The 144,179-nt window shown below is 37.3% G+C and overlaps 7 protein-coding genes and 1 long non-coding RNA gene across 10 annotated transcripts in view; 1 reads left to right on the top strand and 7 right to left on the bottom strand.

The window, feature by feature from the left end:
- The window catches only part of LOC307170002 (uncharacterized protein), a 12,541-nt gene extending 4,287 nt beyond the window's left edge, over window positions 1–8,254 (bottom strand). Inside the window, exons 1-3 of the mRNA XM_079890932.1 lie at window positions 7,899–8,254; window positions 2,662–2,985; window positions 1,029–1,307 (exon numbers count right to left, since the gene is read on the bottom strand). Of these exons, the coding sequence (XP_079747058.1) occupies window positions 1,029–1,307; window positions 2,662–2,985; window positions 7,899–8,007 (712 nt within the window). The 5' untranslated portion in view covers window positions 8,008–8,254. The remainder of the gene's footprint in view (window positions 1–1,028; window positions 1,308–2,661; window positions 2,986–7,898) is intronic.
- A 718-nt stretch (window positions 8,255–8,972) lies between these two features.
- LOC307169995 (uncharacterized protein) lies at window positions 8,973–21,698 on the bottom strand. Its single transcript, XM_079890922.1, has 7 exons — window positions 21,370–21,698; window positions 17,563–17,898; window positions 17,123–17,413; window positions 16,927–17,049; window positions 16,778–16,819; window positions 10,148–10,497; window positions 8,973–9,692 (listed from the first exon to the last, which is right to left on the bottom strand). Exons 1-7 carry the CDS (start codon window positions 21,473–21,475, stop codon window positions 9,642–9,644), a joined length of 1,299 nt encoding a protein of 432 aa, XP_079747048.1. The 5' UTR covers window positions 21,476–21,698; the 3' UTR covers window positions 8,973–9,641.
- Window positions 21,699–22,823: 1,125 nt separating this feature from the next.
- Window positions 22,824–30,003, bottom strand: LOC307169997 (uncharacterized protein). The gene is made up of 7 exons (XM_079890924.1): window positions 29,461–30,003; window positions 27,788–28,123; window positions 27,377–27,679; window positions 27,181–27,303; window positions 27,033–27,074; window positions 23,687–24,036; window positions 22,824–23,231 (listed from the first exon to the last, which is right to left on the bottom strand). Exons 1-7 carry the CDS (start codon window positions 29,549–29,551, stop codon window positions 23,181–23,183), a joined length of 1,296 nt encoding a protein of 431 aa, XP_079747050.1. The 5' UTR covers window positions 29,552–30,003; the 3' UTR covers window positions 22,824–23,180.
- Window positions 30,004–30,143: 140 nt separating this feature from the next.
- Window positions 30,144–37,409, bottom strand: LOC307169998 (uncharacterized protein). Of its 2 annotated transcripts, none has more exons than XM_079890925.1 (7): window positions 37,025–37,409; window positions 36,547–36,870; window positions 34,918–35,217; window positions 34,679–34,825; window positions 34,552–34,590; window positions 30,905–31,252; window positions 30,144–30,620 (listed from the first exon to the last, which is right to left on the bottom strand). In XM_079890925.1, the coding sequence occupies exons 1-7, from the start codon at window positions 37,062–37,064 to the stop codon at window positions 30,538–30,540; spliced, it is 1,281 nt and encodes a 426-aa protein (XP_079747051.1). In that variant the 5' UTR covers window positions 37,065–37,409; the 3' UTR covers window positions 30,144–30,537. The 2 variants fall into 2 exon arrangements, with proteins under 2 accessions (XP_079747051.1, XP_079747052.1); XM_079890926.1 differs by having other exon boundaries at window positions 30,144–30,587.
- Window positions 37,410–53,663: 16,254 nt separating this feature from the next.
- Window positions 53,664–103,592, bottom strand: LOC307169989 (uncharacterized protein). Its single transcript, XM_079890913.1, has 13 exons — window positions 103,253–103,592; window positions 102,151–102,311; window positions 101,973–102,027; window positions 100,946–101,248; window positions 86,145–86,204; window positions 78,421–78,756; window positions 76,502–76,561; window positions 68,812–69,147; window positions 66,893–66,952; window positions 59,203–59,538; window positions 57,284–57,343; window positions 55,501–55,824; window positions 53,664–55,305 (listed from the first exon to the last, which is right to left on the bottom strand). The coding sequence occupies exons 1-13, from the start codon at window positions 103,293–103,295 to the stop codon at window positions 55,154–55,156; spliced, it is 2,286 nt and encodes a 761-aa protein (XP_079747039.1). The 5' UTR covers window positions 103,296–103,592; the 3' UTR covers window positions 53,664–55,153.
- On the top strand, window positions 94,396–113,708 carry LOC307170014 (uncharacterized protein). Of its 2 annotated transcripts, none has more exons than XM_079890947.1 (4): window positions 94,396–94,506; window positions 109,322–109,642; window positions 109,721–110,023; window positions 110,117–113,708. In XM_079890947.1, the coding sequence occupies exons 1-4, from the start codon at window positions 94,458–94,460 to the stop codon at window positions 110,266–110,268; spliced, it is 825 nt and encodes a 274-aa protein (XP_079747073.1). In that variant the 5' UTR covers window positions 94,396–94,457; the 3' UTR covers window positions 110,269–113,708. The 2 variants fall into 2 exon arrangements, with proteins under 2 accessions (XP_079747073.1, XP_079747072.1); XM_079890946.1 differs by lacking the exon at window positions 94,396–94,506 and adding an exon at window positions 104,971–105,112 and having other exon boundaries at window positions 110,117–111,413.
- On the bottom strand, window positions 111,885–130,119 carry LOC307169992 (uncharacterized protein). Its single transcript, XM_079890918.1, has 11 exons — window positions 129,738–130,119; window positions 127,312–127,596; window positions 126,229–126,513; window positions 125,938–126,051; window positions 125,743–125,787; window positions 117,837–117,878; window positions 116,006–116,047; window positions 115,552–115,590; window positions 115,434–115,460; window positions 114,908–115,270; window positions 111,885–114,390 (listed from the first exon to the last, which is right to left on the bottom strand). Exons 1-11 carry the CDS (start codon window positions 129,823–129,825, stop codon window positions 114,242–114,244), a joined length of 1,479 nt encoding a protein of 492 aa, XP_079747044.1. The 5' UTR covers window positions 129,826–130,119; the 3' UTR covers window positions 111,885–114,241.
- A 3,188-nt stretch (window positions 130,120–133,307) lies between these two features.
- LOC307170026 lies at window positions 133,308–138,602 on the bottom strand. The gene is made up of 4 exons (XR_013823269.1): window positions 137,354–138,602; window positions 135,844–135,879; window positions 135,299–135,642; window positions 133,308–135,063 (listed from the first exon to the last, which is right to left on the bottom strand). It is a non-coding gene; the product is annotated as an uncharacterized lncRNA (long non-coding RNA).
- Between the last annotated feature and the right edge of the window lie 5,577 nt (window positions 138,603–144,179).

The raw sequence follows: 144,179 nt of genomic DNA, 5'->3' as shown, positions 1-144,179 counted from the left end.
CAAAGATTGTTCTTGCTCCGGCTTTAACTTCTGGATATTCGGCAGTGTTGCCACAACGGACCGAATGGCTTCGCTCACATCTTTCTCCGCTGCCATTACGGAACTACAACTCAAACTAATGCACGACATCAACGTCATCGTTCTCAGCCACTCCCTCTGTTCGCTGATTGGACCGCCAAAAAAATGAAAACCAAAGAATACACCACAATCCCAGACGTAGTACTGAAGGGAAATAAAATTGAGCGGAAGTACGCAGGAGTGCGGAGCCAGGCCAGGTGCTACCCCCTGGGGTACATGAATTGACCCAAAACAACTCTAAAAAATATTGGTATAACCCTTTGTTCTGGTCTGGGTATTTAAGAGGAAGTGGCAGAGCAGACTTTGGGAATCTGTAACCAGGAACATCCCCCATACAGTGTGTGTCAGTGTTTTCTCAAGTCTTACACTTGGATCACACTCACACACCACTGTGTGTCTCTGTCAGGAATGCATTGCTTACTCTTAGAGTCATCTTTGAGTACTCGATGTCATCATGTATTTATTATTTCTGAATTGGCTTTTAATCATTTACTTGTGTAATTGGCATGATGCAATTTTACCTGACAAATAAAATGTTATATTTGATTTATTCTGCATTATTCTGAAATCATTATTTTAGTAGATTAATGTGTAGTCTGGTGTTTCCTCAAATCTCTGTCCAGGATAGATCAAACCGAAGGCACTAATGAATGGAGCATGGGGCACATTATTAAGGAGACCTTCCGATTTCTGACTATCACTGACTTAGCACGGTGCATCTTGCGACTATTAAAAAAATGACACCTTTTGTCAGCAGTGAGCGGCCGCTTAGGGTAAAATAGTTCGCACTGTATCCTCTGACTATTTCAGAACTGGCTAACTTCAATGGAGCACTGAAAAGACACACACACATTACACCTTCGCCCACATCGTTGGATTCCTTCATTGGGCTAATGGGTGGGCTTTACAGTATCAATAATGCAGAGCAGAACAAATCATCGCTGCCGCACCTTCACATGTGTGACAGAGTGTGTTGATGTCCAGATGTGTGGTCTGGTTGCTGATGGGATTGTTCAGCACACAGCTGTAGGTGTTTTTATCCTGATATTCCACCTCCAGAGGTAGAGAGAGACTGATGCTGAGATCAGACGCACTGATGCTGGACAATACACTGATTCCTCTGTACCAGGAGAGAGTCACATGACTCACATTCAGCACTGATGAACACACCAATGAACATGATGATGATGAAGAACAGTCTCTGCTGATGACAGGAACAGGCAGACGAGCTGGAAAACATGAGAGAATAAACAAAGAATGATTACAATTACAGGTGAATCATCCTTTATATAAATATTTATATAAATAGAGCCACCTTGATGAAGTAGTTTGAAGAAGTTTAACATGCAATCTATAAAGGTGCAATTTCTACTACAAAAGAGGAAAATCTGGGTAAGTGTCAATGTGAAATTTTATATAATTGGCTCTTGATTGGTAGATTTTAATAACAAACTTCTTAAAGTCAATAAGCAAACACATTTTACTTCCATCATGTGGCATATTTCTGAGTGAGACAAAAAATATTCAATGAGAAGAATAATGTAGGAATTGAATGAGTTGTAAATAGTTGATGTTACATATCATCACAGTGAAACAATGAAGCCAGGGATATTGTCCAACAAAAAATTACAATAATTGTGCTTGCTAAATTGATTCCTAACCTGATTCCTACCTTTTGAAGTTCAGTACATTTAGTTAATTATGACTTTTTTTAATGGCATAATTATGATTTATCAAAACATTTTTTTTTTCTTATGTGGCAGAAATGGGCTTCCATAGTTTTAAGTAGAAAGAGTCAGGGAACAAATAGTTATCAAAAGAATTTTGATTTGCCAAAGCAATGCAATGATATAAATTCATTATGGGTCTGGTAATGCCCATTTACACAAATCGATCTATTTCTGCTGAACGCAATGTCCAAATTTAATGAAACTTGATGCACATAGTCAAATTCATAACAGGACATTGTGAGTAAACATGCAGAGTTTCATGAATTTATTATTATTATTTTTTTATATCCATATACATCACAAAATCTGTGTAAAATGGCTCAAAAGACTTACAGTTTCATACAGTTTAATGTCTAATTTAATTAAAGTCTAATCAGTTTGCAAAGAAATCTGTGATCTTCAAATTACTTTTATTTTTACATATTGTATTCATACTGTGTCAATTTGCTAGACATGACTGAATGCATTGCTGTCAATTAAAATGAAGAGACAATATTCTCTATTGTAATATAGTATATAGAATAATACTTCCATACTGAGAATCTCAAAGACTAATATTTGAAAAGAGACAAGGCCATTAAATAACTGTATTGTCAACACAAGCCATTTGTGCTTGGACCCCGACAATTGATGCGCGTGGCCTTTTAAAAACTTTTAGACTTTAATTTGTTATACCAATAATAAATCTTGTTGCACCTTAATTATGCTACATTTAATTTTGGAACTAAAGTTACATTTATTATATTATATACTGTATGTACTATAAAGTTAGTTAGATTTAACTTAATGTCACTTCTCCTATCGACTGCAAAGCAATGAAATCAAACCGAATGCATATATTTGAACTACTCACCAGAAACAATAATACTGAATTTTTTGATGACCTCCTTTTCGCCAGCGATCTGTAGCTCATAAAGTCCAGAGTGTTCAGTTTTGATGTTTCTGATTGTAAGATCTCCAGTCTGATCATCCAGATGCAGTCTGTCTCTGAATCTCCCATCAAGAGCATTACTGTATAATGAGACCATATTGATCATTTTGTTGATCTGAGCTATACGAGTGTTGTCAGGTCCAAACGCCCACAGTATCAGATCATCTTTCTGTATTTCAGTATTAGTGTTTAGAGTGACAGAATCTCCCTCCATCACCGACACTGCGTCTTCAGCACCAAACACACCTGAGGAACAAACAAACAGTTTCTCAAATGGAGATAATTTCTGTCAAAACATCTTCATGAAACTTCATAAAATTTAAAGGGTTGGCAAGTATCAACATTGATGTTCTGTCTAGTCGGACGGTAGCCTACATGAAATCTCTCTGAGTGAGTCCAACTGTATCCCACACTACTAAAAAATATACATCCCTTCTCATGAACATTAAAAACGAATCTCTTGTGGGGTTTTTTTGTTATATTTTTATTTTCGTTTTCATCACACTTTGTTCTAATTCATCAATGGATATAAAACCAAACTGGATAAACAGCAATCTCTACATGGGCAGGAATGAAACGCCCCTTTCTACCGATTCTAAACAAGTTTATTGCAACACCATTAAATCTCTTTCTCCTCAAACCAGACAAACCAATGGCTTGACCCAAACTGTACCGGGGCAGAACCTAGGCAGGACTCTCTTTTGTGTAGACATATTGCTATAATTACGTTTTAGGCAATAAACTGAGATTAATTTTAATTGGGTTAGGGTTAAGGTTAGGCCTTCAAATGTGCCCTTCGAAGGGTGCAGCCTCTGAATTAGGTAATTGTTTATGAATGGTTCATTGAATTACTTCACTTGACTGATTAGTTCAAAATGCTGTGATCTTTGTTTGGAACTATTTTAACTTCTAATATAGAGCAAAACAGACAATATTGTGTCTAATACAGCGGGGGAAATAAGTATTGAACACGTCACCATTTTTCTCAGTAAATATATTTCCAAAGGTGCTATTGACATGAAATTTTCACCAGATGTTGATAACAACCCAAGGAATCAGAATCAAAAAGGAATCAAAAAGGTCTCATTGCCAAGGTGTCACACAAGACACATCTCATGATGGGTAAAAGCAAAGAGCTGTCTCAAGACCTTCGCAACCTAATTGTTGCAACACATAATGATGGCATTGGTTATAGGCGTCATTCTAAGCTTCTGAATGGTCCAGTGAGCACTTTTGGGGCCATAATACGGAAGTGGAAAGACAATCATTTCACCATAAATATGCCTCGACCAGGTGCTCCTCGCAAGATTTCTGACAGAGGAGTGAAAAGAATAATCAGAAGAGTTGTCCAAGAGCCAACACCAAGGTGTATGGCGTTTTTAGGGTAATGTGCACTGCCATTTCTCCTCCAAATATGGTGTGTATTATGGCATCCAAACAGTTCAATTTTGCACTCATGTGACCACACTAAATTCTCTCAGTATTTCCCTGGCTTTTCCAAATGTTGTGCAGCAAACTTTAAACAAGCTTCAACATGCTTTTTTAGCGCAATTTTCCACCGGACAAATTGCGATTGTTAACTCTGTTCTGACTTAATGTAATTCACTCTGTAATTGTTAACTTCTGTTCTGTGCGTCTGTGCGCACCAATCTTGCACTTCTATCTACTCCTCAACCAGACCACCTAGAGACTTCGGGTTTTCGGCATTATGTTAAGGAAGGTCTAATCTCGGGAACGCACAAAAAACAATCCAGGAAAAGATTTACTATCTCTTAGTGTTGTGATCCCATGAGGTGAGAAAATTGCGCTAAAACACTCACCGAGTTTTTATTACTTGTTTTCAGTAATGGAGTCTTGCGTGGTGAGCGTGCATACAGGCCATGGCGGTGGAGTGCATTACTTACTGTTTTCTTTGAGAACACAGTACCTGCTATCTGCAGGTCTATTTGAAGCTCTCCACAAGTGGCCCTTGGCTCTTGGACAACTCTTCTGATTATTCTTTTCACTCCTCTGTCAGAAATCTTGCGAGGAGCACCTGGTCGAGGCAAATTTATGGTGAAATGATTGTCTTTCCACTTCCGTATTATGGCCCCAACATTGCTCACTGGACCATTCAGAAGCTTAGAATGGCGCCTATAACCAATGCCATCATTATGTGTTGCAACAATTAGGTTGCGAAGGTCTTGAGACAGCTCTTTGCTTTTACCCATCATGAGATGTGTCTTGTGTGACACCTTGGCAATAGGGTATATGTCGAACGTCGCATGACGAAACCGGAAACCTGGTCTCATCGCATCCGCTTGTCATAGAAAGTGTTAACAGCCGTATGAACTGATGCCGAGATCTATGGAATTTTAAGGTAATCAGCTAACCTATCTATCTCACTTTGTTATTGGCTTTTTATTCTATTTAAATATCTAAACGTTAGTGTGAAGATTTTTTTTTTTGTTTTTTTTTTTTACTTTTAAATATCGATCTTCACATGCGAGGGACATTGGTTATGATCATCTTTGCTCGCTCCTTTTAAGTTATCTTGAGTAAAACCGTAAAAAAATGCATGAAGCACATACAAAAGACCTGAACCGGAAGCGATGCGTTCTGTTTTCCGGTTTCGTAATGCGGCGTTCGACATATACCCTATTACTAATAGTTTTAAGCTGTTGTCTTGGCTTTCCATGCCTTTTCGCACCTCCCTTTCTTCATGTGTTCAATACTTTTTCCCTGTGTCATTTCACATTATTACACATAACTTAATTTCTGAGCTTATTTGTTTTGGTTTCTTTGTATGTACTGATTCCTTGGGTTGTTATCAACATCTGGTGAATATTTCATGTCAATAGCACATTTGGAAATATATTTACTGAGAAAAATGGTGACTTATTTCCCCCGCTGTATGTGTGAAATTAACATTAACTACTTGTTTATTGAACTGTTTTATAAAATCAGTGTCACATTTTTAATCGTGATGGTATTCACTCTTGGTAGTGTCATATGTTATAAACATAAAAACTACACATTTTGGATTTTTGCCGTAGTATGTTAACTGAGTTTGTTTGTGCTGCTCTCATTTGTTTCGATTCCTCCTCGGGAGACTGTGTGACCCAGGCAGCAAACTGACAGAATCAGTGTAGAAATTATGTTTCTCGTGGCAATGAAACAACGTTGATCTCCGATGCCGATGTTTGCTTACCTAACATTGAAACGATGTAGATTGCATTTGGGTGAAATGACGTTATTCAATAAACACATTTAGCCTCAACAGAAAACCTTGTTACCGTCAGTACATAGGCTAGTTTATGTACTAACACATATCAATTGCCACTTACACTAAATGTAATAAAATGAGAATTCTCTTGTTTTAGTGATTCCCTGGTTATTTTGTTGTTATTGAAGTTTTAATCTGGCTACTTGTCCAGGCAAGGTAAAAATGTTTTCACTTGCCCCTTTAAAAAATCCACTTGCCCCGGACAAGTGTTATGTCGAGCCCTGCGCTGTATTAGGAAAGCTGTGTTGTTGTAAAGTGCCCGATATGCAGAAAATGACAAATGATGTTTTATTAACAAAGTACGGGAGGAACAGCCTTCTACGTTTCTGTCTACGATACACTATCCTGGTTAAAACCAGACCATTTTCAGTAGTAACTGAGTTATGGTCAGTTAAAGCTTCATTAATAACTCATTTCCAAAGGGGCGTCACCAACGAATGTCGGTCAAATGCCTCTGGGCGCAATTGGATAGACCTAAAACCAATCAGAGCGATCGTCATTGTGTAAAGCCATGCTGCATCCCAATTCGTCTAAGTTACACTACGCCATAAAAGTATGTACTCTATTAAATCGAATTTAATTTCCTACCGTTTCGGAGAGAAATGTAGTCGCACGTTAATCTGCCAGTGGGTCTTTCATGGAAACTGTTCTCATGTGTTTGCAATTTGAATATAATAATGCATTTAAAAGTTGGTGCGCTTCACCAACAGACATCGCTCAAACGCCTCTGGGCGCAATTGGATAGGCTAGACCTAAAACCAATCAGAGCGATCGTCATCGTGTAAAGCCTGCCTCAACGTTTCTGATTGGTGCCGCGATTTGGACAGATTAGAAATCAGCTTGAATGAGCTCTTTGGCAGACTACTTGCAGAGCAAATCTAAATTTGCTGGAAGTTTGTCTGGGTTTTCCCAGGCTAGCGATACACAATTGTGAACAGTCATTAGATCAGATTCCAGACGGATACACACGGATACAAATCGGATTTGGACTGACAGTGTGAACATAGCTTTAGACATTTCTGTATCCCTTTTTATCTCTTTGAATTGACATCTATGGAGTTTGTTGCTAGGGTGCTCTAAATGGTTGCTAGGGCGTTGCTTGATAGCTTCACTGTCATCCAGATAGACTGTTTGGTTGCCTGAGTAAAATAAGCCCACCCTCATGTCTCTATGACATTGTGATCTAGTTAGCCTTAAAGTTTGTGCAATAAAAAATGAATATGCAAGTTACCATAGTAGAAAAAAAAAACACGTGGCGCACCTGTTTCATCGGCAGTCTCTTCACTGTAGTATGGGGCAATTCTAGGCAGCTCTTGCCTCCCAGGGGAATTTATGTTCTTACAGAGCTTTTCGGCCTCTTTAAATGTGGTAAACCACGTTTCTACAAAATTCGCGTTTGGAGCTGTCAAAATTCGTGGCAATGTTAAGTCTATGGGACTTTTTTATGAGCGATAAGCGAACATCGTACGCCCGATAGATTTAAAAAAAAGTCATAGCACACCTCTCCTCAAGCCGCTCGATTTGACACCTAGACACTATCTTGTCCAGAAGAAGATGAAGAAGAAGCATGCCAGAGAACAATGATTTGCTTAGCCGCACCACTAATTAAAGAGTGTTGCCAAACAATAGGCTATAGGCAAATGGATGCCAACATCAGCATTTTAATGAGACGTTGCATTTGGTAAACCACTTAGACATGTTTTATATTAAATACTGTAGTAACATTTTGTTATATATACAGCCTATATATGTATAATCAAAGCATTTAAAATTATTTCGTTTAATAGCAAATAGCCTACGCTTGAACCCTAGCAAAAAAACGATAGGCTTAGAGAATGAAAGCGAAAGAGGTTTCTAAAACCAATTCTCTGAGGTTTTTAAAATCTGTACTTACCTTTCAAGAGTAAAAAGTAGATCAATAAAAGCCAGATCATTACGCTGATGTAGATTAAAATGAAATCTGAAATTTTTAAATAGCCTAAAGTTGTAGTGTATTTGGTCATCGGAGGTGCGTTCTCTAGTTCATCTTTCAGGTAGCGCTGCGTTTCTTAAACGCGCTGACAGCGACGATTAACATAGGCTAATTTTATCTAATTAACAACGGAACTAATATTATTATATCTAACCGACTTAACAACAATAGAGAGACTATATTTTGAATTGTAATACTACTCCTAATGGTTGCTGGTAAACCAGTAAACCTGCGTCTCGAGGAAAAGTTGGTAAGTTGAATATCAGGAAGTTTCTGAGGGAGGATTTTGAGTAATCTCGTAAACCTGAATTACCTGTTTCATCGAAACTTTTTCACGTGACTGAGTAAAACACAAACTAATAAACACAATGCAGGATGTCCCTTTATGCACACCATAAATAGTTTTTAAAAAATGGCAGACTGCAGGAACATAACACCTCTTGCTTAACATTAAGTCAGTCATAGTCCAATATCACACTAATCACAATACAAACAAAATCCACCCGTTTTGGTTGAGCACTTGAAAATACAAAATTTTCCTGTCATCATCTAAATCTCTCGACTAGCTGAGCTGATTATTATTATTAGGCTACTTTATAAAATAATAAACAAAATAAGAAATATTAGCCTACTATTTTAATAACACTATTTCCACTATAAATCTAAGTATTTAATAACATAAATAGTAATTATTATTATTATCATCATTATATTTTACACAAAACTTTTGTTTAGTGGAAAAACTTATCTCAAGAGAGAAGTATTATTTTTCATATTTTTACCCGAATCGTCAAAGGACAATTCAATTTGATTTGCATTTCAACGCATTATCAAACTTCTGTGTGTGTGTTTTTGCGAGGGAGCACAATGTCGGGAGAACACAAAACATTTGCGAGAAAATGCAATGGTCAAATTTTTCCTTCCATCTAATATTTTTTCCATCACCATTTCCCTTTAGGGGCTCTTATCATACAAACAACCATCACATATTTATTTAGAAAATATATTTAATGAAAAAATTTAAAGAAAGAAAAAAGTTTAAAGTGTATATATATTACAAATATTGTTTTACAATTATACATGCTAAAAAGCATGAAAACATTTAACAACTGCAGTTGATTTGATTTGAATAAGTTGTCAACATCTGGTAATATATTTCTTCCCCCAGATTTACTTTTTCTTTGATGGAAAAACAATGATCATCAAGAGCATTTCATCAGAAAAAAAGTTACTAAAAACTAAACAGCCTAACTATTTCCTAATTATATAGTGAAAAACGCCAATACTTTTTTTGTATGTTGCCTTTCCAGGGCACCTTGAGTTTGCATTGAAAAAAAAAATGCATAAAATGTAAACAATAAAATTATTAATCATGGAGAATACCCCCCCCCCCTCCCCCTTTTTACACAGAGGCATTTCATCTTGCCTTTTCATACTATAGTGTGATAAGAGTTCAGCGGTTTATAATACTGTTGGTTATTATAGTACTGTAGAAACTGTCTCCTGACCATTAAGTGTGACAAAACATACACTCTCTTAAGTCGGCTTTTGTTGCATGCTCAACTTTACTGATTTTGTCACTTAGGATTTTAGATGGTTGTAAAAATAGAAATGTTTCTTGGAATTCAAATGTGGATATCCAGTGTTTATGGTCCTCCTGCATTGTTAAGGGCAGGTTAGTCTCCTCTGGGGTTTGCACTCTCTTATTATTGGAACCTGTTAGAAAACAAAGAAGCATTGAAGGTAAAAACAGGGAAAGTGTTTGAACTGATATTCCCATTAATCTAATCATCAATCATCATGTGTGTCTTGATTTCAAAAAGATGGTTTCTACAGAGGCTCTAAAAGGGACATGGTGGTGGACAACTCCTTGAGTTAAGCACTGACTGCATTTCTTTATATTTGAGTCCAAGTTCAAACACTATGAAACGCTCCATTGTTAACATATGGAGCTCTGAAACATTCCCAGCGGGACATTAAAGTCTCTGTCCGAGCTCACAACAGTTTTTGCGAGGGAAGATTTGAAAAATATCTCTTTCTCCCATCCCAAATTTTCCCACCACCACGTCCCTTTAGGGGTTCTTCTTCACATTCACTTGCCATATATAATAGTTGATCAGTTACAGACTTCAGTAAGACAGTTATGACTTTAAAAGACTCAACCAACTCACAAGAGCAACAACATTGAACGTCTTTGAGATCTTCTGTGTCTCGCTGGTGATGTGGAGTTTATAATGTCCACCGAGATTAGCTGCGATGTTAGTGATGGTGAGAGATCCAGTTTTGTGATCCAGTTTCAAACAGTCTTTGAATCTTTCTTCATTATATAAGTATTCCTCATCATTTGTTTTATCCCATTTAGCGATGACGATAAATTCAGCGCAACTGCATTCTTTGGAGTCAGCAAACTTCCAGCATATCCGCTGATTTTCCTGTATTTCAGTGATATCAGTGTGTAGCGTCACAGGTTGTCCTACCGTCACTAATAATGTATTGATTTCATCTGTCTCAACAAATTGACCTGGAGAACAAACAGAAAGAGTTTCTCAGACAGGGATCAAACTTGTGCAACACTGTGTGTAACAGATCTTGTCCAGCAAACCATGAGACTTCCTACCATGAGTCATTACAACTAAATGTACAGATATTAATGATGCTGAAGTTATAGATTTTAAAAACAAAGCATTTATTTAATCAAGCTCCTAAAACTGCTCATTTTGATATTGCGGGATCCGTGATGTAACACCAGCAAATACATTTGCATATGCCCGCCTCCAGAGCAGGACATCAACAAATAGTTATACATCATCACACCATAGGCCCCGCCCACTGGCATTCAGTCTCTTAAAGGGATAGTTCATCCAAAAATGAAGTTTACCCCATGATTTACTCACCCTCAAGCCATCCTAGATATTAAAAAATATCCTGACTCTTCCAAGCTTTATAATGGGAGTCAATGCTTATATTTTTTTGGAAGTCCATCAAAGCGTGATTAAAGATAAAAAGAAGCGATGTGTTCGTGTAAGAAAAATATCCATATATAAAACTTTGACTAAAATAACTAGCTTCCGGCAGACGGCCATACGCAAGTCGACTAACGCCAAAAGAGTAACTCTTGAACTTGATGCACAATGAAATGGTGCCCAGTTTTGTGAACATGTTTTTTGAACCACGAGAGACGTCTAAGCTTACGCTACTACAACATCCTACGTCATACATCAAGTGTTCTTTGGTGTAAGTCGACTTGCGTAAGTTATTTTAGTCGATAAAGTTTTAAATATGGATAATTTTCTTACACAAACACATGGCTTCACTTCAGAAGGCCTTTATTAACCCCTGGAGCCACGTGGAGCACTATTATGATGATATATGCACTTTTATGATGGACAGATGCACTATAGGCTAGTTGCACGTGGCCGCCATTTTGGATTTCAGATCAGCGAGTGTGTGCTTATACACTTCCGGTTTCGCATTACGCCCGGTGCAGGGAGCCGGAGAAAGACGAAATTGATCTTTTATAGTTGTTTATAGAATCAATTATCATTTAAAATACTACTAAGATCCATATTACTATCACACGAGCTAATGGCAATTAAATGCACGGATGCGTAGTCAGATTAATGAATGAAATACAACTGTTCACGAACAGAAGATTGTATTTGACTCATGCTGCATACACATACGCAATGACAATTATGCCTACTGTAAATATAGAGTTACAACTACGATTAGAGTTGTTTGCATAAAATGCACGTGAACATTCACATGTTTGCCCTGTGATAGGCTACAATTCTCTCCATGCACGGCGACCGTTGATGTTCGAACTTGAGTGTGTGGGCCAGTACCTCCAGTGAAAACTAACGTGATCTGACAGCGAGAGCGAGAGACAACAGCGACCGAGTTCCATTACCACAGAGATATTTTTTTTCACAATGAGTATTCAAGAGAGGTGACTTGCCTTTCAGACGGTGACAGCCTCAGCACTTCATCGCTGTGTGCCGTTTTGTACCATTTCGTCACGTTACAACAGAGAAGTCAGCTTTCATACATTCCCCGTTGACGCTGCGGTACGGGCTGAGTGGATGCAGAAGATCCCGAGGGATAACTTCAACCCGACCAAATTTTTAAATGCATATAATTTTCAGTGTATTTCACCTGTGCGTTTATATGCTTTCTATTAGCTACTGCATTTATTTTGTGCAAGTGACAAGATCTGTTTCATAAATAATAATAATAATCTGTCTGGTGTTTATAAGCAGCACATACAGTATTGTACTACGAGTAAAATATACACAAACTTACCTATATTAAATTGTTTGTGGTACCTACAGTAAAAATGTAAATGTAAAATACGTGATGATAATATTGATCGAGCAATTGATATAAGTAAGTAAAAATGCATGCAGAATTGAGAAAATAGTATTTATGGAGATAAATTGTAGCCTATCAAAGGGTAAACATGTGAATGTTCACGGTGCATTTTATGCAAATAAATTTAATCGTAGTTGTAGCTCTATATTTACAGTAGGCGGCATAACTGTCATTGCGTATGCAGCATGAGTCAAATACAATCTTCTGTTCGTGAACAGTTGTATTTCATTCATTAATCTGACTATGCATCCGTGCATTTAATTAGCTCGTGTGATAATATGGATCTTAGTAGTATTTTAAATGATAATTGATTCTATAAACAACTATAAAAGATAAATTTCGGCTTTCTCCGTCTCCCTACACAGGGCGTAATGCGAAACCGGAAGTGTCTAAGCACACCCTCGCTGATCCGAAATCCAAAATGGCGGCCACGTGCAACTAGCCTATTATTTACATTTACATTTAGTCATTTAGCAGACGCTTTTATCCAAAGCGACTTACAAATTAGGACTAAATTATTATTATTATTATTATTATTATTATGATAGATGCACTTTTATGATGGACAGATGCACTTTTATCATGGATAGATGCACTTTTATCATGGATAGATGCACTTTTATGATGGACAGATGCACTTTTATCATGGATAGATGCACTTTTATGATGGACAGATGCACCTTTATCATGGATAGATGCACTTTTATGATGGACAGATGCACTTTTATGATGGATAGATGCACTTTTATCATGGATAGATGCACTTTTATGATGGACAGATGCACTTTTATCATGGATAGATGCACTTTTATCATGGATAGATGCACTTTTATGATGTATATACAGTGCTATGCATAAGTTTAGACACCCATGCTAAAGTTGACAAAAAAGAGGAATAAAAAATCATCTTTTGGAAATTGAACTTAATGCCTTAATTAAAAAAAATTAGGAAAAATCCAACCTTTAAGGACACCAATTTTCTTTGTGAATGAATAATGTATCGTAAATAAATAAATGTTCTTCCTTAAAATACAGGGTGCATAAGTCTGGACACCCCTATGTTAAATTCCCATAGAGGAAGGCAGATTTTTATTTTTAAAGGCCAGTTACTTCATGGACCCGGGATACTATGCATCCTGATAAAGTTCCCTTGGCCTCTGGAATTAAAATAGCCCCACATCATCACATAGCCTTCACCATACCTAGAGATTGGCATGGGGTACTTTCCATAAGATCATCTCTCAATGCAAATCAAACCAGCTATTAGGCTAACTGAAATAAAACCATGCCAATCTCAACTCAGTAAACTCCTAATTACTACAAATTAATAGTTAGTATGGTAATTGTTAAGTTTAGGTATTGAGTAGGATTAAGGGATGTAGAATATGGTCATGCAGATAAAGGCATTAATATGTGCTTTAGAAGTACTAATAAAGAGCCAACATGCTAGTAATATGCATGCTAACTAGATGTACCGCATGGCGGTACAAAATATGACCGCCGCTCAGGCCTGCACTGGCTTTCCACAAAAATAAATGACGTGGAGCAATTTGGCTGTATTGCGTGTTTATGTATATAAGTTGTATATTTTAAAAGACTGTCTGGAGTATTCCTGTGGATCATAGATAATTTAGAGTTTTGTAATTATTTGCCATTACTATTTAAGTTTTATATCAAAAGTCATTAGTTTAGACACTTAACATCCATAATGTGAAAACGTCACATCCATAACAGTGGTTTTCCCTACATAATGTATTACAAAAATGAGTTTCAAAAACACACTTATTGTGTTCAAGCAAGTCTTTTTCATGCTACATCGGCAGTTTGTTTAATAATTCACAGAAGAGATTTATGTCATCAAATGATAACAATGGATAACAACCATGCAAAGTATCAACATGAGAAATACAAAGTCCTGCTATAAAAGAGCCTTTTATAGTGTTATGTTACACATAACACATAACCATAACGCAACCTTCTGAGTGAGTCCAATATGTGAGTGAGTTGACCTTTTAATGACTATAATTAACTGAAGTGTCTAAGAAAATGATCTTGTCAGGGTTTGAATTATGTAGGTTTTGGAGTATGTACAGTTATAACTGTGTGAATGTGTGTGTGCCTGCATATGTATATGTTCCAGTTTATAACTGTGTGAATGTTATAACATGTTGCAACATTACAAGAGGGGGTTGTGTGTCCATGAATGTGTGTGTTTATCTCAGCAGAAAAGACATTTCAACATCAACTCTCTCACCCAATCTTCACTCAACACCACCATATACAGGCCGATGGGTGCTCAATCATTAACCCTTTCACATGCACACCATGATAAAGTGATGAAAAAAAATATTTTTTTGTTTTATCTTGCTAGCACTTCAAATTTGTAACCAAAGGGTTGCCGGTTCGAACCCCGATCAGTAAAAAGCGACCGAAGTGCCCTTGAGCAAGGCACCTAACCCCTCACTGCTCCCCGAGCGCCGCTGTTGTTGCAGGCAGCTCACTGCGCCGAGATTAGTGTGTGCTTCACCTCACTGTGTGTTCACTGTGTGCTGAGTGTGTTTCACTAATTCACGGATTGGGATAAATGCAGAGACCAAATTTCCCTCACGGGATCAAAATAGTATATATACTTATACATACTAAGTATGAAAAATCTGTGATTTTTTTTTTCAAAGGACCCTCCCATTCAATTTCTACAAACCTCTACCAAACGGTTGAGGTGCCTGTTGATGGTAAAAGTCAGTTATCTGACTTTGGCATGGGTTTGTTGTGTTTTACTGAAATAAAAAACATTTTTTCCCCAAAAAAGTGGTTTTATCTTGTAGCCCTGGTCCCAGAGTTTTAAAAAAACAATGTTAACAAAATTAAACTCATTCCCTCTGTACCTAGTAGAACACTTAAGTAAATGTCTCATTTAAATTAATGGGATTTTATGGATTTAGGTGAAGAAAGTGTACACATAATACATTTTGGTCTGTACCATGAAGAGAAAACTGATTCAACTATATAAACTATATATTTTCTGAAAGCGTAGACTCTCAGGATGTGATCTAACATGGCATGAAACATGTCCCACCCACCTCATTAGTATACTGCCCAAGCATAACACATTGGGTATTGGTAAATCGGGTATATGGCTGATACCTAAAAAAAGTAGTAGTATGTGCATGTCTGTCTGTGTGTGTGTGTTTGTGTATGTGTGTGTCTGTGTGTGTGTGTGTGTGTGTGTGTGTGTGTCTGTGTGTGTGTGTGTCTGTGCGTGTATGTATGCGTGCGTACATGTGTGTGCGCGTGTGTGTTTGTGTGTGTGTGTCTGTGCATGTGGATTTGTATGTGTGTGTATGGGTGTGTCTGTGCGTGTGGATGTCAGTGTGTGTGCATGCTTGCGTTTGTTTGTATTCCTGCATGTGTGTGTGTGACAGTATCATCCTAAACAAGCAACCCTTCGCTCAACAGCACCATCTACAGGCCGATGAGTGTACAGTCACTAAATGTGCACATAAATGAATTTATTTTATACCCCCCCACGGATGAAATTCTACGAAACTTAGCATACCCCCAGAGGATGTCAAGTTAATCATACACATGAAATATGGTGCAGTTCTGAACATTTCAACTGAAGATAGGGGCGATTAAAGCAGAATAATATTGCATTTTCATTTTTTATGGGAAGGGCGCAAATCACAAATGAGTGATTATGGGCTAGGTTGATGTGGGCCCTTAAGACCAACATACCATAAAAATTTCTTCATCCTCGGTGCCACGGTTCAGGTAGTTATTTAGGAAAAACTGCATTTTTTGGGTTTCGGGGGGCCCAGCGCGGGGGGGGGGAGTGGCCCCCGGGGACCAAACGAAATTTTTCCGTAAAAGTCTAGTGGGGCTACATGCCCACCAAATTTCATGTTCCCCGGTGTTTCGGTGTCCCTGGTATCGTTGACCAAAAATTCAGGAAGTAGATGACGAAAAAAAAAAAAAAAAAAACTTTGACAATCCCTATATGACCGCTTCGCTAGCTATGCGGCGGTCATAACTAGCTATGCTAGCGGCGGTCATAACTAGCTATGCTAGCGGCGGTCATAACTAGCTATGCTAGCGGCGGTCATAATAAGCTACTAGCTAATAGTAAGAATTGGACCCTAAACTAAAGTATTACCGATCATTTCAGGCAGAGAATTATAATGAGGGTTGAAAATAATAATAAAAAAAACTCAAGGAATATATATTTATATATATATATATATATATATATATATATATATATATTAATTTAAAGGCCAGTCATGGCTCATCTGATGTCACTGTTTCTGTTTCAATCTTTTCTGCCCTCTTAAACCATTCTGGACGAAACCAAAAATTAGTTTTTTGTTGTTTAATCTAAAACTTTTTGGCTGGCAAAATTTCAGTGCATCACTATTTAAACTGTATCTTACCATTAGTTAGAATAGCAGTAAGTTCATCTCCATCTGCTTGGCCTGTATAAAAACAATGACTCAATTTAAAGAATGAAGTAGAAGTAAATTCAACCTTTTAATAAAACTCAAATGTTTATTTTATGAAATTAGCTGTTGGTAACACCTACCCTGTAGATCTGCTTGTTTAGATGTCTTGTGTTGATGGCAACGGTAAATACCACACAAAACTGCAGTCGCAACCGCAACCCCAGCCAGAACACAAACACACACCAGCGCTATTTCACCTGCTGCTATAATGGAAAAAGAGACAGAGTCAAACAGAATCTGAGAACATCTCTGTGAATAAATGGACCGTTGTCGTACCTGAACATGTGTGACAGAGTGTGTTGATGTCCAGATGTGTGGTCTGGTTGCTGATGGGATTGTTCAGCACACAGCTGTAGGTGTTTTTATCCTGATATTCCACCTCCAGAGGTAGAGAGAGACTGATGCTGAGATCAGACGCACTGATGCTGGACAATACACTGATTCCTTTGTACCAGGAGAGAGTCGCATGACTCACATTCAACACTGATGAACACACCAATGAACATGATGATGATGATGAAGAACAGTGTGAAGAGTTACTGATGATGACAGGAACAGGCAGACGAGCTGGAAAACATGAGAGAATATTATTAAAAAAAATGATTGTAAGTGTCAAACAACACTCTTAATGCACCAGTTTGATATGATCATAAATATAAATGTGGCAAATACAAAATAGTTCAATACTGCAATGCAATTAAACTAGAATGACTCACCAGAAACAATAATACTGAATTTCTTTGGTGGGACCTCTTTTCCACCAATGATCTGTAGCTGAAAAAGTCCAGAGTGATCAGTTGTGGTGTTTGTGATGGTCAGAGATCCAGTTTGATGATCCAGCTTCAGTCTGAATCTGAATCTCCCGCCAAGAACATCATCATATAATGAGACCTTATTGGCCAGTCTGTTGATCTGAACTATACGAGTGCTGTCAGGTCCAAATGTCCACAGTATCAGCTCAGCTTTCTGTATTTCAGTAACATCAGCTTGTAGAGTAACAGAATCTCCCTCCATCACGGATAATGTCTTCACTGTATCATCACCAAACACACCTGAAGAACAACCCAAGACACTTTCTTAAATGCAGATATAAACTGAATATTTTATCATTGACCTTGCTGTTTTCTATCCTATTCACTCTTTATTTATGGCATTTTGTGTCTAACATCCTCTTTTTGAGTTGGAGCGACATGAGCGTGGCCCAGATTAGATTGCGTTTGCCGGCCCAGATATGGCCCACATCTTCTTTGCCAGAACTGAACCAAAGTAGTGCCATAACTCCATCAAGAATGAGTCAAATAATACAATTTCATGTGGCCCACAAGTGAGCCTTGTATGCAATATTAGCATGGTTGAGCTCTGTTAAAATCTAACTACAACCCCAAATCAGAAAAAGTTGGGACACTGTACAAATTGTGAGTAAAAAAGGAATGGAATAATTTACAAATCTCATAAACTTATATTTTATTCACAATAGAATATAGATAACATATTAACATATCAAATGTTGAAAGTGAGACATTTTGAAATGTCATGCCAAATATTGGCTCATTTTGGATTTCATGAGAGCTACACATTCCAAAAAAGTTGGGACAAGTAGCAATAAGAGGCCGGAAAAGTTAAATGTACATATAAGGAACAGCTGGAGGACCAATTTGCAACTTATTAGGTCAATTGGCAACATGATTGGGTATAAGAGCCTCTCAGAGTGGCAGTGTCTCTCAGAAGTCAAGATGGGCAGAGGATCACCAATTCCCCCAATGCTGTGGCGAAAAATAGTGGAGCAATATCAGAAAGGAGTTTCTCAGAGAAAAATTGCAAAGAGTTTGAAGTTATCATCATCTACAGTGCATAATATCATCCAAAGATTCAGAGAATCTGGAACAATCTCTGTGCGTAAGGGTCAAGGCCGGAAAACCATACTGGATGCCCGTGATCTTCTGGCCCTTAGACGGCACTGCATCACATACAGGAATAATACTGTAATGGAAATCACAACGTGGGCTCAGGAATACTTCCAGAAAACATTGTCGGTGAACACAATCCACCGTGCCATTCGCCGTTGCCGGCTAAAACTCTATAGGTCAAAAAAGAAGCCATATCTAAACAGGATCCAGAAGCGCAGGCGTTTTCTCTGGGCCAAGGCTCATTTAAAATGGACTGTGGCAAAGAGGAAAACTGTTCTGTGGTCAGACGAATCAAAATTTGAATTTCTTTTTGGAAAACTGGGACGCCATGTCATCCGGACTAAAGAGGACAAGGGCAACCCAAGTTGTTATCAGCGCTCAGTTCAGAAGCCTGCATCTCTGATGGTATGGGGTTGCATGAGTGCGTGTGGCATGGGCAGCTTACACATCTGGAAAGGCACCATCAATGCTGAAAGGTATATCCAAGTTCTAGAACAACATATGCTCCCATCCAGACGTCGTCTCTTTCAGGGAAGACCTTGCATTTTCCAACATGACAATGCCAGACCACATACTGCATCATTAACAATATCATGGCTGCGTAGAAGAAGGATCCGGGTACTGAAATGGCCAGCCTGCAGTCCAGATCTTTCACCCATAGAAACATTTGGTGCATCATAATGAGGAAGATGCAACAAAGAAGACCTAAGACAGTTGAGCAACTAGAAGCCTGTATTAGACAAGAATGGGACAACATTCCTATTCCTAAACTTGAGCAACTTCTCCTCAGTCCCCAGACGTTTGCAGACTGTTATAAAAAGAAGAGGGGATGCCACACAGTGGTTAACATGGCCTTGTCCCAACTTTTTAGCGCAATTTTCCACCGGACAAATTGCGATTGTTAACTCATGATTTCTGTTCTGTGCGTCTGTGCGCACCAATCTTGCACTTCTATCTACTCCTCAACCAGACCACCTAGAGACTTCGGGTTTTCGGCATTATGTTAAGGAAGGTCTAATCTCGGGAACGCACAAAAAAAATCCAGGAAAAGATTTACTATCTCTTAGTGTTGTGATCCCATGAGGTGAGAAAATTGCGCTAAAACACTCACTGAGTTTTTATTACTTGTTTTTTGAGATGTGTTGATGCCATGAAATTTAAAATCAACTTATTTTCCCTTAAAATTATACATTTTCTCAGTTTAAACATTTGATATGACATCTATGTTGTATTCTGAATAAAATATTGAAATTTGAAACTTCTACATCATTGCATTCTGTTTTTATTCACAATTTGTACAGTGTCCCAACTTTTTCTGATTTGGGGTTGTAGTATTAATACATTTTTGAAAAGTACTAGTACTAGATTTTAACTCAAAGGTAAATAAAACACTCAACAACAAAAATGTAGTCAAATCTATTTACTTTTGACCAGTTTTTTAAATAATTACAGCTACTCGGTTGTACTCAATTACAGTAGTATTCACTGAAAACATTTAAGAATAAATATAATTAGCTACAACTACGTTTCAAATTCAGCAAGATATTTTACAAGAACAGGAACAACAAAATGGTGGATGCAGATATCCGGTAAGTTAAGTGAATTATGATGAGTAACGTAAATTACTTTTAATAGGCTACACTAAATCAGACTGAATCGTTCGAAACATGCCTGACAGTCCTACCGACTCGAAATAAACCAATGTTTCCATCCACACGTTTTTAGCTGAATTAGCCTAAGTGATATCGAATGAAAAATGCCTTATGGAAACAGTAAAATTTGACTGAATTTCATAAATATCGACTCAAATGAAATACGTTCGGTCTCATCGGATTTTATCTTGACCGATATACGGCTTATGCGATAAACGCTGATGGAAATATTATTTGTATAAATCCATTTTGTCTAGCAAAACTTTGTTCGCAAATGTTTGCTTGAATGTTGTGCGATTCAGTGCGAAAATGAATGGAAACACCTTAAAATGTCTCAAATCAATTCTATATACCAATTTGATCGCAAAACAGCATGTGACGTCATTACGCACAGGTTTTTATTCACTTTAAAGCCGTTGGATGGAAACACACTTTCACCAGCTTTATTCGCATGAGTTTTTTTTTTACCGAACTTCAGATAATTCGATTGACAAGTGGATGGAAACTTAGCTAGTATCCCGGAGTATATTTTATTCCAGTAACTCCAACATTTCACTGCAACTGAGACGTGTTGTGCTGAGAGAACTCATGAGCACGAGCAGCTGATACTGAGCATGCGCGAACTACCGAACGTACAGGTTCAGCGGTTGATCACCAGCACAGAACCGAGAACTGTTTCTTTCGGACACGTTTGACATGATGAGAACCAGATGAGCTGAGCATGCGTGCAATTTTAAGTGCAAAAGTATTTTGTTGGACATCAATAAGTAACCAAATAAAACATGTTGGAAACATGTTTATCACATAATTGCTGTATTTTCAATGTATTATTTTAAAGATTGGAAACACAATGAATGGATGGTAAAACTAAACATGTACGCTTGAACCCTACAACAACAACAACAACAAAAAACGAAATGAATGAAACGTATGAAAGCGAAAGGTTTTCAAAATCTGTACTTACCTTTCAAGAGTAAAAAGTAGGTCAATAAAAGCCAGATCATTACGCTGATGTAGATTAAAATGAAATCTGATTTAAAATAGCCTAAAGTTGAAGTGTATTTGGTCATCGGAGGTGCGTTCTCTAGCTCATCTTTCAGCACACAGTTTCTTAAACGCGCTGACAGCGACGATTAACATACCGGTAGGCTAATTTTATCTAATTAATAATGTAACTAATATTATTATATCTAACCGACTTAACAAAAATAGAGACTATATTTTGAATTATACTCCTAATGGTTGCTGGTAAACCAGTAAACGTCTCGAGGAAAAATTGGTAAGTTGAATATCAGGAAGTTTCTGTGGGAGGATTTTGAGTAATCTGGTAAACCTGAATAACCTGTATCATCGAAACTTTTTCACGTGACTGAGTAAAACATACAAACTAATAAACACAATGCAGAATGTCCCTTTATGCACACCATAATTTTTTTTTTTTTTTTTAAATGGCAGACTCTCTTGCTTAACATGAAGTCAGTTATGTTTACATAGTCCAATATCACTAATCACAATACAAACAAAATCCACCCGTTTTGGTTGAGCACTTGAAAATACAAAAATTTTCTGTCATCATCTAAATCTCTCGACTAGCTGAGCTGATTATTATTATTACTTTATAAAATAATAAACAAAATAAGAAATATTAGACTACTATTGTAGGCTAATAACACTATTTCCACAATAAATGTAAGTATTTAATAACATAAATAGTAATTATTATTATTCACAAATGTTTTGCATTCCCCTGAGAAACTTTGCGTTCACTCATTGAAAAATGAATAAATGAATTGTACACAGACTTATTTCTTCACACGACATTAATGTTTTTTTTTTCTTTTTACAATATTTTTTTTATTTCAATACGTGAAATGTAATTTTCAAAGGACAATTCAATTTGATTTGCATTTCAATGCATTATCAAACTTCTGTGTGTGTTTTTGCGAGGGAGCACAGTGTTTTTCGGGAGAACACAAAACATTTGCGAGAAAACACAATGGTAAATTTTTTCCTTCCATCTAATATTTTTACCATCACCATTTCCCTTTAGGGGCTCTTATCATACAAACAACCATCACATATTTATTTAGAAAATATATTTAATGAAAAATTTAAAGAAAGAAAAAAGTTTAAAGTTTAAAATGTATATATATTACAAATATTGTTTTACAATTATACATGCTAAAATGCATGAACACATTAAACAACTGCAGTTGATTTGATTTTCCGGAAAAAAAAAAAGTTTTCAACATGTGGTAATATATTTTCTTCCCCCAGATTTACTTTTTCTTTGATGGAAAAACAATGATCATCAAGAACATTTCATCAGAAAAAAGTTACTAAAAACTAAACAGCCTAGCTATTTCCTAATTATATAGTGAAAAACGCAAATACTTTTTTTGTATGTTTTTTCAATGCTTTTTCAATATTTTTAAATGCACCTTGAGTGAAAATGTAAACAATAAATTATTAATCATGGAGAATCCCCCCTCCATTTTTTTTACACACAGTAGAACAACAAATATGGCAGAGACTCAAAGAGGCATTTCATCTTGCCTTTTCATACTATAGTGTGGTAAGAGTTCAGCGGTTTATAATACTGTTGTGTGGTCTCCTGACCATTAAGTGTGAAAAACATACACTCTCTTAAGTCGGCTTTTGTTGCATGCTTAACTTTACTTATTTTGTCACTTAGGATTTTAGATGGTTGTAAAAATAGAAATGTTTCTTGGAATTCAAATGTGGATATCCAGTGTTTATGGTCCTCCTGCATTGTTAAGGGCAGGTTAGTCTCCTCTGGGGTTTGCGCTCTCTTTTTATTGGAACCTGTTAGAAAACAAAGAAGCATTGAAGGTAAAAACAGGGAAAGCGTTTGAACTGATATTCCCATTAATCTAATCATCAATCATCATGTGTCTCTTGATTTCAAAAAGATGGTTTCTACAGAGGCTCTAAAAGGGACATGGTGGTGGACAACTCCTTGAGTTAAGCACTGACTGCATTTCTTTATATTTGAGTCCAAGTTCAAACACTATGAAATGCTCCATTGTTAACATATGGAGCTCTGAAACATTCCCAGTGGGACATTAAAGTCTCTGTCCGAGCTCACAACAGTTTTTGCGAGGGAAGATTTGAAAAATATCTCTTTCTCCCATCCCAAATTTTCCCACCACCACGTCCCTTTAGGGGTTCTTCTTCACATTCACTTGCCATATATAATAGTTGATCAGTTACAGACTTCAGTAAGACAGTTATGACTTTAAAAGACTCAACCAACTCACAAGAGCAACAACATTGAACGTCTTTGAGATCTTCTGTGTCTCGCTGGTGATGTGGAGTTTATAATGTCCACCGAGATTAGCTGCGATGTTAGTGATGGTGAGAGATCCAGTTTTGTGATCCAGTTTCAAACAGTCTATGAATCTTTCTTCATTATATAAGTATTCCTCATCATGTGTTTTATCCCATTTAGCGATGACGGTAAATTCAGCGCAACTGCATTCTTTGGAGTCAGCAAACTTCCAGCATATCCGCTGATTATCCTGTATTTCAGTGATGTCAGTGTGTAGCGTCACAGGTTGTCCTACCGTCACTAATAATGACATGATTTCATCTTTCTCAACAAACTGACCTGGCGAACAAACAGAAAGAGTTTCTCAGACAGGGATCAAACTTGTGCAACACTGTGTGTAACTGAGATCTTGTCCAGCAAATCATGAGACTTCCTACCATGAGTCATTGCAACTAAATGTACAGATACTAATGATGCTGAAGTTATAGATTTTATAAACAAAGCATTTCTTTAATCAAGCTCCTAAAACTGCTAATTTTGATATTGCGGGATCCGTGATGTAACACCAGCAAATACATTTGCATATGCCCGCCTCCAGAGCAGGACATCAACAAATAGTTATACATTATCACATCATAGGCCCCGCCCACTGGCATTCAGTCTCTTAAAGGGATAGTTCATCCAAAAATGAAGTTTACCCCATGATTTACTCACCCCTAAAATCTATTCATGATGAAAGTGCTCCACGCATCTCCAGGGGTTAATAAAGGCCTTCTGAAGCGAAGCGATGTGTTCGTGTAAGAAAAATATCCATATTTAAAACTTTATTGACTAAAATAACTAGCTTCCGGCAGACGGCCATATGCAAGTCGACTAACGCCAAAAGAGTAACACTTGAACTTGATGCACAATGAAATGCTGCACCTGGTTACCCAGCCCTGTTTTTTGAACTGCGAGAGACGTCTAAGCTTATGCCACTACTACATCCTATGTCATACATCGTCAAGTGTTATTTGGTGTAAGTCGACTTGCGTACGTTATTTTATTCGATAAAGTTTTAAATATGGATAATTTTCTTACACGAACACATGGGGCCCTATTTTAACGATCCGAAATGCAAGTATAAAACGCGAAACGGAAGTAATTTTGTGGGCGGATCTTGCGCCCGACGCAAATCTAAAATGGGCTGGTCATACTCATAGGTGTGGTTTGGGCGTAACGTGAAATAAACCAATCAGAGCATCATCTCACATTCCCTTTAAAAGAAGGCACGCTTGTTCCATGGCGGATTGCTATTATAACGGCGGATTTGCCAGGAGCGGTTCACAGCCGAGGAGACCGACGTTCTCGTCAGGGCCGTAAAACACAGAGAAGTGACATTGTATGAGGATGGGAGAAACCCACCCAAATTAGCTTCGGTTAAACAGACATATAATCATTTTGGTAAATGTGTAAGCTAGACTCATGCCTATTTGTCCACATCTTCATGGACACCACAATGATTTCCCTCATGTGGTAATATTGTTCCTTGTAATTATGTATGGTTTGCAAAAATGAAAACTGCTGTGTCTGTGTAGATGAGAGAAGCAAAGTGTATGATCATTGTGCACACGCTACATTATGGCCAAGCATGCGCCCTTAAAATAGCATCTGAATAACGTGCCACTGACTTTAGACGAGGTTTTTCCTGGTCTGTGGCGGAATTGTTTTCTGAAACTGCAAAATAGCACCAGGGAACGTTTGCGCCGGAACACGCCTCCTCTTTCCGCTGAACCGCCCCCGGGAGCGCAAGTTCATTCCCTAATTTACCGGCATGCGTCTGTGGAGGGAAAAGTCCGCTGTGCGCGGGTGCAAAATAGGAATGATACATGCGTCGGTGTACAAAGTCAATTGCGCTGGGTGCAAGATAGGGCCCATGGCTTCACTTCCGAAGGCCTTTATTAACCCCTGGAGCCGTGAGGAGCACTTTTATGATGGATAGATGCACTTTTATGGACTTGGAAGACCCTAGACGAGCCAGGGCATTTTTTTATATAACTCTGATTGTATTCGTCTGAAAGAGGAATGTCATATACATCTAGGATGGCTTCAGGGTGAGTAAATCATGGGATAAATTAAATTTTTAGCAGCAGATATTTGCCTACACTGCATGCGAGCATCGTGAAAGCAAATAGAACCCATTATAACAACTGATGGTGTCTAGACTGATACAGTATACAGATGTGAGTTCAGTTTCTGACAAACTCCACATGCTTGAGTCTGTCGACAACAGGACAAATGTAAGAGTGAAAGAACGTTTGCTTTGACGAGTCCAGTTTAAACAGCTTGTTTGCGTCTCTATATAGACTTCAGAAGATCCCACCCAGACAGCAACATAGTGTCGGCCCAGATCCGGGCCACATCTGTGAATTCAACACGTACCAGAAGATGTGGGCCGGATCTGGGCCGACACTATGTTGCTGTCTGGGCTGCGTCTGAAACAATTGGATTGTTTATTTTAATGGTGCCTGGATCAAGTTGGAAGATTATATGTTTGTTCGGAGCATTTTGTTTTGCAAACAAGGCACAGTGTAATGGAGAGTTTACAAAAAAGTTTTTGTTGAAAGATGAAGCTCTGACTGTATTGGATCTGACAGCAGCTGCATCACAATCCACAAGTAAATGATTTCATAATCCTTTATATGTAAATTATGGTTTCATATGGATAATGTTTGTAAAATAATTACTCGTATACAACAGCGAGTGGGCATTGATACTATTTCTAATGCAATGACTTTAACCAATCATAAAGCTGAGTCCGTTTACTGGCAAGCTTTAGAGAAGCCGCGACTTAAAAACTGACTCACTTTAGTTTAGGGTCCAATTCTCTCTATTAACTAACTACGACTTTTGCCTCAGTGAACTCCTAATTACTACTAATTAATAGTTAGTATGGTAGTTGTTATGTTTAGGTATTGAGTAGGATTAAGGGATGTAGAATATGGGCATGCAGATTAAGGCATTAATATGTGTTTTAGAAGTACTAATAAGGAGCCAACATGCTAGTGAGAATTGGACCCTAAACTAAAGTCTTACCGATCATTTCAGGCAGAGAATTAGAATGAGGGTTAAAAATAATAATAAAAAAAACTTAAGGAATATATTTTACATTTTTTATTTTATTTTATTTTTTATTTAAAGGCCAGTCATGGCTCATTTGATGTCACTGTTTCTGTCAATCTTTTCGGCCCTTTACAACCATTCTGGACGAAACCAAAAATTAGTTTTTCGTTGTTTAATCTAAAACTTTTTGGCTGGAAAAATTTCGGTGCATCACTATTTAAACTGTATCTTACCTTTAGTTAGAATAGCAGTAAGTTCAGCTCCATCTGCTTGGCCTGTATAAAACAATGACTCAATTTAAAGAATGAAGTAGAAGTAAATTCAACCTTTTAATAAAACTCAAATGTTTATTTTATGAAATTAGCTGTTGGTAACACCTACCCTGTAGATCTGCTTGTTTAGATGTCTTGTGTTGATGGTAACGGTAAATACCACACAAAACTGCAGCCGCAGCCGCAACCCCAGCCAGAACACAAACACACACCAGCGCTATTTTACCTGCTGCTATAATGGAAAAAGAGACAGAGTCAGACAGAATCTGAGAACATCTCTGTGAATAAATGGACCTCTGCCATACCTGCACATGTGTGACAGAGTGTGTTGATGTCCAGATGTGTGGTCTGGTTGCTGATGGGATTGTTCAGCACACAGCTGTAGGTGTTTTTATCCTGATATTCCACCTCCAGAGGTAGAGAGAGACTGATGCTGAGATCAGACGCACTGATGCTGGACAATACACTGATTCCTTTGTACCAGGAGAGAGTCACATGACTCACATTCAACACTGATGAACACACCAATGAACATGATGATGATGAAGATGATGATGATGAAGAACAGTTTGAAGAGTTACTGATGATGACAGGAACAGGCAGACGAGCTGGAAAACATGAGAGAATATTATAAAAAATGAATGTAGGCAAATACAAAATAGTTCAATACTGCAATGCAATGAAATTAATTATTTCGCAACTATAGAATGACTCACCGGAAACGATAATACTGAATTTCTTTGGTGGGACCTCTTTTCCACCAATGATCTGTAGCTGAAAAAGTCCAGAGTGATCAGTTGTGGTGTTTGTGATGGTCAGAGATCGAGTCTGATGATCCAGCTTCAGTCTGCCTCTGAATCTCCCATCAAGAACATCATCATATATTGAGACCTTATTGACCAGTCTGTTGATCTGAACTATACGAGTGCTGTCAGGTCCAAATGTCCACAGTATCAGCTCAGCTTTCTGTATTTCAGTAACATCAGCTTGTAGAGTAACAGAATCTCCCTCCATCACGGATAATGTCTTCACTGTATCATCACCAAACACACCTGAAAAACAACCCAAGACATATAAACTGAATATTTTATCATTGACCTTGCTGTTTTCTATTCTATTCACTCTTCATTTATGGAAAAGCTTGGTGTGGATTGTGTGTCTAACATCCTCTTTTTGAGTTGGAGCGACATGAGAGTGAGTACCGGTAAATGATGATTACATTTTCATTTTTTGAGTGAACTATCCCTTTAAGTGCAATAATCTAATTCCCGTCTTTACAGGTCCAAGGCCACTCAGGCCTAGTCTGACTTCGTCAGACTTCTTACTTCCGCTCAATTTCATTTCGCTCCTGTAGTCAGTCTGAGATAGCGTAATAGCTTTCCGTTTTCCTCTGGCCTGAAAACAGCCGGGCCAATCAACGAACAGAGGGCGGGCTGAGAGCCGTGACGTAGACACTGATTGTACCGTGGATGCGTAGATTTACTTCACATAATCTGCAAAAGTCGCGCACAGCCATGTTCACTCCGGTATTTCGCTGGATGGTTTTGTTTTCGCATCATACATGTGTTTACAGTGGAAGTTAGATGCGGCGAGCATGCGCATAACACACGCCATAACCAAACGTCATGTGATTGGCTTACGGGTAACCAATGATTTTAAACTTCAGATAAGCGCCCCCCCGCGAGAGAGAAAACACTTCTCTATTATGCTATTCCAGACTCTGTCTACGAAGCAAAGCGAAGTAGCAGAGTTTGGTATTACCAGGCTAACTCAGGCCTAGTCAGCAAATTTCCTTTGGCACAGATTTGGCACAGATAAACAGCTGAGCTAACAGATTAGATTGCGTTTGCCAGAAAGATATGGTTCACATCTTCTTTGCCAGAACTAAACCAAAGCAGTGCCATAACTCCACCAAGCACGAGCCAAATTTCATGTGGCCCATGTGTGAGCCTTGTATGCAATATTTGCATAGTTGAGTTCTTTTAAAATCTAACTAGTACATTTTTTAGTAGTACTAGTACTAGTTAGATTTTAACTCAAATGTAAATAAAACACTCAACAAAAAAAATACACTTCAAACATAAAACATGCTTTGTTATTAGATAGGCTATACAATCTTTGCATTTTTGTTGGTTTCATACATTTTTGAATACTATAGCACCTGTAATAATAAAAACGTTAATCTGGGCGTTTTTCTTTCTCCAGACTATACCACCAAGACATTTTCTTTTACTTTAAGCTCCAAAAACAGATCTAAATGAACATTAATGCTGCAATTTAAAACATATTAATAATCATCATCGTTACCATAATCATTTCTTATAGTTTATATTTCATGAAAGTTAGCAAAGTGAAAGAACCTAAGTCTCGAAAACGTAAATCTACTCACCATCATCCACGAGTAACGGGACGAAAAATAAAACAAATATCTTCATATGTCTGTACATCTGAGCAAAATGTGGGTGAACAAAGTTGTCCATTATAGATATTAAACACCGTTCGACGTCCACCCGTTTCTAAATGACCTAATTCACATCCTGACAGCGAAGATTATTAACAGTTTCCTTTGATAATTAGTTTTATTGTATTAATAGCCACCTTAAGACGTTTATCCGAGTGAAAATCATTGGTGACTCTTCTGAATTTCAATGCTGGGTAAATCTATAAACGCAGTAAATCCGTATTTAAGGGGAAGTAAGTTCATTAGAATTTCCCATAGACAGTAAAAGAATTTCCCAATGAGAACTTGAATGAATAACTTTCCATACACTCATACCGGAAGAATCACTCCTTAAACTAATGTTTTGACATTCGATCTGCATTCAATACAGTGATGAATATGTGTTAGAAAGTGCTAGTGCCACCACCAACAGGTCAAAATTCAAGGTCAAACTTTTTGTTCATGACAAGTGTACCCGCACTTCCTGAAAAGAGAAGCCAAAACATTTCTATCGTCCCTGGTGTCTTAAACCCCACCCTCTCTCTATATGATCCATCAATTTTTTTTATTTTTTTTTAAGATTGTTTCTGTCGTTTTGAGTAGTTCTTATTTGACATAGATACAACACAATTAACTTCATGAGATTTTTTTTATTATTATTAAAAAGTAAAACAACAACAACAAAAAATTGTATTTCGTTGTGAGGCTAAAAATGAGTTATCAAACTGTCTGCAGTCTCTCATTCACATTACACAACTGTTTGAAATAGCACCACTTTTAACTTAGATTGCCCACTAGAGGGCAGAAAACGTTCAAACATACACAATGTCATTCATAAACACTGAAAAAAATTAAAACTGACTCTATAAAATGTAACAGACATGCAGTAAACACAACATTGACATCATAACACTTTGTCATGTTACTTTTCACAGGTAAACACCATTCATTTTAAACACTTTTCCAGTTGTAAAGGCTCATAACCGCAGAACATTTTTATTTTGAACAAGGATAATGTAAAAGTTGCTAAAAAGTGGTTTCAGAGACATCTCCATTCATTAGTGGTGATTTTGTTCCTTTTGATGCAGTCTCTCCATTTTCAGAGGAATCTGAAAGAAAACAAAGATTCTTATTTGAAACATTTAGCTCTCTTTTATTTTGCTCTCATTTCTTTTCTTGTAAACCAAATCTGACCTTTTCACATACCATGTGATACTGATATGATTAATGAAGTATAAACAACAAACACTGAACTGTCTACTACACTTGATTATTAAATAATATTTATTTTAATGCATTATAGGAAAATTCAGTCAAACAACCCAGTAAAACGTATAAATGGTTCATTTCAGAGCATCTAACTTGTTCACACTGACAGATTTGAGGTACTCACTTAGGACAATAAATGTTTTGGAGATCATATTTTGTCCAATTCCGAGAATTAGTTTATAAATACCAAAGTCTGTAGGTCTGATGTCATTGATTGTGAGATATCCAGTTTGTTGATCCAGCTGTATTCTGCCTTTGAACCTCTCATCATAATCATCACAACCGCTATTGTTCGGTTTATTTGCTCTGTTGATGACTAAAAAAGGATTTGTGAGATCTGTGCCTGATTCTCCAAACCTCCACTGTAACACATCGAAGCGTTGTATTTCAGTGAGGCCGGTGTTTAGAGTGACGGACTCTCCCAACATCACTGACACGGTCTTCATTACGTCTGTTTTATCCACAACTTCACCTGGACAACATACAGGAACACAGAGAGAGATTAAACACTCAGTATGAGCATGATATAACCAGTAGCTGGACACTTGACACACTTTTTATTTATATTTTTTTAGAAATCATCATAATTTCACAAGAACGGTGTTTTGAAATTGGACATTGTTTTAAGTACTTTAAATCCTTCACAGTTTTTTTTTGTGTTAGCAACTTCAAATTTGTAACACAACTTGATTAGACATATTGCTTTGATTTAATAGCAATGGAGTCCAAATTATTTTGTAAAAATATATTTTGTATAAAATAAAAGTTTAGTTCAGTATATTTGCTCTACGGTAAACATAAACTTTGTTTTTTATTCTTCCATTAATTGAATTTCTGTCAGGCCCATTATCGTCACAGATGAGTGGCAATTAGCATACAGTTTTTAGCATACAGGATTTGACGGTATGGTTCTGTTCTGGCCTAGCATGGATACGAGCAGGGAGAGCAGCGATAACCCCCTTAAGGTAAATAGAACAGAACCAACATAAATGTATTACAGATATCATTAATGTCAATATTTTAATGTACAAGATAATTTGAGAAATTATCTCAAATCAGAATGCGAAATCCTGACTGACGAGAGGTGGAGCTGGGGAGGGAGGAGGGTAATTCGCTCCTGAGAAACACGATACCTGCTGATAATACTGATAGAGCATATATATGAATACAGTGATAGGTATTCCTATTCTGCCGTGCAAAGGCAAAAGACCGTAACTTCGGTTTTGGTCGAAAACGAGTTATTTATATTTTTGGCACATTCAAGACCTCCTTTATCATGTGGATAAGTATCTTGAATCAATTCCGTTTTTTTTTTCGAGAAAATAATGATTTGTCTTAACAGTAACTTCCAAAAGCCCATGAGAAACCAAGGCAGAACACCGTAACATCAGTTACCGCTCTTTGGCTTTGTTTTGGAACGCTCAAATTACGAGTTACGGTGCTCTGCCTTTGTTTAGCCGCGCGTCAATATGAAGTTACTGTGCCGGTGTTCTATCACATAATGCTACCTACCAGATTGTACGGTTATCTGCCTTTGTTTTACTGTCCATTCAAATTAAAATTACGGTGTAGCCTGTGTACTTTGAACAGCTGCCATCAGTCCCTCTAACTTCTGATGTCCTCAGAGCTTTGTCCTGCGGTCAGAACATTTAGTATGGTCTGAACCCGCCGTCGACAAACGTTCGGTATCGATCGCGAAGGATTATGTAGAGTTGACAGAAAAACGTTACACATTTCCATATCAGATGAATACAACCAAGAATTAAAGCCCCGCCTCATTCAGTTCGGGTACTGGACCTGGTTGAAACACTCATGCATCTAGCTGGCAGAGTGCCAAAACTTCGCCGGCGCCTTCAGCCCCGCCCTAAACGCGATCGAGCCAACGCTGGACTAATATATCTATGGAGGTATTCTGTCATGTCAAATGTATTAATAATGCCATCAGAATGCAACCAAAGCACAGGATAGCAATAAGTAGATGGCTATAAATAATTGTAAATCATACAAAATAAATGCCATGATCACTAGATTTTATACAGGTGTTACTATAATGATTTTGTTAATGGTGATCAGCAACTAAATATTGATAATGTGGAAGTTACTGCCTTTTGCCTTGGCATGACTTCTCACTTTTTGCTGACAATACAAAGGCAGAGTACAGTAACTTTAAAATAGTGGTCAAAATGTATATTATGTATATAATTTCCATTACTAAAACATCTATTTGCCAGATTTCCAGTGTCCTACCTATAATTAATTTGACGGGACAACTAAAAATCTTTAAAGTCATTTTTCTCAGTTCCACACTCTAGCGACTTAAGGTCTTTTGCCTTTGTAGGGCAGAGTAGGTATATGTGAATCAGTTGAGAGTCAGCTGAGGCGAGTTTAACTGACGTAACTTGCCAGAACTGACGCTACGCTTGATTTCTTTCACTTCTGCAATAAGCTGCTGAGTGGCTTCTTTAAAGGGTAACTGAACCCTAAACCAACTTTTTTAGTTAATGATCTGTAAGAATGGGGCTTTATTAGTACTGTTCATTGATTCGAGTAACTTTTTGGACATTTGGGTATAAAGTGTTTTAATTCTACAATATATGGTGTAAAATTGTCTGAGTGCTGCCCTCTTCAGGTTGAACGGTGGCTACTGCAGTTGAATTTTCCTATTGGATGTTTGCGGTACTACGTGACGTAAGCAGGTTCCAGCTCACCACGCCCTTGGTACGAGCTAGCGTATATTTATCTGTATTTAGTACAGTGGTCAGGAGGGTACGTAGGTGTAGTGTTGCTGTTTGCAACAGCACTGCTGGACTGCATAGCTTTCCAACAGACTTGGAAATGAGGCGCCAGTGGTTGCATGCACTTGGCCTGGAAGACCGTGAGTGTGACACCTGCATTTTACGCGGGATTGCTTCTCCAACGCAATAGAGGTGGACATGGGCTTCTCCACACAGCTTGCGCTGAAAAGCGACGCAGTGCCAAACGCTGCTCCTCCTGCATGGACTCCACCACCGCAGTGGCGTCTTGATGTGAATGATCATATATATAATCATAATTTATGGTTAGGCTAAAGTTAATCCTCTGGGGTCGACAAACGCGTCGGCGCATTTTGCTGGATTTTTTCACATAGCGGCAAAATATGAATATGCCTACAGAGAGCGTGCGCTATTGACATCAACTCGATAAAACTCATCAGATGCATGTACTTTACGTCGTCTTGTGACCCTGAGGAAGTATTTATTTTCACTCAGACACTGGCCCCATTCTCCCTTGCACTGCTGCTTCACTAGCATCGTCGGATGCCGATTGCGATGCAGGAGTTAAGACCGCAGTTTGAGCCAGCGGCTCGAATTGATATGGCTCTGGCCCTGTGTCCACAGACAATTCACCCTCCTCCACTTCAGGTGAAGGTAGGGGAGAAAAGTCCTCGACTTCAAATGACAGCTCTGTTGCAAAGCTACTTGCGTCACTCCAGTCACTCTCCATTTTTAGAGAGTCTGACAGCAGGACTCTCAGGTGCAGGCCCTCCCGCTCACGGTTCGTCCCCTCTATCTCCGCTGGGGTCTGCCCACTTTTACACCATTTTTCAATATTGCCAGTGGGTGGAGTCAGGCTCTGACCAGGGGTTTAGTTACCCTTTAAAAAAATAGCATTCATGAAATTTAAGTTTAGCTCTGTGCTCAGAAAGGGATCAGTTAACAGGTTAATACTGATAACCAGAGCAGATCCTATGAGTTTAATGACATATTGGACATTAATATTAGAGAATCTTACCATTACTCAGCTCAGTGTATTCTTGATTTGGAGTCTGGGCTGTTTAAACACAAACCACAGACTTAAGTTTTTTTTTACACTTTTCCACAATGTAGATACTCTTGCTCTATCTGTGAGTAATACTTACCCACTTGATGTGTTTTTCTATATTTCCAGTAGATACTTAACATCCCAGCTACAGACAAGACTAGTAGAGTAACTACTATACCAACAAAGATCATCACCACGTGACTGAAGGGTAAGCTCTCGTTTGCATTGAAACTTGATGCATCCACTACGAAACAGTAGATCAGAGAGTTAACACATAATACCTTTGACCTGCAAGTAGAGAACAGAACACATCAGTTAACAATACTACTGCCGTACCTGCACATGTGTGACAGAGTGTGTTGATGTCCAGATGTGTGGTCTGGTTGCTGATGCGATTGTTCAGCACACAGCTGTAGGTGTTTTTATCCTGATATTCCACCTCCAGAGGTAGAGAGAGACTGATGCTGAGATCAGACGCACTGATGCTGGACAATACACTGATTCCTTTGTACCAGGAGAGAGTCACATGACTCACATTCACCACTGATGAACACACCAATGAACAATATGATGGTGATGATGATGATGAAGAACATTGTGAAGAGTTACTGATGATGACAGGAATGGGCAGTGGAGCTGGACAACATGAGAGAATAAACAGGCAAAAGATCAACCTCAATAAATGAAAAAATTATTGACACCTTGATGAAGTCAAAATAGACTTACATTGAAGGATCTATATATCATTAAAACTTGAAGTTGGACTGTTAAAGGCACACTATGGGGGGGGGGGGGGGGGCGGGGGGGGGTTGGCTGGAAAAACCAGCAATGCAAGTTTGAGAGGTGGCGCCCGACAAATCTTGCAAGAATCACGACTTGCTTTACGGCACAACGCCACATATCAACAACATATGAAGCAGCCTCTATGAAAGACACTATCACGCATTACAGACGTGAATCATGTCAGGGTCGACGAAGAAAATGCGGTCGGAAGAGTCAAGGAAAAGAAAAGGGTGTTCGAGGCGCACATACAATACAAACTGCCGACAGTTCAACAGGGCGTGCGCAGCTCTTAAAGGGGCCACACCTTATTTCCACTCATTACAGCTTCCATCTTAAGCCCCTTTCACACAGAGATTCCGGAAAATACACGGATAAAGTGACCCGGGTTCGTTTAATTCAGAGAGTGCGTTCACACTCAACCCGTAAAAATCCCATAAAGACACGTTTATGGTTTCTCTCTTGAGAAACCACACTTGTGCATTTTTTTCTCTGATTCGATCATAAACTTGCGTATTACGTACCGTTTCACTAGCTGACGATCGATCCCGGCTTCAGCGTCATCACTACGACACGGCATTATTACGGCTTCTGTTCACACAGCGCGCATTCTGGGACTGAAGAACACGGCAATGTTACTAGGTCCCCAACCTGGCATCAATGCCGGCATCAATCCCGGGTCGTGTTTGCGTTCACACAGAAAGAGCTCTGGCAAATTGCCGGGATCATCGCGCTGTGTGAAAGGGGCTCTACTGAACAGGTACAGGTATAGAGGGGGGAGGGGATCAGGCCATGAGTGCAGAGACTGCTCTGCGCGAGTGGTATTTACGACAGTAACATTAAATACATATACTCCACCGCGACTCTAGGGGTCGCTGTTTGACAAAAAATGGAAAAATGCTTAGTGTCCCTTTAAGCAAACATTCACAGTATGCTAACATTACACATATCCATCAATGTAATTATCTCAGTCACAAAAAGTAACACTAATATTGATAATAAGACCAAAATGCAATTGTAAAAAGTCCTAAACATCACCCATGTAAAATGGCAATGAAAACTCTCCACTTACACTGTCTCTTTGGGTCGCTCACCACAAATTATATACTTAGGTCTCAGGTTACTAGGACAATATTGTACGTTCAGTATGGTTCAGTGCTGCAATGCAACTACAAAACTACTCACCAGAAACGATAATACTGAATTTCTTTGGTGGGAACTCATTTTCACCAATGATCTGTAGCTGATAAAGTCCAGAGTGTTCAGTTGTGGTGTTTGTGATGGTCAGAGATCCAGTTTGATTGTCCAGCTTCAGTCTGTCTTTGAATCTCCCATCAAGAACATCATCATATAATGAGACCTTATTGACAGCGTTGATGATTTGAGCTATTCGAGTGCTGTCGGTTCCAAATGTCCACAGTATGCGTTCATATTTCTGTATATTAGTAAGATCAGTGTGTAGCGTGACATAATCTCCCTCCAACACTGACTTATCATCACCAAACACACCTGGAGAGCAAACATAACCAGTTTCTAAGATTTTCATTACGTTGAAAAAATCCAAATTAGGTACTGAGTAGGCTATCTTAACTTAATGATCGCGATTTCATTAGCCTAGTGACGTAGAGAAGTGAAAGTGAAAGACTCGAAACTAAAGACTTACCTTTCAGTATAAAGCATAAAAATAAACCAGCGATCTTCATTTTGTTGTTTATGTGAGTCAAACGCGATTTAATAAAGACTTCTTGCGTTCTTGAATTTGTTTACGGTTAGCCTAACGTTAGCCTCCAGCGCTCCGTTTAGCAACAGGTCTACGATCATCTGACTGCGACACAGTTTTCTTACTATTAATATTTTTATATCTAACCGACTGAACAACAATAAAGAGACTTTATAACTAAGTAAGAATCATTAGTGGATTATTCTTTGGGAATCATGTTGATGCCCTGAATCCAGTATTTCCGCCTTTCGAGTAAAGTAAGACATGTTAAATGATCGGAAGTTGAATTTCCTCAATCCCGTGGGATATCTTTCAGTCTCATCCACCTAATGGAAAACGTTTTGAAATGACGCACTGAGTTTCTATGGGTCTTAAACCATATATGTGGCTGCTTTAACTGTTCCAGTGTTATTAAGTGATTTTATCAGCATTATTTTTTAAAGTTATGATTTTTTTTCTTTTGCTATATTGATACTGAGTTATTTTTTTTACAACATAAGCAATACTTTGTATACAGTGTTGTTAGTGTACACTTTTGTTGTCGAATAAAAAAATATATATAAGTAATGTACCATGATAATAATAATATCAACATCAATAATAATAATAGCATGAATATTTAAATCTGGTGCATTTCATAGGTAGTTTAAGAATAAGTCCAAAAATATACTGTAAGGCAAAACCAATGTTTTTTTGATTAAAAAGCCTATTACAATTATGAAAATATGACAATATTTTTGGTAAGTTTATAATGTAATAACAGTTATTACTCCATGAGAAATGTATTACATTATGAGCTCAAGATTTTATTACATTTGAGAAAATTATTACAATATGAGCATTTTATTACAATAATAATACTTATTACATCATGTGTAGATTCTACATTATGTGCAGTTATTACATTATGAATTGCTACAATGTGCAAACCAACGAAACATAAAATAAGAAACTGTGTAACTGGCAAAGGAATATAAAATGGATGGAAATTAAATGAAATATTGATGAAAATGCTAGTTTTGTCCACCAGATGGACCCAACATACACAATACAGTCACTTTGGAGAAAAGCATCTAAAATTAATACATGTAAATCACTATTATAGATTAAAAATCACAATATGTATGACATCTGATGGATGTTTTTTTTTTTTATTCAATGCCACAAGATAACATAATCACATTATTTACATTAGCTGCCAGAAAGAGAGAGAAAAAAAATACATGTTGATGTGATTTTGCTGGACCATGTTGGACACGTGTGAGAGAGATACATTTACTAAAATTATACTATGTAAATATTGAAAAAATACGTCAAGCAGTCGTTATCCTTTTTTTTTTTTTTTTTTTTTTTTTGCTTTTAGACCAAACCTGTACTGCTGTGATTCATATTGAAGTTTGGTGGTTTGGTTAATGGCTTATAACTATTATAGTGAAATCATTATGGATAAAAAATAAATAAACTGCTTAATACTTTAAATGCGTTTTCATTCAACTGTCATTCAATGTGAATCTGAATTCATAGTTTATTCTTATTATGACTCCCCCTCAGTTATGATATAGGCATATTTATGATCATAGCTGTATATCAGTTCGGTAAGTAATATTCTGTTAAACTCTACAGTGATTTATTGGTGTGACAAATATTTTTACATTTGTATTTGTGGAGTTGCTGCATATACATTTATGAAAGGAAATTAAAATAGCAACATAACATACATCAAGAAAAAAATAAAACAATTAAATGGGATGCATTAAAGAATAAAATGAAATATTCAAAAATATTCACAGTTAGCCTCAGATGGAGAGAATAGGAAAGCAAAGCTTCATTTTACCATCACTAAACTATTAAACCACAAATATTTTTATCTTTTACGATTTAAAATACAATATATGCCACAATTTTTTTTATATTTCTTCTGTTTTCTTCATTTTACCTCTTGAAGCTCTGACATCATTGACCAGAAGAACAGCAGCGGCCGCAGAAGCCACGCCCATCAGCGCAGTGACGACCAATCGCAGCACAGCTTCAACTGAATCACAAAAGGGGGTGTGGACTTCTGGAGAAACAAATGAATATATTAATATATTCTATATATTAATATATAGAATATATACGCAGCGCCTGAAAATAGGCTACCCTATAGTCTACCGAGCTGGGGACTATTCTCAGGCGCTGCGTCATATCATTACGCTTGCTGGACTCATGGTACGGCAGCAAAGTTTCTTGATTATTACGCAGGAATGAGAGTATAGTTCCTAGCCATATCAGTCTAGAAAAATCGCAACTTTTCATTTTCCGTCGGTCTTAGTACACGATGTAACTACAGAAGAGTCAAGTTTTAAATAGGAAAAATATCGAATCTCTTTGGTCATTTTCTTGAGAGAGATGCTAATGGTCTTGTCCGATTCAATGATCTATGCTAAGCTATGCTAAAAGTGGTACCGCCAGACCCGGAGATCGGCTGAATGGATTCGAAAACGGTAAAACTCAACTGTTTAACTCTGGGGGAGTTGTAAAATGAGCCTATTTCCAAAAAGAAAGTGGAGTATCCCTTTAAGTTATGTCTTGATAAAATCCACACATTAGTGAATGAATGTGAATAATATCAGCAGTGCTGTCGTACCTGTACATGTGGGACAGTGGCAGAGTTGAGTTGAGTCTGGTTGTGAAGTAGGCTCTGTAATGATAAAGAAAGAAGTGAATGCATCAGTCTGATCTACAACAGAAGACAGAGATCAGGTCAGTAAATAAACACATATATCATCAGTGCTGCTGTACCTGCACATGTGTAACAGAGTGTGTTGATGTCCAGATGTGTGGTCTGGTTGCTGATGGGATTGTTCAGCACACAGCTGTAGGTGTTTTTATCCTGATATTCCACCTCCAGAGGTAGAGAGAGACTGATGCTGAGATCACACACACTGATGCTGGACAATACACTGATTCCTTTGTACCAGGAGAGAGTCACATGGCTCACATTCACCACTGATGAACACACCAATGAACATGAAGATGATGAAGATGAAGAACAGTCTCTGATGATGACAGGAACAGGCAGACGAGCTGGAAAACATGAGTTTCATACCAAATTTAAACCAGAACAGATTTCACACAGAAGGAAACTGCAGCCTTTAGCTTTAAAGCCCTTGACGTTACTGTGTACTTGAGTGTATGCACACTTTTGTTTATTCCCTGATTAGATATTTTATACATGTTTTATTTATAAATCTATTTAGTTTATTATTTTGGCCTTGGGGCGTCCTGAAGCCATTGCTCCTTAATTTAATTACTTTTTCCACCTTAAATAAATTATACTTTTTGTGGAACTTAGTATTGTGTCTTTGGTGATCTGTCGGCTGGGGTTTCACGTCAAGCTCGTCCTTATTGCACGGGTCGTAATAGCAGAGACACACATTACTGGATCAGACACCTCAGAGGCTCCTCATGCTCACATGCTTTGTTGTATTTAAACCAATTTGTTGTATTTAAACCATTTTTTCCATTGATGATATTTAAAAATGGGAGAAATTTTAATATAGAGCGATCAGTCACATGACACGAAGACTTGTCGTGCTGCACTATTCATCACTGGTACAGTCATGCTACACTATAGGGGATGAAAAAAGTTTGCTACTGGAAAAGCATCACTGTTTTGTTGTTTTTAAAAAGGCATTACGCGAACAGAAATGTTATTACTCTTAGTTAGTGTTACGACTGTTGCAAGTTGGTGAATAAGGACGCTACACATACAGTGGGTAAAGATCCGTGTATTTATATATTGCAGAACTCACATGCACCCGTAGCACAAAACTGCTGACTTCCTGTTACATGTTAACATACCCAAGTTTTCCACAAGGTGGAGCTGCTGCCTAAGCAGTACAACAGGATACCCTGTAACATCTCCCTTCCTGTAGTAAGATACCCAAACATTAAAGTCCAACTGAAATCAAAATTGACCCTATTTACTTTGTTAGCGCATATTACTAGTCTTGTGGTGAAAAATTCATCCGTGCAAGTTAATACACAGAAAAAAATTGTTTGCCGACGTAATCTTTAATCAAAGTCTGAAAAGTTACTTCCGGTCTGGAATGGCGTTCCTTCTCTGATGATGTAGGTTTGACGGCTTGGGTTGGGAAACACTGAACCACTCCCCTCAAACTGTTAGTCTGCTATGAGCAGAGATGGAGAGGAGGAGCGCTAGAGTAAAACCCTGCCCTCTGTTCAATATTCCCTTTCACTGGGAAATACGTCACAACACTGGAGAAAAGTCGTTTGCAACTTCTGGTTCACGCGGACTTTAAATGGCATTGCCCACAAACCTGAGCTTCATTAAACTCTACCAGTTAACTCTGCAAAGAACACCCCAACTTATTAACAGGCTATTACCATGAACAGAACAAAACCTAATTTACCTAACACAGCTGTTGGAACACAAACACCGATATGACAGCTATTAGCAGTGTTCTTGTTTTCCAGTGTTCACTTTCCTTGTTCAGTTTGCCCCACTTAGAGGTTCAATCTATCCCGAGGCTTAATTAGCCTGGGCCCCCCTAGACCTGGGGCCCGCCTGCTGCAGGCACACCACTTTTCTCCACCGGCCAGTCCTGTCCCCAGGGAGTGGTTTCATCCTGATGGGCTGGCCAATGTTCAGCTCAGGTAAATCTTTGGCTGATCTGTCATAGCTCAGTTTCGCCATCTGGCGTTTCACACACAGTTTGTCCGGTATCTCATTGATGACCCGGGGCACCAGGAGCTGGTCCGCCACAGGGAGGTGCGTCCTCAGTCTCCGCGACATCAGCCGCTGTGCAGGACTGCAGTGCAGTCCTTCGGTGGGTGTGTTTCTCCAATGGAGATTAGCTTTCCATGGGTCCTCGCCAGCAAACGCGGCTCTTCTGCACAAGTTTTTTACAATCTTTACTGCCGATTCTGCTTTGCCATTGGCTTTTGGGTGTCTTGGCGATGAGGTAACATGCTCAAAGGACCACTCTTTTGCAAATGTCCTGAAAGCTCCCTGCACATGCAAACTGACATCCACAGTCAGAAATGACCTGGTCTGGTATGCCATGGCGTGCAAATTGAGCCTTGCACCTCAGGACCGTAGTTTCAGCTGAGAGGTCAGGAAGCAGATCGACCTCCCAGAAGTCAGAGTAACGGTCCACTACGAGCAGGAAATACTTTCCTGCATGGTTGAACAGGTCCATGCTCACTATCTGCCAGGGACGTGTGGGTAGTGGGTGTGACATCATGGTCTCCTTCTGTTGTTCATGTGCGTACTCATTGCACACAGAGCATTGTTGCAGAAAGTATTTGATTTCCCCCTTGTGATGTCATGAGAGGCTGCACAGCTCTAAGCGGGACAGTTCAAGTAGTGCAAGGACACAAAGTTCAAATATAACCAAGGATTTTATTAAAGTTCTTGGGAATCAACAGAAACAGCGTTCCAAATTCAAAAGTGTAACTAAGGTTCAGGTTGATCTTCAACAGTCAAAACTTAAACGATGCCTCTTCTGATGGTGAATTCATAATCCCGATTCCCTTAGGTAAGTAAACAGTCTTTTCCAACCTTACTTCAATCAGTGCTGCAGCCCGTGGCCAATTCAGCAGTAAGTCCTTCAAATGTCTGGTAAGTATTTCCAACCTTCAGTATTCCTCGTGGGAACAATACTTGAGCGGTCTGGTCCTCCTCTGCAGAGACAACAACCTGAAGCTTGTCTCCCAAACCTCACACTGACATTAACTGTGTCTCTGATCCTTAAAAAGCCCTTCAGCTCATCCGACTCTGATCAGTCTCAGGTGTGCGGGAATGTGGTGTATTGAGGGGTGGAGTTCCCGATTCCACCAGCAGATGGAGCCATAGCTGTTTGTGGTTGCAGCCATCTCAGGGGAATGTAGCGCCCCTCCAGGACACAGCCTCTCGTGACATCACACCCTGCATGTTGGGCCAGAATAGAGTGTCACGAGCTTGCCTGTAGCAAGCCTCTCCCCCTATGTGGCTGTAGTGGATCCATCTCAGCATTTCCGGTCGCAAAGTTTTAGGAATGATAACACGCTGGCTTCTGAAGAGTACGCCGTCTTGCACACTGATTTCGTCTCTGATGGCCCCTCTTTGCAGTTTGGCCATCCTTCAAGCACGACAGTCTTGAGCATCTGAAGGCACTCATCCTTCTCTGTGTGTTGTCGGATTTGTGTGAGGCGTTGGCTGGTGATGTTCAGATAGTCTGTCTGCTGAATTGCTGCAGTGTCGTACTGTTCCTGCTGCAGGTTGCAGACCATTTCCCGCCTGAGCGTGTCACTGATGTACATTTCCGGGCCTGGCTTGTACACTACTTTGAGGCAGTAGTTCTGAAGCATAAGGAGTATGCTCTGGAGACGCTTTGGTGCACTGAGGAGGGGCTTAATGAAGATAGACACCAACGGGAGGTGATCTGTCTCTGCTGTAACATCACCTCTCCCATACAGGTAGTAGTGAAATCGCTGACAGGCAAACACAGTGCTCAGGCATTCTTTTTCTATTTGAGCATAATTTTGCTCTGTTTGGACAATGCAATGGATGCAAATGCAACTGGCTGTCCTTCCTGCAGCAAGCAGCAGCCCAGGCCTGTCTGGCTGGAGTCGCTCTGTATGGTGACCGGCCTGTTAATGTCATAATACCTCAAAACAGGTACAGCTGTAATCAGCGTCTTGATCTCCTTCATGGCCGTGTCGTGTTTTGGCAGCCAGTGCCACTGTACATCTTTATCCAACAGCCTCCTCAGTGGTTCACAGACCTCTGATAAGTGCGTCATGAACTTGGATAGGTAGTTCACAAACCCCACAAAACGCTGCACACCTTTAGTGTGGGCATGTCCAGAACTGCTCTGACCTTGTCAGGGTCAGCTTTGAGGCCCTCAGCCGAGAGGACGTGGCTGTGAAAGCGGACTTCCTTAACTCGAAATTGCAGCTTCTTCAGACTCAGCCTCAATTTTACTTCCCTGCATCTGTCCATCAGTGCGGTGAGGTTTGCATCATGGTCTCCAATGGCTTCCTCCTCTGTGTCGCCACAGCCCACAATTAAAATGTCGTTAGCTATAGGCTCAATTCCTTTTTGGAATTCCTGCGTGTGTTTTGGCCTCTTTTCATGCACACTTTAGCGAAGTGATTGGGGGTGCCGCACGAGCGGCATGTTTTCCCAAAAGCGGGGCACTGGTCCCGCCCATCTGTGTTGAGTTCCACAGTACCTGCACTCGCCTGTCCCTCTCATGCTCTCTGCAGGTTTGATGGTCTGCTCAAATGGCCTGCTGGTAGGCTGCCGTCGCTGTCCCTCTGCCACATTAAGGCTTTCCCCAGGCCTAGGGGTGTCCAGCGCCATAGTTTTCAACTTACTGTCCATAATCTCTGCAGCGCTGCAAATCTCAACCGCCATTGTGAGGTCTTTTTCTCTAAGCAGGCGGCGTCTCGTGCCCTCATCAGTTATTCCAAGAACAAGCCTGTCTCTTAATAAGCTGGTCTCTTAAGGTTCCATATTCACATGTTGCCGCTTTTTCTCTCAGTCTCGTAACAAATGCATCAATATTCTCACCCTCCTCTTGTCTAAGATTTCCAAAGACGTACCTCTCGAAGATGACATTTTTAGTGGGTGTAAAGTAGTCTTCAAGTGCTTCCAGTATGGCTTTTACATCTTTCTGCTGGTCTTGTGTGAGACCCAGGTTGTGCTTGTATAAGTGTCGGCACTCACTGCCCATTAGCCGTCTCAGTGTTTGCCGCTTGCACGTCCGCATCTTTCTCACATAGTCCGGTCACCAGCAAGTAATCGTCAAACTCTGCTCGAATCCCAATTGCTGCTCAGGTCACCAGACATCTTCATCGGCTCCGGTGGCGGAATGGACGACGCCATATTACAGTCACAATGTTATGGCTAAAGTTAACTGGTTTGCCGCTGAAGAATAACACATTTTAAGAATCTATTTCAGATATGCTTCCTTACATAACATCATGGTGAAGAATACTGATGTTAGCATTTGAGGTTAAGATCTCAGCAAAGTTGCAATTCCTGTTCTATCCTTATTGTCTTAAATGGCTCTTGAAGCCCCAGTTTCACTCTGATGGGATTAGCACACGAATGATTCACTGAGAATCTCACCTTTTGTTCTGCAAATGGCTTTCGGACCCAAATGGCTCTTGGAGCCTTATGCTGATTGAATTAGGATTGGCCAGATCCTCAGTCAAGGGTGTTACCTAAACCTGTTACATGCTTTGTTTGAATTTGTCTCCACCTTCAAAAGTCCCTCCTAAAATGCCTATAAGATACCATGTACAGTTCCCTAAGTTAGATTATGTTGGATTCCTGCAGCCACGTCAACGCGAAGTCCTCAATAAAGAATAACTTTGTTTGAACGTGATCCCCAACGTCTCCTGGTCTGCTTTGAAGAAAGAAAAACTTTACAACACCGCGAACTTAACTTTCCAGTAAATAAACAAAGCGATGGGCTACATAAGCTCACTTTTGGGTCCTAATCTATCTGACACCATGTTGCAAGTTGGTGAATAAGGACGCTACACATACAGTGGGTTAAGATCCGTGTATTTATATATTGCAGAACTCACATGCACCCGTAGCACAAAACTGCTGACTTCCTGTTACATGTTAACATACCCAAGTTTTCCACAAGGTGGAGCTGCTGCCTAAGCAGTACAACAGGATACCCTGTAACAACGACCCCTTGGCTCAAGGAGTAGCAACATGAATGGGGAGGCCAAACACGTAATCAAATTTGAAACAACAAATATTTAATCAAGAAAACAGACATAACTACATCAAACAAAAAGTAAAATATAAAGATACAAAAACCAACAACATCAAGCCTTGGACTGGAGAGGGTGAGAAAGCCAGCATGACAACCAAACAGCGAGAACCGCAGCAACCAAACCCCAAGCTTTTGACTCCCGAGGGTGAGAAAGCCAGCATCTTATAAGCAGCATGGTTAATCACTGTCAATTCTCCACACCAGTGTAGAAACATTTAACCTGAAGACACAAAAAGTGTTACCCAGAGACACCTGCTGCACAAAATATAGCCCCTTGAATCGGCACATTAGAAACTCCCTAAATTTGGATCACACTACAATTACATTACAATGCTTTTATTTGAAAATTGATTCACTTGTTTTTGTCCTTGACATTGACAGGCCAACATGAAATTTTACAAAAAAGATACACAGACCTATGTGTTATAATATGAATAGAGCTGGAAATCATGGAAATATAGAGAGATGCAAATGAAGCTGAACATCAACCTTATATTTCACATACACATAGTAATATATTAACATCTCACATACAGTAAGTTTTATTTTTAATTCTCATATGAGGAAGTTAAATTGTGAAAGTCCTTTCAACCCCGCACGATTCACAGAAACACACACTCACGCTATTCATGCCTCAAGACACAAAAACACATTAACCACAAACGTTCAGTGGTAAAACACATTCTCATGCACACACTCTCTATCCAACAGATGAAACTACATTCATATTCCATATCTGAAAATGAGGCATTCTGTAGTTTGAGCTGTAGAATACAATACTGTAAAAATACATTAAAAATGTCATGAAATTAAATGTGTACTGTCATTCTGCAGATTGTGTTGCTTAAAGTACCCCATTATGCTATTTTAAAGGTTCCTAATTTTGGTTTGGAGTCTCTGACATTTGCATGCATCCAATGTCAAAACCACTTTCTTTTTAATTTTCTCATAATATACATTGAACATCACCTCATTTCTCAAAGAGGCTGAAAGATCCTGAGCTTAACAAGGGGAATAGACACACGAGAACTGTCACTCAGTTTTTTGTTCTATTCAGACCAGACATTAATATTAACAAAATAAAGTAACGCAGTGGAATGGAAAAAAGTGATTGTCCGGTAGGCTACAGGATGAGAGCTTCTTAATTACGAATACGGTTATTTAATTTTTCTAAATATTATTTTATTTCAGTTAGTTTTTCAGTAAGTGTCGTTAGTTTCGTTTAGTTTTAGTTTTTCATTTTTGTTGAAATTTCTATTTTATTTCAGTTTACGAAAATGTTTTTTGACCAATAGTTTTAGTTTTTAGTCTTTAGTTTCATTTTTCGTTTACGAAAAAAACCTTGACTCCCATAGCCTGCAATGGAACTGTGTGTGTGTGTGTGTGTGTGTGTATGTGTGTGTGTGTGTGTGTGTGTGTGTGTATTTAAGTTCAGTAATTTCACTTAAATGGCAATGAAAACTACCTATTAATTGTCATTTAAGTGAAATTATTTAACTTAAATATACAAGCTTAATAAAAATGACCATTCTAGAAGAAATTTTCAGATGGCACTTAGAGGCTTTTGCATCTGAACTCACGGAGTTCAGTAAACAGTAAACGAAGACAGACTTCACTGCCAGTTCACTTCACTGTTCAAACACACACACACACACACAGTTCCATTGCAGGCTATGGGAGCCCCCTGTTCGAGATCGGTAGAGAGTTGCAGGTCCCCACTTGGCATGTTTTTTTAAAATAAAAAAATGCATTTTTAAAGTTATATTATGAAAAAAGACCTTAAAAGAAAATTTTGTATGTCATTTTTGTTTCTTCAAAATGACCAGAAACACTAGTCCCCTCTTGGCCAGTGTAGAGCAATAGTCCTCTGTTACTGTTAGTAATATAGACGTGTGTGTGTGTGTGTGTGTGTGTGTGTGTGTGTGTGTGTGTGTGTGTGTGTGTGTGTGTGTGTGTGTGTGTGTGTGTGTGTGTGTCTTACCCAAGACTACGAGACTGGTCATGGCAGACGCACCGTCCTCATCATTATCCAGATTCTCAACTGCACACTCGTAAACGCGCGTGTCTGCGCTAGTGACTCTCAAGAGCTGCAAGTTGGTTATTCCTCTCGGGATATCTTGTAATAGATTCGCCCTGCCTTTATATTTCGTCTGCACCTTAATTGAACCGAGACTGTTGTAAGTGATGATTTTGATCTGTGAAAAAAACAGTGCGAGCGCACAGCATGAACACACATGATATGAGCTCTAGTATCAGCGATGCTGGATGAAGCTGATGTGTGTTTCAGTACCGGTGGATCTCCCGGCACATCTGGAGCTGCTGACCATGTGATCTGGATGAACTGACCCACTGGCTGGGGTGTAAATCTGCAGGGTATCGTCACATCATCACCTCTGGCAATCTTATATAGTTTCTGTGGGATCGTCACAGTCATAGCCGAAGAAGCGACTTGCACTCCTGTGAAACACACACAATTTGATGAACTATAGTGAGTTTACATTTAAGACTGCAGAAACATCAGACTCACACACCTCTATATAAGACACACTATTACATATAACACACACACGTACACATTCACTCACTCACTTACTCACACACACAGTCACACAAACACACACACACTCTCTCTCACATACACACACACACACACACAAACACACACACACTCTCTCTCACACACACACACACACACACACACACACTTGTTTGTTTTTTTGTTTGTTTGTTTTTTTTGTTTTTACAAATAAATGCTGTTCTTTTGAACTTTCTATTCATCAAAGAATTCTGAAAAAATAAAATGCATGACAGTTTCAACAAAAATCTGAAGCAGCAAATCATAAATGTTTCTTGAGCATCAAATCATCACATTAGAGTGATTTCTGAAGGATCATGTGACACTGAAGACTGGAGTAATGATGCTGAAAATTCAGCTTTGATCACAGGAATAAATGGCACTTTACTATATTCACATATAGAACAGCTGTTTACATTAAAATAATATTTCACTGTTTTCACTGTATTTTTTATGCAGCTTTGATGAGCAGAAGAGACTCTTTCAGAAACATAAAAACATCTTACAGTTTTTCTCGATTGTTTACACACATTTTCTGGTACTTGAGACACAATGACCACAACATGTAACTCATTCACCAACCCCCTGAACCAGTTCTGCTGAACTACAAGCACAATTCCTGCTTTACACTCAAATTGCAGATCTAAAACACACTTTTTTCAAAACACTACACACAATTCTCTGCTTTTGGCACAATTTTCATGCAGAACATCTCTTGTTTTCACAAGGAACACACTGCCATTCAGATATGCACACTGACTCATCACATGGGCAAACACCCGTCACACAGTTTTACAATTAGCAATCAGAGCTTTAGCATGAAAGGGCAACAGGTCAGCTCTTCAATGGAGCAATGGATGCCAACATTGTATTTTATTTTTTTTATTACTGTAACTGTATACAGTAAATTATTCTGTTGTTTTGTATGTAGACCACTGTATGTACAACTTCGTGTTGGTTGGGATGTACACTGTGTACATTGTTTTTGTGGAAAAAATAAAATATATTTGTTACCGTGTATTTGTGTGTTCTGAGTATAAAAACAATATTCTCAAATATTTTACAACACACTTATGTATGTACTGTCTGTAGAAAGTGTAACACTGAACAAAAAAAGGCCTAAGTCATTATGATGAATGGAGAAGAAGTGTTTTCCATTCATCGTAGTGTTTTACATTGAGCACATCAGTGTTCACTGGTTCTTATAAATGTCTATTCATATGATGGTTTGTGTGTGTCATTTGAAAACAAAATACCATTTTGAGAAGAAATAACATTGTTTTGAATGTAAAGTTTCATTTTGCAGGAGAATTGAGGGGTTTTGCCCATTGTGTGTGTGTTTTTGGATTTGTGTGTAGAGTTCTGAGAATATGAGGCATGCTTTCAGAAAATGTGTGTAAACAATCGAGAAAAACTGTAATTGCTCCAAACCCTTTAACCGGTAACAGGCACCAACAGCCTGAGGCTAGACAAACATGTTTGTGAAGTTATGACGAAAATGTATGTAAATTAATTACATTTTTTACTGCTCAAATGTTGTTACTTCACATATCATGAGACTTAATGGAGTTCTCCTTTTCCGTCTTTAGTACATCGTTGTCATGTAAACGTACTCTCAGAATGCAAAAATAAAAAGCTTTTGCGTGGAGATGTTTCATATCTGCATCTGGACATTGCTTGCATGACATATTCACATATTCATATACAAATTATTCATGACACTACAGAAGTTAGAGGCTTTTCTCATGGTCAGTTTTCAATGTATTTGGATTAATATAATCAGGGTTCTTGCAGGTTTCAGTCAAATTTAAGATCTTTTTAATACATTTTAAGTCCATAAAGATTAAGAAATTTAAGACCTACATGACACATTGCCAAAAAAATATTCAAATCAAAGAATTAATTTTATTTCAATGAATTCAGTAATTGAAAAAGCATTAATTTAATTTACAGATAAAGCAATCACATTAGTAACAGTTTATCAGTCACAGTACATAAGTACATAAGTTAATAATCTTCATTTATTAATGATGCAACTGACCTTCATTAGAGCTCCACACAAATAACACACAACTGTTAAAACAACATAAACTTACCAAACAGACAGCAACAGCAAAAAGCAAATGTGTGAAACATTTTCTTCAATAGTTCAGTGTCTGATATAGTATCAGTCAAGTCTGAGAACTTGTGAGCGTCTGCAGTGAAGATGTGTAGAGAACAAGTGTGAACTATTTGCTAACTTCCTCCAGACTGAATTAGGCCACGCCCCCTTTCTCCAAACACACGCCCTCTCTCCAAACCCTGTCTCAAATGTTGTGTTGTGTATGTATGTGTATCATTTTATTTAATGCTCAATAACATAATAACAATGTCATGGAATTACATACAAATACATATACATATAATGAAACAAAGAAAAAAAAAAGATTAATGATAACATCAGATAATATGAAGGATTTTAGTAACACATTGTGCACAAAAAAAGGATCAGCGGATGATTCTCAACAATGTTGCGGTTCTTCTAGGAACTGGTTTACAACTCTTTGTGTTTTTTCTGGAGTCCTTATGGAGAAAATGAATGTGAAAAATTGCTCTGTCACTGTTTCCCTCTTTTCCCTCAATGAACGTTTGTGTGATATGACCATTCTTTACACTGTCTGTGTGCAAATAAACTGTTTAAATGCTATTAATGGTCATTATTTGAGCAAATTACCCTATCATTCCCCCAGAACACTTGTGATATACAGCATGTGTCGCATGGGATCATTCTGTGATACTTGTGAATCTTTTTTTTTTTTTTTTAAAAGCTTGATACTGATCACTATTCACTGCCAGCATGGACGAGTGCGAGCGGGACATTTTTTATTTATTTCTCTTTTGTGGTCCATAAGAAAGAAGTGCACACAGCATTAGAAGAACATCACATTTTCTATGTGTACAGCACTTTGGTCGGCCAGTGGCCGTTTTTAAATGTGCTTTATATAAATAAACTGATCTGAACTCTGTTCAGTAGATGCTATGCAGTTTCATCTTAAGATGCTTTATTGGTAAGACATTTTTAGATTTATAGTACAATTAAAACAGTGCAAAATTAAAAACCATAAAGACATAAAGAAAACTTTAACTGACAAAAATACAAAATAGACACCAGTAGAGAATAAAGTGGGGAAAAAATGAAGAAATTAATATTTTTGTACACATCGTAGGCCTACACCCTATTGAACATTTTCGAGTAATGAGCCATTGGAAATTGTTGGTAAGCATCAGTGATTTGCAAATCTGCACCAAAAAGATCTTTTTATGTGTATGTAATAATAAATGCCATTAAACAGATCCGATTCACTCATAACGGCTGTTTATCAAAATGCATAAATCGAGTGTATTATTGGATGGTGAAGTCAATCTTGGGAAGGCTAATTCCTGGTAATGAACACTAGATAGCGCTCTAGTGCAGTATAAGCTGTTTGGAACTCACTTTATGAATAATAGTGCAGCAGATTAGTAAAAAAAAATCGTTCACTTTGATATACAAGCATGACATTTGGCACAGATACTCTCTAAGGGCCACTATTTTGGAAAAAGGTATGTGCCACTCAAAAATACAGGATGGCGACCATTTTTCAAGATGGCTGCCATTCATCCTGTCCTATGTTCATTGCCACTGTTTCCAAAACAGTGATACAGAAAATATGCCACAAATACTCTGTTAAGGCCACTTTTTGGAAAAATTGGATGGCCAATAAAAATCAAGATGGAGACCTTTTCCAAGATGGCCGTCATGTCGGTAGTATGTACACTGATGCACACATGCATGTTAGCAAAAATACTCTAACGGCCACACTTTTAGAAAAATGCAATCGCAAAAATTCAAGATTCATTTTTCAAGGTGGCTGTTGCTTTAATAGTGTACTCTGTTGGGACTGAGTTAAAAGTAAGGATTGAAAAAAAATACATAAGTTCTATTTACATTTTGACCAGCTCAAAGGCCTTGTGGTTAGAGTGTCCAACCTGAGATTGAGAGGTTGTGCGCTGCCGAGTCATAATAAAGACTGTTAAAAATGGCAGCCAATGCCTCCCTGCTTGGCAGTCAGCAAGTGTTGTATTGGGGGCAACATATCCAGGAAGGTGTACATATACATCACGGTCCAGAATCAGGAAACCGGCTCTCGGCCCTAAAATCTAAAACATTTGCATCTTCCACGGCACTCTGATTTGCAGCCACACTTGGCTAGTTGTTCACAACTTATATGGTCTCTGCTTTCGGGCAAACATGTCAAGTCTAGCCTCATCTACACTAACAGCTGTGCTCGATCATACAGCAGGACCACAAACTTCTCAAGGATCTCCAGGTCACTATCAGTCAGAACAGGAGGATATTCACTTAGTTTGCTGAAGAGGAGAGAGGCCTCAGGGAAAATGTCCCAGGTTTGCCAGGCAGTCTTTTTGCCTTTGTTGCGAAAGGCTGATACAGTTTCACTTCCGCCTTTCAGACATTAGTTAAATGATCGGAAGTTGAATTTCCTCCCGTGGGATATACTGTACCAGCTTTCAGTCTCATCCACCTCATGGAAAACGTTTTGAAATGACGCATTGAGTTACTATGGGTCTTAAACCATATATGTGGCTGCTATAACTGTTCCAGTGTTATTTATTTAGGGATTTTATCAGCAATAATAATAATGATAATAATAATGATTGCATGAATATTTAAATCTGGTGCATTTTGTAGGTAATTTAAGAATAAGTCCAAAAATATACTGTAAGGGAAGACCAATGTTTTTATGATTAAAACGCCCCTTACAATTATGACAATATGACAATATTTTGGTAATCGTATAATGTAATACATTTCTCATAAAGCTAGTAATTATTACATTATGAGCTCAAGATTTTATTACATTTTGAGAAAATTATTACAATATGAGCATTTTATTACAATAATAATGTAATACTTATTACATTATGTGTAGATTCTACATTATGTGCAGTTATTACATTATGAATTGCTACAATGTGCAAACCAACAAAATGTAAAATAAGAAACTGTGTAACTGGCAAAGAAATATAAAATGGATGGAAATTAAATGAAATATTGATGAAAATTCTAGTTTTGTCCACCAGATGGACCCAACATACACAATACAGTCACTTTGGAGAAAAGCATCTAAAATGAATACATGTAAATCACTATTATAGATTAAAACTCACAATATGTATGATATCTGATGGATGTTTTTTTATTCAATGCCACAAGATAACATGATCACATTATTTACATTAACTGCCAGAAAGAGAGAGAAAAATACATAAAGCACATCAAATGCACACATTTCTGAATATGAATATGGATATGAATATCATTAATGTAGATTTCTAAATATTTCCAGGATAGTCTTATAGTAGACTAATAGACTTACAGTAGACAAATAAAACAGATTTAAAATAACTGGACAAATTCAGTGTTATCTGCTGTTATTGATCATCATTGACCAGAAGAACAGCGGCTGGTTATCGCTCTGTTACTGCATGTTGATGTGATTTTGCAGGACAATGTGGGACACGTGTGAGAGAGATACAGTTACTAATATTATACTATGTAAATAATGAAAAAATATGTCAAGTATTTTTTACAAATACGTTCTTCTTTTATTCTTTTTTTCTTTTTTTTCTTCTTTTCTTTTTGTTGCTTTTAGACCAAACCTGTACTGCTGTGATTCATACTGATGGTTGGTGGTTTGGTTAATGGCTTATAACTATTTTAGTGAAATCATTATGGAGAAAAAAAATAAAAAAAAAAAATAAACTGCTTAATGCTTTAAATGTGTTTTCATTCAACCGTCATTCAATCTGAATCTGAATTCATGGTTTATTCTTATTATGACTCCCCTTCAGTTAGAATATAAGCATATTTATGATCATAGCTCATAGCATATTAGCATATATCAGTTCGGTAGGTAATATTCAGTTAAACTCTATAGTGATTTATTGGTGTGACAAATATTTTTACATTTGTATTTTTGCTGCATACACATTTGTGACCCTGGATCACAAAACCAGTTATATATGTTGCACGGGTATATTTGTGGCAATAGCCAACAAAACATTGTATGGGTCAAAATTATCGATTTTTCTTTTATGCCAAAAATCATTAGGATATTAAGTAAAGATCATGTTCCATGAAGATATTTTGTAAATTTCCCACCTTAAATATATAAAACATTTATTTTTGTGAATGGATGCAGCACTATCGCCAATAGAAATGGACAACTTTAAAGGCGATTTTCTCAATGTTTCGATTTTTCTGTACCCTCAGATTCCAGATTTCCAAATAGTTTTATCTCGGCCTAATATTGTCCTATCCTAACAAACCATACATCAATGGAAAGATTATGTATTCAGCTTTCAGATGATGTATAAATCTCAATTTAAAAAAAATTGCACATAAGACTGGTTTTGTGGTCCAGGGTCACATTTATGAAAGGAAATTAAAATAGCAACATAACATACATTAAGAAAAAAATAAAACAATGTAATTAACAAAAATAATTGGGATGCATTAAAGAATAAAATGAAATATTCATGTATATTCACAGTTTTAGCCTCAGATGGAGAGAATAGGAAAGCAAAGCTTTGTTTTACCATCACTAAACAATTAGACCACACATATTTTCATCTTTACCATTAAAAATACAATATATGGCACAATTTTTTTTATATTTCTTCTGTTTTCTTCATTTTACCTCTTGAAGCTCTGACGTCATTGACCAGAAGAACAGCAGCGGCCGCAGAAGCCACGCCCATCAGCGCAGTGACGACCAATCGCAGCACAGCTTCAACTGAATCACAACAGGGGGCGTGGACGTCTGGAGTAATATGAAACAAATGATAAATTAAATTAGGATTTTCAACAAGTTTTAGTCTTTCATGAATTTAAAAATATCTAATTTTCTGCTCTACACAATAAATAAAAATGAAAAACAGTTTTAAAAACATGAGATGACAGAAGCTCATTCATCATGTCTGGCATTATGTGAATAATATCAGCAGCGCTGCCGTACCTGCACATGTGTGACAGAGTGTGTTGATGTCCAGATGTGTGGTCTGGTTGCTGATGGGATTGTTCAGCACACAGCTGTAGGTGTTTTTATCCTGATATTCCACCTCCAGAGGTAGAGAGAGACTGATGCTGAGATCAGACGCACTGATGCTGGACAATACACTGATTCCTGCGTACCAGGAGAGAGTCACATGACTCACATTCACCACTGATGAACACACCAATGAACATGATGATGATGAAGAACAGTGTGGAGAGTTACTGATGATGAAATGATGAGTTACTGATGATGAAATGAGAATGATGACAGGAACAGGCAGACGAGCTGGAAAACATGAGAGTTTCATGCCAAACTTAAACCAGAACAGATTTCACACAGAAGGTGGTGAGCAAGTTCTGCTAAAAAAGTTGGGGTTTTAGCGCATCCCACTGCCCAGTATAATTCTTGCGAATGTGCAATCCTAACAAAGAAAATAAACGAACTGCAAGCAAATGCGCACTGTTTACGGGAGTACAGAGATGCTTGTATGATTGCATTGACATAGACCTGGTTAAACAGGAAGGATTGTGACACCGAACTGTCTTTGGACGGGTTTGGGACACCTCTACGGCTGGACCGTGACCCTTCAGTCACAGGGAAGTCTCAAGGAGGAGGTGTCTGTTTGTACGTGAACAATCGATGGGCAAAGACAGTGATTGTACGTGAGGAAATGTTTACTGCTGATATAGAACTATTGACTGTATCTATCCGGCCTTTTTATTTGCCAAGAGTATTTCAGGAACTTTTTGTTTCAGTGGTATATATCCACCCGAAGTCCGATATTCAGAAGTCAACGGATATCATCAGTCAGGTATCAGTTGCGTTCACCGGATGCTCCCCATTTTATTATTGGGGATTTTATCAAATGTTCTTTGGAGGGAGTTTTAAATTTCCCGCAATATATCTTGACTGTCCTAAACGTCATCAAAAAACACTTGATTTATGTTATGGGTCAATACCGGACGCATATAGATCCTTTTCCAGACCCCCAATTGGTTGTGCAGACCATAATGCAGTCTCTTTGCAACCATGTTATAAACCAGTGTTGCAGAGAACAAGGCCAGTCATTAGGTCATTTCAAAGATGGACTGATGATAATATCTTACAGTTACAAGACTGTTTTGATCGCACCGAATGGGATATTTTTAAAACTTCTTGTGTAGACAATGATGACCTAGCGAATGTTGTGAGTTCTTATATTCACTTCTGTGAAGAGTCTGTGATACCTAGGAAAAATTTAAGGATCTACTATAATAATAAGCCTTGGGTGACAAAATCATTGAAACATGTTTTAAATGAGAAGAAACGGGTTGTTTACCAAGGAATTTGGAAAAGAGGCAGGTTAATAAGGAAGTAAAACGAGAAATTAGGAGGGCAAAAATGAAATATAAGGAATCAGTGGAGGAGAAGTTTATTAAGGGAAATATTCAGTCAGCATGGAAATAAATAAAAGTAATGGCTGGTGCAAAAAATAAAGAGTCAATTGGAATTTAACTGAGTCTAGGAAAGAAAAGGGAGACATAGCTAATGAATTTAATGATTTTTTTACAAGTTGACTTTAGTCTTTCATGAATTTAAAAATATCAAATGTTCTGCTTCACACAAGAAATAAAAATTAAAAACAGTTTTAAAAACATGAGATGACAGAAGCTCATTCATCATGTTTGGCATCTTAAGTTATAAGTCTTGATAAAATCAACATATTAGTGAATGAATGTGAATAATATCATCAGCGCTGTGGTACCTGCAGATGTGTGGCCGAGTTGAGTTGAGTCTGGTTGTGAAGTAGACTTATCGACCAATTCTGTAATGATAAAGAAAGAAGTGAATGCATCAGTCTGATCTACAACTGAAGACAGAGATCAGGTCAGTAAATACACACATATATCATCAGTGCTGGTGTACCTGCACATGTGTGACAATGAGGCTCCTCATGCTCACATGCTTCGTTGTATTTAAACCATTTTGCAGGCAAAAAATCTTTTTCCATTGATGATATTTAAAAATGGGAGAAATTTTAATATAGAGCGATCAGTCACATGACACGAAGACTATCGTGCTACACTATTCATCACTGGTACAGTCATCTTACACTATAGGGGATGAAAGAAGTTTGCTACTGGAAAAGCATCACTGTTTTGTTGTTGTTGTTGTTGTTTTTAAAAAGGCATTACATAGATTTTTTTTAAATACTTATAGTTAGAAAATCCATAAATTTGGATGACAGTACAATTACATTTACAATGCTTTAATGTGAAGCATTATTCACTTTTTTTTTCCTTGACATTGACAAATCAACAAGAAATGTTCTTTACAAAAAAAGATACATGGAACTATGTGTGATAATAAGAATAGAGCTGGAAATAACTTCTACTGAAACTTGCTTATCTGCAAGCTCACAGCATTAATATGCAAATCATGGAAATATATAGAGATGCATATGCAGCTGAACATCAATCTTTTATTTCACACACACATAGTAATATATTAACATCTCACATACAGTAAGTTTTATTTGTCAAACATTAGCATTCACTGATTCTGTACTTTTTCAAAGTAAAACTGTTTCAAGATGAAGTTAAATTGTGGAAGTCACTTCAACCCCACACGATTCACAGAAACACACACTCACGCTATTCATGACTCAACACATGCAAACACAAAAGCACATTAACCACAAACGTCCAGTGGTAAAACACATTCTCATGCACACACTCTCTCACCAACAGATGAAACTACATTCATATCTCCATATCTGAAAATGAGGCCTTCTGCAGTTTGAGCTCTAGAATACAATACTGTAAAAATACATTAAAAATATCATGTAATTAAATGTGCTGCCATTCTGCAGATTGTGTTGCTTAAAGTGCCCTATTATGCTATTTTAAAGGTTCATAATTTTGTTTTGGAGTCTCTGACTTAGATTTGCATGCATTCAATGTCAAAACCACTTTAATTTTCTCATAATATACATTGAACATCAGCTCATTTCTCAAAGAGGCTGAAAGATCCTGAGCTCAACAAGGGGAATAGACACACGAGAACAGCCACTGAGTCTCCAGTGAAGGCATTTGTCTTCAGCTGCTTTCTTAAAGTTGTGATGGTCTCACTCTCAGCAGATCGGGTGAAGATTGTCAACTAAACATTCCTTTCACATACATTTTGTTTTATCACACTGGGTGGATTGGGTTTAATTGTCACCCATATGTTATCCATATGTACACCGCACATGATATGATTACATGCACCCATATATTGCTGACTGTAATATCTAACCTGGGTTAAGTGCAGCGTGAAAAATACTAACGTGGAGGCAGTAGAGAACCAGTTTTTGTTGCAAAAACTTTTCCGTCTTTAGTACATCATTGTCATGTAAACGTACTCTCAGAATGCAAAAATAAAAAGCTTTTGCGTGGAGATGTTTCATATCTGCATCTGGACATTGCTTGCATGACATATTCACATATTCATATGACAGGGACAAATTATTCATGACACTACAGAAGTTAGAGGCTTTTCTCATGGTCGGTTTTCAATGTCTTTGGATTAATATAATATAATATAATATATTTTTAATAATAATAAATAAATGTACAGTATTAGGGATAATAATGACAAAAAATGCCTAATATATAACAGTGTGAGCTGTAATTCTCTACTCACCGTAGACGACAGTAACAGTGAATCTGTATGTGGTCTCTCTGCTGCTGCTGATGGTCACTTCATATTCTCCAGAGTCTGTGTTTCTGGTTTTCATGATGGTCAGAGATCCAGTCTGATGATCCAGCTTCAGTCTGCCTCTGAATCTCCCATCAAGATCATCAGATGTGGAGAACTTTTCTCTGTATTTATCGATTAAAGCTAATTGAGTCTTTTGATGTCCAAACCACCATGTTATCAGATCTTGTTTCTGTATTTCAGTAACACCAGATTCTAGAGTGACTGAATCTCCCTCCATCACTGAAACGATCTTCACTGCATCTGAATCAGCAAACACTCCTGAAGAACACACATAGGAACAGTTTATCAGGCGCACAAGTTAATAATCTTCATTTATTAATGATGCAACTGAAGTTCATTAGAGCTCCACACAAATAACACACAACTGTTAAAACAACATAAACTTACCAAACAGACAGCAACAGCAAAAAGCAAATGTGTGAAACATTTTCTTCAATAGTTCAGTGTCTGATATAGTATCAGTCAAGTCTGAGAACTTGTGAGCGTCTGCAGTGAAGATGTGTAGAGAACAAGTGTGAACTATTTGCTAACTTCCTCCAGACTGAATTAGGCCACGCCCCCTTTCTCCAAACACACGCCCTCTCTCCAAACCCTGTCTCAAATGTTGTGTTGTGTATGTATGTGTATCATTTTCTTTTTTTATGCTCAATAACATAAGACCATTGTCATGGAATTACATACAAATACATAATGAAACAAAGAAAAAAAATTAATGATAACATACATCAGATAATATGAAGGATTTTAGTAACACATTGTGCACAAAAAAAGGATCAGCGGATGATTCTCAACAATGTTGTGGTTCTTCTAGGAACTGGTTTACAACTCTTTGTGAATTTTCTTTATGGAGTTCATATGGAGGACATGAATGTGAAAAATTGCTCTGTCACTGTTTCACTCTTTTCCCTCAATGAACGTTTGTGTGATATGACCATTCTTTACACTGTCTGTGTGCAAATAAACTGTTTAAATGCTATAATGGTCATTATTTGAGCAAATTATACCCTATCATTCCCCCAGAACACTTGTGATATACAGCATGTGTCGCATGAGATCATCCTGTGATAACAAAAAGCTTGATACTGATCACTATTCACTGCCAGCATGGACGAGTGCGAGCGGGATATTTTTTTCAATAAAATCTCTCTTTTGTGGTCCATAAGAAAGAAGTGCACACAGCATTAGAAGAACACCAGGGTGAGTAATATATGACAACATTTTGACTTTAGGGTGATTCAGGGTGGTTGGACTTTTATTTCGGACAGAAGATGGCGCTCTATGCTGTGTGTGCACAATTTGTTTAAAGAAGAAAGATTTATTTAATTTTTTAATTTAGACCTGTCTGAGTGTATGCCTCTGTAGATCCTCTGCCCTGGGCATAAAGCCATGATGCCTATATATAATTCATAGATGTCAGTTTTCTATGTGTCCAGCACTTTGGTCCGTTTTTAAATGTGCTTTATATAAATAAACTGATCCGAACTGAAATCTATTCAGTAGATGCTATTCAGTTTCATCTTAATATGGTTTATTGGCAAGACATTTTTAGATTTATATTAGCAAAGCATTTGCAGCATTGCTGCGTACAAGTAAAACAGTGCAAAATTAAGAACCATAAAGACATAAAGAACTTTAACTGACAAAAATACAAAATAGACACCAGTAGAGAATAAAGTGGGGAAATTTAAGAAATTAATATTTTTGTACACATCGTAGGTCTACACCCTATTGAACATTTTCGAGTAATGAGCCATTGGAAATTGTTGGTAAGCATCAGTGATTTACAAATCTGAGCCAAAAATATATTTTTATGTGCGTGTAATAATAAACGCCATTAAACAGATCTGATTCACTCATAACGGCTGTTTATCGAAATGCATAAATCGAGTGTATTATTGGATGGTGAAGTCAATCTTGGGAAGGCTAATTCCTGGTAATGAACGCTAGATGGCGCTCTAGTGCAGTAAAAGCTGTTTGGAACTCACTTTATGAATAATAGTGCAGCAGATTAGTAAAAAACATCGTTCACTTTGGTATGCAAGCATGAAATTTGGCACAGACACTCTCTAAGGGCCACTATTTTGGAAAAAAGCGTTGGCCACTCAAAAATTCAGGATGGCCAAATAGTCATAATGTCTGCTTTGTCTGCCTCCTCTCCTTTGACCTGTCCGGCTTAGTTAAACTTGGCAGGGATATAAAATCCCCGCCGGCATAGCTCTCAGGTTCACTGGAGTACACAAGCCTCTCCACCACCACAAGGTGCAGTCCAGAGAGAGGAAGGGCCACTGTTAGAAAAAGGAAGTGGCCAGTAAAAATTCAGGATGGAAACCATTTTCCAAGATGGCCGTGATGTCGGTATGTACACTGATGCACACAGGCATGTTAGCAAAAATACTCTAACGGACACACTTTTAGAAACATGCAATCGCAGAAATTCAAGATTCATTTTTCAAGGTGGGTGTTGCTTTAATAGTGTACTCTGTTGGGACTGAGTTAAAAGTAAGGATTGGAAAAAAAAACATAAGTTCTATTCACATTTTGACCAGCTCAAAGGCCTTGTGGTTAGAGTGTCCAACCTGAGATTGAGAGGTTGTGCGCTGCCGAGTCATAATAAAGACTGTTAAAAATGGCAGCCAATGCCTCCCTGCTTGGCAGTCAGCAAGTGTTGTATTGGGGGCAACATATCCAGGAAGGTGTACATATACATCACGGTCCAGGATCAGGAAACCGGCTCTCGGCCCACCGCAAGGCTACTTACTTTTTTATTCACATTTGCATTTGCACAGTTCTGTGAAAGTGAAACCCAATCTAAAACATTTGCATCTTCCACGGCACTCTGATTTGCAGCCACACTTGGCTAGTTGTTCACAAGTTATATGGCGTCTGCTTTCGGGCAAACATGTCAAGTCTAGCCTCATCTACACTAACAGCTGTGCTCGATCATACAGCAGGACCACAAACTTCTCAAGGATCTCCAGGTCACTATCAGTCAGAACAGGAGGATATTCACTTAGTTTGCTGAAGAGGAGAGAGGCCTCAGGGAAAATGTCCCAGGTTTGCCAGGCAGTCTTTTTGCCTTTGTTGCGAAAGGCTGATACAGTTTCACTTCCGCCTTTTGAGACATTAGTTAAATGATCGGAAGTTGAATTTCCTCCCGTGGGATTTACCAGCTCTCAATCTCATCCACCTCATGGAAAACGTTTGACATGACGCATTGAGTTACTATGGGTCTTAAACCATAGATGTGCCTACTTTAACTGTTCCAGTGTTATTTATTTAGGGATTTTATAAGCATTATTTTTTAAGTTTTGGACTTTTTTTTAAAGATTTTTTTTCTTTTGCTATATTGAAACTGAGTTATTTTTTACAACATAAGCTATACTTTGTACAACTGTGTTGTTAGTGTACACTTTTTGTGTCGAATTAAAAAAATATATATGTAAGTATTGTACCATGATAATAATATCAACATCAATAATAATAATGATAATAATAATGATTGCATGAATATTTAAATCTGGTGCATTTCGTAGGTAGTTTAAGAATAAGTCCAAAAATACACTGTAAGGGAAGACCAATGTTTTTATGATTAAAACGCCCCTTACAATTATGACAATATGACAATATTTTGGTAATCGTATAATGTAATACATTTCTCATAAAGCTAGTAATTATTACATTATGAGCTCAAGATTTTATTACATTTTGAGAAAATTATTACAATATGAGCATTTTATTACAATAATAATGTAATACTTATTACATTATGTGTAGATTCTACATTATGTGCAGTTATTACATTATGAATTGCTACAATGTGCAAACCAACAAAATGTAAAATAAGAAACTGTGTAACTGGCAAAGAAATATAAAATGGATGGAAATTAAATGAAATATTGATGAAAATTCTAGTTTTGTCCACCAGATGGACCCAACATACACAATACAGTCACTTTGGAGAAAAGCATCTAAAATGAATACATGTAAATCACTATTATAGATTAAAACTCACAATATGTATGATATCTGATGGATGTTTTTTTATTCAATGCCACAAGATAACATGATCACATTATTTACATTAACTGCCAGAAAGAGAGAGAAAAATACATAAAGCACATCAAATGCACACATTTCTGAATATGAATATGGATATGAATATCATTAATGTAGATTTCTAAATATTTCCAGGATAGTCTTATAGTAGACTAATAGACTTACAGTAGACAAATAAAACAGATTTAAAATAACTGGACAAATTCAGTGTTATCTGCTGTTATTGATCATCATTGACCAGAAGAACAGCGGCTGGTTATCGCTCTGTTACTGCATGTTGATGTGATTTTGCAGGACAATGTGGGACACGTGTGAGAGAGATACAGTTACTAATATTATACTATGTAAATAATGAAAAAATATGTCAAGCAGTCGTTATCCTTTTTTTTTTTTTTTTGTTGCTTTTAGACCAAACCTGTACTGCTGTGATTCATACTGATGGTTGGTGGTTTGGTTAATGGCTTATAACTATTTTAGTGAAATCATTATGGAGAAAAAAAATAAAATAAAAAAATAAACTGCTTAATGCTTTAAATGTGTTTTCATTCAACCGTCATTCAATCTGAATCTGAATTCATGGTTTATTCTTATTATGACTCCCCTTCAGTTAGAATATAAGCATATTTATGATCATAGCTCATAGCATATTAGCATATATCAGTTCGGTAGGTAATATTCAGTTAAACTCTATAGTGATTTATTGGTGTGACAAATATTTTTACATTTGTATTTTTGCTGCATACACATTTGTGACCCTGGATCACAAAACCAGTTATATATGTTGCACGGGTATATTTGTGGCAATAGCCAACAAAACATTGTATGGGTCAAAATTATCGATTTTTCTTTTATGCCAAAAATCATTAGGATATTAAGTAAAGATCATGTTCCATGAAGATATTTTGTAAATTTCCCACCTTAAATATATAAAACATTTATTTTTGTGAATGGATGCAGCACTATCGCCAATAGAAATGGACAACTTTAAAGGCGATTTTCTCAATGTTTCGATTTTTCTGTACCCTCAGATTCCAGATTTCCAAATAGTTTTATCTCGGCCTAATATTGTCCTATCCTAACAAACCATACATCAATGGAAAGATTATGTATTCAGCTTTCAGATGATGTATAAATCTCAATTTAAAAAAAATTGCACATAAGACTGGTTTTGTGGTCCAGGGTCACATTTATGAAAGGAAATTAAAATAGCAACATAACATACATTAAGAAAAAAATAAAACAATGTAATTAACAAAAATAATTGGGATGCATTAAAGAATAAAATGAAATATTCATGTATATTCACAGTTTTAGCCTCAGATGGAGAGAATAGGAAAGCAAAGCTTTGTTTTACCATCACTAAACAATTAGACCACACATATTTTCATCTTTACCATTAAAAATACAATATATGGCACAATTTTTTTTATATTTCTTCTGTTTTCTTCATTTTACCTCTTGAAGCTCTGACGTCATTGACCAGAAGAACAGCAGCGGCCGCAGAAGCCACGCCCATCAGCGCAGTGACGACCAATCGCAGCACAGCTTCAACTGAATCACAACAGGGGGCGTGGACGTCTGGAGTAATATGAAACAAATGATAAATTAAATTAGGATTTTCAACAAGTTTTAGTCTTTCATGAATTTAAAAATATCTAATTTTCTGCTCTACACAATAAATAAAAATGAAAAACAGTTTTAAAAACATGAGATGACAGAAGCTCATTCATCATGTCTGGCATTATGTGAATAATATCAGCAGCGCTGCCGTACCTGCACATGTGTGACAGAGTGTGTTGATGTCCAGATGTGTGGTCTGGTTGCTGATGGGATTGTTCAGCACACAGCTGTAGGTGTTTTTATCCTGATATTCCACCTCCAGAGGTAGAGAGAGACTGATGCTGAGATCAGACGCACTGATGCTGGACAATACACTGATTCCTGCGTACCAGGAGAGAGTCACATGACTCACATTCACCACTGATGAACACACCAATGAACATGATGATGATGAAGAACAGTGTGGAGAGTTACTGATGATGAAATGATGAGTTACTGATGATGAAATGAGAATGATGACAGGAACAGGCAGACGAGCTGGAAAACATGAGAGTTTCATGCCAAACTTAAACCAGAACAGATTTCACACAGAAGGTGGTGAGCAAGTTCTGCTAAAAAAGTTGGGGTTTTAGCGCATCCCACTGCCCAGTATAATTCTTGCGAATGTGCAATCCTAACAAAGAAAATAAACGAACTGCAAGCAAATGCGCACTGTTTACGGGAGTACAGAGATGCTTGTATGATTGCATTGACATAGACCTGGTTAAACAGGAAGGATTGTGACACCGAACTGTCTTTGGACGGGTTTGGGACACCTCTACGGCTGGACCGTGACCCTTCAGTCACAGGGAAGTCTCAAGGAGGAGGTGTCTGTTTGTACGTGAACAATCGATGGGCAAAGACAGTGATTGTACGTGAGGAAATGTTTACTGCTGATATAGAACTATTGACTGTATCTATCCGGCCTTTTTATTTGCCAAGAGTATTTCAGGAACTTTTTGTTTCAGTGGTATATATCCACCCGAAGTCCGATATTCAGAAGTCAACGGATATCATCAGTCAGGTATCAGTTGCGTTCACCGGATGCTCCCCATTTTATTATTGGGGATTTTATCAAATGTTCTTTGGAGGGAGTTTTAAATTTCCCGCAATATATCTTGACTGTCCTAAACGTCATCAAAAAACACTTGATTTATGTTATGGGTCAATACCGGACGCATATAGATCCTTTTCCAGACCCCCAATTGGTTGTGCAGACCATAATGCAGTCTCTTTGCAACCATGTTATAAACCAGTGTTGCAGAGAACAAGGCCAGTCATTAGGTCATTTCAAAGATGGACTGATGATAATATCTTACAGTTACAAGACTGTTTTGATCGCACCGAATGGGATATTTTTAAAACTTCTTGTGTAGACAATGATGACCTAGCGAATGTTGTGAGTTCTTATATTCACTTCTGTGAAGAGTCTGTGATACCTAGGAAAAATTTAAGGATCTACTATAATAATAAGCCTTGGGTGACAAAATCATTGAAACATGTTTTAAATGAGAAGAAACGGGTTGTTTACCAAGGAATTTGGAAAAGAGGCAGGTTAATAAGGAAGTAAAACGAGAAATTAGGAGGGCAAAAATGAAATATAAGGAATCAGTGGAGGAGAAGTTTATTAAGGGAAATATTCAGTCAGCATGGAAATAAATAAAAGTAATGGCTGGTGCAAAAAATAAAGAGTCAATTGGAATTTAACTGAGTCTAGGAAAGAAAAGGGAGACATAGCTAATGAATTTAATGATTTTTTTACAAGTTGACTTTAGTCTTTCATGAATTTAAAAATATCAAATGTTCTGCTTCACACAAGAAATAAAAATTAAAAACAGTTTTAAAAACATGAGATGACAGAAGCTCATTCATCATGTTTGGCATCTTAAGTTATAAGTCTTGATAAAATCAACATATTAGTGAATGAATGTGAATAATATCATCAGCGCTGTGGTACCTGCAGATGTGTGGCCGAGTTGAGTTGAGTCTGGTTGTGAAGTAGACTTATCGACCAATTCTGTAATGATAAAGAAAGAAGTGAATGCATCAGTCTGATCTACAACTGAAGACAGAGATCAGGTCAGTAAATACACACATATATCATCAGTGCTGGTGTACCTGCACATGTGTGACAATGAGGCTCCTCATGCTCACATGCTTCGTTGTATTTAAACCATTTTGCAGGCAAAAAATCTTTTTCCATTGATGATATTTAAAAATGGGAGAAATTTTAATATAGAGCGATCAGTCACATGACACGAAGACTATCGTGCTACACTATTCATCACTGGTACAGTCATCTTACACTATAGGGGATGAAAGAAGTTTGCTACTGGAAAAGCATCACTGTTTTGTTGTTGTTGTTGTTGTTTTTAAAAAGGCATTACATAGATTTTTTTTAAATACTTATAGTTAGAAAATCCATAAATTTGGATGACAGTACAATTACATTTACAATGCTTTAATGTGAAGCATTATTCACTTTTTTTTTCCTTGACATTGACAAATCAACAAGAAATGTTCTTTACAAAAAAAGATACATGGAACTATGTGTGATAATAAGAATAGAGCTGGAAATAACTTCTACTGAAACTTGCTTATCTGCAAGCTCACAGCATTAATATGCAAATCATGGAAATATATAGAGATGCATATGCAGCTGAACATCAATCTTTTATTTCACACACACATAGTAATATATTAACATCTCACATACAGTAAGTTTTATTTGTCAAACATTAGCATTCACTGATTCTGTACTTTTTCAAAGTAAAACTGTTTCAAGATGAAGTTAAATTGTGGAAGTCACTTCAACCCCACACGATTCACAGAAACACACACTCACGCTATTCATGACTCAACACATGCAAACACAAAAGCACATTAACCACAAACGTCCAGTGGTAAAACACATTCTCATGCACACACTCTCTCACCAACAGATGAAACTACATTCATATCTCCATATCTGAAAATGAGGCCTTCTGCAGTTTGAGCTCTAGAATACAATACTGTAAAAATACATTAAAAATATCATGTAATTAAATGTGCTGCCATTCTGCAGATTGTGTTGCTTAAAGTGCCCTATTATGCTATTTTAAAGGTTCATAATTTTGTTTTGGAGTCTCTGACTTAGATTTGCATGCATTCAATGTCAAAACCACTTTAATTTTCTCATAATATACATTGAACATCAGCTCATTTCTCAAAGAGGCTGAAAGATCCTGAGCTCAACAAGGGGAATAGACACACGAGAACAGCCACTGAGTCTCCAGTGAAGGCATTTGTCTTCAGCTGCTTTCTTAAAGTTGTGATGGTCTCACTCTCAGCAGATCGGGTGAAGATTGTCAACTAAACATTCCTTTCACATACATTTTGTTTTATCACACTGGGTGGATTGGGTTTAATTGTCACCCATATGTTATCCATATGTACACCGCACATGATATGATTACATGCACCCATATATTGCTGACTGTAATATCTAACCTGGGTTAAGTGCAGCGTGAAAAATACTAACGTGGAGGCAGTAGAGAACCAGTTTTTGTTGCAAAAACTTTTCCGTCTTTAGTACATCATTGTCATGTAAACGTACTCTCAGAATGCAAAAATAAAAAGCTTTTGCGTGGAGATGTTTCATATCTGCATCTGGACATTGCTTGCATGACATATTCACATATTCATATGACAGGGACAAATTATTCATGACACTACAGAAGTTAGAGGCTTTTCTCATGGTCGGTTTTCAATGTCTTTGGATTAATATAATATAATATAATATATTTTTAATAATAATAAATAAATGTACAGTATTAGGGATAATAATGACAAAAAATGCCTAATATATAACAGTGTGAGCTGTAATTCTCTACTCACCGTAGACGACAGTAACAGTGAATCTGTATGTGGTCTCTCTGCTGCTGCTGATGGTCACTTCATATTCTCCAGAGTCTGTGTTTCTGGTTTTCATGATGGTCAGAGATCCAGTCTGATGATCCAGCTTCAGTCTGCCTCTGAATCTCCCATCAAGATCATCAGATGTGGAGAACTTTTCTCTGTATTTATCGATTAAAGCTAATTGAGTCTTTTGATGTCCAAACCACCATGTTATCAGATCTTGTTTCTGTATTTCAGTAACACCAGATTCTAGAGTGACTGAATCTCCCTCCATCACTGAAACGATCTTCACTGCATCTGAATCAGCAAACACTCCTGAAGAACACACATAGGAACAGTTTATCAGGCGCACAAGTTAATAATCTTCATTTATTAATGATGCAACTGAAGTTCATTAGAGCTCCACACAAATAACACACAACTGTTAAAACAACATAAACTTACCAAACAGACAGCAACAGCAAAAAGCAAATGTGTGAAACATTTTCTTCAATAGTTCAGTGTCTGATATAGTATCAGTCAAGTCTGAGAACTTGTGAGCGTCTGCAGTGAAGATGTGTAGAGAACAAGTGTGAACTATTTGCTAACTTCCTCCAGACTGAATTAGGCCACGCCCCCTTTCTCCAAACACACGCCCTCTCTCCAAACCCTGTCTCAAATGTTGTGTTGTGTATGTATGTGTATCATTTTCTTTTTTTATGCTCAATAACATAAGACCATTGTCATGGAATTACATACAAATACATAATGAAACAAAGAAAAAAAATTAATGATAACATACATCAGATAATATGAAGGATTTTAGTAACACATTGTGCACAAAAAAAGGATCAGCGGATGATTCTCAACAATGTTGTGGTTCTTCTAGGAACTGGTTTACAACTCTTTGTGAATTTTCTTTATGGAGTTCATATGGAGGACATGAATGTGAAAAATTGCTCTGTCACTGTTTCACTCTTTTCCCTCAATGAACGTTTGTGTGATATGACCATTCTTTACACTGTCTGTGTGCAAATAAACTGTTTAAATGCTATAATGGTCATTATTTGAGCAAATTATACCCTATCATTCCCCCAGAACACTTGTGATATACAGCATGTGTCGCATGAGATCATCCTGTGATAACAAAAAGCTTGATACTGATCACTATTCACTGCCAGCATGGACGAGTGCGAGCGGGATATTTTTTTCAATAAAATCTCTCTTTTGTGGTCCATAAGAAAGAAGTGCACACAGCATTAGAAGAACACCAGGGTGAGTAATATATGACAACATTTTGACTTTAGGGTGATTCAGGGTGGTTGGACTTTTATTTCGGACAGAAGATGGCGCTCTATGCTGTGTGTGCACAATTTGTTTAAAGAAGAAAGATTTATTTAATTTTTTAATTTAGACCTGTCTGAGTGTATGCCTCTGTAGATCCTCTGCCCTGGGCATAAAGCCATGATGCCTATATATAATTCATAGATGTCAGTTTTCTATGTGTCCAGCACTTTGGTCCGTTTTTAAATGTGCTTTATATAAATAAACTGATCCGAACTGAAATCTATTCAGTAGATGCTATTCAGTTTCATCTTAATATGGTTTATTGGCAAGACATTTTTAGATTTATATTAGCAAAGCATTTGCAGCATTGCTGCGTACAAGTAAAACAGTGCAAAATTAAGAACCATAAAGACATAAAGAACTTTAACTGACAAAAATACAAAATAGACACCAGTAGAGAATAAAGTGGGGAAATTTAAGAAATTAATATTTTTGTACACATCGTAGGTCTACACCCTATTGAACATTTTCGAGTAATGAGCCATTGGAAATTGTTGGTAAGCATCAGTGATTTACAAATCTGAGCCAAAAATATATTTTTATGTGCGTGTAATAATAAACGCCATTAAACAGATCTGATTCACTCATAACGGCTGTTTATCGAAATGCATAAATCGAGTGTATTATTGGATGGTGAAGTCAATCTTGGGAAGGCTAATTCCTGGTAATGAACGCTAGATGGCGCTCTAGTGCAGTAAAAGCTGTTTGGAACTCACTTTATGAATAATAGTGCAGCAGATTAGTAAAAAACATCGTTCACTTTGGTATGCAAGCATGAAATTTGGCACAGACACTCTCTAAGGGCCACTATTTTGGAAAAAAGCGTTGGCCACTCAAAAATTCAGGATGGCCAAATAGTCATAATGTCTGCTTTGTCTGCCTCCTCTCCTTTGACCTGTCCGGCTTAGTTAAACTTGGCAGGGATATAAAATCCCCGCCGGCATAGCTCTCAGGTTCACTGGAGTACACAAGCCTCTCCACCACCACAAGGTGCAGTCCAGAGAGAGGAAGGGCCACTGTTAGAAAAAGGAAGTGGCCAGTAAAAATTCAGGATGGAAACCATTTTCCAAGATGGCCGTGATGTCGGTATGTACACTGATGCACACAGGCATGTTAGCAAAAATACTCTAACGGACACACTTTTAGAAACATGCAATCGCAGAAATTCAAGATTCATTTTTCAAGGTGGGTGTTGCTTTAATAGTGTACTCTGTTGGGACTGAGTTAAAAGTAAGGATTGGAAAAAAAAACATAAGTTCTATTCACATTTTGACCAGCTCAAAGGCCTTGTGGTTAGAGTGTCCAACCTGAGATTGAGAGGTTGTGCGCTGCCGAGTCATAATAAAGACTGTTAAAAATGGCAGCCAATGCCTCCCTGCTTGGCAGTCAGCAAGTGTTGTATTGGGGGCAACATATCCAGGAAGGTGTACATATACATCACGGTCCAGGATCAGGAAACCGGCTCTCGGCCCACCGCAAGGCTACTTACTTTTTTATTCACATTTGCATTTGCACAGTTCTGTGAAAGTGAAACCCAATCTAAAACATTTGCATCTTCCACGGCACTCTGATTTGCAGCCACACTTGGCTAGTTGTTCACAAGTTATATGGCGTCTGCTTTCGGGCAAACATGTCAAGTCTAGCCTCATCTACACTAACAGCTGTGCTCGATCATACAGCAGGACCACAAACTTCTCAAGGATCTCCAGGTCACTATCAGTCAGAACAGGAGGATATTCACTTAGTTTGCTGAAGAGGAGAGAGGCCTCAGGGAAAATGTCCCAGGTTTGCCAGGCAGTCTTTTTGCCTTTGTTGCGAAAGGCTGATACAGTTTCACTTCCGCCTTTTGAGACATTAGTTAAATGATCGGAAGTTGAATTTCCTCCCGTGGGATTTACCAGCTCTCAATCTCATCCACCTCATGGAAAACGTTTGACATGACGCATTGAGTTACTATGGGTCTTAAACCATAGATGTGCCTACTTTAACTGTTCCAGTGTTATTTATTTAGGGATTTTATAAGCATTATTTTTTAAGTTTTGGACTTTTTTTTAAAGATTTTTTTTCTTTTGCTATATTGAAACTGAGTTATTTTTTACAACATAAGCTATACTTTGTACAACTGTGTTGTTAGTGTACACTTTTTGTGTCGAATTAAAAAAATATATATGTAAGTATTGTACCATGATAATAATATCAACATCAATAATAATAATGATAATAATAATGATTGCATGAATATTTAAATCTGGTGCATTTCGTAGGTAGTTTAAGAATAAGTCCAAAAATACACTGTAAGGGAAGACCAATGTTTTTATGATTAAAACGCCCCTTACAATTATGACAATATGACAATATTTTGGTAATCGTATAATGTAATACATTTCTCATAAAGCTAGTAATTATTACATTATGAGCTCAAGATTTTATTACATTTTGAGAAAATTATTACAATATGAGCATTTTATTACAATAATAATGTAATACTTATTACATTATGTGTAGATTCTACATTATGTGCAGTTATTACATTATGAATTGCTACAATGTGCAAACCAACAAAATGTAAAATAAGAAACTGTGTAACTGGCAAAGAAATATAAAATGGATGGAAATTAAATGAAATATTGATGAAAATTCTAGTTTTGTCCACCAGATGGACCCAACATACACAATACAGTCACTTTGGAGAAAAGCATCTAAAATGAATACATGTAAATCACTATTATAGATTAAAACTCACAATATGTATGATATCTGATGGATGTTTTTTTATTCAATGCCACAAGATAACATGATCACATTATTTACATTAACTGCCAGAAAGAGAGAGAAAAATACATAAAGCACATCAAATGCACACATTTCTGAATATGAATATGGATATGAATATCATTAATGTAGATTTCTAAATATTTCCAGGATAGTCTTATAGTAGACTAATAGACTTACAGTAGACAAATAAAACAGATTTAAAATAACTGGACAAATTCAGTGTTATCTGCTGTTATTGATCATCATTGACCAGAAGAACAGCGGCTGGTTATCGCTCTGTTACTGCATGTTGATGTGATTTTGCAGGACAATGTGGGACACGTGTGAGAGAGATACAGTTACTAATATTATACTATGTAAATAATGAAAAAATATGTCAAGCAGTCGTTATCCTTTTTTTTTTTTTTTTGTTGCTTTTAGACCAAACCTGTACTGCTGTGATTCATACTGATGGTTGGTGGTTTGGTTAATGGCTTATAACTATTTTAGTGAAATCATTATGGAGAAAAAAAATAAAATAAAAAAATAAACTGCTTAATGCTTTAAATGTGTTTTCATTCAACCGTCATTCAATCTGAATCTGAATTCATGGTTTATTCTTATTATGACTCCCCTTCAGTTAGAATATAAGCATATTTATGATCATAGCTCATAGCATATTAGCATATATCAGTTCGGTAGGTAATATTCAGTTAAACTCTATAGTGATTTATTGGTGTGACAAATATTTTTACATTTGTATTTTTGCTGCATACACATTTGTGACCCTGGATCACAAAACCAGTTATATATGTTGCACGGGTATATTTGTGGCAATAGCCAACAAAACATTGTATGGGTCAAAATTATCGATTTTTCTTTTATGCCAAAAATCATTAGGATATTAAGTAAAGATCATGTTCCATGAAGATATTTTGTAAATTTCCCACCTTAAATATATAAAACATTTATTTTTGTGAATGGATGCAGCACTATCGCCAATAGAAATGGACAACTTTAAAGGCGATTTTCTCAATGTTTCGATTTTTCTGTACCCTCAGATTCCAGATTTCCAAATAGTTTTATCTCGGCCTAATATTGTCCTATCCTAACAAACCATACATCAATGGAAAGATTATGTATTCAGCTTTCAGATGATGTATAAATCTCAATTTAAAAAAAATTGCACATAAGACTGGTTTTGTGGTCCAGGGTCACATTTATGAAAGGAAATTAAAATAGCAACATAACATACATTAAGAAAAAAATAAAACAATGTAATTAACAAAAATAATTGGGATGCATTAAAGAATAAAATGAAATATTCATGTATATTCACAGTTTTAGCCTCAGATGGAGAGAATAGGAAAGCAAAGCTTTGTTTTACCATCACTAAACAATTAGACCACACATATTTTCATCTTTACCATTAAAAATACAATATATGGCACAATTTTTTTTATATTTCTTCTGTTTTCTTCATTTTACCTCTTGAAGCTCTGACGTCATTGACCAGAAGAACAGCAGCGGCCGCAGAAGCCACGCCCATCAGCGCAGTGACGACCAATCGCAGCACAGCTTCAACTGAATCACAACAGGGGGCGTGGACGTCTGGAGTAATATGAAACAAATGATAAATTAAATTAGGATTTTCAACAAGTTTTAGTCTTTCATGAATTTAAAAATATCTAATTTTCTGCTCTACACAATAAATAAAAATGAAAAACAGTTTTAAAAACATGAGATGACAGAAGCTCATTCATCATGTCTGGCATTATGTGAATAATATCAGCAGCGCTGCCGTACCTGCACATGTGTGACAGAGTGTGTTGATGTCCAGATGTGTGGTCTGGTTGCTGATGGGATTGTTCAGCACACAGCTGTAGGTGTTTTTATCCTGATATTCCACCTCCAGAGGTAGAGAGAGACTGATGCTGAGATCAGACGCACTGATGCTGGACAATACACTGATTCCTGCGTACCAGGAGAGAGTCACATGACTCACATTCACCACTGATGAACACACCAATGAACATGATGATGATGAAGAACAGTGTGGAGAGTTACTGATGATGAAATGATGAGTTACTGATGATGAAATGAGAATGATGACAGGAACAGGCAGACGAGCTGGAAAACATGAGAGTTTCATGCCAAACTTAAACCAGAACAGATTTCACACAGAAGGTGGTGAGCAAGTTCTGCTAAAAAAGTTGGGGTTTTAGCGCATCCCACTGCCCAGTATAATTCTTGCGAATGTGCAATCCTAACAAAGAAAATAAACGAACTGCAAGCAAATGCGCACTGTTTACGGGAGTACAGAGATGCTTGTATGATTGCATTGACATAGACCTGGTTAAACAGGAAGGATTGTGACACCGAACTGTCTTTGGACGGGTTTGGGACACCTCTACGGCTGGACCGTGACCCTTCAGTCACAGGGAAGTCTCAAGGAGGAGGTGTCTGTTTGTACGTGAACAATCGATGGGCAAAGACAGTGATTGTACGTGAGGAAATGTTTACTGCTGATATAGAACTATTGACTGTATCTATCCGGCCTTTTTATTTGCCAAGAGTATTTCAGGAACTTTTTGTTTCAGTGGTATATATCCACCCGAAGTCCGATATTCAGAAGTCAACGGATATCATCAGTCAGGTATCAGTTGCGTTCACCGGATGCTCCCCATTTTATTATTGGGGATTTTATCAAATGTTCTTTGGAGGGAGTTTTAAATTTCCCGCAATATATCTTGACTGTCCTAAACGTCATCAAAAAACACTTGATTTATGTTATGGGTCAATACCGGACGCATATAGATCCTTTTCCAGACCCCCAATTGGTTGTGCAGACCATAATGCAGTCTCTTTGCAACCATGTTATAAACCAGTGTTGCAGAGAACAAGGCCAGTCATTAGGTCATTTCAAAGATGGACTGATGATAATATCTTACAGTTACAAGACTGTTTTGATCGCACCGAATGGGATATTTTTAAAACTTCTTGTGTAGACAATGATGACCTAGCGAATGTTGTGAGTTCTTATATTCACTTCTGTGAAGAGTCTGTGATACCTAGGAAAAATTTAAGGATCTACTATAATAATAAGCCTTGGGTGACAAAATCATTGAAACATGTTTTAAATGAGAAGAAACGGGTTGTTTACCAAGGAATTTGGAAAAGAGGCAGGTTAATAAGGAAGTAAAACGAGAAATTAGGAGGGCAAAAATGAAATATAAGGAATCAGTGGAGGAGAAGTTTATTAAGGGAAATATTCAGTCAGCATGGAAATAAATAAAAGTAATGGCTGGTGCAAAAAATAAAGAGTCAATTGGAATTTAACTGAGTCTAGGAAAGAAAAGGGAGACATAGCTAATGAATTTAATGATTTTTTTACAAGTTGACTTTAGTCTTTCATGAATTTAAAAATATCAAATGTTCTGCTTCACACAAGAAATAAAAATTAAAAACAGTTTTAAAAACATGAGATGACAGAAGCTCATTCATCATGTTTGGCATCTTAAGTTATAAGTCTTGATAAAATCAACATATTAGTGAATGAATGTGAATAATATCATCAGCGCTGTGGTACCTGCAGATGTGTGGCCGAGTTGAGTTGAGTCTGGTTGTGAAGTAGACTTATCGACCAATTCTGTAATGATAAAGAAAGAAGTGAATGCATCAGTCTGATCTACAACTGAAGACAGAGATCAGGTCAGTAAATACACACATATATCATCAGTGCTGGTGTACCTGCACATGTGTGACAATGAGGCTCCTCATGCTCACATGCTTCGTTGTATTTAAACCATTTTGCAGGCAAAAAATCTTTTTCCATTGATGATATTTAAAAATGGGAGAAATTTTAATATAGAGCGATCAGTCACATGACACGAAGACTATCGTGCTACACTATTCATCACTGGTACAGTCATCTTACACTATAGGGGATGAAAGAAGTTTGCTACTGGAAAAGCATCACTGTTTTGTTGTTGTTGTTGTTGTTTTTAAAAAGGCATTACATAGATTTTTTTTAAATACTTATAGTTAGAAAATCCATAAATTTGGATGACAGTACAATTACATTTACAATGCTTTAATGTGAAGCATTATTCACTTTTTTTTTCCTTGACATTGACAAATCAACAAGAAATGTTCTTTACAAAAAAAGATACATGGAACTATGTGTGATAATAAGAATAGAGCTGGAAATAACTTCTACTGAAACTTGCTTATCTGCAAGCTCACAGCATTAATATGCAAATCATGGAAATATATAGAGATGCATATGCAGCTGAACATCAATCTTTTATTTCACACACACATAGTAATATATTAACATCTCACATACAGTAAGTTTTATTTGTCAAACATTAGCATTCACTGATTCTGTACTTTTTCAAAGTAAAACTGTTTCAAGATGAAGTTAAATTGTGGAAGTCACTTCAACCCCACACGATTCACAGAAACACACACTCACGCTATTCATGACTCAACACATGCAAACACAAAAGCACATTAACCACAAACGTCCAGTGGTAAAACACATTCTCATGCACACACTCTCTCACCAACAGATGAAACTACATTCATATCTCCATATCTGAAAATGAGGCCTTCTGCAGTTTGAGCTCTAGAATACAATACTGTAAAAATACATTAAAAATATCATGTAATTAAATGTGCTGCCATTCTGCAGATTGTGTTGCTTAAAGTGCCCTATTATGCTATTTTAAAGGTTCATAATTTTGTTTTGGAGTCTCTGACTTAGATTTGCATGCATTCAATGTCAAAACCACTTTAATTTTCTCATAATATACATTGAACATCAGCTCATTTCTCAAAGAGGCTGAAAGATCCTGAGCTCAACAAGGGGAATAGACACACGAGAACAGCCACTGAGTCTCCAGTGAAGGCATTTGTCTTCAGCTGCTTTCTTAAAGTTGTGATGGTCTCACTCTCAGCAGATCGGGTGAAGATTGTCAACTAAACATTCCTTTCACATACATTTTGTTTTATCACACTGGGTGGATTGGGTTTAATTGTCACCCATATGTTATCCATATGTACACCGCACATGATATGATTACATGCACCCATATATTGCTGACTGTAATATCTAACCTGGGTTAAGTGCAGCGTGAAAAATACTAACGTGGAGGCAGTAGAGAACCAGTTTTTGTTGCAAAAACTTTTCCGTCTTTAGTACATCATTGTCATGTAAACGTACTCTCAGAATGCAAAAATAAAAAGCTTTTGCGTGGAGATGTTTCATATCTGCATCTGGACATTGCTTGCATGACATATTCACATATTCATATGACAGGGACAAATTATTCATGACACTACAGAAGTTAGAGGCTTTTCTCATGGTCGGTTTTCAATGTCTTTGGATTAATATAATATAATATAATATATTTTTAATAATAATAAATAAATGTACAGTATTAGGGATAATAATGACAAAAAATGCCTAATATATAACAGTGTGAGCTGTAATTCTCTACTCACCGTAGACGACAGTAACAGTGAATCTGTATGTGGTCTCTCTGCTGCTGCTGATGGTCACTTCATATTCTCCAGAGTCTGTGTTTCTGGTTTTCATGATGGTCAGAGATCCAGTCTGATGATCCAGCTTCAGTCTGCCTCTGAATCTCCCATCAAGATCATCAGATGTGGAGAACTTTTCTCTGTATTTATCGATTAAAGCTAATTGAGTCTTTTGATGTCCAAACCACCATGTTATCAGATCTTGTTTCTGTATTTCAGTAACACCAGATTCTAGAGTGACTGAATCTCCCTCCATCACTGAAACGATCTTCACTGCATCTGAATCAGCAAACACTCCTGAAGAACACACATAGGAACAGTTTATCAGGCGCACAAGTTAATAATCTTCATTTATTAATGATGCAACTGAAGTTCATTAGAGCTCCACACAAATAACACACAACTGTTAAAACAACATAAACTTACCAAACAGACAGCAACAGCAAAAAGCAAATGTGTGAAACATTTTCTTCAATAGTTCAGTGTCTGATATAGTATCAGTCAAGTCTGAGAACTTGTGAGCGTCTGCAGTGAAGATGTGTAGAGAACAAGTGTGAACTATTTGCTAACTTCCTCCAGACTGAATTAGGCCACGCCCCCTTTCTCCAAACACACGCCCTCTCTCCAAACCCTGTCTCAAATGTTGTGTTGTGTATGTATGTGTATCATTTTCTTTTTTTATGCTCAATAACATAAGACCATTGTCATGGAATTACATACAAATACATAATGAAACAAAGAAAAAAAATTAATGATAACATACATCAGATAATATGAAGGATTTTAGTAACACATTGTGCACAAAAAAAGGATCAGCGGATGATTCTCAACAATGTTGTGGTTCTTCTAGGAACTGGTTTACAACTCTTTGTGAATTTTCTTTATGGAGTTCATATGGAGGACATGAATGTGAAAAATTGCTCTGTCACTGTTTCACTCTTTTCCCTCAATGAACGTTTGTGTGATATGACCATTCTTTACACTGTCTGTGTGCAAATAAACTGTTTAAATGCTATAATGGTCATTATTTGAGCAAATTATACCCTATCATTCCCCCAGAACACTTGTGATATACAGCATGTGTCGCATGAGATCATCCTGTGATAACAAAAAGCTTGATACTGATCACTATTCACTGCCAGCATGGACGAGTGCGAGCGGGATATTTTTTTCAATAAAATCTCTCTTTTGTGGTCCATAAGAAAGAAGTGCACACAGCATTAGAAGAACACCAGGGTGAGTAATATATGACAACATTTTGACTTTAGGGTGATTCAGGGTGGTTGGACTTTTATTTCGGACAGAAGATGGCGCTCTATGCTGTGTGTGCACAATTTGTTTAAAGAAGAAAGATTTATTTAATTTTTTAATTTAGACCTGTCTGAGTGTATGCCTCTGTAGATCCTCTGCCCTGGGCATAAAGCCATGATGCCTATATATAATTCATAGATGTCAGTTTTCTATGTGTCCAGCACTTTGGTCCGTTTTTAAATGTGCTTTATATAAATAAACTGATCCGAACTGAAATCTATTCAGTAGATGCTATTCAGTTTCATCTTAATATGGTTTATTGGCAAGACATTTTTAGATTTATATTAGCAAAGCATTTGCAGCATTGCTGCGTACAAGTAAAACAGTGCAAAATTAAGAACCATAAAGACATAAAGAACTTTAACTGACAAAAATACAAAATAGACACCAGTAGAGAATAAAGTGGGGAAATTTAAGAAATTAATATTTTTGTACACATCGTAGGTCTACACCCTATTGAACATTTTCGAGTAATGAGCCATTGGAAATTGTTGGTAAGCATCAGTGATTTACAAATCTGAGCCAAAAATATATTTTTATGTGCGTGTAATAATAAACGCCATTAAACAGATCTGATTCACTCATAACGGCTGTTTATCGAAATGCATAAATCGAGTGTATTATTGGATGGTGAAGTCAATCTTGGGAAGGCTAATTCCTGGTAATGAACGCTAGATGGCGCTCTAGTGCAGTAAAAGCTGTTTGGAACTCACTTTATGAATAATAGTGCAGCAGATTAGTAAAAAACATCGTTCACTTTGGTATGCAAGCATGAAATTTGGCACAGACACTCTCTAAGGGCCACTATTTTGGAAAAAAGCGTTGGCCACTCAAAAATTCAGGATGGCCAAATAGTCATAATGTCTGCTTTGTCTGCCTCCTCTCCTTTGACCTGTCCGGCTTAGTTAAACTTGGCAGGGATATAAAATCCCCGCCGGCATAGCTCTCAGGTTCACTGGAGTACACAAGCCTCTCCACCACCACAAGGTGCAGTCCAGAGAGAGGAAGGGCCACTGTTAGAAAAAGGAAGTGGCCAGTAAAAATTCAGGATGGAAACCATTTTCCAAGATGGCCGTGATGTCGGTATGTACACTGATGCACACAGGCATGTTAGCAAAAATACTCTAACGGACACACTTTTAGAAACATGCAATCGCAGAAATTCAAGATTCATTTTTCAAGGTGGGTGTTGCTTTAATAGTGTACTCTGTTGGGACTGAGTTAAAAGTAAGGATTGGAAAAAAAAACATAAGTTCTATTCACATTTTGACCAGCTCAAAGGCCTTGTGGTTAGAGTGTCCAACCTGAGATTGAGAGGTTGTGCGCTGCCGAGTCATAATAAAGACTGTTAAAAATGGCAGCCAATGCCTCCCTGCTTGGCAGTCAGCAAGTGTTGTATTGGGGGCAACATATCCAGGAAGGTGTACATATACATCACGGTCCAGGATCAGGAAACCGGCTCTCGGCCCACCGCAAGGCTACTTACTTTTTTATTCACATTTGCATTTGCACAGTTCTGTGAAAGTGAAACCCAATCTAAAACATTTGCATCTTCCACGGCACTCTGATTTGCAGCCACACTTGGCTAGTTGTTCACAAGTTATATGGCGTCTGCTTTCGGGCAAACATGTCAAGTCTAGCCTCATCTACACTAACAGCTGTGCTCGATCATACAGCAGGACCACAAACTTCTCAAGGATCTCCAGGTCACTATCAGTCAGAACAGGAGGATATTCACTTAGTTTGCTGAAGAGGAGAGAGGCCTCAGGGAAAATGTCCCAGGTTTGCCAGGCAGTCTTTTTGCCTTTGTTGCGAAAGGCTGATACAGTTTCACTTCCGCCTTTTGAGACATTAGTTAAATGATCGGAAGTTGAATTTCCTCCCGTGGGATTTACCAGCTCTCAATCTCATCCACCTCATGGAAAACGTTTGACATGACGCATTGAGTTACTATGGGTCTTAAACCATAGATGTGCCTACTTTAACTGTTCCAGTGTTATTTATTTAGGGATTTTATAAGCATTATTTTTTAAGTTTTGGACTTTTTTTTAAAGATTTTTTTTCTTTTGCTATATTGAAACTGAGTTATTTTTTACAACATAAGCTATACTTTGTACAACTGTGTTGTTAGTGTACACTTTTTGTGTCGAATTAAAAAAATATATATGTAAGTATTGTACCATGATAATAATATCAACATCAATAATAATAATGATAATAATAATGATTGCATGAATATTTAAATCTGGTGCATTTCGTAGGTAGTTTAAGAATAAGTCCAAAAATACACTGTAAGGGAAGACCAATGTTTTTATGATTAAAACGCCCCTTACAATTATGACAATATGACAATATTTTGGTAATCGTATAATGTAATACATTTCTCATAAAGCTAGTAATTATTACATTATGAGCTCAAGATTTTATTACATTTTGAGAAAATTATTACAATATGAGCATTTTATTACAATAATAATGTAATACTTATTACATTATGTGTAGATTCTACATTATGTGCAGTTATTACATTATGAATTGCTACAATGTGCAAACCAACAAAATGTAAAATAAGAAACTGTGTAACTGGCAAAGAAATATAAAATGGATGGAAATTAAATGAAATATTGATGAAAATTCTAGTTTTGTCCACCAGATGGACCCAACATACACAATACAGTCACTTTGGAGAAAAGCATCTAAAATGAATACATGTAAATCACTATTATAGATTAAAACTCACAATATGTATGATATCTGATGGATGTTTTTTTATTCAATGCCACAAGATAACATGATCACATTATTTACATTAACTGCCAGAAAGAGAGAGAAAAATACATAAAGCACATCAAATGCACACATTTCTGAATATGAATATGGATATGAATATCATTAATGTAGATTTCTAAATATTTCCAGGATAGTCTTATAGTAGACTAATAGACTTACAGTAGACAAATAAAACAGATTTAAAATAACTGGACAAATTCAGTGTTATCTGCTGTTATTGATCATCATTGACCAGAAGAACAGCGGCTGGTTATCGCTCTGTTACTGCATGTTGATGTGATTTTGCAGGACAATGTGGGACACGTGTGAGAGAGATACAGTTACTAATATTATACTATGTAAATAATGAAAAAATATGTCAAGCAGTCGTTATCCTTTTTTTTTTTTTTTTGTTGCTTTTAGACCAAACCTGTACTGCTGTGATTCATACTGATGGTTGGTGGTTTGGTTAATGGCTTATAACTATTTTAGTGAAATCATTATGGAGAAAAAAAATAAAATAAAAAAATAAACTGCTTAATGCTTTAAATGTGTTTTCATTCAACCGTCATTCAATCTGAATCTGAATTCATGGTTTATTCTTATTATGACTCCCCTTCAGTTAGAATATAAGCATATTTATGATCATAGCTCATAGCATATTAGCATATATCAGTTCGGTAGGTAATATTCAGTTAAACTCTATAGTGATTTATTGGTGTGACAAATATTTTTACATTTGTATTTTTGCTGCATACACATTTGTGACCCTGGATCACAAAACCAGTTATATATGTTGCACGGGTATATTTGTGGCAATAGCCAACAAAACATTGTATGGGTCAAAATTATCGATTTTTCTTTTATGCCAAAAATCATTAGGATATTAAGTAAAGATCATGTTCCATGAAGATATTTTGTAAATTTCCCACCTTAAATATATAAAACATTTATTTTTGTGAATGGATGCAGCACTATCGCCAATAGAAATGGACAACTTTAAAGGCGATTTTCTCAATGTTTCGATTTTTCTGTACCCTCAGATTCCAGATTTCCAAATAGTTTTATCTCGGCCTAATATTGTCCTATCCTAACAAACCATACATCAATGGAAAGATTATGTATTCAGCTTTCAGATGATGTATAAATCTCAATTTAAAAAAAATTGCACATAAGACTGGTTTTGTGGTCCAGGGTCACATTTATGAAAGGAAATTAAAATAGCAACATAACATACATTAAGAAAAAAATAAAACAATGTAATTAACAAAAATAATTGGGATGCATTAAAGAATAAAATGAAATATTCATGTATATTCACAGTTTTAGCCTCAGATGGAGAGAATAGGAAAGCAAAGCTTTGTTTTACCATCACTAAACAATTAGACCACACATATTTTCATCTTTACCATTAAAAATACAATATATGGCACAATTTTTTTTATATTTCTTCTGTTTTCTTCATTTTACCTCTTGAAGCTCTGACGTCATTGACCAGAAGAACAGCAGCGGCCGCAGAAGCCACGCCCATCAGCGCAGTGACGACCAATCGCAGCACAGCTTCAACTGAATCACAACAGGGGGCGTGGACGTCTGGAGTAATATGAAACAAATGATAAATTAAATTAGGATTTTCAACAAGTTTTAGTCTTTCATGAATTTAAAAATATCTAATTTTCTGCTCTACACAATAAATAAAAATGAAAAACAGTTTTAAAAACATGAGATGACAGAAGCTCATTCATCATGTCTGGCATCTAAGGCTCGATAAAATCAACACATTAGTGAATGAATGTGAATAATATCAGCAGCGCTGCCGTACCTGCACATGTGTGACAGAGTGTGTTGATGTCCAGATGTGTGGTCTGGTTGCTGATGGGATTGTTCAGCACACAGCTGTAGGTGTTTTTATCCTGATATTCCACCTCCAGAGGTAGAGAGAGACTGATGCTGAGATCAGACGCACTGATGCTGGACAATACACTGATTCCTGCGTACCAGGAGAGAGTCACATGACTCACATTCACCACTGATGAACACACCAATGAACATGATGATGATGAAGAACAGTGTGGAGAGTTACTGATGATGAAATGATGAGTTACTGATGATGAAATGAGAATGATGACAGGAACAGGCAGACGAGCTGGAAAACATGAGAGTTTCATGCCAAACTTAAACCAGAACAGATTTCACACAGAAGGTGGTGAGCAAGTTCTGCTAAAAAAGTTGGGGTTTTAGCGCATCCCACTGCCCAGTATAATTCTTGCGAATGTGCAATCCTAACAAAGAAAATAAACGAACTGCAAGCAAATGCGCACTGTTTACGGGAGTACAGAGATGCTTGTATGATTGCATTGACATAGACCTGGTTAAACAGGAAGGATTGTGACACCGAACTGTCTTTGGACGGGTTTGGGACACCTCTACGGCTGGACCGTGACCCTTCAGTCACAGGGAAGTCTCAAGGAGGAGGTGTCTGTTTGTACGTGAACAATCGATGGGCAAAGACAGTGATTGTACGTGAGGAAATGTTTACTGCTGATATAGAACTATTGACTGTATCTATCCGGCCTTTTTATTTGCCAAGAGTATTTCAGGAACTTTTTGTTTCAGTGGTATATATTCACCCGAAGTCCGATATTCAGAAGTCAACGGATATCATCAGTCAGGTATCAGTTGCGTTCACCGGATGCTCCCCATTTTATTATTGGGGATTTTATCAAATGTTCTTTGGAGGGAGTTTTAAATTTCCCGCAATATATCTTGACTGTCCTAAACGTCATCAAAAAACACTTGATTTATGTTATGGGTCAATACCGGACGCATATAGATCCTTTTCCAGACCCCCAATTGGTTGTGCAGACCATAATGCAGTCTCTTTGCAACCATGTTATAAACCAGTGTTGCAGAGAACAAGGCCAGTCATTAGGTCATTTCAAAGATGGACTGATGATAATATCTTACAGTTACAAGACTGTTTTGATCGCACCGAATGGGATATTTTTAAAACTTCTTGTGTAGACAATGATGACCTAGCGAATGTTGTGAGTTCTTATATTCACTTCTGTGAAGAGTCTGTGATACCTAGGAAAAATTTAAGGATCTACTATAATAATAAGCCTTGGGTGACAAAATCATTGAAACATGTTTTAAATGAGAAGAAACGGGTTGTTTACCAAGGAATTTGGAAAAGAGGCAGGTTAATAAGGAAGTAAAACGAGAAATTAGGAGGGCAAAAATGAAATATAAGGAATCAGTGGAGGAGAAGTTTATTAAGGGAAATATTCAGTCAGCATGGAAATAAATAAAAGTAATGGCTGGTGCAAAAAATAAAGAGTCAATTGGAATTTAACTGAGTCTAGGAAAGAAAAGGGAGACATAGCTAATGAATTTAATGATTTTTTTACAAGTTGACTTTAGTCTTTCATGAATTTAAAAATATCAAATGTTCTGCTTCACACAAGAAATAAAAATTAAAAACAGTTTTAAAAACATGAGATGACAGAAGCTCATTCATCATGTTTGGCATCTTAAGTTATAAGTCTTGATAAAATCAACATATTAGTGAATGAATGTGAATAATATCATCAGCGCTGTGGTACCTGCAGATGTGTGGCCGAGTTGAGTTGAGTCTGGTTGTGAAGTAGACTTATCGACCAATTCTGTAATGATAAAGAAAGAAGTGAATGCATCAGTCTGATCTACAACTGAAGACAGAGATCAGGTCAGTAAATACACACATATATCATCAGTGCTGGTGTACCTGCACATGTGTGACAATGAGGCTCCTCATGCTCACATGCTTCGTTGTATTTAAACCATTTTGCAGGCAAAAAATCTTTTTCCATTGATGATATTTAAAAATGGGAGAAATTTTAATATAGAGCGATCAGTCACATGACACGAAGACTATCGTGCTACACTATTCATCACTGGTACTGCTACACTATAGTTGTTGTTTTTAAAAAAGCATTACGCTAGAATTTTTACAAATACTTATAGTTAGAAAATCCGTAAATTTGGATGACAGTACAATTACATTTACAATGCTTTAATGTGAAGAATTATTCACTTTTTTTTTTCCTTGACATTGAAAAATCAACAAGAAATGTTCTTTACAAAAAAGATACATGGACCTGTGTGTGTTAATAAGAATAGAGCTGGAAATAACTTCTACTGAAACTTGCTTATCTGCAAGCTCACAGCATTAATATGCAAATCATGGAAATATATAGAGATGCATATGCAGCTGAACATCAATCTTATATTTCACACACACATAGTAATATATTAATATCTAAAATACAGTAAGTTGATTCTTTACTTTTTCAAATTAAAACTGTTTCTCAAAAAGATGAAGTTAAATTGTGGAAGTCACTTCAACCCCACACGATTCACAGAAACACACACTCACGCTATTCATGCCTCAACACATGCAAACACAAAAGCACATTAACCACAAACGTCCAGTGGTAAAACACATTCTCATGCACACACTCTCTCACCAACAGATGAAACTACATTCATATCTCCATATCTGAAAATGAGGCCTTCTGCAGTTTGAGCTGTAGAATACAATACTGTAAAAATACATTACAAATATCATGAAATTAAATGTGTACTGTCATTCTGCAGATTTTGTCAAGTGCCCCATTATGCTATTTTAAAGGTTTCTATATAGGTTTGTTTTGGAGTCTGCAACAATAGATTTACATGCATCCAGTGTCAAAAAATAAATGACCTGATTGGTCAGATGGCTCAGTCTGCTGTGATTGGTCTACTCTGCTCTGATTGGTCAGATGGCTCAGTCTGCTGTGATTGGTCTACTCTGCTCTGATTGGTCAGATGGCTCAGTCTGCTGTGATTGGTCAGATGGCTCAGTCTGTTGTGATTGATCTACTCTGCTCTGATTGGTCAGATGGCTCAGTCTGCTCTGATTGGTCAGATGGCTCAGTCTGTTGTGATTGGTCTACTCTGCTCTGATTGGTCAGATGGCTCAGTCTGTTGTGATTGGTCTACTCTGCTCTGATTGGTCAGATGGCTCAGTCTGCTGTGATTGGTCTACTCTGCTCTGATTGGTCAGATGGCTCAGTCTGCTGTGATTGGTCTACTCTGCTCTGATTGGTCAGATAGCTCAGTCTGCTGTGATTGGTCTACTCTGCTCTGATTGGTCAGATGGCCCTGCTGTGATTGGTCTACTCTGCTTAAGTTTTAAATTAAATGTATTTACTAAATTAAAGTTGAAACTCCAATCTCCTCCCAAAAATCCTCAAAAAAGTATTTTGGTGCCTCAATGACTACTTCGCTCAGAGAAGCTGTCAATCACAGCTGTCAATCATGACGTCACACCCCCGCTTTAAATCAACATCAAATAACTAACTAAAACCAAACTTATTTAAAAGATGAACATTAGTGATGGGATTTATGGCTCTTTGAGGGGATCCGGATCTTGGCGATCCGTTCCTTTCAAAGAGCCGTTCAAAAGAACGGCTCTTTTGGCTCTTTTTAAATATTTAGTCAGTTTTAAGAAGCCAGCTTGGGGGCATCTCAGTTTATCCTGGAAATAATCACTGGGAGGAATGATGAGGTGAGATTTGTAGTCAAATAATTAACTCAGATATCACACACCAATATCTGAGTTTGAATTATTCTGAAATATTGATTATTACCTCATTTGTCATGTGTGGACTATATTCCATAGGGTTGCACAACATCCCTCTGCTTAGCCAGACAGTGACATCACTATTTTGGATTTACCTTTAGTACAAAGTGTGTGTATGTGTAAAGCTACGTTGACTTATGTTATTCATACAATACCTACTCACAAATAAACATCAAAAACAAAGCCGGCTGCAATGAATTTCTGTGCAAAACAGCTTTTACTACAAACACTTCCACACAAGAACATTGTTATCACACAAGAACATTTTGATAGAAAACAAAAAATATTTAAAGTTTTAATACTGTAGATAAAATTAGAATAAATAAAATGGAAATGTCTACATACAGTCCACTATTACTACTATTACTACTGTAAACTTTGCAAATAGGACATCAGCCCCTTCAAGTCTAAATGAACAATAACAAAGTGGGCTGCAATGAATGTCTGTGCAAAACAGCTTTTAGTGAAACATTTCTATACAAGAACAGTATCCACAAAAGAACATTTTGATAGATAACAAAAAAGATTTAAAGTATTAGACATATACTGTAGATAAAATTAGAATAAATAAAATGGAAATGTTTATGTAGCACCCCTGCGCTGGGTTCGTCCCTCCCCCTATAACTGTTCTGTCTCGCGGAGGAGCTAATTTGTGTGCATCTGTGTGAAACACGCATGGGAAAAAAAGAACGACAGAAAGAACGGCTCCCCTCCAGCCGCGACTCGGCTCCCATCGTTCATGTTTATGAGCCGTTCAAAAGAATCGGTTCGTTCGCGAACGTCACAACTCTAATGAACATTTGAGCTTACATCAGTGTGATAAAATGAGTTTTTCCGTGTCTGTGTAAACTACCAAAAAAATTACATTTGTGAAAACGGTGACATCATGTGCATGTGTATTATGTGTCCAGTCTTTAGAAGGTTTAGTTTTTCTTTACAAACATTTCCAACTACTGGCCTGGCAGCAGAATACATTGTTGTATACATTTTTGATAATGGTGTCATCTATATGTGAAAAACGCGAAATTTTATTACATTGTTGATGTGTAACGTATCCTCAGTGTGCAGAAATAAAAAGCTTTTGTGTGGAGATACAGTAGTTTATCATATTTGCACCTGGCCATTGCTTGCATGACATTCATTTCTGAGTGAGCTTTATGAGTTTTAAAACACTATGACAGTATGACAGGTGTGAAAAGGTTAAATTATCGACACTACAAAAGTTAGAGGCTTTTCTCATGGTCAGTTTTCAGTGTTTTTAGAAGCCTATATGGATTAATATTTAAAATGGAAATTTCAAAGATCACAAAGAAATTATTATTTTTTATTTTGTAGTATTAAGAAGAATTCTAACAATAAAATGGCACTTCTGTAATATATAATAGAGTGAGCTGTATTTCTCTACTCACCATAGACAGTAACAGTGAATCTGTGTTTAGTCTCTGAACTGCTGTTGCTGATCTTAACTTCATAAACTCCAGCATGTTCAGTTCTGGTGTTCATGATGGTCAGAGATCCAGTCTTCTTGTCCAGCTTCAGTCTGTCTCTGAATCTCCCATCAAGATCATCAGGGATCATGTTGTTCACTCCATCAGTTTTAGCTATAAGATTCCCGTTAGTTCCGAACCTCCAGAATATCTCTTCATCTCTCTGTATTTCAGTGAGACCAGAGTTTAGAGAGACTGAATCTCCCTCCATCACTGACACTGACTTCACTGCATCTGTGTCAGCAAACACTCCTGAAGAACACACAGACACAGTCTCTCAGTCACACATTCAACTTTAAGTTGTTTTAATGAAGCTTCAACTGAAGTTTGAAGGGGTTTTGAAATTATTTAAAAAATGTGAGAAGGCATAAAGATAGAAATGAAAAAAGATGGAAACGGTGGAGAACAGTTATCTGAACCTCTTCTTATATTGTACATTTTTATTTTAGTGTTAAGAGATACACAAGTAAATTCAACAGTGAGGTGGAACTGAAGTTCATTAGAGCTCCACATAAACAATATGCAACTGTAAAAAATTATAAACTTGTCTTACTTACCAACCAGACAGCAACAGCACAGACAGCAAAAAGCAAATGTGTGAAACATTTTCAACAGTTCAGTGGTCTGAAATAGTTCCAGTCAGTCTAAACCTGTGAGTGTCTGCAGTGAAGATGTGTAGAGAACAAGTGTTGACAATCTTAACTATTCGCTAACTTCCTCCAGACTGAATTAGGCCACGCCCCCTGCCTCCAAACACACGCCCTCTCTCTGAAACCCCGCCCACAAATGTTGTGTTGTGTATGTCTGTGCATTATTAGGTGATGTTGGTTTTGTCAGATCTTTTAAAGATTAATCTCAGCAGTTGCTTCACTATGAAAGTTTCATCTACAAGCATTTGACTGTGAAATAACTAACAATAATACTAAAATAAAATATTCATATTCATGCTAAGAATAGTTTAAAATCAACTAATTGACTTATTTCATATTGTAGCTTTTCATAAATTTAACAAATGTTTCCATTTGCCACATTTATGACTTTCTGAAATTTGAATATGAATATACAAGGTCTAAGATCCCACGCTAATGGGACACTAATCACCATTATGGCGACTTCAAAACAAATACAGTGGTAAACAATTACATTTCTTACATAGACACACACTGAACAAAAAAATAAATAAATAAAATGATGACAGCACAGCTTGACAAACGTTTACCATTAATGAAAAAAAAACATCAGCTGAAGTAACATGTTTAACCTGAAACAGTAAATATGGTATATTGACTATAAACTATACAATAACATGCTTAAATTGTAATAAACATGTAATGTATATTAATTCATTTTACAGTTATCTTTATGATTATGTAGATGATGTTATTAATTTCACATTATTGATAGTAACTCTTTGATTCTACAGCATGAAATCTAACAGTGTAATTAGATGTGTAATTAATCAGATAATATGAAGTATCTCAATAACACATTGTGTACACACAGTCATCGAGGATCAGCGGATGATTCTCAACAATGTTGTGGTTCTTCTTGGAACTGGTTTAGAACTCTTTGTGATTTTTCTTTATGGAGTTTTTATGGAGAAAATGAATGTGAAAAATTGCTCTGTCACTGTTTCACTCTTTTCCCTCAATGAACGTTTGTGTGATATGACCATTCTTCTGTCTGTGTGCAAATAAACTGTTTAAATGCTATAATGGTCATTATTTGAGCAAATTATACCCTATCATTCCCCCACAACACTTGTGATATACAGCATGTGTCACATGGGGTGATACTTGTGCATCTTTTTAAAAAGAAAAGCTTGATACTGATCACAATTCACTGCCAGCATGGACGAGTGCGAGCGGGACTTTTTTTTTTTTTTTAATCTTTTGTGGTCCATAAACAGAAAGAAGTGCACACAGCATTAGAAGAACACCAGGGTGAGTAATATATGACTTCATTTTCACTTCAGGGTGATTCAGGGTGGTTGGACTTCTATTTCAGACAATAGATGGCGCTCTATGCTGTGATGTGCACAGTTTGTTTAAAGAAGAAAGATTTATTTCATTTTAATTTGAGATTTAGACCTATGAGTGTATGCCTCTGTATATCCTCTGTCCTGGGCATAAAGCGATGATGCCAATATATAATTCATAGATGTACATTTTCTCTGTGTACAGCACTTTGGTCGTTTTTAAATGTGCTCTATATAAATAAACTGAACTGAACTGAAATGAATTCAGTAGATGCTATTCAGTTTCATCTTAAGATGCTTTATTGGCAAGATATTTTTAGATTTATATTACCAAAGCATATGCTTATACAATTAAAACAGTCCAAAATTAAGAACCATAAAGACATAAAGAAAACTTTAAATGACAAAAATACAAAAGAGACACCAGTAGAGAATAAAGTGGGGAAAAATGAAGAAATTAATCTTTTTGTACATCATAGGCCTACACCCTATTGAACATTTTCGAGTAATGAACCATTGGAAATTGTTGGTAAGCATCAGTGATTTGCAAATCTGCGCCAAAAAGATCTTTTTATGTGCGTGTAATAATAAACGCCATTAAACAGATCCGATTCACTCATAACGGCTGTTTATCAAAATGCATAAATCGAGTGTATTATTGGATGGTTAAGTCAATCTTAGGAAGGCTAATTCCTGGTAATGAACACTAGATGGCGCTCTAGTGCAGTATACCGTAAGTAGGCTATATATGCTTACGTGCCATCCAGAAACTTGCGCTCTGCAAGTGAACGCCGTCTTGTGGTGCCACCTCAAAGAGGCACAAAATCTCTTTTGGGAACTGGATAGCACCTGCATATTGTTATTCTATTGTTAGTTTAACGGCTTCTGTTGTTCTCATTTGTAAGTCGCTTTGGATAAAAGCGTCTGCTAAATGAATACATGTAAATGTAATAAATGTATAAGCTGTCTGGAACTCACTTTATGAATAAATCAAGCCGTTTCATTTTTTTCTTCACTTTATTTGTAAAGTGTTTGGCTGTTTTTGCCCAGTTCAGTTCACTGTGGGAAACTGCACTTTTCTGCAGACATAATTTATTATAGTGAAGTTTACGATGGTAAAACTGTGGTATGTTACCTTATATATCTAATATCTTCTTTCAAATTGGTAAACTAGCTTAAAATGAAAAACTTATTTGATTTTTCCTTTAATTTTTTTTTATTGTCATTAATTTGAAAAGTATATTCTACTGTACAATAGAAATATATTTGTCCTAATTTGTTCAAGTTATACAGAACTTTTATTTTGGCGGGTTGTAGTGAAGAGCTTGGCGTTTCTGTGTGTATCTGATGATAGTTTTCTCAAATGAAATGGTGTAATGTTGCTGAAGTGACTCTCAGAGCAGCTCTGCAGATCAAGTTCATGTGTTCATGAGTGTGTGTGTATGCTGTGAGAAGCTCCTCTCTCAGTAGCTGTCAAACTTTCTTAACTCTATTGAATATTTAGGATATGCTTTTTGAAAGAGAAAGTTTCTGTTTGGCTACATAAATAATGTATATTTTATATATAAATTATAATTAATTGTATAAAATTACATTTCAAACTGACGTGATGACTTAGCACTGATATAAAAAAAAAGATAACTGTCATTTATGGGGTGGGGGGGGGGGGTACTTTTACCATAAGAATACAAGAAAACATGAAGATGAAGAACATTTCTGTTGTAATTTTCTTTAGAAAGCAAAAGGCATAGGACAGGAGTGTCCGGTCCTGCAGAGTTCAGCTCCAACCCCAATTAAACACACCTGAACCAGCTAATCAAGGTCTTACTAAACTTCCAGGCAGGTGTTGAAAGGTCGAGACAGTGGCCCTTCAGGACCGAGTTTGGACACTCCTGGCATATGATTTATTTATTTATTTTACTGTACTGCAGTTCTACCTGGTGACCACTTGGGGAAACAGTGGCACTACTAAGACTTGTTCTTGGTGCATACTGGCACCAAGAAATCAAATTGACCCCAAATCAAACTGACATGTTCCAATAAAAAATAAGGTCTTATTTTGGAATTTGTTGATGGTAGCTATAATAACAACACAAATAGGGTCTGTAGTTTTGGTTTAACATTAGAAGATCCATTATCAAAGAAGAATCACAGAAGACCTGTGTGTTTTTAGTGACCTACGAGTCAAATTGAAACCTGTCGTGGTCTCATTTATTTTGATCAACAAAGAGATATGTGGTTTTGTTATGTTGAGTGGACAAATATGTTGTGCGTGTGTCTATTGAATGTCTCGTGTGGTTGAAGGGCTTCTTCCTGTCCTGATTAACATCACAGACTGTTTTCCTGTTACACAATACAGGTTAACTGTTAAAGTAGTGAATCCATCAGCAATAATAGGCTATTTAAATTATCAGCACCATTTACCAATGATAATTTACTATTATACAAACACATGTAACCATTAAGAGAACTTGCACTTTAGTCACAGTTTATAATGTAAAATATTGGGAAATGTCTCTTCTTTCTATAGAAATATCAGCAGGTTTGACATGTACAACATAATATGGTTGGTTGTCATAACTAATCAAGAAAAAAATTTTTTTTAGCAACATCTTAATACCTAATAAGTACTAGAATAAGTTAAACATATGCAAATACAAACACAATCACAGTCAGTGCATGAGAACGGGGAGGGAGGTGGAAAAGTGTAAAGGGGGAGGGGGGGATTCACACTTGGTTTCATCTCAAGTGAAGTTTCCTCAGAACGGACAGCCAACTGCTGATAAAAATGCTTCACGTGTTTGTTTTCTATTGTTTGTGCTTCTGGCGTCTCGATGGTAAGTTAAAATGTGTTTTTAGCTTTTCACTTCATGCAGTTTTGTAATGGTGTAAAAGGCCTACTGTCGAAAATTACTAAAGGGTTTATATTTCCTTACAACATTTGTCTAAAGGTCTTCAGCGACGTCATAGTCACAGCTAACAAAAATATGCTCTAAAAACATTCCCTTTAAGTTATCAATGTTATTGATATGTAAATGTTATTTCTGAATGTAAATTAACACCTTAGTTATTTTTAGAGATGCTCTTGCTTTTGGTTATAGTTCTAGCTTTGTCCTAAATGACAATCTTATCAATCTGTGGTATTACTGAGACAGTTTGAAACAGTGCAGTGATTGACAGTATGTGTGTATTTGAGACTTTATTTGCATTTGAGATTTGAGACAGTGCTCGAAGTGGACCGGTACGCAGTAACGTTATCAGCACTTCTAGATTTTAATCTTTAGCGCATCTTTACTTTTTCTTGCATATCGCCACTTCTCACATTTTGTCAGTGATGTGCCGAATTCTGTGACCCTAGGCGCTGTTCTGAACTAATCCAACTTGATCCCAATCCTAATCCCAACCCTACTGTCACTACAGTGCCTATAGGGTCACATAATTTGGGTCACAGTACTTTGCCAGTCAGAGTCAAAGCGAGAGTACCAGCACTTTTTTCCCCACTTAAAGAATAATTCCGGTATTTAGCACTTTGAGTCTCTTTTCTGGCTTGTTTTGGATGAACTAGAGTGGTGGACACAGAAATGTTGACGATGGGTCCTGTCTCGACTTTTTGACTCTTTTAGAATCGCTTTTGACCGCTTCAGAGTGGCTGTCTACGGGCATGCACGAACATGTCCTTAAAACAACCCTTAACGTTCGCTTTCAAAACTGTGCAACTCACCGAATGGTTAGTGGTGTTCGTTGATGTTCCAAAACAAGTAGCGTAGCGAAATACAGTTTCTGTCGTGTTTTATTTGGCATTTTGTAAAATCCCATTGATTTCTGTTGGAGGACTCATTGCTCGTTGATATTACTGCGCTACCGGGAACGGAAATGACTGACGCTCTTGCTAGTTGTTCTTGGAAGAATGAACTCACAAGGTGACGAGCACACAGAACGCTGCTGACAGTTTGAGACGATGTGTGATTGCTGGTATTGCGCAATAATACCCCCGCACAGACGCCGTCTGCAGTGCCCAAACATAACGAGAATTATTTACGTTATTGGCCGTTATTCTTATGGAGATTCTCACTTCCGAAAACGTTTGAGCACATTTTCGATTCGCCATACATTTTCGTAAAAATGCCAATATTTGAAATCTACACAGTTGATTTCTCGCATCAAATGTTCTCAGAGGTGAATTTAGTGATGAAATAGCGTACGAAATTGTAGAAAAACGACTTCTATTGACCTGCCTCTCCTTCCTCGAATGCTGAAATGAATGCTGGGATATTTCTGCCGTCAAGTTCACACAAGTTACCAACCGTTGCATCCTCGGTAAAATGGGCGTGTCAAGAACACTTCCGGGATTTTTAACCGTTCTTGCCAAAATGCAAACTTGTGTATTGACTAGTTGCACGGCGACCGTTGACGTTCGAACTTGAGTGTGCGCGCCAGTACTTCCGGTGATCTGACAGCGAGAGCGACAACAGTGACCGAGTTGAATGTTCACACTGCATTTTATGCAAACAACTCTTATCGTAGTTGTAACTCTATATTTACAGTAGGCATAATTGTCATTGCGTATGTGTATGCAGCATGAGTCAAATACAATCTTCTGTCCGTGAACAGTTGTATTTCATTCATTAATCTGACTATGCATCCGTGCATTTAATTGCCATTGGCTCGTATGATAGTAATGGATCTTAGTATTTTAAGTGATAATTGATTCTATAAACAACTATAAAAGATAATTTTCGGCTTTCTCCGGCTCCCCGCACCGGGCGTAATGCGAAACCGGAAGTGTCTACGCGTACACTTGCTGATCCGAATTCCAAAATGGCGGCCACGTGCAACTAGTCAATTGGGACAGTACTTGGGCAGCGACTGATGACGTTTCACAAGTCCACAAGAACACAAGTACAGACAAGAACGCATATTGAGAAACGGCCTGACTCTCTCTCTTCAGACTCAAATATCGAGCGGAAGTTTATACGCGGTTGTGAGGTATCTGAAAAAATAGTTCCACTATAGCAAATAACACGGATTGAAATCATACATTGTGCCGATATATTTGTTTTTATTCATCAACGAACACCACTAACCACTTGGTGAGTTGCAGTTTTGAAAACGAACATTAAGGGTTGTTTTAAGGACATGTTTGTGCATGCCCGTAGACAGCCACTCTGAAGCGGTCAAAGGCGATTCTAAACGAGTCAATAAGTCGAGACAGGACCCATCGTCAACATTTCTGTGTCCACCACTCTAGTTCATCCAAAACAAACCAGAAAAGTACGGAAGCGTATTGCATTCACTTGAGGAAAAAAAATCTACTCTGTTTTTCTGAATTAATGAGTTAATTATCTCAGAATTACGAGATCATTTTTCATTAAAAAAATATTTTGTTCTGTTTTTCTGAATTAATGAGTTAATTATCTCAGAATTATGAGATAATTAAGTCATTAATTCAGAAAAACAGAGCAAAATTTTTTAAATGAAAAATTATCTCATAATTCTGAGATAATTAACTCATTAATTCAGAAAAACAGAGCAAAATTTTTTAAATGAAAAATTATCTCATAATTCTGAGATAATTAACTCATTAATTCAGAAAAACAGAACAAACATTTTTTTTAATGAAAAATTATCTCATAATTCTGAGATAAAGTCATTAATTCAGAAAAACAGAGCAAAAACTTTTTATTCATGAAAAATGATCTCGTAATTCTGAGATAATTAACTCGTTAATTCAGAAAAACAGAGCAAAAACGTATTTTTCATGAAAAATTATCTCGTAATTCTGAGATAATTAACTCATTAATTCAGAAAAACAGAGTAGATTTTTTTTCCTCAAGTGAATGCAATACGCTTCCGTAGAAAAGAGACTCAAAGTGCTAAATACCAGAATTATCCTTTAAAGCACTGCCTTCAGACATTAAGGAAAATAAATCAATTTTTATTAAACTTTCCATTTATAACATCTTCCATAACTACACACTTTAAAACATCAGTTCCATTTTGCTTCCTTTGTGTAATGCTGCTTTGCATTTTCTCTTTCCGTAAGATCCCAATGACTTGAATTCAAATCTTTTAACTTTTAGATTATTGTCAAATTCATTGAAGCTTGTTTCTGCCACAGGAAAAAAATAGGCAATTCTGACATTATTTATCAGAATTCTGACTTTATATCTAAACTTGGAATTCAAGGAAAAAAGTCAGAATTACAATTTATAAACCCGGATGTTGCATGTTCAGCGTTTTGTGTATCATGTGTTTCTGTTACTTGGATTTTTTGGTTTCTTTTTCCTGTTTTCTGTTTCTAGTGCCATTTTGTAGTCAGTTTGTAGTTTTCTTGTTTATTAGTTCCCCGATTGTTCCCAAGTGTGTCTTGTTTATCTTGTCTATCTATGAGTTTCACCAGTTTTACATTGGAATTGCAAGATATAAACTTGGAATTGCAAGAAATAGTCATAATTAATTGTCATTTTTATTTAATCTGTGGCTGAAACAAGCCTCCATAAAATAGAATGACTTTTATTAATGCCAAGACTGTTCTTGAAGTCAAACAAATGTTTTTCTAATGTCTTCAACACAAAATGCAGGCTTATAATTTTTACGTAAAATGAGTAATTTCACTGCAAGTATGAAAATATACATTATACTTACCAAGACAATTAATGAGACTTAACACCATTATTCAGGACCGTTTTTTTTTTATTATTAATATTAAAAAAGATATAAAAACAAATCCATGTTTGGTATTTAATGAGGCTTAAATTAATTTCAGACAAAAAATTGCAGTCTCTCTTTCACATTATAAAACTGTAATGAAACCCACAATCCCAACATATTGGCCCCTGTCCCAATTGACACCCTAAACACTTGCGAGTCCATTTTCGTAATACAACGACCAGAAAGGGCGTGCTCACAAACACCATTCTCAAACCTAAAATGACAAATGGGACACCCTACGGTCTCATGGACTTAATGGACACACGCACACGAAAGTGCACATGAAGTGTGTCATTTGGGACAGGGCCTTGGTTGTCCACTAGAGGACAGAACACGTTCAAACACCTGTTTTGATCAAAACAGTTAAACTGTAACTATATAATGTAACAGACATGAAAAATACATGACATTAATATCTGCATAACAGACAAGATCACGGTTAATGGGAACACATTCCATCAACCTTAAAATAACAAAAAAACAAATGTTAGTGTGGAGTCAGAAGAAACCCTTTGTCATTATTGTCATTTTTCACAGGCATGCAGAATCATTTCAAACACATTTTCCAGGGTGATAGATTTGAAGGCTCGCTATAGACGAGAGCTTTCAGAGATCTGTCCATCCTTCAACAGTGAGTTTGTCTCCTCTGGCACATCTTCTCTTTCTGAGGAATTTGTAAGATAGTGTCAAAAAAGTGTTGATGTTACAATTACAACTACTCAAATATGCTTCAAATATAGAAGAGGGACAAATTTAGCCAATAAATCCAGTAAAATGTATTATTTATTCAAACTTTATCACACTGACAGATTTGAGCTACTCACCTTGGACAAGAAATATCTTGGAGACCATACTTCTCCCATTCCTGGTGATATTTAGTTTATAAACTCCAAAGTCTGTAGGTCTGATGTCACTGATTGTGAGATATCCAGTTTTGCGATCCAGGTGAACTCGGTCATCATGATCGCGACAACCGCTATTGTTCAGTTCATCCAGTCTGTCGATGACTTCAAAAGGATTCGTTTGATCTGTGCCTGATTCTACAAACATCCACTGTAAGACATCACAGCTTTGTATTTCAGTGAGGCCAGTGTTTAGAGTGACAGGCTTTCCCACCGTCACTGACACGGTCTTCAGTACAACTTTCTCAGCAACGACCTCATCTGCTGAACAAACGGGAATGGAGGTAGAGATTAAACATTGTAGTGGTGTTTAATAACAGAATAGACTCAGATACACTGCTAAGATATGCTGCTGCTGCAGAAATAGACAGCAGATCCAGGCAGGTGGAGCTGGGGAAGGTGGAGGGTTTCAGAGGAACCATTGCAGTGCTACCCTACAGCAAACACTGAGCCATAATATTTCAATGTTGAGCAAGCAATCTCATTGGCTGCAGGTTCAGCACAGGGGCCAATCATCTTGTGCCATGTGGTAATGATGTGATGCTTGTCGATTGAATGTAAAGCCTGCACCCTTTAGAGTTTCATGACTGAACTAGTGATGGGAGAAACAAAGCTTTTCAAAGCTTCAAATCAGTTCATCAAATTGCTTTGCAAAATGATTTGAATTTCGAATCGTTCAAAACACCACACCCGCTGGTGACCCCTACTGGTCAGAACAGTGGAAATGCAACAAAAACTCAGGCTAAACATGCATAAAAACAGCTTTTTACAAACCCATTGCAAATGTTTTATTGAAAAAAAAAAAGCATCAAATGCAATGAACTAATCATCAAATACCATTAAATATTAAGTGTCCGTATAATACGTGTTCTTTTATAAATGTTTATGGGTTTTGTTTGTTCCATGGATGGTTCAGCTAAACAGGCCAATAAGAGACTATTAACTACTATTATTCCTTTAATAATATAAATGTCCCATTAAACATCTACACATGTATAAAACTGATCAGGGATCGAGTAAAAATCACAGACACTTGTTCAATGGTTCGCCACTAGCGGGCAATCTCATTGAATCTGCATGATTTCACAGAGATCAACGCCTCACAGCGGTGAATCATTGAAATTTCAAAACATTTTTTAAAAGTTATGATGTAACAAAGCCTCATTTACTTTGACAGTTTGATAAACGCTCCAATACATTGATTCAAAACAAAAGATTTGTAAAGGTTTCAAAGCTTCATGAATCAGTGTTTCAAAATCGCCCATGACTTAACCTTACTATTCTTTTTTTCACAATAAATCTCACATTTTCTATTATCTAAGTGTAGATCAAACTTACCCATGTGATCTGTATTTCTATATTTTCTGTGGATGGTGAATATCCCAACAGCAGCCACGGCTAGGACAATTACTCCAACACCAACACAGATCAGCACTATATGACTGAACGATAAACCTCCTTCTGTTTTGATCGTTGACTCGTCCACTGTAAAACAGTAGATCAGAGTTAACACACAAAACGTGTGACTATATCCAATAACTGAGATCTGAAATGGGTCAGCTTACTAAAAATACTGATGCTGTATTTATGGAAAACCTGAGAACTGGAATTAAAGTTGAGAGGTATTAATAATGTGGAGCAGAACAAATCAGCGCTGCCATACCTGCACATGTGTGACAGAGTGTGTTGATGTCCAGATGTGTGGTCTGGTTGCTGATGGGATTGTTCAGCACACAGCTGTAGGTGTTTTTATCCTGATATTCCACCTCCAGAGGTAGAGAGAGACTGATGCTGAGATCAGACGCACTGATGCTGGACAATACACTGATTCCTTTGTACCAGGAGAGAGTCACATGGCTCACATTCACCACTGATGAACACACCAATGAACAATCTGATGATGATGATGATGATGATGAAGAACAGTGTGAAGAGTTACTGATGATGACAGGAACAGGCAGACGAGCTAGAAAACACGAGAGAATAAACAGACAATGATCATATACAGGTGAATCAACCTTTATTTAAATATTTATCTGAATAGAGGCACCTTAATGAAATAGTTTTAAAAAAATTGACATATATATATATATACACTTTCTACTAATCAGACTAACTGCAGAAAGGGGAAATCAAGGGAAGAGTCACGACTGTGAAATTTGACATTATTGGCAAACACATTTTACTCCAATCATGTGACGCATTTTTGACTGAAACAAGATATTCAATGAGAAGAATAGTGTAGCAATTAAGGGAGTTTTTGGCATGCAGTGAGTTAAACCAAAATTCACTTATTTGATTCATAACCTGAAGTACTAAAATTTTTATTAACTTTGACTTGACTTTGACTTAACCACATCATTATGACTTTTTAATGTCCCAAAGCAGATAATTTTTGTCTTCCATGGTTTTAAGTGATTCACACTATCTATGTCTCTTTAGGTTGCTTGTCTCAAATTAACCAACATATGCCGGGACTGTGACTCGGGTCTCATTTTACCCTTTACAACAGAAACCAAATACTGTAGGTTCAGATTGCATTTAGGATAATTGAATGATGGGCTCAGTGGAAAAGTTACCAAGGTAACTTCTCAGTTTTACTGCTGACTTGACATACTGACAATATGTCCAGTATGGAACAATAATGCAATGAAGTCAAACCGAATGCAAACTATATTTGAACTACTCACCATAATAAACCATAATACTGAATTCTTTGGGTAGGACCTCTTTTTCGCCAATGATCTGTAATTCATAAGGTCCAGCATGTTCAGTTGTGATGTTTGTGATTGTGAGATCTCCAGTCTGATCATCTAACTCCAGTCTGTCTCTGAATATCCCATCAAGAGCATTATTGTATAATGAGACCTTATTGATAATTTTGTTGATCTGAGCTATACGAGTGCTGTCAGATCCAAACGTCCACAGTATCAGCTCAATCCTCTGTGTTTCAGTAAGACCTGCATGTAGAGTGACTGAATCTCCCTCCAACACTGACACTGACTTCACTGGATCAACACCAAACACACCTGAAGAACACACAAACAGTTTCTCAAATTGAGATAATTTCTGTCTAAACAATTTCATGAGACTTTAAGGGATAGTTCACCAAAAATGAAAATGATCCCATGATTTACTCACCCTCAAAGTCACGAATGAAAAAGAACATGGATGTTCTGCTAACATCTTCGTTTGTTTTCAACAGAAAATGTTATGGTCATATACAGTGATTGGAAGGTCATTAGGGTGAGTAAATCATGACAGAATTTTCATTAATTTTGAACTATTCCTTTAAGTTTTATTTGCCTAATTGTGACCCTGGACCACAAAACCAGTCACGAGTCGCACGGGTATATTTGTGGCAATAGCCAACAATACATTGTATGGGTCAAAATTATCGATTTTTCTTTTATGCCAAAAATCATTAGGATATTAAGTAAAGATATCTTCATGATATTTACAAAATATCATGAAGATATTTTGTAAATGTCCTACCGTAAATATATAAAACATTTATTGTTGTGAGTGAATGCAGCACAATTACGAACATAAATGAACTTTAAAGGCGATTTTCTCAATGTTTCGATTTTTTTGCACCCTCAGATTCCAGATTTTCAAATAGTTGTATCCCAGCCAAATATTGTCCTATCCTAACAAACCATACATCAATGGAAAGCTTATTTATTCAGCTTTCATGTGATGTATAAATCTCTCAGCTATTCATTCTTTACAGAAAAAAAAATCCGGTTTAAAGAAACAATAATAAAGAACAAGGTTTAAAGAAACAATAATAATGGTTATGCCAACATCAGCATTTTAATGAGACTTGTTGCCTGGGGACAGTTAAACCACCTAGTTTAATTACGGTATTAAATTAAGTAGCCTAGTAATTAAAATATCTTTGTAATGGACAAAACGATATAGCAAACTGAAAGCGAAAGTCTCTGAGGTTTTTAAATTCTGTACTCACCTTTAAAGAGTAAAAGGCAGATAAATAAAACACAGATCATCATACTGATCTAGATCAGAGTGAAATGTGTTTTAAAATAATTAAAGATGTAGTGTATTTGTTCATCGGCTCAGGTGTGTTCTCGGTTGTTTATCCTTCAGGTAGCTCTCCGTTTCTTAAACGCGCTGACAGCGACGATTAACATAATGTTCTATCGAATTAGCCGATATCTAACAACAACAGATAGACTTCATTGGTGAATCATATTCTTAATCATCGCTGGTAAACTAGTAAATCTGCGTAATTGCGAGGAAAAGTTCGGAAGTAAATGTCAGGAAGTTCCATAGATCGGAATGAAGGATGGACCATGTCGGCTCACATGACAATGTGACGCATTTATCCTCACTCAAAAAAAAAAAAAAAAAAAAAGAACTTTAATTGTTGCTAGTTTTACCGAATTCTCTCTTGTCCGTGTTAATGCGTGTAATCACGTGAACTTAAAATACTAAAGTATTTTACTAAAAGTAGGCCTATCTGTCAACGTAACTAAGGAAAACCAAACGTCAATAACAACATGCAAAAGACAATATTAGTGAGTCCTCGTGCAAGGTGCCGCTTTTCCACATCCTGTAATATTTACTAACTTGTTCAAGTAAATTTATGGAATGCTAAGCAGGGATGAGCTTCGCAGTATATAGGCTACATTGTCCGACAGAGGGCGCTCATCCTGCACTCTCAGAAAAAAAAGGTACAAAAGCTGTCACTGTGGCGGTACCTTTTCAAAAGGTATACCTTTGTACCTAAAGAGTGCATATAAGTCCCTCAAAGGTACATATTGGTACCAAACTTGTACATATTAGTACCTAAATGGTACATATTAGAACCCTTTTGAAGGGCACTGTCCCAGTGACAGCTTTTGTACTTTTTTATCTGAGAGTGTGTGATCTATGTGTGTTTTAATCTACAGTTCAACCTAATGACCACTTGAGGATAATGGTGGATATGACTTGCTCCGAGTCCGTGATGGCTGGCATGATGAAATTCTGATGAAAAACGAATATGTTCTTATGAAAAAAAAGTGTAGCCTACTTTTGTTGGTGTTGGTTTGTTTAACAGCAAAGATGGTATTAGTTGGTTTAAGTTTTTATTTTCAACACATTTGATTACAGCAGACCAACAGAAGACCTTTTCAATACACTGTCACCACCAGCTCAATTTCTGAGTCAAACTGAAACTTTCTGTGGTCTGATTTCTTAAGATCTACAAAGATATAGGCTAGGTCTAGTTCTGTTGAGTGGACAAATAAGTTGTGCATGTGCTTATGTTTCATGTGGTTAAAGGGCTTTTCCTGTCCTGCTAACATTATCATAACAGACTGTTTTCCTGTTACTCAATACTGGTTAATTGTTAAACAAAGTAGTGAATCCATCAACAATAATATGCTATTTAAAATTAATTGCCAGCATCATTTAACAATGATCATTTACTATTTAATATACAAACAAATGTAACCATTATGAGAAATTGCACTTTATACACTAGTAATGGTATTATTGGGAAATGTGAATTCTTTTTTTAATAGGAAATATCAGCAATTTTTACATATACACTGGTTGCATGTCATAACTAATAAAAATAATATTTTCTACCACCAGTTAGATTCGTAATAAGTACTAGAATAAGTTAAACATATGCAAGTAGAACAAACACAATCACAGTCAGTGCATGAGAACGGGGAGGGAGGTGGAAAAGTGTTAAGGGGGAGGGGGGTTCACACTTGGTTTCATCTCAAGTGAAGTTTCCTCAGAACGGACAGCCAACTGCTGATAAAAATGCTTCATGGGTTTGTTTTCTTTTGTTTGTGCTTCTGGCGTCTCGATGGTAAGTTAAAATATGTTTTTAGCTTTTCACTTCATGCAGTTTTGTAATGGTGTAAAAGGCCTACTGTCGAAAATTACTAAAGGGTTTATATTTCCTTACAACATTTGTCTAAAGGTCTTCAGCGACGTCACAGTCACAGCTAACAAATATATGCTCTAAAAACATTCCCTTTAAGTTATCAAAACGTTATTTCTGAATGTAAATTAACACCTTAGTTATTTTTAGTGATGCTCTTGCTTTTGGTTATAGTTCTAGCTTTGTCGTAAAAGACAATCTTATCAGTCTGTAGTATTACTGAGACAGTTTAACAACAGTGCAGTGATTTACAGTATGTGTGTATTTAAGACTTTATTTGCATTTGAGGATTGAGACAGTGCTCGAAGTGGACCGGTACGCACCGGTACGCAGTACCAGCACTTCTAGATTTTAATCTTTAGCGTACCTTTACTTTTTCTTTGCCAATCAGAGTCAAAGCGAGAGTACCAGCACTTTTTCCCCCACTTAAAGCACTGCCTTCAGGGAAAATAAATATATTTTTATTGAACTTTCCATTTATAACATCTTCCATAACTACACACTTTAAAACATCAGTTCCATTTTGCTTCCTTTGTGTAATGCTGCTTTGTATTTTCTCTTTCCGTAAGATCCCAATGACTTGAATTCAAATCTTTTAACTTTTAAATTAGTGTCAAATTCATTGAAGCTTGTTTCTGTCACAGGAAAAAAATAGGCAATTCTGACTTTATTTATCAGAATTCTGACTTTATATCTTGCAATACTGACTTTATATCTAAATTGCCAGTTATAAACCCGGATGTTATATGTTCTCCGTTTTTTAGGTTGTATCCCAGTTCTTTCCTGTTTTCTGTTTCTAGTGCCATTTTGTAGTCAGTTTGTAGTTTTCTTGTTTATTAGTTCCCTGACTGTTCCCAAGTGTGTCTTGTTTATCTATCACCCCTTGTGTGTGTGTAACCCCAGTGTTTCCTGTGTTCTTGGTCAGATCTTGTCTGTTGTTGGATGTGTCGTTGGTGTCCTCAGTTCTGCTCCTGGGATTCCTGGTTTCTGCTCCTTGTGCTTGGATTGTTGTTTGCATTTGGATTCTACTCTCCGAATAAATCACAATGGATCCAGCAGAGAAACTTCTGTTCCTCTGGCAAGGAAAGGACTCTGTAGAGGAATATACAGTTCAGTTTTGTGCACTGACTAACTGTATGAACTGAGAGGAGACCGCTTTCAAGATATTTTTTTAATTTTGGGCCAAGTGAGCCCCTAAATTCAACTCTTCCAGGCGGAAGCTACAAACTCACAAGCCCGCTCCTAAGCCCAGTGTCCTGAGTCCAACGGTCTAAACTCTTCCAAATCCTGTGGTCCCAAGTCCAACGGTCTCAGTGTTTCCAAGTAATCTTAAGTCCGGTAGTTCCAAGTCAGACGGTCCCAAGTCCATTGGTCTCAGCACTTCCAAGTCCGATGGTCTCAAATCAGGCGGTCCCAAGTCCATTGGTCTCAGCACTTCCAAGTCAGGCGGTCCCAAGTCCATTGGTCTCAGCACTTCCAGGTCAGGCGGTCCCAAGTCCATTGGTCTCAGCACTTCCAGGTCAGGCGGTCCCAAGTCCATTGGTCTCAGCACTTCCAAGTCCGATGGTCTCAAGTCAGGTGGTCCCAAGTCCATTGGTCTCAGCACTTCCAAGTCCTGTGGTCTCAAGTCAGGCTGGCCCAAGTCCATTGGTCTCAGCACTTCCAAGTGAGGCGGTCCCAAGTCCATTGGTCTCAGCACTTCCAAGTGAGGCGGTCCCAAGTCCATTGGTCTCAGCACTTCTAAGTCCGATGGCCTCAAGTCAGGCGGTCCCAAGTCCATTGGTCTCAGCACTTCCAAGTCCGATGGCCTCAAGTCAGGCGGTCCCAAGTCCATTGGTCTCAGCACTTCCAAGTCCGATGGCCTCAAGTCAGGCGGTCCCAAGTCCATTGGTCTCAGCACTTCCAAGTCCGATGGTCTCAAGTCAGGCGGTCCCAAGTCCATTGGTCTCAGCACTTCCAAGTGAGGCGGTCCCAAGTCCAATGGTCTGAGCACTTCCAGGTAGAGGTCTTCACAGTGAACCCGAGACCCGTCGACCCGGGACCCGACCCGGGACCCGTACGGGTTCGGGTCTATATGTTAAATGATCAGCCGGGTCCGGGTCGGGTCCGAATCTATTACTTCGGGTCCCGGGTCTGTTTAACATTGTGTGTAATACCCGTGCGATCGGAGTCATCAGATCAGACTCGGAGAAAACCCGGTCATGATTAGACACTGCTTGTGTGTTTTTTTTTTTTGTAACTTGCAACTTGTAAAATTAGGACACTCAAAATAAATTGTGTTAAAAAGAATATTTTAGGTTGATCCAGCTAGCGCGGATGTGCAGTCTCAAACGCGTGTCATGTTTCTATGACAACCAGTTACCAGAGCTTCAGTGAGGGACCGCCAAACCGCGCTTTAGATTTTACAATATAAATTAACCGTCTTGTTTAATCTTAAAGTTTTAGTGGTCAGATTCAGACTCGATGCACAGCAGAGAGCACGAAGATGATAGCAAATAAATAACGTCAGCGGCCATGGCACTGAACGAGCAATCGTTATTATAGTTCAAAAGGGCAAACAGTCAAAGTTATTATGCGAGTTAACTCGAGTCAGAATGTAAGTTACAGTACATGTGCAAAGTTGCATTTGTCATCCGTCACCGTGACATCAAGTGGACTTTTGAAGCTGAAATAATGAGTGGATTAAGCTTGGACTTGGGATAACGAGAGGAATAACATGAATAACTGTCTTGTCGGAGGATTGTAATGCATGATCACAGCCAGTCAGGTAACGTTAACGTTACAAGGAAGGGAGAGGAGACTAGCACTACCCTACCACGGCTCCTTAAATTAAGACAAAAAGTTGTATTTTTCGCAACAGGTTTATTGACTTGTAATAGCAGTTTAAGGTGGAATATGTGACAATCGGGTCCAGTCGGGTCTGTGTCTTCCCGGCGGTTTCGGGTCCAGCTTTTATAATAATAGACGGGTCCGGGTCGGGTCCGGTTAGGCATTTCTCGGATCTTCACGGGTCCGGGTCCAGTTTTTTAAATAACAGACGGGTCCGGGTCGGTTCGTTGTAGCACATTACGGGTCTCTTTCGGGTTCGGGCACGAATTTTTGGACCCGTGAAGACCTCTACTTCCAGGTCAGGCGGTCCCAAGTTCATTGGTCTCAGCAATTCCAGGTCAGGCGGTCTTGAGTCTGGAGGTCCCAAGTCCAGTGGTCTCAGTGCTTGCAAGTTTGGTGGTCCCAAGTCCAACAGTCCTGGAGGTCCTACCACTCTCACCTGTACTGCCTTTGATGGCTAACACCATCATGTGTTTGTGGCCTGCACACACTCCTCGGCAGCTCCTCCTGTCATGACCACGGAGGCAATCCCTGAACTCTCTGGGCTCTCCCTCTCTGTTCCACCGACTCTGCCATGGCTTCAGCTCCACTGACTCCGCCCTGCCTTGGCTCTCCACTTGGCTAGCTCTGCTTCAGTCTCCAGGCCTATTTCATCACATGGGCCTGGCTTGCTATCCCTTCCCCTGGTCCACCCCCGCTCCACCACCCTCCGGGACTCTTGTGTTTTTGTGTTTGGTCATGGAGCATCTGGAATCTGCTCCTTAAAGGGGGTCTCTGTCACATGTTTTGTGTACCATGTGTTTCTATTATTTGAACTTTTAGGTTGTATTCTGCCTGTCTTTTTTCCGGTTTTCTGTTTCTAGTGCCATTTTGTAGTCAGTTTGTAGTTTTATCACCCCTTGTGTATATAAACCCCAGTTTTTCCTGTGTTCTTGGTCAGATCTTGTTCATTGTTGGATGTGTCGTTAGTGTCCTCAGTTCTGCTCCTGGGATTCCTGGTTTCTGCTCCTTGTCCTTGGATTGTTGTTTGCTGAAATAAAACTGCATTTGGATGAGTTTTCACCATTTTTACATCGGAATTACTAGATATAAACTCACAATTGCAAGAAATAAAGTCATAATTGCAAAATATAAAGTCCCAATTAACTTTTTATTTTTGTTTTATTCTGTGGCTAAAAGAAGCTTCCATAAAAATAAAATGACTTTTAATAATAGTATAGCAATTTTAACTGAAACTAATGATCCAACAGAAAGTTACTTCAGTACTTTAGTCTGTGATTGAGAAAGTGCCCTTGTATGTTTCAGGTGTGTTTGGTGTTGAGGCAGATGAAATGGAGTCGGTGTCAGTGATGGAGGGAGATTCTCTCAACCTACAGACTGGTGTGAATAAAATACAAGAGGACGATCTGATAATGTGGATGTGCGGAGACGACTGCATCGCTAAACTCAACATATCCTCCCAAGTCATCTCTGAAAATAATGAGAGATTCAGAGACAGACTGAAGCTGGATCATCAGACTGGATCTCTGACCATCACACACATCAGAACCACAGACTCTGGGTTTTATAAAGTACAGATGATTGGACATAATGTTTCAAAGAAAACTTTCAATGTTACTGTCATTGGTGAGTACTTATAGGTAGAGGTTCCAAATGAAATTGACATCACAGACCCTTTATTAATATTTCTTCCATGTTTTCCAGCTCGTCTTCCTATTCCTGCCATCGCTAGTTACTGTCCTCAAAATCCTTCATCATCATCAGGATCATCGGTGTCTAAATGTGTGCTGCTGTGTTCAGTGTTGAATGTGAGCCATGTGACTCTCTCCTGGTACAAAGGAATCAGTGTATTGTCCAGCATCAGTGCGTCTGATCTCAGCATCAGTCTCTCTCTACCTCTGGAGGTGGAATATCAGGATAAAAACACCTACAGCTGTGTGCTGAACAATCCCATCAGCAACCAGACCACACATCTGGACATCAACACACTCTGTCACACATGTGCAGGTAGCATCAAACCATCAATTCAACAGCACATCAGCAGCATACTATCAAATAATTTTATATATTGATATTTTCTGTTCTTTTTTTCCCCTTCAGAATGTATCTGCTGTTGTGATTCTAATAAAGCTGTGATCCAATTGGTCCTCTCTGTTCTGGTGGGCGTGGCTACTGTTGCTGTTCTGGTTTATGACATCACATCCAGAAGAGCTGAACAGAAAAGAAGAGCTCAGAAATCAATCTCAAACTGATTTAGCCAACTAACCGAAATTTTAAAAGAATATCAAGAATAAAACATTTTCTCTCTAACAATTTTTTTTTCTATGACACACTTTTACAAAACTAGAGTGAAATACAAAATATTTGTTTATTTTAGCATAATATTGGGAGGGGGAAGTTTTAAAATTCTCTAAAACCCTCTAAAACAGCATGACATAAGTCTTGAACAATCATATTTTTACTTAACGTCCGTTTCTGCCACAAATTGGTCTGTTCTTTCATCTACGCTGTGCTTACTAAACATCTTCTTGTGTTTTTGTGGTCTGGTAATGTAGGTAGCAGACCTGTTTCTGTGGCCTGTCAGCATGTAAGTGTTGGCAGGAAGTGTTTTGTTTTGCAAACTTGTGACTTCTGAAGAACCTGCCCTTTAGTGTCAGGACATTGCCTCTTTAATGTTGTTACCCACAGTGTTCAGAAAGTTTTCTCAGTTGAGCTTCAATGTGTTAAACTTTTGAACTTTTGGTGCACATTACACACCTTTGTTTGAGTCAGGGGCGTTTGATCATCACTGGCACACAGGCCCACATACATTTTAATAAAGTACCTTAAAATGTTTCGGGCACTCTAGGAATGTTTTTTTTTTTTTGCAAAAACACCAAAGCATTCAGTTCTGGTGACTTTGGGAATAATATTTATTTATTAATTTTCTTTAATGATATTATGTAAGAATGTGCTGCGGATCATTTAATAAGTTCAATTTTACCTTAAATTCACAACAAGCATTTTCGTGAGCAAAATTAATAAATCAACCAATAACTCAAACTCAAAAAGCTTTCAGTGATGCTAAATTAAACCACAGACGAAACGATGCCAAATTACAAGAAATAACCAAACATTCTTTTAACAGTTAACAAGCTCATGTTATGGATCAAATAAGTGGCAAGTAAATTATATGTGGAAAACGGGATGTCCTCATTCAGCTAAATAATACAAACTCACAACTCATCATCACAGCGAAAGCGTTAGCATGGTAGTTTTATCTTCTTGCAACGTTGCTGATGAATAATGGACTGACTGACCCCAGCAGGCACAGCCATCATAAGACATTGCAAAGTTAAATATAGGTTCTGATGTCAGTGTACCTTCATAATAAAAAATAGATAGACCTATTTAAGGGAAATTCTTTTTCCTACCCTTTTTTCCCCTCATATATGTTTTTTTACATTTTATATGTTTTTTTAAAGAAACTCTTAAAGGGACAGTTCACCATTTTTTTTTTTTTTTTTGTCATCATTTACTCACCCTCAAGTTGTTCCAAACCTGTATGAGTTTCTTTCTTTTGTTGAACACAAAAGAAGATATTTTGAAGCATTTTGGTAACCAGACTGTTGATGGACCCCATTGACTTCCATAGTAGGAAAAAAACAAAATACTATTGAAGTCAATGGGGGAAGTCTGGTTACAAACATTCTTCAAAATATCTTCTTTTGTGTTCAACACAAAGTTGTTTTAATCAGAATTTATTATTTGGGAATCATAACTAGAAATTGCTCCAAAATTTGTTATTATATTAATTATAATTCATTTTATACTGAGGTTCACAAAATTATTAACTGGTGTCTATCAATCACATAAAAAACACACAAATGAAAACACACATTAGCGTTTATTTCATAACAATCATACTGTGCTCCAGTTGACACACTTTACATTTGCAATACAACTGCAAAATACATTTTAAACACGTTTAATGAATAAACAAGCCCTTGTAACCATTATAACTATTTAAAACTGAAAAAAGTGTAAACCTAATAGTGGACTTTTGTAGATCCATGTGGTATGATGTCAAAGCCCCAACCCCTGGTTCACTGGGGATTTTCCAGGGTTTTAAAATGGGGTTATTTCAATTTATGAGTAAAAGAAAGCCTGTGGTAAACATAACTTGACGATACTTTGACATTACTTTGACGTTTCGTTCTGTTATGTAAACTACACACCCATTTTGAAGCAGTTATGTTCATTTATGAAAATGTATGTTTTTAATAAGTAACTAGATAAGACTGTGTGGGGTGTGAGTTTGGTCTTGATACTATCAAATATTGGCTGGATTTGTGTTTATTAGTCCAGTCAACATTAGCCATTCTGAATGTTGACTGGATTTATAAATCACCCATATTTTAATGTTTTTTGTTTCAAATATATTTTTGCAGACTTAATAGAATATGTTTTCTTAAAGGGTTAGTTCACCCAAAAATGAAAATTCTGTCAGTAATTATCAACTTTGTGTGCGTTGTGCCTTGGCACGACACAGCGCGGATGAATCAAATGTTTTGAGGAGAATGTGTGGCTCTTAGTCACCGCGCCGGTGTGGATACTGTCATTTGCAATCACAGATTCTACTTTTTGGAAGTATGACCAACATAAAAATTTTCACCGGAAAATGTCGTCTGAACAAGTAAGTAATATCCACTTTTGTTCTGACCAGCTAAGGGGAAAAAAGCATTGCAGTAAATCGCACTGATTAAATCTAGCGATCGCTTATCATATCACATCAAACGGTGCAAATTATACTTTGTTCTCAAATTGTTAATGTTAACAACATCAGCATTGCGTGAATACATTTAATGCCCTTCCGATATTTGTCCTTGTTTTCGCATGGGCTGGTTGCAGTCTCTTTTTTTCTCCAAAGTCCGAAGTCTTTCGCGTTTTACAGCGGGTGAATCTCCTGGTGATTGTGGTTTGAACCTTTCTGGATCCGCCATCAAATTAATAAGTTTATTTATATCAAGTGTTGTGAGAAAAGGCTATAAATCTCCACCTCAAACATCCTCAAACTCATAGCCGACTAGCCGAGACTCTTCTTTATGTGTACAGATGTGACGTAATGACGCAAAGACATGCTCGAATTTCCCGCGGAAATCCTCCAGTATCACTGGAGTTAAAAACATTATTACAAGCTTACCGTTTTGAATCGAGCTACTGCAAGCAGAGAGTGTTGAACACTGGCTGGTTATGTACTTGCTCAAAAAATTATTTTGGATCATTTTTAACCCAAAAAGCTACGAACTGCAGCTTTAAGATCATCAAGCGACAAGAATATTTTTTGTGTGCAAAAAACCTCCAGAAATAACGACTTTATTCAACTCTTCATTTTCTTCTGTGTGGGTCTGAGTGAGTTCACGTAGTGTAACAGCGCAGCGCTTCTGGGTTGTACGTCAGAACGTAGGCTCACTATTGGCCAGCATCACACACATCACACGCATGACCAGCGTCGGCCAATAGTGAGCCTACGTTCTGACGTCCCAGTACAACACAGATTTTCATCAAAAATATCTTAATTTGTGTTCTGAAGATGAACGAAAGTCTTACGGGGTTGGAACAACATGAGGGTGAGTAATTACTGACAGAATTTTCATTTTTGGGTGAATTAACCCTTTAACTAAGCCCAAGCAAGAATATTAGCATTTTAAAATACATTGGCATTTTTTACAATAAAGTTTTATTAGTCGATAAAATGTATTTTATATTTCATAATACGGAGTGCATGTTTTCACAGTAAATGTACAAAGAGCATCTCAAATATCACAGTATGTAAATAAACACTGGCCTGACTATTAAAAACTCAATATGCTCACTAATATTTACACAAACATTAATGGCAATATCTCACTCTCAATTTATTATATGAAATGCAAAAAACCTTGATACTGTTTATGTATACAATACAAGTTTCATAACTGTTTTGAGACTGTCATGTTGAGTGATTTTGGTCCAGAGATTAGCATAATGAAAATGTTAGTATATTAAAACCATGTCTTTAGCACTATATTTAGCTAAATATTCTCATCAAATATAGTTATCAACACATAACAAGCACCTGTTTTTGCATAGGGCCACATTACCTGCACTTAATGAATCACTTCTTAACCATTAAAAAAGTGATATGCATGTGTGTAAATCTGTATAGACTAAATCTGCAGACTGGCATTGTCATGTGAAATTGTGTCACCGTTCCCCACCTGACTCCTCCTCATCCTCATTGGATAAAGTGTCCATCGGCTCAACAGTATATGTACTAGTGTTGTTGGGGTCCTCTTCTGGTATCAAGGACAACATTGTCTCATTTAGATTATCCTCATATATTTGTGTGGCAGCTGTAAGAAAACAAAGAAACACAGAAGGGTAAAAGACAGAAAGCCATAGAGTTAAACTGCACTGTATAGCAAATTAAATATTCATGTTAAAATGGATGGCAAAAGAAAAAAATGCATAATGTGACTTGATTTCAAACACAGATTTACGCTATCTTTACCTGATCGCAATTATACACTGTAAAAAAGTTGTGATTTAAATTTTTAAGTACAATCAACTTGAATGTTTAAGTCATTTCAACTTAAAAAATTTCAACAACTTATTGATCATGTAATTTTTTAGTGTCTAATTATAATTCTACACACAGTAACACAAGCATAGAGATATGGTCCTTTTACTATTTATTTGGAGAAAAAACTAAGAATATAAGCTATTAAAAACACTAATATTGTGAAGTGTGGATAGAGAAACATATTATTATTATTATTATTATTATTATTATTACTATGGTGTAATAGTTGACTGGGTTTTAAAAATTAAAAAAACAAGTGAAAATAGAAGTTGGCTTAAGCTTCTCACCACGGACATTGACTTTGATTGTTTTCATGATAGGATTTGTGTTGCTGGCGATCTCAAGTTTAAAATGCCCAGTGTCTTTGACTCTCATGTTCTTGATAGTGAGATTTCCAGTTTTATGATCCAGCGTCAGTCTGTCTTTGAATTTCCCACCAGGACCATCCTTTACTGTGAACCTATCGTTCCTTTTATGGCACACAGCAATGACTTTAAATAAGGTTGTGGAATCAGAGACTCTGGAATCAGCGTATTTCCATCGTAGCCGATCATCTCTCGGTAACTCATCAACACCAGAGTTTAGAGTGACTGTTTCTCCATGCTTCACTTTTATTTTCTTCATTTGATCTTTCCCAGCGTTAAACATATCTGGAGAAAAGTTAAACATGAATTAAACATGCAGAGGTGGTATGCAACTAATATCTTGTTAAACAAACCTTAGGTTTCTGTGATTTTGGAAATTATAACATTTTCTTTGTGGATTTACACCGCAAGCAATATGATAAAGTTGCTCACAAGAGAGGGATCTTACCATGAAGTGGATCACATTCTTCCTGACCTGTTCGAACAATAATCACAGATTTTTATTGTATTTTTTTAGATTAATTGTAATGGACAATGAAAACGTATATTGTTTTAAAGTAACTTACTGTTTGGTAAATCTCTCGGCTGATTAGGCATTTCCCCATCTGCTAAAGACAACAGATCTTGATCTGATTTGGACTTGTTAGAGCCATTACTTCATTAATAATTTTGTAATATTTTCTCTTAAATTAAGAGTGATTGTGTTTTTTTGATAAATGTATATTTTGTGTTATTAGTACTGTTTCACGTGCCTTTGACTAGTTATATACGCGTTATATGCGTAACAATTTTGAAGAAGAAGAAGGAAGAAGGTTTGTTAGTGCTAGACAATCTTTTGACTGTAGAAATGAGTTTAAATTTCTCTAATAATGTAACAAGACAAAGAAAAAGTAAAGCTTTACAAGACAAGTTATAGATTCATGCATCAAATCCTTTGTGCAAAACCCTTTTGAAAATAGCGAAGAAGGGACTCAAACACAGAGAGATTCAGTTGGTGCTCACAGTAATTCAATATCTTACCGTTATTTGGATGGTCAACAACATCATCTCTACGAACTGGATCTGTTTAAACAATAATTGATGCAAGTTAACTTTTCGATTGTGGTTTCAGACTTGTGTGTTTTTTCTCCATTTATATTGTCCTCCAGAGTGAAATTAATTTAGTTAACTGCTCAAATTATTATTTTTTTTATATCTAAACATTTTTTAATCACGATACATTTACTTGAAAACAATCTGCCATGGTTTGATCAATTTATCAGAAAACAAGACATGATATCTTATGTCATTTCAGTGAGGTACTGTGTTGTAGGTACTGTTTACTGTAACTGTTTACTGTTGCTGTTTACTATTACTGTTTTACTGTTACGGTTTACTATTACTGTTTTACTGTAACTGTTTACTGTTACTATTTACTGTTACTGTTTACTGTTATTGTTACTGTTTACTATTATGGTTTACTGGTACTGTTACTGTTTACTGTTACTGTTTCTGTTTACTGTTACTGTAACTGTTTACTGTTACTGTTTACTATTACGGTTTACTGTTACTGTTACTGTTTACTATTACGGTTTACTGTTACTGTTACTGTTTCTGTTTACTGTTACTGTTACTGTAACTGTTTACGTTACTGTTTACTATTACGGTTTACTGTTACTGTTTACTGTTACTGTTTACTCTTACGGTTTACTGTTACTGTTTTACTGTTACTGTTTACTGTTATTGTTACTGTTTACTATTATGGTTTACTGGTACTGTTTACCGTTACTGTTTACTCTTACAGTTTACTGTTAAATGTTACTGTTTTACTGTTACGGTTTACTGTTACTGTTTGCTGTTTACTGTTATTGTTACTGTTTACTATTATGGTTTACTGGTACTGTTACTGTTTACTGTTACTGTTTACTATTACGGTTTACTGTTTCTGTTTACTGTTACTGTAACTGTTTACTGTTACTGTTTACTATTATGGTTTACTGTTACTGTTTACCGTTACTGTTTACTCTTACGGTTTATTGTTAAATGTTACTGTTTACTCTTACGGTTTACTGTTACTGTTTACTGTTACTGTTTCTGTTTACTGTTACTGTTTACTATTATGGTTTACTGTTAACTATTATGGTTTACTGTTACTGTTTACTATTATGATTTACTGTTACTGTTTACTGTTACTGTTTACTCTTACAGTTTACTGTTACTGTTTACTATTACGGTTTTCTGTTAAATGTTACTGTTACTGTTACTGTTTACTGTTACTGTTACTGTTTACTGCTTACTGTTTACTGTTACCGTTTACTGTTTACCGTTTACAGTTAGTGTTTACTGTTACTGTTTACCGTTAATGTTTACTCTTACAGTTTACTGTTAAATGTTACTGTTTACTGTTACTGTTACTGTTTACTGCTTACTGTTACTGTTTACAGTTGCTGCTTACTGTTAGAGCCATAACTACATAAAAAATTATATTTACCATTATATCAAATTATGTTTTTTTGATAAATGTATATTTTGTGTTATTTGTACTGTATCACATGACTTTGACTAGTTATATACGCGTTATATACATTACAATTTTGAAGAAGAAGATGGAAGAAGGTTTGTTGGTGCTAGGCAATCTTTTGACCGTAGAAAAGGCGAGAATTAATGTTTTTGGAACGTGAATACGTGCAAAGTAGATTTGAGTTTGATTTCTCTAATAATGTAACAAGACAAAGAAAAAGTAAAGCTTTACAAGACAAGTTATAGATTCATGCATCAAATCCTTTGTGCAAAACCCTTTTGGAAATAGCGAAGAAGGGACTCAAACACAGAGAGAGATTCAGTTGGTGTTCACAGTAATTCAGTATCTTACCGTTATTTGGATGGTCAACAACATCATCTCTACGAACTGGATCTGTTTAAACAATAATTGATGCAAGTTAACTTTTCGATTGTGGTTTCAGACTAGTGTGTTTTCGTTTTTTGTTTTTCATTTATATTCTCCTCCAGAGTGAAATTAATTTAGTTAACTGCTCAATTTTATTTTTATATCTAAACATTTTTCAATCAAGATACATTTACTTGAAGAAAAATCTGCCATGGGGTCCGAAAAATAAACTTGCATGAAAAGTTTGATCAATTTATCAACAAACAAGACATGTAATTCTTATGTAATTTCAGTGACAAAATCACTTTTTGCAGTGTTGTAGGTACTGTTTACTGTTACTGTTTACGTTACTGTTCTGTTTACTCTTACGGTTTACTGTTTACTGTTATGGTTTACTGTTACTGTTTACTGTTACAGTTTACTGTTATGATTTACTGTTACTGTTTATTGTTATGGTTTACTGATACTTTTACTGTTTACTGTTACTGTTTACTGATACTGTTATGGTTTATTGTTACTGTTTACTATTACCATTACTGTTTCTGTTACTATTACTGTTTACTGTTACTGTTTGACCAACCATCTTTCTAATCATAAAGAGAAACTGTGGGCTGTATCAATCAGAGGCTGCGTCTGAAATCGTATACTCTCTTGAATAGGTACTTATTTTGAATAAGTAATGACTTCACGACTGCTAAAATAGTATGTTCTACATGTGTGTAGTGTGAATGTAATCCGGACGTACTACATTCACCATTTTGTCATTATCATGTGACATAACAACGTCATTTCTGCCAGTTCGGCCAATGACTGTCATTCATAAATCCTTTCCCGTGGCTTCATGGGATTGTAAAGTGTCCATCATATGCACACTTCAGAATCCCACCAGAAGTAGAAAGGTTACTTTCCGGGTACTTTTTGCCTACTTTTTTCACAAGTACTGTGAATTTGGACATACTTCTTTTGTCAAATACTGTTTTTTGCCTACTTTTTTGTGACCAGTGCTGGCAAAATGATTCGCAATAAGCAATTGTTAAAAAATGAGTTATTGTTCTTTTCACATTGTATATTAAAAAAATCCTCAAAATGATGTATGATTTGTTGGAATCAGACAAAAAAATGAATGAAAACAAAATGAATCTGAAATCGTTAGAGTCAGCGAAGTCAATGTTGAGAAAAATCTCAAAATATCAACAGTCTAAAGACATTTCTGTCTGTGGTGTATTTAATACTATTATTATGTGCATTAAGGTTGACCCTGAAGACTTGCCATTGTTAGCTATTGTGTCTTCTGCGCATGTCATAACAAAAGTTGAGTCTGAAATACCCTCATGTTGAGCCTTTTGTGTTACGCCCAGATCTCACTTATAAAGCGGTAAAACGCGTGCCTTGCCTAGTTATTTAAGTAAACCTCATAATTGGCGACAAGATAAATCGATTTAGTTCGTGAAAATGGCGCACTTTTCCCAAAGACCAGACGAGTTCAAGCCGGAGCATGAAACGTGGTCTGCCTACGTTGAACGCATGGAGTTGCTGTTCGAAGCTCATGATGTCGACGATGGAAAGAAAGTTCCCGTATTGTTGAGCTCGGTCGGCGCAGCAACATATGGCCTTCTACGCAACCTGGTCCAGCCTGACAAGCCAAAGGACAAAACTTTTAATCAGATTGTGACCATTCTAAAAGATTACTATGAACCTAAACCATTGGTCATCGCCGAGCATTTCAGGTACCGGGGACAGGCTGGATGAAGCTCTACATGATTGATTTGTCAGCAGAGTCAGTTCTGAGGCATGCCAGCGCAAATTACTCTCAGAGGATAGACTGACTTTTGCGAGAGCTGTGGAGCTTGCTGTTAACATGGAGACAGCCCACCGAGAGCAGCAGTTGCGGAAAGGTGATGATGTCACTGCTGTTCACAAGGTAAAGGGGAGACGGCGCTCGCCTTCAAAACAAGAAGGGTGCTATAGATGTAAAGGAAAGCATCATAGCGCCAGTGATTGTTACTATAAAAATGTAAAGTGTCATAAATGTGGCAAAGTCGGGCATATTCAGAAGGCATGCAGGACTGGGGGGCAGACACGTGAGAGGCAGGAGAAAAAGGGAAAGAGAAAAAGTGAGCGAAAAGAAGAAAAAATGACAAGCTGACGAAATAGAAGATGAAATTCTGATGTTTTCTTTGTTCAGTGCAAGTGGTGCTGGCCGACGGCCATACAGGGCAGTTTTTGATGTAAATGGAAAAAAAGTGCAGATGGAAATTGACACAGGAACAGGAGTCAGCATTATCTCAGAAAATGTGTATGAGCAGTCATTCTCACATGTGCCACTGGAGGGCAGCAGCGTCGCACTGAAGGGCTATTCAGGAGAGACCATTCCAGTGAAAAGACTTTTCATTGCAAAAGTGACTTATGGAAATCAGATTGCTGATCTACCGCTCATAGTAGTGGCTGAAGGAGGTCCTTCACTGTGTGGGCGTGAATGGCTGGATCAAATCAAACTGAACTGGAAAATGATTAAAAAAGTTATAGAAAACGTTACGCACCCAACAACTAAACCCAAGTCAATCCAAGATGTGTTGGATAAATATACTGATGTTTTCAAAGACGAGTTGGGGACATTAAAGGACATTAAAGCAGCAATTTCTGTGAAGCCTGACGCAGTTCCAAGGTTCCACAAAGCCTGTGTCCTGCCCTTCGCAAAGAAAGAAAGGGTAGAAAAAGAACTGGAACGCCTGGAAAAAGATGGTGTCATCAGCCCTGTGAAGCACAGCGAGTGGGCTGCTCCAGTGGTCCCTGTAACCAAGCGGGACGGTGGACTCCACTTGTGCGGCGACTATTAGGTAACTGTAAACATGGCTACAAACACTGAAACATACCCACTACCACGCATTGAAGAGGTTCTGGCATTATGTGGGGGGAAGATATTCTCCAAAATTGACCTGGCAGCCGTTTACCAACAAGTCCTTCTAGATGACGAGTTAAAAAAGTATACAACTGTGAACACGCATAAAGGACTGTTTGTGTACAATCGGCTTTGCTTCGGCATTAATTCTGCTGTCAGTATTTTCCAAAGGATCATGGAGAACGTGATGAAGGACCTCAATGTCGTGGTCTATTTGGATGACCTGCTGGTGATGGGCAGGGACGAAACTGAGCATCTGGTGAACCTGGACAGAGTTCTACAGCGGCTGCAAGAAAATGGCCTGAGAGTAAAAAAGGCAAAGTGTGACTTCGGGAAAACACAAATCGAGTACCTAGGTCACATGTTGGATGGAAAAGGAGTCTACCCTTCTAAAGACAAGGTCAGAGCCGTGCATGATGCCTCAACACCCACAAACATCAAAGAGCTCAGAGCTTTCCTGGGGTTAGTGAACTATTATGGTCGTTTTTTTTGCCGCAGCAAAGTACTGTTTTGGCCCCACTTTACAGACTGCTGAAGGACCAAACAAAATGGGGGTGGAGTAAAGTGGAAAAGAGCGCTTTTGATAGGTGCAAAGAAATGTTAGCCAGTGACAAGGTGTTAGTTCACTATGATCCGAACCTGCCGCTTTCTCTCGCATGTGACGCTTCAGCGTACGGAATTGGAGCCGTTATTCAGCACACAACACCTGATGGACAAGAAAATCCAATAGCCTATGCTTCTCGTACGCTCTCACCGGCGGAGAAGAACTATTCACAAATTGAAAAGGAGCCTGGTGTATGGAGTGAAGAAATTCCACCAATATCTGTGGGGGCGGAAGTTCAACTTGATCACCGACCATAAACCTCTGCTCACGTTGTTTGGAGAACATAAAGGACTTCCAACAATGGCAGCAGCGCGTATACAGAGGTGGGCTATTATACTGTCTGCCTATGATTATCACATAATCTACCGCCAGTCAGAAGAACACGGCAACACAGATGGTCTGTCTCGTGTCCCACTGCCGGAAACTACGGACGCAGGAACAGAGACAATGACAGCAAAGCTACATGCACTAATCTGTGAACACCTGGAAGATGCACCACTGAGTACAAAACAGATTTTCAAGGCAACACGCAAGGATGCAGAGCTATCTAGGCTGCACAGATACATCATGGAAGGGTGGCCAAAAGTAGTATCAGAAGAACTGAAAGTGTACTACAAAAAAAGAGAGGAACTATCTGTTGAGCAAGGTTGTGTTCTATGGGGGACAAGAGTAGTGGTGCCTACAAAGCTGAGAACAGCAGTGCTTAATGAGATCCACAGCGGACACCCTGGCATTGTAAAGATGAAGACCATTGCAAGGCAATATGTCTGGTGGCCACATGTAGACATGGACGTTAAAAAGACCTGTAAGCAGTGTGACAGGTGCCAGTTGGAGCAGCGTATGCCATGCCTAGTTCCTCAGCACCCCTGGGAGTTTCTGGGAGAGGTTTGGAAAAGGCTCCACATTGACTTTGCAGGTCCGTTCATGGGTCACATGTTTATGATAGTTGTAGACGCATATTCTAAGTGGCTGGAGGTTTTCAAGATGGCACAAATAACGTCCTCCGCAACCATTTCAAGGCTTCTGAGACTTTTTGCGTCATATGGATTACTAGAGCAAATTGTCACAGACAACGCCACGACCTTCACGTCAGATGAGTTTCAGCTGTTCATGAAAAGGAACGGTATCCTTCACACAACTGGTGCACCGAGGCATCCAGCTACCAATGGCCTCGCTGAGAGGTATGTTGCCACATTCAAAGCAGGCATGAAGAAGCTGGATGGAGAGGATTTGAGTGTTGAGGATATCGCACAACTCCCAATAGTGCGACTGGAGAGTCACCCGCAGATTTGCACCTGAAGAGACATGTGCGTTCGCGGTTGGACTTCCTAAAGCCAAACATCGCCGTGAGGGTGAGGAGGAGGCAGTATCAGCAGAAGGAGGAACATGACAGTCAGGCTGCCGAGAGACAGTTTGATGTGGATGACCCTGTGTATCTACGCAATACTGCAGGGGATAAACCCAAATGGATCCCAGGAGTAGTTACACAACAGACAGGTCCGGTGTCGTACCGGGTGCAGGGAAAGTTAACTGACTAAGTGTACAGGCGTCACGGAGACCAGTTGCGACCTCGATACCCTCAGGGCGTTTTAGACCCAGAGCCTCAAGGAGCAACTCAGTCAGCTGAGCAGGAGAGTGACCTTGCTGTGCCAGTCTCCGCAGCACCTGCCCCACCACCTTTACGTTGGACCAGCCCGGGCTGCCTGATCCAGAGACAGTGACTTTGAGGCGCTCGGAGTGCATGACTAAGCAGCCGTCACGTTACAGAGATTAAATATAGTATGATACTGGGACTTGTTCAGTTATTAAAGAGGGTTGAGTTTATTGTAAGGTTTAACATGCTTTGTTTAATATGCCGGTCATTTAATTAACCGGAGTGAAATCACTATTCTGAGTAAGAAGTGTAGTTTTAAGTTGGTGTTATATGTTTATGCACTATGTGGAGATTACCTTTAATTTTAAAGAGGAGGTAAAATTATGAGGTGTACTTAACTACAAGGCACGCGTTTAACCGCTTTTCCAGAAGTGAGATCTGGGCGTAACACAATTGACCTTTCGCCGAGCCCCGCCCCCCTTAGTTACTGTTGCTACGTCCGACAAACAAATGGTCAAACACGACCAGCGCGACAGATTGCCATGACGGAAAAGGGTATACCCGTGCGTGTTTTTGGAGCAATACCTCCGCGATATCCTCCAGATTGAGGCAGAAAGGGTTACAGTATTCAGTGGAGGGATATATTATAATATAAAAATACGCAATGAAGGAGACACGACTACTATCTACGTCTCTATCGAGGCTAATGCTTAACGTTACCGGTGTTCATACACATCATTTGTGATTATGACAAAGAACAAGGAAACAAGTGTTTAAAAGCATTGTAAGACACTTAGCTGCTACTGTTGTGTTTTTGTGTAAAAGAAAAAACTGTCTCTGAAAATAAAAGTGCTGTCAGCAATAATTTCTTATGTGTGTTTTTTCGCATAACACTATGACTAAAATTTTAAATGCTGCAAAACACATGGGAGTTATATTCCCGATGCTGTAGTTTATTTGATCAGTCACAGTATATCATTAATCAAGCTTAATTTGACTTTTCAACTACAATTAGGCAGTGAACTGAAAGCTTTTACAATATTTTAGCTATAACTTAGGCCTATATCATGACAAAAGTAACGTTATGTGGTGCATTTTCTTCAAAAAATAATTTTCTTTCTCAAATTCATGCTTCAAGTTGACAAAGCACAATAAACGAAATCACACAATAACTGTTTAACCAGACATAGCCTTAATTTGCATCTAAATAACTTTCATTGATTGTCTTTCATAATGCACTTACCATAATAACTTATTTATTAGGGGGACAACAGATCACAAAAATCGCGGTTGAGACCATAATATTTATTAGTGGGGCAACGGATCATAAAACTCGCGGTTCAGACAATATTATGTTTTTTGAGTTACAGATAGGATCGTTTTTCAGATCAGAAAAACAAAACAAAAAAACCTTTAAGTAGCCATCGATACCACAGCCAGCAGACGTATTTATGCTTCGTAATGTTCAACACATTTAACTGGGAGTGGGGCCGTCCACACTGTTTTATCCATTGTAGGCACCGCTCACGTTGTGTTTTCGGCTTTGGGAATGGAAAGAACACAACTCCTCCAGACAATCTCTCGGGGTATGTAGTGTCAGATTTACAAACGCCATGCGCGCACGCTTCACCATCTTGCTAATGTTTGTCGGACCTGCTCACATAGTAACGGTTGCTATGATGTGTGATTGGACAATGGCCGTTTTGGGGGAGGGGCCGGCGAAAGGTCAATAGGCTCAACATGAGGGTATTTCAGACTCAACTTTTGTTATGACATGCGCAGAAGACACAATAGCTAACAACGGCAAGTCTTCAGGGTCAACCTTAATGCACATAATAACAGTATTAAAGGGGGGGTGAAATGCTATTTCATGCATACTGAGTTTTTTACACTGTTAAAGAGTTGGATTCCCATGCTAAACATGGACAAAGTTTCAAAAATTAAATTGTACGTTTGAAGGAGTATTTCTGTGCCAAAAATTGTCCTTCCGGTTTGTCACAAGTTTCGGAAAGTTTTTTTCGAGTATGGGCATGTGTGACGTCAGATGTAATGGAATTTCCTTATACGGGTCCTAAGGGCACTTCTCCGGTAAGATCGCGGGCGCGCGCGCACTCGTACACCATAGCAAGAGAGCGAAAGCAGTACCTCATCTAAGCGCTCTGCTCGGCTTTAGGGAAGTCAGTGTCACCAAAGAAGTGGGTTTTTGGTTGCCAGGGCAAGACAAACCTGCACAGATTCCCAAAGAACCCAGCGTTAAGGGAATAGTGGATGCAGTTTGTTTTTCCGGGGCAAAAACGAGTTGAGCAAGACTGTTTCCCTGCATTTCGACGATGATTGTTTTATAAACAAAGCCCAGATCACGGATTTGCAGATCGTCTAATGCTTAAGGATCGAGCAGTCACAATGATAAAGGTCCGCAGTCGTGCGTTGGAACCGCAGGCGGTGAGTAAAACTGTTGAACAAATGTCTCTGTGTGTTGTTAACGTTACTAGCTCGGCGCGTTAGCACAGCTTTAGCACATCGCCCACACGGCCCGCCCCCAGCCGCTCGGTTTTTTCCGGAAAGACTCGGTACAGTCTATCTTTCTCTTATAAATATAATAAAACTAAAGACTTTTTGGAGATATGAACGATGCAATACGTCTCTATAGGTACTCAAGATTAACAGGAGATTGAGTGAAAATGAGCATTTCACCCCCCCTTTAAATACACCACACTGTCTTTAAAAGAACTTGGCAAACACAACAGTCAGTACATATAGTAATATATACTGTATATATGAAGTATTATCTTACCACTCTTTAGAGGAATAGCTTCCTCCGGTTTCTCAGGAGTCTGCTCTGTTATAAAATAATAAAATAATTTATACAGTGAAGCAAGTAGCAGAACAATCAATTTCTACCACAATCTAGCAGATTTTTTTTTATTTTGGTTGCAAAGTTTTGTCGTTACACATTATTCTCATTGTATCATCTGTATGTAACACTTACCCGTTTCTTTTGCTTTTGCAGATTTCTTGTAAAAGTAAACAGCAACAGCAGCCAGCACAGCTGCCAGCAGGAGGACACCAACACATATACCCGCTATAGTGCCAACAGACAGTCCTTGTGCAGTAACAGAGAAGGTATAGGTCCAGTAACTATCTAATGTATACCTGTACAATACCTGTTCATGATCTTTTGAAGCTGTGAGACTATTTTGCACTACCTTGTTTTTGTTTTCAGTTTTAAAACCAAATATTGTATGTATACATGGTTATGTTAGCCTGGTTATAGATATACCTTCACATGTGTGACACAGTGTGTTGATGTCCAGATGTGTGGTCTGGTTGCTGATGGGATTGTTCAGCACACAGCTGTAGGTGTTTTTATCCTGATATTCCACCTCCAGAGGTAGAGAGAGACTGATGCTGAGATCAGACGCACTGATGCTGGACAATACACTGATTCCTGCGTACCAGGAGAGAGTCACATGACTCACATTCACCACTGATGAACACACCAATGAACATGATGATGATGAAGACGAAGAACAGTCTCTGCTGATGACAGGAACAGGCAGACGAGCTGGAAAACATGAGAGAATAATCAGGCTGAAGATAATTTGAATTAGATCTGAATGACCTTAAACCAGTAGTTTGACATGTTTACAAATGTATTGGCATTTGATTTGGGAAATCTACTGGCCTCACTTTTTTTAATCAATTTTGTTTAATTTAATATAGATATTTTTTTTCTATCTAGGTTGTAGGTACTTTATAAAACATTTGTATAAAAGTTCTAAAACTGATTTAGGTAAGAATTTAAGAAGAAAAAAACATTTTAAGTTCCATCAATATTGTCTATATAGCAGAAAATAATTTACTCGTCACTCAGTTTAAGTGTTTTACCTTTGGAGTAATGCATTTACAGCAATTTGTTAACTAAGTTGAAGTAATATAAATTATTCAGATAATTATACCTTATTCAAGTTGTCAAGATCATCCTTTTGATTTTGGAGAATTGTTTCAGTTGGGTGAACTTTCTTAACACATTTACCAAGTTTACATGATCAAGACATTACACATGACAACAATACACAGGCTGGTACAAAGTTTCATCAAAACATGCTTAACAACAGGCTCCATTTGGTAGAAGTAGGGGGAGGAGTCAGAAAAAACAATAATAAACACAATCAGTATGTCGGCTTTGTCTACAACAGTTCATGGGCAAATGACTCGAGTAACATCATAGACCTTCAATAAATTCCTATTCCTTTACAAATTTTAGATAAAGTAATATTTATTTTAATGCAAACTTATGTAAATTTCTGCACATCAAAAGCTTCGATAGAGATAATACCACTGAAAGACTTGAGCTACTCACCATAGACAGTAACATTAAACGTCTTGTACAAGCTCCTGCTGAAAATATTAAATGTATATATTCCAGAGAAATTAGCTGTGATGTTCTTGATGGTAAGAGATACAGACTGTCGGTCCACTTGCAATCTGTCTTTAAATTGCTTAATTTCATAGTTCATTACTATGACAATATTGTCAGGTCCAAAGGTCCACCCTGTCAGATCTTCAGTCTTTATTTCATCAGTGTGTAGAGTGACTGAATCTCCCTCAGTGACTGGCACTGACTTCACCACATCACCAAACACACCTGAAGAACAAACAGAAAAGTTTATTCAGATTTGATGACAAAACCACAACGCAGTAACTATGTGAAATGCAAACACGAAAGGAATCAGCCTTTGTTTGGACCAGAGTTTGATATAAAACAACATACTGTAACACACAAATAGCACAATTTCTTCACCCCAATTATGCCTGCCATGTACTTTAGTTTCTTTCTTCTGTAGAAGATATTTTGAAGAATGTTGGTAGAACGTTGATGGTAGCCAGTGACTTACAATAGTGTGTGTGTGTGGGGGGGGGGGGGGGGGGGGGAACTGTTTGGTTACCAACATTCTTCAAAATATCTTTGTTTTGTGTTCAGCAGAAGAAAGAAACTCGTACAGGTTTGGAACAATTTGTGGATGAGTATGTGATGACAGAATTTTTGGGTGAACTATCCCTGTGAGTCAGTCATGAAACTACAGAAAAAGCAGTTGCTTTAACCACTTTTATGCAGTCATTAGACTGCCATTAAAACAGACATGCTGATCTGCCTTTTCATCATTCATTTATTGTCTGAAAACGTGCAATTGCTGAAATAGAAATAAACTAACAAAAGTCAAGGGCCCAACTAAATCACTAAACACTGATCACCATAATGGGGACTCCAAACTAAACATTTTCCACCAAACATCTAAACCTCTGTTCATTTTTAAATAAGAACTTCTGTAGGCGTCTGGCAGAAATAAAGTCTGGTTAGTAACAAGTAAAGCTGGTAATGCTGTTTGTGGAGTTGTTTAATCCTCCTCTGCTGAGATCTTCAGATAATTAATGTCTTCTTTTATCTTCAATTGATTTTATGCAAGTCTGTGTCTGGAAGTCAGTTGAATGTTCTGTTCTTGTTGTTTCTCCTTTGGTGATTCTGCTTGTTAACAGCAGGTGTTCGAATGTTTGAAAGAATGTTTCGGGAACATCATGCAAATCTTTAAATTACGTTCTATAAACATTTAGGGAACTGGGCATTTTTATGTTCATGAAAACAACTGAACATTCTTAGAAAGTAGTTGATAAAAATAACATTGAAAGAATGTTTCAGGAACATCATACTAGGCCTATAACTTTTTAAAAACATCCCTTTAGCATTGGCACTGGACATTGGACCAGCATTGGACATTTTAAAGTTTCCATAACCAAAACAGATTGTTTGGAAAAGGTTCTAAGAACAAATCAGGATCGGGAAGATTGACTTTTGACACAGATTCCCAACGTTTGAGCTCCAGCGCATACGTCATTATGCAACAGGAAGCTCGCGCTCCACAATTTCGTGAACACGCTCAGGACCGTTTGCCAAGGCTGTGTATATTACAGGTAATAATATTGTAATGTTTAGATTCTTGCACAGACCAAGTGTTTAATTTCATAACCCCTCAATGTATCGTCGGGAGCCATGAGTATTAATTTTATTTTACCTGTATATGTTTTATTGACTCTCAGTCATGGTAGCTTTTAACTAGCATTCTATGAATCACCAAGGACCACGGTTTCAGATAAAAAAAAATGTAAAGCCAATTTTCATTTTTGGGTGTACTATCCCTTTAAGTACACATGCGAGTGCATGCCAGAGGGGGAGGTGGGACAGTCGTATCTGAGAAAGGTACTGTAAAGACTGTAGGTCTGAGGCAACGTCAATAGAAACCACCCTCATTCACAACTAGCCTATAGTCCAAAAGCTGCAAACATTCACTAATTCCTCTCTGGAGAGAAGTTAGCTGTGTTGCTGTCAGAAAACAATTCACTACTTCGTTTAAAACTGACAGGGTTCAGTCAATATCATCAAAAGGGAATTTAAGCAAACTGTTATCAGTAGTTTCTGCTACAGCCACAAATACTAGGAAATGTGGAAAAAAAGAGCTAGCTTATTACGACACTGTTAATAGATCTGATCGACTACAAAACATGGTTTACAGCGTTTTTTATTTGTCCCGCCCCTCGACCGTGATTATCGCTTGCCCTGCATTAACACTCGGGTCATACTATTATTTTATTAAAATAATTAGCCTATTTAAAAAATAATCACGTCTATTTTGTACCTGCAGTGCTGTTAAAAAAAAAGTTTAAAGGTGTAGGCTACAGGCTCAAACGATTGAAACCGAAAGTGCGTTAAACAATGTTTAGCCTACAACTTACCGTCTATGTGCAGTAATAAAAATGAAAAAATGAAAAAATTGCTCTTCATGTCGCTGTAGAGTTTAGTAAAATCTGTGTGAAGAAACATGAAAAGTGGAAATGGGCCGCTCCGAATGTTCGTCCCGTCACAACTCAGATTCAGAAATTAGCCTACTTCTGAACCGACAAAATGCACATTTTGAAACTTTTTTTTAAAGACACTAAGCCCAGTGCTAGCCTACTGATTGAGATCCACTGGTGTCTATTCTTGATGACAGTTGTTTGTTTCCACAAAAAGAGAGTGATTTAAACTTCCTCAGAAGAAAGCTCAGAGCGGATTACACGCTTGGTCGCACGCAATAAGAGAGAAATGGACTATATCGCCATCTATCACACAAAGGTCACGGTGTTTCACTTCACTTTTGATGCATGGCTTGATATTCATGAGTAACTTTTCCAGCAGTTTCCTTATCTGAGTCTTCTCTCAAAGGGACATTAGCTATGGACTTGTTATGAGCTGCAACAAAGATTTTTGTATTTCACGAGTTTCTTTTATACAAATGCCCTTAAAATTATGAAAAGTAAAAATGCAACAAAAAACGAAAAACAAAAAAAACGTTTTGCTATAATAGAAGAATACATTGAAAATAAACCCTAGCTATTTAGTTTAATTAATTATATACAGTGCGTGCAGAATTATTAGGCACGTTGATTTTCTGATCATTTTTTTTTTCCAGGCACATTTGACCAATTCCAAACCACATTAATCGTAATAACGGATTTGGAGTTGAAAATTAGCACTAGCTATAAACTCTATATGCTGCGCATCAGTTAGTGGTTCCCAATCCTGGTTCTGGGGACCCACAGCTCTGCACATTTTATATGTCTCCTTTATCTGACACACCCAGTTCAGTTCATAGAGCTCTTTCCTAACGAGATGATGATCTGAATCAGGTGTGTTAAATGAGGGCGACATACAAACTATGCAGAGCTGTGGGTCCCCAGGACCAGGATTGGGAACCACTGGTTCACAGGCTTTGTATTGTAACTATGTTTGCTTGTATGGTCCCTGTTAAACTACAATTAATTTTGTATTTAATCATTTATAAGTGATATATAATTGTTCATGAAGGCTGGAAATGAAAAACGCCTTATTTTCAGGTGTGCAGAATTTTTCTTTATGATCAGAAAAATATGATCAGAAAATCATCGTGCCTAATAATTCTGCACGCACTGTATATATATATTTTTATTTACTTTAATTGTTTTTTTGTTTTGTTTTTTTCTCCTTGCAATGATGTATTATTACATTGCCTTGTTGTCATGTTGCCATGTTGTTTTTGTGCATGATTTTTATTTTATTTTTTCAATAAAAAGAAAAAACACATATTGGTATGGATATACAAACTTTTTTTTTTTTAAAGAAACTATAACAATGATAATCCGTATAAAAATGTCAATGAGCCATTTTTTCATTAAATGTTCCTCCACCAGTAACTTGCAATGCTATATTCAAACCATTAGATGTCGATAGAAAGCCTGAGATTTGGCACTGAACAGATTTAATGACAATACCAATAGTCTGTCTCAAGTCTAACTTGATACAACGTGCAGTGCACATAGAAAACTTGACTTGACTCCCCTAACATCTTTAATTTCACTTTTTGTCTCGTTTAAAAAAACTGCTCATTATCAATCACGCCACCGGCCTCGCGCCGTTCTCCCACGGCCCTCGACCTCGCCACAAATACATTAGGCTTGTTTGAGATGCGCCTTGCCTGGCCTAAAAGTAGTCGAGAGTAGGCGGATGCAGTGAGGGGAGGAGTGAAAAAAATGCAGGCAAGTCGGACAGTTCATTGAAATTGAGCCCGATCTCATCAAAGTGGGTATCTATAGCACGAATGATATTATCTCATATCATTAATACGCCAAAACGAGTTTTAGCGTAAATATGGTACGCAGATTTCGCCAACTGGATGTAGGCTAATTCAAGTTCTGTTGTTTTTATATGAAAATAAATAGGCTACTGTATAATGAACAAGACGCCCAAAATACTTCTTTAATTCCATTCCAAATAGGCTACATGTTTATCCATCATTTTTTCTTTAATACAGACAGATGGTTTTATATATGTAGCCTACTGCAACACACCCTTAAGTGTGCAATGTCAGAGTTTTTAGTTTAAAGGCAAAAGAGGTTTAACTGACAGGAGGCGCTGTTGAAACAAGTGTTTAAACTGTCCCGACAGCGCGTCCTGCCCGTTAAACCTGGCCATAGCCTATAGGCCTACTGTTCATAGTTCATATACTGTTTCTAGACTTGTGTTTCTTTTAATGCAAATTCACTTTCAATTACGCAACACATGTTATCTCTTTAATAATCATCAATTGTCCAATCTTCAATCAATTTCATTTATCGTCTTCTGGTTGACCTCATTTTCTTCATAATAACAGGCTATTCAACTAGCAAACACTCAATATGACTCAAGGAAGAAATGTAAGAAAATGAATTGTAAACTACCGTTCAAAGTCAAATTTTACTTAAATCATTCTTTATTTGTATTGAATAACACATGATACTAAGAGAACACATATGTGAGTTGTTGATCACAAAAAAATAAAAAAAATCTATCTTTAACCATATCAACGACATTAATCTGTGTTTCAAAACAGAAACACAAGAGTTTCAACTATCCCGGCTCTCCCCTAAGCATAAACTGTACTTGAAATCAATTTTATATATATATATATTATGACATAAGTTTGCTAAAATGATTAGCATTATGTGATAAGTGCTTTGGAGCCACTGGTGCAGGTAGCATACAATATCTTGTAAAATCTCTATAAAATTGGCTTACTTTATATCAAATAGGCTAAGTTACCTTTGCATCATGTCTAACATTATATTGATTACACAGCAAATGAACCAATCAGAAGATGGACCATTTTCTTTGTTCAGTCTCACCAGATTAAATGTAGCCAGGTAAGCATTGCAGTAAAACTCACTAATTCATTCATACCAAATCTAGCATTTTAACAACTCAAGTTTATATATATTTTTACATTATTTTGATATTTTATTAGGCAGAAGATTATCTACCATTGCAGTCCCACCTGAACAGGAAGGTCCTAACATCAGCGCACAGGTGGGTTAACTACTATAGGAAGGAGAACGATCATCACACAGTGATTTCTTGCATGTGTCTTAATGTATATTTGTCTTAGACAGGGACCCCTTCACTGCAGACAAGCTGAAATGGGCTAAAATCATCGATTTCAGTCTTTCTCTCTATGGATCTCAGCATTTTTGGACAGAATTTAGGATATGTAAGTATTAAAATTTAATCTGGCATAATTTAATTTAGTTAATCTGAAATGTTTGAAAATGCTATTGACAAAAAGCTGTTTACATATATTCTTAAATTTTAGTAAAAATGTAAAAAAAAAAAAAAAAAACTGATATGAATTTTCTACACAAAAACGTTGTGTTGGGTTTTTAAAAAATATTTTGGTGATGATTTTTACTCCTATGCTGTGGAAAAGATGGAGGAGTTGACAGTCAGACTGTTGTGAAACAGAGACGGATACAATTGCAAGTAAAAGGGATTTTTATTTGAGCTGGTCAGATGAACACAGGTCGGGGATACAAACACTCAGGTGGAGATGTGACGCAGGGACTTCATTGAGCAACCCGGAGATGGCGTGCGGTGATCGACGTGCTCAGGAACCAGGAACAATAAACAATCCAGACAGCGTGAACACAAACGGCGAGGGTCCACGAAGACAGGAATCCACACGAGGAGATGAGAGCAAAACACAGGAACAGGACACGACACCGAGGAAGCCACAACGATCTGACAACATGAGATGGTAATTACTGCACATATAAAGGGAACGGGATTGAACACAGCTGGCGACAATAATCAACACAATGAGTAACCACACCCACACACAGACACACACACACAAACACACACATCAGAAATGAGACAAGCCGATTCATGAACCATGACACAGACATTGATAACAATAAGAAATGTTTCTTGAGCATCAAAGAGACTTCTTTCAAAAACAATAAGACACTTAAATACTTCTTTTGGCCACCAGTGTACAGTACATGAATCCAACACATTTTTGGAAATAAGTGAAATGATTTTGAAGGTGGGGTTATGTGTCATGTAGCCTTTTGTGAAAAGAACTGTGTTTTGCCCTGTGTTTGACATTTTTGTTAAGGACAGCACATAATGTGTTAATTTAACACGTTGTGCTAACCTTTATGACATATTTACTTTGTTAAAATCATTAACACAATGAATGAGTTAAAATTAACACAAAACCCTAAACTCACCCATTAATGTGTAAAAATGTAACACATAATTCCCAGCATTGGCATGTTTATTTTGTGATGTATATGAGATGTTTTAAATAAAAATAAAAATAAATGTATTTTGTAATAATTTTGTCTAATTGATATGAATGTCAGTAGTACTTATGTAGGATAAAAATAAAATTAATTCCATATCAAAATTATGAAATCTAATTTATATGTATTACAAATAAAAATAATTACAGTAGTGTACTGATTAGCTTGTTTTTTACAGTAATGCACTGTATACTGAAATACGGTTAGGTACTGTAAATCTTAATTACAGTAACTAGTAAGTTACTGTAAAAAACCTTGAAAAGTCTAACAGTGTATATATATAAATTACATTGCATAACCCATAGAGATTGCACTGTCAGATAGTTTGGGAATATTCACACATAACGAATACACATAAAACATGATATCAGAGTTTTAAAATCAAACATTTTAAAAGAGAACAATACATCACGGTTGTTTAAGCCAATGAGCATTAAGCTGTGTCATCAGTAAGTCGTTTCCCATCGTGCTTTTGATCAGCGCAGTCAGTGGAGAGCAACTGCGCTCGACTGCAGAATCCGACACGTCTGCCTTGCGCTCGCAATTTTTTTTGACATACGTCAGCATGACATCAGAGCCAGGCGGACCGCACTCGGACACATTTCTAACCGGCATGCCTCTCGCGCTGATCACCGTGATCGGTTCTGCGCAGATTTTGCTCATCTCAAACAAGCCTAATGAGTAGTTTATTTCAGCTTGTATTGCACACCCAAATTTACTTTTGTCATTAAGGTAAATTGGGATTTTAGATGGCTGTAAAATAAAAGTAGAACATTTGTTTATTGTTTTTGTTAATTAAGTGGAATTAAAATATATTTAATTATGGAATTAAAATGTGGATATTCCAGTGTATAAACTCCTCTCGTTATCAAGGGCTGGTATGAGTCCTCCGGATTGACGTTGTACTCGGTCTTTTCTTTGGGACCTGTAGGAAAACAAAGAAGCAAAGGTAAAAACAGGGAAGATGTTTGAATGTTCACATCAATAAACTGAATTAAATGAATTAGAACACTGAAAAAGTTGCAGACAGAAAGAAGTCATTATCTCTCTTGATTTAAAAAAAAAATGCTTTCATCTATTATCTATGACATGTGCTTGACATAGTTTATCAGTTAAAGATTGTTAAACAATTATTACTTTTAAGTACTCGACCTACTCACAGTAACATTGAATATCTTTGAGCTATTCTGTCCCTCGCTGGAGATGTGGAGTATATAATGTCCACAGAGTGTATGTGTGATGTTAGTGATGGTGAGAGATCCGGTGTTGTAGTCCAGTTTTAAACGGTCTTTGAATCTTTCTTCATTATATAGGTATTCTTCGTTGTTTGTTTTATCCCACTTAGCTATGACAACAAATTCAGTCTGATTGTTTCCTTTCGAATCCGCAAACTTTCAACGTATCAGCTCATTTTCCTGTATTTCGGTGATATCAGTTTGTAGAGTCACAAGTTCTCCCACGGTCACGAATACTGACTTAATTTCATCTCTCTCAGTTTTCACATCTGGAGAACACAGATCAGTGTAAGCCAAGTTTTGTTCAACAACAACACATTAACAATCACAGTATTTAATTCAATAAAGCCTTCTGTCATCTAACTATAATATTATGACTTTATATCTTTGTAAAGATGTCTCAATGGACAGAATAATGCCACATCAAACATATAAGCACAAGAGTCCACACAAAGTAAATTGTATCTCACCATCAGTTAGCTGAACATTTTCTTCCTCAGGTCGGTCTGTGTAAAAATAATCACTTAATTTAAACAATGAAGAAGTAGAATTAAACAACAACAAAGAATCCAACAAACCTGTATTTTGCACAACAAGGGCCAGATTTAGCTACTAAACCTCAAATTAGTGTGTGGGCGCAATTTAATAAATGCACCAATAGGAGTGGAAAGTTCTGGGCATGTGACAGTATAAAATTTTCATGCTACACTAATTGCTTAAAAAGATTTTATTGTGGTAGCCTATGGTTTTATTATAAAGAACAAGGTAACACTTTAACAAGGTCTCATTAGTTAACATTAGTTAATACATTAACTAACATTAACAATGAGCAAGATACATTTGTTACTGAAGTTATTATTTGTCAACATTAGTTAAAAAAAATACAACTGATCATTATTAGTTCAGGTCCATTAAAGCTGCAGTTCGTTTTTTTGGTTCTATCTCCTTACTATATCCTTACCTTAGCCCAATTCACAATGGTAAACTTGTAATAATGTGTTATAATCTGAGTAATACTGGTAAGTTTCCGCGTGCTGCAGTTCGTCTTTGAGTCATTACGCCAATTATGTATGGAAGGCATGCACTGTCACTTTTCCACCAGATTTCCTAAGAACAGAAGAGCTGCTGTTGGATTTAATAGGAGAAACTGTGAAAACGCGAGTAAAACAAACAATTATCATTTTAAACTAAAGGTTGGACACAATATAGTGTTCCTTGCAACTTCCCAAAGATCCAGTGATCAGAGCCGCCTTAACCTAATGTTAGGCCCCGGGGCTGAGAGGTTTTGTAGGCCACCCATCCTCTCAATTTATAGAGTCACATTTTAAAAAAGTGTAATATCTAGGTAATCTACATCACAGCTGAGAAATTTCTCATTGCAAATGAGAAGCGAGCGACAACCAATAGGAAAGAAGCCTTTCAGTGGAGCTCAGCTCCCGTCACCGTCTCCAGTGCAGTGCAGGAGACAGAAGAGTTCGAGGGCGATTTCACTGTTTTATATGATTTGACTGTAACTAACCACAACCAGTCGACAGTCTCAGTGAGTTTAATTCATACATTTATAGGTCGAGTGTTGTAGTTTTATGATGCAAGTTTAGCACTGCTGCAGTTCATTTTACAGTTTCCCCTGCATTATGTTGACTATTAGGGACAAGAAAATGTATTATTTGTCTAATTTGGTGAGTTTAATTTATAGATTGATCGATCGTTAATCTAGTAAATTATTTAATCCACTGAACACTGTGTGGTAATATAAAAACAGCATACTGTTTCTTTTGAGCCTAATTCCAAGTCAAATTAAAACAGTATAGTTGTATCACTTGTGATGGTGTTTTGTATACATCCAATTATGCATAACGATAGTAAATATTTAATTGATGAGTTGATGAGAATTGATGAGTCAATTCAATATATAACAATACAAAATATTGGGTATTTTACCCCTAAATTCAGCATATTGACACAAAATGATAAATCTACCTTTCTCTGCCTGGAGTCCAGTTGTTTCTATGAATCGCAACGATCCATTTGCTTATCTGTTCTATAGCTTTCACCAGTCTGTAAAATATACATCTGATTTCTTGTCAAATGTAGTTGTACAGTCACTCATACGCAAAGCTCTTTCCCGTTTTAGATGCGTTTTGTGTGTTTTTCGCAGCCTTCACGCTGAAAACCAATGCTGCCGCTCAGTCTTTTTGTCACTCCAGCCGACGGTGATGTCACGCACACCTGAGACCTAACTGATCCATTATTAGTCACAGGTGAAGCTCATATGACAAGGCGACAACACTTATGTCTTTGCAAAAATTGACTCAATGGGCTTTACCAAGCTGTGAATATTAGAATACGTTTTGACAGTTTCGTTTTGCACTGAAACATTATAACAAAAGCTGTTGGGATTAAAATGAGCCATTTCTTGTAAAAAAAAAAATCTTGATTAGAAATATATTTCAGCGGCACTTCAGGTCAATTTGTACACAAGCGACAAGACTTTTGTCAGGGACTGTAAATGATACGAGAAATATCATTCGTTCTATAGATACGCACTTCCATGAGATCGGGCTCCTTATTGACTGACACTCCGGCAAAATCCGGCAAAAACACTAAAAACAAAAGAAAAGAAAATCATTAAAACATAATCCTAAAAACAATTTCATAAAATTGTAAAACTACCTCCTTAACGGTGAGTATCATATATTCAGCTCTCAATAACGCTGTGCCAACATTTAACATAACTGCTCGTCCGCTATTCTTCTGAAGTGATCAATCTGCCGCGACATCATTCACACATGACTCACAATCAGTGCAGCAAAGAGGAAGCGAGAGAGCAAACTAATCTCTATATCTACCAGCAGTTGACGCTTTAGATGTGCCGCGACATCCATTCATCCACAGGTCAGTCAAGGACAGGAAGCGAGAGAGCAAACTAATCTCTATATCTACCAGCAGTTGACGCTTTAGATGTGCCGCGACATCCATTCATCCACAGGTCAGTCAAGGACAGGAAGCGAGAGAGCAAACTAATCTCTATATCTACCAGCAGTTGACGCTTTAGATGTGCCGCGACATCCATTCATCCACAGGTCAGTCAAGGACAGGAAGCGAGAGAGCAAACTAATCTCTATATCTACCAGCAGTTGACGCTTTAGATGTGCCGCGACATCCATTCATCCACAGGTCAGTCAAGGACAGGAAGCGAGAGAGAGCGAACAAACCTCACTACTTCATTATATAGAGCTATAGGGCTGATGGGACTTGTAGTGCCCCAACCATGTCCCATTACAAGTGTATACTAAAGCACTGGGTGCAAAGCTAATTTAACTCGATAAATTCACTTTGGGTGAATGAAATTACCCTGTTATGACTGAAGGAAATGTGATTGCGACCACAAATAATGAAAAGTTAGAAATGATGGCAAAGGCTTTTGTTAATATATATATATATCCTAGATATATCTAGATAGATAGATAGATAGATAGATATAGATACAAAATAAAATTTAAATATAGAAAGAAAATATAGGCTAATAGAAAAAAATGTAAATAGAAAGAACAAAAGCACAGTATAAGGATGTAATATGCAGGAAAGTTAATGGAGATGAGGAGCAAGATGCTCTTTTAAACATGGGAGAGTTACAGAAAGCACTGAAAAGCACCGGGGAAACGGCTCCAGGAAAAGATGACGTGCATGTATTGTAGTATGGGAAAACTGAAAAGTCTGGATACTGTTATATAACAAGTTGTGGAACGTGCGGCTTCCACAAAGCTGGAAAGAGCCAGTAATTATTTCGTTAAAATAGATGCAGGTCACCCTTTATAATTTAGACCTATTCCATCAACATTGCTTATATGTAAGAGAATGGAAAAACTAACACATTTTTTTGAGGGTAGAGGCTCCTTGGAGAATAAAATGGCTAGATGTCAAAGCGGATTTAGAAAAGGAAGAAACACAATGGATCCTGTGAAAAGATTGGAGGAGGAAATAAGGAAAGCACAAGTAAATAAATAAAAATCTTATGAACATCTCAGTAACTGCCCACGCGTGAGTCATCTGAAACCTGTTAGTGGACAATAGAAATTTACACTGATCCCACATGATTCACTCCGGCAGAGGCCTTAGCAGGGTCATACAGTGCTGCCCATCCCAGTCCAGCAACACTAGGATCTCCTCAGCTCAATAAAAGTCTACAGATTTATTATTATTTTTTTCTAATCTGTTTTATGTATACTGTTTATTTAACTCTTATTTTGTTTTTCTTATATTAAACGTAAAATATAGAAAATACTCAGAATCTGAAAAATAATTTATTTTCCCAAAATCCTAAAAACAAATGAGGATAATTAGAAGCAAATCATTCACCCATTGCTGTACCTTTAATTTGTTTATTGAATTGATCTTGAAACAGAAAGAAGTTGTTATTCAATGTCCATTCTGTTATTGTAAAATAATACATGCCGGCGGCTTTTTATAAATAGATGATCTGATCTAAATAATGTACAACTATTCGATATCCATATAGTCACTAAAACATGAATCTGTAATTTCCATTTCCTTAATAATATTCAATACACGAGTTGTATCTTGATTAAAAGAAGGAAGTTCACTGATCATTGCGTGGTTTAATACAATAATCCAGTTCTGTAATAGAGAGATTCCCGCTAAATCTCCCTGGTGGATTTTCACAACTTGTATCTGTATTGGGAACATTTAAAATGGAGGAATATAAGGGTCTTTATAAAAAAGAAAAAGAAAATCACACTCATTTTGTGAAATCCATCCCTCATTTTTAGCATGTATGGTCTAATAAAATGTTAGTCGGTTCGTTTTTAATTCTTTCTACTGGATTAAATGTCCGGAGCTGTTTGCTAATGCATAAAACGTCCAAAACATCCGCTTTTCAAAAGACACCTATTAAATTTGACTGATCCTTGATGGCATTCTGTGCTATTTTGATATAGGCTAGCCTATTGTTTGATGTTTTTTTTATATAGGCCTATATATATATATATAATTATTATTATTATTATTATTTAGTAGATTTGACCCATTTAATCTGAAAAATTTCCCAGAGAAGACATGTATGAATCTGCATGGTATGTGTAAGGTTATTAAACAATCAATTTCAATTATGTAAAAAAAAAAGAAAAGTCCATGAAACAAATGGTAAAAATTGTCTGGCTCAGTTTCAAAAAGCAAAAAAGCATTCCTATGCAGCAGTACGGCACGGCAAATAATCAAATAAAATGATGACAAATTTACATAAATTATAATAAATTGGATATAAGATATTTATTATACACTTAAAAATAAACTGAAATAATAAATAACACAATAAATAAGTACAGACAGACACTCAGATCTCTGCTATCAGAGCATCAAATACTGGCATTAGTTAAATTATTTCTCATTGAACATATTGCCACATGCCTCATATTATTATGCAGTTATTCACAACCTAACCAAAAGCTCTACGGCTCTAATACTAATGATCAAAACTTCACCATCAGAACTCTTTCAAATGTCAAACATAACTGAAGAGTTTCCCTTTACTCAAAAACACATAAAATAACACTTCATTTCAATATTTACTCTCCATTTCCAGCCATATGCAAAGCATGCTGGGAACTAACAATAAATAAAACCGCATAATTGAGCTAATTCTCTTCAAATAAATAGGTAGCCCTTTTCCTTAATTTTATCAGCTTAATTGGTTCCTCAATTCAAGCCTCAAAACTGGTAAGTTTTTCCTTAAATTTTTAGGAAAACGTATCTCTTGGTTTTATTAGTGAAATATTCTCAATATTTTCTATACAACACTGAACCACAGTTTTCTTAATTAAATATACACACTGTTTTTAGTTGTCACCTTAATTTTTTTAATGAAAATTACAAGACTCTTGATTCATTATTTTGATAGATAGATAGATAGATAGATAGATAGATAGATAGATAGATAGATAGACTCCTTGTGTTATACCATCAGTAATTGTGACCTTCATTTATCTGCAGTCTGCCAACACAATAAACCATGAATTGCTATCGTTTCAGTATGTATAGATAATCCTTTCATAATGATGTGTGCAAAAAAATAATAATAAAAAAAATAATACGAGCTATTCAAAAATGAACTTTGAAAACTCAGCTGTCATTTCTGAGCTTTGATAATCATTGTGTTAAGGCAATCCCCCGAAATAAATGTGTGTGGTTACATGACTATACCCAATAATGTTAGACCTTCCCTGAACTCATGTGGACATCTTAAATTAGCCTAATAAATGAACATGTGCTGCATATGCTTTTTAATTCCACACACTAAAATCTGTAAGGAAAAACTGCAGTCACTACTGTGAAGTGGGATTAAATGAGAATCGATAAAATTGTTGAATATATTTTGAGACAGAGGTCTCAACTATTTTCATGTTTTGTTCAAGGTAAGTTTGACAGTTCAACAGTTTTTCAATAACGGAAGAATATGTAAAACTATGGTATTTGGGGTAAAAAGCATCCACCACATCCACTCTTGTTCTTGTCCCCTTTCCCCTCTTCTGGAAATTTAAGATGGTAATTCCATTGCAGTCCCATACAATATCCACTCTGTCGACCCTTTCAAGTTACTCTTTGATATAAGGCATGAAGATCTGGCTGGAAAAGCAAGGTTTTAGCTACACCTGGTTTCAGCATGTTGATGACTGCTGACCCATCTAATATTTAGACCTCACTGTATGGGGCACTGTTTCATGGGGCAGTCTGGGGCACTGCTTATACTGTTTTATAGGCAGATCAGCCTTGTTTCTCACGCCCACCATGGAGTAATGGAAATTCCTTTTCCTTTAATCTTCCCTTATCTGGCTTATGCTACTTTGAGCTATGCCTGAACTTCGTATGAACTTCGAACTTTGAGCACTTCTTGCATTGTTTTTGCCTCTTCACGATGACTCGCTTAACTTAGTCCTAAATTGTACATCGCTTTTGGTGTGAGATGTCTCAATTTCTAGGTGTTAAAATGAACTGCAACCTAGTCTTAAATTTGTCATCTTGTTGTGAAGGTAAGAGAGGACCCAAATGCAAATTACAATGTCTTTAATGAAACAATGGAAAAGACTCCAGATAATGGGTAAAAACAGAAAACTTCCTCTTATATAGATGAAGAACAGAAACACCCGACAATCTGGGCGTTTAGGCAAATAGCAGAAATTCTTGAAGAAAATACACTGAGTCACATCAGATAAGCCCAGGATCTGGCAGCTGCAAGCCTATGATAAAACCCCAAGTTTGCTAAAAGTTCCAAAGAACTGTATCTCTGCTAAATTAATTTAACATTTGTGATGCCCTTTATTTTTAAGTTTTTATTTAATTTTTTTAGGCTATTTAAATTATTCTTGTTTCAAGTCGTAGGCCTACTTACAAATGCGAAAATGTGTAAAAGAAATGTGTCAAGAACTTGACATGGAATTCTGTAATTTTTAAAGTTCAATAATAATAAAAAAGCTAGAATTACCATAATTTTAACACTTTAACGTTTAACTGCATCATATTGTTTGCCAGCGACGAAGATCTTTATTAGTTGAACATCTTCGTAAGTAAGCTGTCTGTGAATGAATAATTCCACAGCACGATGCACTTGATTTCATTTAGTTCAGAGAATACATTTTATAACCAAACAGATTATGACGCCACAATAGCACTGCTACATAGTATGACATTGCCTTTTCTTTTTTTTTTTTCTTCTTTTTTTTTTTTTTTGGACAAATACCTTAATTTATACATTAAATAATTTACAGGGCTGCCACCTTTTGAGTTTAGCTTGGAGTGAGAATTATGGAATTGTCACAGGCAGGGGGGCGCGCGCTAGCCGCCCCTCCCTAAATTGCGTACCACCCTGAGGAGCAAGACCGTATTCCCACAAAGTCAAGACAGGACACAGAATAGATTCAAAAGGTTTTATATTTTTTTATTGATTAAAAGTCTTTGAAGTAAGCAATTACTCCCAGAAGGAATCGACCAGCAGTTCCTCGTTCTCTACTCAGACAGAGACAGCTTTAGTAGGTTCTTCAAGCATTAGCAGCTCTTCAATGGACTCAGACAGAGAGGGTAGGATACATATGACTCACAGCATTAGCAGGCTCTTCACTGGGCTCAGACAGAGAGTGGAGGATACATATGACTCGCAGCATTAGCAGGCTCTTCACTGGGCTCAGACAGAGAGTAGAGAATACATATGACTCACAGCATTAGCAGGTTCTTCACTGGGCTCAGACAGAGAGTGGAGGATACATATGACTCACAGCATTAGCAGGCTCTTCACTGGGCTCAGACAGAGAGTGGAGGATACATATGACTCACAGCATTAGCAGCTCTTCACTGGACTCAGACAGAGGGTGGAGAATACATATGACTCACAGCATTAGCAGCTCTTCACTGGGCTCAGACAGAGAGTGGAGGATACATATGACTCACAGCATTAGCAGGCTCTTCACTGGGCTCAGACAGAGAGTAGAGAATACATATGACTCACAGCATTAGCAGGTTCTTCACTGGGCTCAGACAGAGAGTGGAGGATACATATGACTCACAGCATTAGCAGGCTCTTCACTGGGCTCAGACAGAGAGGCGGAGGATACATATGACTCACAGCATTAGCAGCTCTTCACTGGGCTCAGACAGAGGGTGGAGAATACATATGACTCACAGCATTAGCAGGTTCTTCACTGGGCTCAGACAGAGAGTGGAGGATACATATGACTCACAGCATTAGCAGCTCTTCACTGGGCTCAGACAGAGAGTGGAGGATACATATGACTCACAG

Source organism: Squalius cephalus, assembly GCF_949319135.1.
Source record: "Squalius cephalus genome assembly, chromosome: 13".
In the NCBI taxonomy this organism is placed as follows: Eukaryota; Metazoa; Chordata; class Actinopteri; order Cypriniformes; family Leuciscidae; genus Squalius; species Squalius cephalus.
This window is presented reverse-complemented; position numbering and strand designations above follow the sequence as displayed.

Excerpts from the sequence above, each read along its gene's own strand:
- LOC307169995 (XM_079890922.1), bottom strand. The coding sequence starts at position 21,475 with ATGACCAAATACACTTCAACTTTAGGCTATTTTAAATCAGATTTCATT. Across the intron at positions 17,899-21,369 it reads CTACTTTTTACTCTTGAAAG|GTGTGTTTGGTGATGATACA; the intron begins GTAAGTACAGAT and ends GTTGTTCTTCAG. Across the intron at positions 10,498-16,777 it reads TACTGCTATTCTAACTAATG|GTCAATTTGTTGAGACAGAT; the intron begins GTAAGATACAGT and ends TTTGTTCTCCAG.
- LOC307169997 (XM_079890924.1), bottom strand. The coding sequence starts at position 29,551 with ATGGACAACTTTGTTCACCCACATTTTGCTCAGATGTACAGACATATG. Across the intron at positions 27,680-27,787 it reads ATTCAGTATTATCGTTTCCG|CTCGTCTGCCTGTTCCTGTC; the intron begins GTGAGTCATTCT and ends CATGTTTTCCAG. Across the intron at positions 23,232-23,686 it reads CGTTCAATGTTGTTGCTCTT|GTTCCAATAAAAAGAGAGCG; the intron begins GTGAGTTGGTTG and ends GTTTTCTAACAG.
- LOC307169998 (XM_079890925.1), bottom strand. The coding sequence starts at position 37,064 with ATGAAGATCGCTGGTTTATTTTTATGCTTTATACTGAAAG. Across the intron at positions 35,218-36,546 it reads ATTCAGTATTATCGTTTCTG|CTCCACTGCCCATTCCTGTC; the intron begins GTGAGTAGTTTT and ends CATGTTGTCCAG. Across the intron at positions 31,253-34,551 it reads ATACACTGAGCTGAGTAATG|GTGAAGTTGTGGATAAAACA; the intron begins GTAAGATTCTCT and ends TATGTTGTCCAG.
- LOC307170014 (XM_079890947.1), top strand. The coding sequence starts at position 94,458 with ATGCTTCACGTGTTTGTTTTCTATTGTTTGTGCTTCTGGCGTCTCGAT. Across the intron at positions 109,643-109,720 it reads TTTCAATGTTACTGTCATTG|CTCGTCTTCCTATTCCTGCC; the intron begins GTGAGTACTTAT and ends CATGTTTTCCAG. Across the intron at positions 110,024-110,116 it reads ACTCTGTCACACATGTGCAG|AATGTATCTGCTGTTGTGAT; the intron begins GTAGCATCAAAC and ends TTTCCCCTTCAG.
- LOC307169989 (XM_079890913.1), bottom strand. The coding sequence starts at position 103,295 with ATGATGATCTGTGTTTTATTTATCTGCCTTTTACTCTTTAAAG. Across the intron at positions 102,028-102,150 it reads TCAACAAAATTATCAATAAG|ATCATTGGCGAAAAAGAGGT; the intron begins GTCTCATTATAC and ends TATGAATTACAG. Across the intron at positions 66,953-68,811 it reads CACTGTTACTGTCGTCTACG|AATTGGTCGATAAGTCTACT; the intron begins GTGAGTAGAGAA and ends TTATCATTACAG.
- LOC307169992 (XM_079890918.1), bottom strand. The coding sequence starts at position 129,825 with ATGTTTCTTCACACAGATTTTACTAAACTCTACAGCGACATGAAGAGC. Across the intron at positions 126,052-126,228 it reads ACTGTGTCACACATGTGAAG|GACTGTCTGTTGGCACTATA; the intron begins GTATATCTATAA and ends TTACTGCACAAG. Across the intron at positions 125,788-125,937 it reads TGCAAAAGCAAAAGAAACGG|AGCAGACTCCTGAGAAACCG; the intron begins GTAAGTGTTACA and ends ATTTTATAACAG.